This window comes from Numida meleagris, chromosome 2 (assembly GCF_002078875.1).
Source record: "Numida meleagris isolate 19003 breed g44 Domestic line chromosome 2, NumMel1.0, whole genome shotgun sequence".
Lineage (NCBI taxonomy): Eukaryota > Metazoa > Chordata > Aves > Galliformes > Numididae > Numida > Numida meleagris.
This window is the reverse complement of record NC_034410.1, coordinates 32,700,953-32,845,131: the sequence shown is the minus strand read 5'-3', so window position 1 is coordinate 32,845,131 and position 144,179 is coordinate 32,700,953. Positions and strand designations below refer to the sequence as shown.

The 144,179-nt window shown below is 38.5% G+C and overlaps 2 protein-coding genes across 5 annotated transcripts in view; one reads left to right on the top strand and one right to left on the bottom strand.

Moving 5' to 3' along the window:
* Window positions 1–26,988, bottom strand: part of TAX1BP1 (Tax1 binding protein 1) — a 51,005-nt gene extending 24,017 nt beyond the window's left edge. For 3 of the 4 annotated variants that reach the window (XM_021385517.1, XM_021385520.1, XM_021385519.1), the window contains exons 1-5: window positions 26,831–26,988; window positions 24,426–24,620; window positions 12,427–12,529; window positions 10,471–10,658; window positions 9,740–9,898 (exon numbers count right to left, since the gene is read on the bottom strand). In XM_021385517.1, coding sequence (XP_021241192.1) covers window positions 9,740–9,898; window positions 10,471–10,658; window positions 12,427–12,529; window positions 24,426–24,602 — 627 coding nt within the window. In that variant the 5' untranslated portion in view covers window positions 24,603–24,620; window positions 26,831–26,988. The remainder of the gene's footprint in view (window positions 1–9,739; window positions 9,899–10,470; window positions 10,659–12,426; window positions 12,530–24,425; window positions 24,621–26,830) is intronic. The other variant, XM_021385518.1, reaches the window with a different exon arrangement.
* Window positions 43,795–123,896, top strand: HIBADH (3-hydroxyisobutyrate dehydrogenase). Its single transcript, XM_021387690.1, has 8 exons — window positions 43,795–43,952; window positions 51,114–51,274; window positions 55,671–55,780; window positions 58,990–59,111; window positions 110,533–110,666; window positions 111,242–111,318; window positions 118,202–118,358; window positions 122,899–123,896. The coding sequence occupies exons 1-8, from the start codon at window positions 43,871–43,873 to the stop codon at window positions 123,055–123,057; spliced, it is 1,002 nt and encodes a 333-aa protein (XP_021243365.1). The 5' UTR covers window positions 43,795–43,870; the 3' UTR covers window positions 123,058–123,896.

Sequence of the window (144,179 nt, the reverse complement as noted above, 5' to 3'; positions counted from 1 at the left end):
GGAGAGTTAAATGTCATCTCCACCACAGTAAAATGACCACTTATAAATGGGCCCAGAGAAACATTATTTTCAATATAATGCTATTTTCCCCAAGAAAAGAAATCAGTAACACACAACACAATAATACATTACCATTTCTGTTACCAAAATTTAACAAAGCTCAGCTTAATATCAACCAGGACAGTGATATGAATCAAAATGTAAACAAGGTCAAGACAGACTGACCAACATGAGAGACTCCAGCATGACTTACAATGTTTGTGCAGAGACTAAGGTACAAGCTGTCTTTTCACTCTGCGTTTGGAAGATAAAAGCACTAGCTCATCTGTTCATCATTTTTAAACAGAACTTAATGCCTCGAAACAACAAAACCGTACTGTTATATCGTGAGAAACACATCAACCAGAGTTCATGGAGAACCCCTACTGGCCAGATTCCACTTAGCTAACAATGTTTTAAGTACAATAAAATATAATGAGGACTGTTTTTACTCATTAATTGTCAAAAATATGCTGCTCGCAAGTGTAATTAAGCCCTGCTTTTACAAGCAACTAAACAGAGGTTTGGACATTATGATTTGGGGAGTGAGGGGGGAAGTGAATTGTAAGGGTGGCATACATGACTGATGTCTCAAACACTTCCTGAACCTTAAATGAGCACCTAAAGTAGATTTTCATTTTCGTTACAGATACTATTAAAAAGAAGAGGAGCAATCTATTCCAACTACCTGAAATCTAATTGGTTTATAATGTGCCTTAAAATACTTAAGAATTTGGAAAAATGATCATGAATACACCGTTTATTGAAAACACTGTTGGAAGACAAGACCGACAACTTTTGTAAGGCTTTTATTTTTGAAGAGCTATCAGCTTCCTGCAAACAAAAGTGCACATACTTTGGCATAATGAAGGCAGGATATTATAATTAAAGTCTGTATTCCAGGTAAAACTTGCCATATAACCAGCAGCAACAACACATTATAGCTGCTTGTCCTTCCCTAGTGCAGTGGAGACTAATTACCCACCTCTGTTTTGAAAGCCTACTATAGTAAAAAGCCTATTTCAATGCATATCTGTGTTTTCTCTAAACACCACTTTGGCATAACTGTAACTGTTGTAACCCAAGTGCCTTCAAAAGAATTTAATCTGATACATTATATATACAAACTGTACAAACAGTTCAAACAGGCTGCCAAAGGTAACATATATTAAAAGGAATTAATGGCCTGAAAAAATACACTCCACAAACAGCATTACAATTGATGCTGCTTTGCTAGTTATTCTAAAGGGACATGGTATTAAAAAGTAAAAGTTCCATACTTAACAGATTCTCACCTAATAAACTTGTTTAGATACAACTAAAGCCTACAGTTTTGAAAGAAGAAAGGATTAATTTTTAGAGACGACTTGTTATTTTACAGAATTCTTAGCAATTCAATTTAGATGCTGCAATCCCAGTCCTATACGCTCTGGTTACAGTGGTTTCAGAGCCTATAAAATTTAAAATGAGTGCTCTTTGACTATTTTACAGGTAAAGGTCGACTCTGTTTTAAGCAGAGTCTGAAGTGGAAGAATATAATAAACATATCAATGTGTACAACCACTAGTACCAAGAAGATAATTAAATTGCTGATTAATTTCTCTTAATTTATCTGATGTATCTGTAAATCTACCTTTTCTTCCGGTGACTTAACCAGAAGAAAGACACAGCAAAAGCATGAATCATTTTAGAGAACTGCTTTAAAAAAATACCTATTTTAAAGATTACTTTTAGATTTGATCTTCTTTAATCCAGTTTACAAATGCAGCCCTCCACCTCCAAGAGTTCCAACAGTTTTAGTGGTGGGGGGGAGAAGAAAATTGCAACACAAGGGTCAGAATAAGAAGCCAGAAGTTATCTAAGTCGGCTTCACTGCTGCCAAACAAAAGCTGCCAAAACAAAAACTACTGTAATTTCTAAGAGTCTAACTACAGAAATGCAACAAAGAAAACCTGAGGTAGCTGTCAAGTGAATTTATTTTCCAAGAACCAAAATTCCAAGTTGAAAACTTTGATGTACCTTCAGACAGTTAAAGAAAGATAGCACGCCAAAAAACTTTTGCTGTCATTCTAAAATGGCAAAAGATTTAAAATTGATTATTTTAAAAAGAATTTTATTGTAATCACATGAAAATCCATCCTACCCTCTGCAAAAAACCTGCCACTTTAACATTATGTCATTCACTTATTTATTCTTCCTTACAAGAAGATGCTAAGAGATTTTACATCTTTAAAAAAATTCTGAGTTATACTTCAGTGCCTTTACATTTGTGTTCCCTCATCACAAACACGTGTCGCACCCCCTGATCACCTTTTGAAAGGTAATCCATACCAAAACCATTCATCTTTGAGTAACGGCTAGTATCCACAGCCTTTATTTTACTTTTAGAGAATACATCCATTACAAAAGAAGAATGAAAGCTTAAGAGTGATCTATGCAACTCTCAAGCTAAGAGGTAATTTCACCAGATTCAAGTTAGTATTTGCATTTACTTGCTAAATTAAAAGAAACGTTAGCAACATCTTTCAAGTTTCAGCTGCTCTGATTTATTTGGATGAAACTTTATCAGGGGAATCATTATGCTTCATACCCCACTGAGAATTTCAGGAATCTGGACTGATTATCTGCAGGAGCCTTTTGTTTAGCCCACTGATAACAGAGTAGTTCCAACAGAATCGTATGAAACACCTGGCTGACATCATACTCTGTTTAAACTACCTCAGAGGACAAGCGATAAACACAGCACAGTGCCACTACGGCCACTGAAAAATCCATCTGAATATTTGTCAAAGTCCAAATATTCTGAAATGAAGCCTCAAATTGTGTTTCCTTTCCAAAAGGGAAGTTAATCATTCAGCAAAGTAAAACAGTAAATCGGTCTCAAACAAATGCAATGACATTAAGTCTTTATCTCAGTCGCTGTGACAGGCTACAGAAATGCTGCTCTAAGCACTCAAATCTCTCTAACCCAAAACCTAATATATCACAGTGGTAGTAATTTAAACGTGTCAATTCAGCTAATGTTATTAAACAGAATGAATACTATGTGCCTCCTTGTAGAGAACTAAGGCCTAACTCTGTACAAGTTCATCTGAGTAACATCAGTCATCCTGCCACTGTCATGAGAAGTGCAGGCGCATGCATTTCTTCTCCAGGATACAACCCAAACATTTACACACTATGACTTTGCAGCACAGGCATTTCAGAATGCTAGTTTCTTCACTTCCTTGCAACATCACTAGAAGCTGCAAGAAGTCATTCTCATGAATACGTAATTTGAATTGAAGTGCTGGCAGGATACCTATCTAAAACATTTAAGACAATCTTCCTTCATTCAGTGAAATAAATTTACACTAGTTGGTTTAAGAAATATTCATACATAGAACAGTCACTGAATCAATAAAACAGGGTTTTCTCTTTATAGAACGTTTACAGCACCCTTTGGTACTATAATTGCTGGTGACAATTCAAATTCTGATTGTTTCATTTGTATCTTTAAATTGTTATTTTACACGATAGGCTTTCGCTTTGCTTTTGTGTTAAAACAATGAATCTCCCTGATCCTTAGCCCTCAGGGTGTGTAGCGTATATAAAAACAATACAGCTTGATTTAAAGAGGCACTGAAAAAATACTTGATTAATTTACTTTTATGCATGCAGTCTGGACTAGGTACTTATACTGCAGACAGATCACACTGCACAACAGCATCCTGTCACTAACCACAGAAATTCTCCTTATAAGATAGTAGCAGAAGCCAACTCAAACAGATCCCTAATATTTGAATTAAATTCTTTCGTGAAAAAAGCTACTGTGCAGGTAGCATATCCCAGCAGACTCTGGGTTTAGATGGGTATCCTATTAAAACGACCTACCAAGTAGATGAATTAGCTCGCTTCTCAATAGTGAAATAAACTTCCAAAAAGCTGGTGAAAGAACAGGTTCATTAACTTCGCACATTCACTTCTGCCACTCTTTAAGCCAGCGTCACAATGGAAACATGCTGCAGATATTCACAGGGTCAAACAATGAGCTGGTAATTCCTAAGTCTGTTGCTTCCGACTGAAGTTAAATATTTTGGAACACCACTGCTATAGGAATAAGATTTAAAGCCGATCTAACATCAGTTCAGAAGTACTCTTTGCCCACTAGAGGGAGACAGAAGATTGCAAAAAGATCAGCCGTACAAAGCATCCTCGCAAAAATACAGAAAACCTGTGTTTACAAAACTGAACAGCTGCAGTGTCAAAAGAGCAAATCAGTGAAGGACTGATATTATAACTACTGCGTGTTTCTTCTTTTCTAGAAGGTAATATTAAGCCTTAGCAGAGTAGACAAGTGTACTGCTGCCAGAGAGTACACAGTTTAAGTACACGCAAAATTGGGAACACAAAACAAAACACCCACAAAAAGCATGTGTTTAAGAATACTTTTTGTATTTATAATGTATCAGATAAATATTAGAAATATTTGTATTATTTTTTTGGTTATTTTATACATGAAAAGGCAATCAATTTTTTTAAATCAGTGTTCTTCAGCTTTCATTTTACCTTTCAGGGAAAAGCAGCTTAGTAACGCAGCTCTCACACCAGAATATGTACCAGGAAACAAGTGGTCTCAGTAGGAAACAGAAGGAAAGACTTTAAGGTTCAAAGCAACCTGTAGAGTTCTGGTGAGCATGTATCTATCATGCATCACCTTAAATAAAACAATCATAGTGACTAATTACATCAGCATTTTAACCGTGTTGCATTACTAGAGTTGCAAGCTGTATATACAATATGATTCGAAATTAAAAAGTGTTATTATCAAGGAACATCATCCCAGTAAAAATTTCAACTCTGAAGCACTAGCAGAAACTGGTAAAAAAAAGATGTGACATTTCTGAAACATTTCCAGTATTTCAGAATCCCCATGCATAGGAGCAGGGGGTTCAACTTTCATACTTTTTGACAGATGATTTCATGTAATCCGGGGAAAAAGGTGTAGGAGTGGTTTAACCAGCAAGAAAATAGGCTGCAGAGGCACAGCTAGGGCAGCTGACCCACACCAACACAAACGACCATGCCATAGGACATCACGCTCATCAATTTAAAAAGCATGGTAGAGTGCATGCTTCAGCAGGATTGCCGTTACTCTAGGTTGGTGGTGAGCAATTACATTTTTCATCACTTGTTTTTTCTTGGGTTTATTTTTCTCTTCTCACTTAATAAGCCAGCTTTATCTCAACCCCTCAAATTTTTAACTTCTGCCCTTCCCGTTGGAGGGGGAGTTGTGAGAGTGGCTGTGCGGTGCTCAGCTGCCTACTTGGGTTAGTACACACCTGTACTACTGTTTAATCTAGTCAAAATATTATGCAAAATCCATTCTGTTTTGTGTACTTGTGACTCACCAAGCGAAAACAAAAATATGCACATTGTATGTGGAGAGCTACTGAAATTTTGCAGTTTTGCAAGCTTCACTCTGTATACTGTGGAACACAAACACACATCAGTTCATTACCTTTCCTATATGAAGGGCAAAATATAATTTCAATAGACAAAACTTCTGAATGAATTGAATGCTTTCTCTTGGGCCTATCCAATTCCCAGCACAGAGCTGGAAATTCTGCAGGAAAAGCAAAATTGAGCGTGTGCTCCAGCTCCACTGTGAGCGCCAACACTGGCTAACAAACCTGGGTGTCACACAAATATTCTCTCTGTGATAGCAGCGATGAAAATCTAAGAAAACTAGGTTAAAGAACCACCGTGTAGAATACTAATAAGATGATTTATTTTTTTTTACTCCAACACAAAATAAAAAGCTAACCCTAAAATAGAAGCCTTTAGAAACAGGAGGTGACTTGGAGCACTATACATGCAAGACTTGCACGAGAACCAATGTTTCAACAACTCTAATAACAATCACTTTACACCTTGAATTCATTTTTCCACTCATTTTTGGTAGAAAACAATAAAGAGGTCTTGTAAGAAGGCAACTGAAGACTGATCTCCTGAAGAGTAAGGACACTGATAGCAAACTGAAATTTGTAGTTTTTGTGACCTCCACAGTTGCCAGTCAGTAGTAACTGAAACACAGGGACTCACCTTTTCTTAAAACTCAAGAAATGCAAACCTTTGTCTCACAAGCGTGCATACAGTCCACTACTCAAACTTTGTGGAACACTGACTGTACTACATTTGATTTAATTTGGTATACTATGTTCCCAAAAGGCAGAATCTTCTTTTAGCTTGTTTTTTCCTAATATTTTCACCATTACAGAATCACAGAACTGCAGGGGTTGGAAGGGACCTCAAGAGATCGAGTCCAACTCCCCTGCTAAAGCAGGTACCCTACAATAGGTCACACGGGTAGGCAGCCAGACAGGTCATGAATATCTCCATAGAAGACTCCCCTGAAGAGCCTGTAAAGAACTACGTATGAAGTCCCAACAAGTCAAAAGGCAGACACAGAGAACAATACCTCCACTGCCAAGAACTCTGTGACAGTAACTAGGCAGAGAAGAGAGAGCAGTAATCAAGAGTAGGAGGGAATCAGTAGTTTGGTAGAACTGTGACATTGTTCATTTTACAAAATCATTTTTCTACAACATTTCTCATTTGTCCCAAATAAGTCCTGAGATATTTCTGAAAACAAAAGACTAAAAAAATCAGTACCAAGAAAAGGGGAAATTATCCTAAGGGCATGTAAACAAATACGAATATAAAGGAGATGTTAAGAGAACTGTGTTTTAGCAAATCATTTTCATATTACAAATTCAGAGCTTTTCTATCATTAGTTTCACTTCTATTTGTTGCACTGTACCGCAACAAGAAATTCCACAACACCTAGTCACACAATCCAAACTCTGTTCAACTCAATTATATTAGGACCACAAAAATGGTTTGAGGGCTGGAACAACTCTCCTATGATAAAAAAAAGCTGAGAGTTGGGGTTGTTCAGATTGGAGGAGTCTTTGGAGAGACCTCACTGTGACCTTTCAGAATTGAAAGGGAGTTTCTAAGATGCAGAGAGACTTTCTACCAGTGCCTGTAGCAACAGGACAAGGGAATCATAGTTCTTAACCCAAACAGGTCAGATTTAGATTTAGATGTAATTAAGAAATTCTTTCCAAGAGTGGTAAGAAAATGAAAAAGACTGCCCAGAGAAGCTGTGCACATCCCATCCCTAGAAGTGTTCAAAGTCAGGCTGGATGGGGCCATGGGCAGCCTGACCTAGCAGAAGGTATCCTTGTCCCTATCAGATGATCTCCAACAGTCCCTTCCAACCCCAACTCAATACATCCAGACTAGTTTAATATGGTGTAGTTGATAATTTTTTTTTTTAAAACAAAGGTTTAGAGCATAACTAAAAATCCACATGCAGATGACAAGAAAGTACAGGGAATAAAAGACAAGATGAAAGGAAGAAAGAACCCACAGAACTACTTTGTTAAAAATAGTCATTCTGTAACTTAACGAGGGAAGAAGAAAAAGAAGAGCCAAACCAAAACCATCTACATCATACTAAGCACAGGTGGAGATTCATTCTGCTGTTATATAAAATAACTATATTTTAATTACTTAACATTTCAAGGTTATCCTTGTGGTCTTACTTAACAAAAAGTGAATTAATGAACTGTTTAGGATCCTTGCCAATAACAATTATTCATGTCACATGAAGCTGAGTAGATTAGCTGACTTGACTTATTTCAAACAAACCATATGCAGTTATTGTAATAGAACTGAGTGCTGCATAACTGCTGCTCAGGAATCTTTAAATCAATCCATTAACCCACTGTACAGTGTTCCCAGCAAAGATAAATCATACAACCTCTTGTCCTGTTGTTGTATTGGAGTAGGGACAAAACGAGAGAAAGGAAAAAGGAAAGTCATCTTTTGGCGTCAGAGGCTTGAGAGAAAGTACTGTTTATTAAACTTTCTAATGATGAACAAGTCAAATTACCGCATCAGATTTAGCAGATGCAAATTTAATTTTCAAGAGTAATACTGGATTTATATTCTGCTTATGTATATAAACAAGAATGTATACGTGTATACACACAAACATATGCAAAAAGTTTCAACTGAGCAGAAATTCTTTTATAAGTGAAAAACAGTATAAAAGAAGCAAAATGAGTGTCAAAGACTTAAGCGAGACAAAATAAATGCATGAGTTAGTAAAATGCTATAGTATTCCAGATAGGTGGAACTGCATCAACCTCCAACCAGACTTCCAGTTAGCGCTTTTATTTTAACTGAGCTATAAGTTCTTCACACTGCATCACCATCCCAACTAAATACAAAAATAGAATTTAATTTCAGGAATGTTTTAACCGCTAAGTTCTGGTATCTTAACAGATAAATTATTTTTGTTTATAGGAATTCACAGCTAAGCATGAGAAATATCATGACATTTTTGTTCCTAACTACTCTTACTGGACAGCTGTCAAAATTCCATCTGACAAATTGTTCTAAAAATGCATTCTAGATCTAATGTGGACTAGAACTGACAATTTTTTCAAGCAATTCTTTTAAATTAGAACCTCAAATAACAATGGAAGGTACCTATGTAGCCCACTCATTTATCCATCACGCTTCTGATTCTGCAAATAGGTGAAATGCATGCTTTCGAGTATTTAATTCTAGTCTTGTTAACTTAAACTGGTCCTCCCATGTGCTTGAAATTAAAATAATTCTTTTATAGGATTTTATACTTTTTTCCTAAAACAGATCTTATCACTGCCATTTTACTTACCTAACACTGTAGCTCACTGCATTACGACCAAACAAAAGTAAACAATAAAGTCTCAAATTCCTTCAACAAATTCCTTTCTCCCAAAGGTTTATCATGCAGAACTGTTGACATACACATACTAGTACTTCAAAATAGCCTATTAACTGCTGTCCACAGCTAAATTATATAGGCTTCATTACTTCAAATTTGTCCATGTCACCACCTCCCTCCCACATGTTTTTAATCTTCTCCTAAAAGTTGTTTTTTTTAAAAAAAAAAAAAGAGCAGCAGCTTAAATATTTATATCAGTTTCAACTTTTGTGCGTCTTTGTTATGGTATACATTTACTCCTTACCACATGTAGAATTTCAAATTAAGCTTGCTTTGGTTCAGGCTAGATTTATATTTCCATTATCAATTAAAACTAGAACTTAATTTTTAAGGTTTTCTCTTTCAGAATCATTAGATCTTTCTAAAACGTTTTAGAGAAGAGTTAACTTCTCACTCTTGGCATGTTCTGGCAGTAGCATTCTTGATCTTTGTCCTGACCAAGTCTCAATCCTTGTTTTAATACCAACATATTTCTGAAAATTTACTATTTATTACCACTTTCAATACAATTCTGTGTAACTTTTCCTTAACAAGAGTTATTTGAAAAATCATCCTCCATTTTAAGGTAATGTAAGCAAACTTTAAACTATCAACTACTTCTCCAAAATGAATTCCACAATTAAAGGTCAGACATCTGGTAACAGTTGTCATCGATTACCCTACCATGCCTGGTACCAAAAAGCTTAAATATTTTAACCATTTTACGACATAAAAGGAATAGTGGCAGGAGGTTAATTGGAACTGACCTATTCTAGTGTAAATGTCTGTCTAACTGCTGAGGGGTTTTGATAGCTGATTTTCACCCAGTTTAACTGGTTCTTGAAAAAACAGGATTACAGACGTTATGAGTTGGCTTTAATCGATACAACAACTAACCTTCTGCTCTGCTTGCAGTTGGTCACATCTCTGCTTTTCAAGGTTAAGTTCTTTTTCCAGTCTTTCAACTTGATCTCGGAGTTGTGCTGTTTCTTTCTCCAGAACAGAAGTAACCTTTAATAGCTCTTCTTTTTCTTTTACTATTTTTTCAATTTTAAACTGTAAAAAACAACAGAATGCTTAGTGATTTTTTCCCCCCTTGTTTCCTTTACGCTCTTTATTCCTTTATGCTCTTTATCCTCTTTAAGTGAAGTGCTTTTACTGTACCATATTTGCTGTCACTTGGAAAGAGCTAATTAAGACAATAACAGCTTGGTGGCAAAATGGCTGCTTAGTGTAAACACACACAAAGGAACAATGTTGGAGGAATTTTGGATGAAACTGAAAAAACGATAAAAGCTTTCTCGCAAATGATGTCTTCCCCCCACCCCACCCACAGTCCTCTTACTTGGAGAGTACAGACTGCAGTGATGGACAAGCAGGCTACGCAGAGAGTGTAATGCCATACCTGTAACCTGTTTAAATATTGATTCGTTTAACATGTAAATGTTCTCAACTCCAATCTAAAACTGAAAAGCAAGCCAGAAATATATCCATTTTATGTATAACCTAGAGTATTTTCCTGGTCTGTTCCTCAAGATTATATCCAGTGTATGTTTGTGTGTACGTAAGTACGTATAAAATGAAAGAACATATAAATTGATAATTCTTTAGGAAACATTGAATCAAACCTCAAGAAGTCCAGCTTTTGTGGTCACCACTAACATGTCAGAGTTTCCTTCGTCTTCCATAGTGAGCAATTCTTCAACAGGAGAAGAGGTACGGAACTGGAAAGGTGTGCTTGCTCCACGGATTTCTCCTTTATGAGTCACGTAACAGAACTGGTAAAATTCTCCATCATCATTTGGTAGGTAATATCCTATCAAAACAAATTCAGATTTGAAGAAATACTCTACACAAATAAACCCATTTTGCTAGTCTCCACGTAGAAATACATTATCAGACCCCGTATGACTTATGAATTTCATTCTCATTATCTGCATTACAGTACAGACATAGATAATCACAACAGTAAACAGGAAAAAGTCATCCTTCTCACTAGTTTTGACTCTCCTGAAGTTTCTCCTAGTCTTTCATTTACTTCCTTACTGTAAGACACAGAGGCCTAGGATAGTATCAGTTAACAGACACTATATACGCACATCACCTTACATATACTAGCTATAACTGACATTTATATTCTTATTGAATGCAAGGACAGTTAACACATCCCAGCTATTGCTACATGCAGGTACAGATAAATCCATTGCTTTTAAACAAGACAATAAACTAATAACAGTAGTTATTTCAGGATTTTAATACTCTATTTTTTTCTATATATTTTAAACAATACATCCACACTCGCACACAAAGCCAGCTCTAGGAAAGTGAAAAAAAGAACATGATGGTAGATAAGATTCTGGTAGTAAGCAGAACAAAAGCATTAAACAACTTTAATGGTGGTGATCTTTTTACATGCAAGTTGGAACATTTAGACTTTTTAACATCTACAAAATCCTGACTGTGATTCTCTGTTATGAATCTATCACCAGTAGCTTACACTGACAGTCGCTGCTTTTTAAAATATGAACAGATAATCAACTCATGCCATGGGTAACTAATTTTACAGATGTGGGTTTTTTTCATTATTTCCCTTTCCCGGGCTGAAAAGCCTGACAGAAGGAAGTTCTGAAGGTCATCTAGCCCAACTTCCTGCTCAAGAAGAGACTGCTGTCAGCAGAAGTCTAGGCCTCGTGCAGCTTTGTCTAACCAAGTGCATGGAACTCTCATCCTTCCAAACATTACTGGGATGCCTCTTCAAGTGCTGCTACTATTAATTCTTCACGCCATTTGGTGAAAAAGTTCTTCTTAATGTTAAACCTAAAGCACTTAGGCCACAATCTATAGCCATTGTTCCTTTTCAATGCAGTCAGCCACTAATGAGAAGATTATATAACTGTTTATACAGAAGGTTCTTAACTTTGATTTTCCTCATTGCTCTCTCTGTTCATTTTCTACTTCTACCACATCTTTTTGAGACTAGGAAGGTAAGGAAAAGGACCTGATATCCATGTGAAAATGTAGTTACACTATAAACTTGTAGAGTGGTGTACCATTTTCTGTTTTGTTCCGTATTCTTCTCTTAAGAACTTCAGCAATTTTCAGCAATTCCTCCCTGTCAAAAGGCTCTCTGAAACTCTGAACCTTCAATAAACTCTCATTTACATTATTTATCCCTTCTTTCTCTGACCAGAACCACTTTATATCAAGAATGACATCTGAAGTCCATAGACTAAAGACATGTGAAGCCACAATGCATTAAGAGATGCCAAGATTAAAAAACCTCAGCACTGATTAAATGACATCACTTTGTGTTTGGATAGTTTGCAGTTTCTCTTTCCATCAATCGTTAACACTGTCCAATTACTACATAAAAATATAATGATTCACGCAATTACTCATACAATTTCCTTGACATCTAAAATAAGAATGAACTTCTCACTGGTAATTGAAAAAAGACTTACGCAGAAAATTCTCTCCCAACATACGTTTTTAAAGATCTAGAACTATTCTACAACCCTAAATATCTTAATATATAAATACATTTTTTTTAAAATGCAGGCAGATACTGTTTTGTTTAAATTCACCTTGAAAGGTCAGGACACAGTTGACAGTTGAACCTTCCACATAATTTTCTGGCATAGGTGACCACAGAAACGTGTAATAATCTCTTGCAGTACTCCAACCAACCTAAAATAAATTGAACCATAACAACGAAAACAAAAAAAAGGGAAAAAATATTAAGCAGAAAAATATGCTATATACAGTTAAGATATCACAGCCTGGCCTTTACAACATACCATAATATGCATATTTCTTATTCAACACAAAATAAAAAGATACTTAACAATGTTTACAAATCAGGAATATTTTAACAAGCATGTCAAAGATTTAGCATGAATTTTATTAAGCTTGTTACCTAAGTCAATAAATGTGACTAAGGTAATAAAAGGGTCCATATAAATTAAAACACCAGACAGTTTTCAGTATACATTAAACTCCTATTTGATACATTTACTTTTTTTCTGCAAAGATACACTGAAAATATAAAAAGATTAATTCAGAACTTCATGTTGAAATTTTCCTAGTGCACATTCTGCCAATGCTCACGATTTTATGTCCACAATCCAACAGGTCGATCATAAAACAAGAAGGAATGAAAAAATAGCTCTTCCCTACTGAAAAGGCAAAATTTGATAGGCCTAAGCTAGCACTTTTTTTTGTTTTTTTTTTAACAGTTTCTGCAACATTAATGATCAGCATTTCACACTTCCATACATACAACACGTTATATCTGCAGGAAGATGATAAAAAGGCGTGAAAGCTTAGTTCAGCCGTATTAATACAGTTTCCCTGCTAACTTCAATAAACGCCACTTTTCCAGTTTTTCATAAAGACCACAGGTTCTTACAATAGGAAATAGCGATCCCCCAAAGAAATATATTCCAACAGATTTGAAATAGAATCACAGAACCATTAAACTTGGAAAAGACCACTAAGATCACCCAGCCCAATAAACCCATTTCCACTATCCCTACTAAACCGTGTCTCTCACTGTTATATCTACACACTTCTTGAACAGCTGCAGGGATGGTGACTACAGTACCTCCCCAGGCACCCGTTCAAGTAAGTCACCACTGTTTCTGAAAAGAATTTTTCCCTAATATCCGACCTGAACCTCCAATGGCACAACTTAAAGCCATTACTTCTTGCCCTGTCGCTGTTACCTGGGAGAAGAGGCCGACCCCCACCTCAACACAACCACCTTTCAGGCAGTTGGAGAGAGCAGTAAGGTCTCCCCGAGCCTCCACCAGATTAAACAACCCCAGTTCCCTCAGCCACTCCCCATAAGACTTGTGCTCCAGAGACTTCATCAGCCTCATTATCCGTCTCTGGACATACTCCAGGGGCCTCAATATCTTTCTTGTAGTGAGGGGCCCAAAACTGAACACAGTAGTCAAGATACGGCCTCATCAGTGCTGAATACAGAGGGACAATAACCTCCCTGCTCCAGCTGATTACACTGCTTCTCATACAAGCCAGGATGGCATTGGCCTTCTTCGTCACCTGGGCACACTGCTGGCTCACGTTCAGCCAGCTGTCAACTAACACCCCTAGATCCTTTTCTTCCATGCTGCTTGCCAGCCACTCTGCCCCAAGTCTGTAGCATTGTATACACACATCTAAGCCTGAATCTCAAAGCAATTACTTACTATAAAGCAAGTATTACTAACAGAACAATAATAGCGTAGTGGTAGTAGATTAGAACACGTTCCATTGCACTGAAGAAAGTACCAAAGACTTAGTCAAAAAGAAGATGTAACTGTTTTTGCAGTAACTGGGTATGGTGTCCAGGAGTAAAGAAAGAAAAGGGACAAAAGGTCCACCAAATTTATCAGCATTTCAGAAAGGAGAGGAAAATAAAAGACAAAAAAGTAATTAAGTTGCCAGTTAGGATTTCTAGAACTCCAATAGGAAAGACCTCTAAACTTTGTTCATACCAAATCCTCCTTTAAAAGGGATAGATTGGAACAGTGTATTTTGAAAGGACTAAGAACTGTTTTTAAGATGTTGTTTGCCTAAAAAAAGAAAGAAGAAAAAGGTGCTTATATGGGTAATGAGAACAGCAGAATTCAAAGCAATTAAACAGCAATTATATAGTTAAACATTTCAAGTAGTATATAAAAAAATAATTAGCATTGGTAAAAAAAATTCTGAAGACATTATTCCATAGCTGTCTAATACAGAAGTACTACTTCACTCTGTATTAACGTTAGTGTGGCAATAGTTTTTTTTTCCCCATAAACATTAAGTCATTGCTCTGAGATGACCAGGCCTTTCATATATTAAAAAAAAGCAAAGTTGAACAACAGCAAAAGCAGATCAAATCTTCCTTTTGCTAACAGTAGGCACATCTTTAAGGCAAAATTCATTAGAGAGAAGTTGGGCTAACTTGATACAACCACCAAAACGGAACCAACTGTTCTACCTTAAGCCTATTCTTAGCCAAAGTTTTGAAGATTTCTGTGATATCCCCTATTGAGGAACTTTTAAAGGCATAAATGAAATGAGTTCTCCTGGGGCTGTTATTCCCACATTGTAAAATATTTCAGAAGTAGGAAGGAAAGTTCTTCCGGCAACTTGGGGGGACAAAAGCAAGTTTTCTGTAATAAACATCCACAGGAAAAATATTCTGCAAGTCTTTCACATTAGTCATCTTTTCAAATCTAATTCAGATGCAAATACTCCTTCCTTCACTGAAGTTGCTTTCACCTCTGTAAAGAGGAACACATACCATTATGTGTTGCCCTACAGCACAGAAAACATTTTAAATGTAGAAACTGGATTCTCAATAACTGGTCTTATGAGGGGCAAGGAGGGGGTGGGAGAGGGTTGTTGTTGATTTTTGTTTTAATTTTAGAAGGGAAACACTCTTTACCATGTTTGTTCTGAACAGAGTAATTCAGTCTCTTCATAATACTCTAGTTTTTCTTTGATTTAAAAACAATGGGAAAAAACAGCAATTTTTTTTTTTTTAAATCAACACATGTACTTATTCTGTTTTCGTGAGTAAAATTGTAATTCCTCCTGATTATCAAGCACTTCAGAAAACATAAGAGAGAGGGAGCAAAATCCAGTGGATACAAAACGAAAAAGTGGTTCCTAGCATGATCCCCCCCTTTAGGTGTCCAACTCAGCCTCCAACTAAACCTTTCTCCCAGACCGAAGTATTTGAAAAATTAAAAATAAATCAGACATTGATCTTTAAACTGAATAACCTACCCTGAAACCAAAAGCGTTTTGAATACTTTATTTCTAACAATAACACACATGAATTTTTGTAATTTGAATTTTAATTAAGCTAATACAAAGACTAACTACGTAGAAAGCAAGTTAACCAACTTTTCTGGCCTGTTTTTGAGTTGGTACCATATTTTCCACACGTAGTATGTGGGCTATTGGTAAAGAAAGAATTGCAACACATCACAAGCCAGCGGGCAATACCCTGAGAAGTTTACCAGACACATATTTTCTCCCTCAACTTCCCCTATTTCTGGTCACCCATCATCTGCTTCCCCTACCAAAGCTCGTATCTTACACTTTTGATTGCTAGAAACCAGCTACTTCTAACAAGGCACATGCAAGGTTATCTGCACGAGCAGATTTCCCAATAGTTATTTTCATACATGGGATTTCAGAAAACAGGCTTCCCTGCTAGGAATTACATATATAAATACATGACAATGCAGGGATGAAAATATGAACAAATCTCATCATTCTCCCAGTTACATAAATTAAGAAAATAGAAGGTTGTGTATTGCACAGCAAAGAACTTAATCTAGTAACATTATTCCACGTTTTTCCTGCTAAACCATGATTATCCATACTTTCACAGGATTACTTCTTAAGTGAAAGAAACAAGGAGTAAAACCAAAGTAACTATATGCTGAGAAGAAAATAAATATAAAAGTAATAGGTGTTATAAGTCAAGGATCTTTATCTTGAAAAGAATTATTTTTCTTTTTAAAAAAATCTAAAAAATTAGAGTAAGATTTTCAATATGAAAGCAAAACAGTATCTACATCAAAATAGCTACAGACTTTGTTGTTGTGCCAGAACTCAGTGGGATTCCCTTAAAGTAACTTCACATCAGTTAAAGAAAACGCATCATCAACTAACATAAACCCACAACTCCAAAGTGCAAAGCAAGTATACACTAGCAGATATGCAGTTGCTTCCCACCAGGAATTGAAAATGAGAAATTTCAACAGGACACACCGTGGAACTTCCTGTGAGCAAGGGTGAGTAGAAAAGGCACAGTTTACAATTCTAAAACAAAATCAATACACAGGCATTGGCAAATAATACAATATCCCCATTCAAGCACAGAAACATAATAAAATACACAAGAACTCTGGCACAAAACCTTCTGAATTTTAGAGGAAGAAAAAAGAGAACTGTCAGACTATGCACAAGACTTGCTATGAACTCTGACCTCAAGTTCACCATCCAATGACCAATGCACTGACGGGCTGCAATGACGCCACTACTTCTCAAGGAATTCATTGAAAACTAAACATTGAAAAGTTACAATCATAGAATTCTTGGACTAGATGGCCTTTAAAGGTCCCTTCCAACTTTAACTCCCCTGCAATGAACAGGGACACATACAGCTAGATTAGGTTGCTCAGCACCTGGTCCAACCTGACCTCGTGTGTATCCAGGGACCGAGCTTCCACCACTTTCCCAGGCAATCTATTCCAGTGCCTCACCACCCTCACTGTAAAAGACTTTTTCCTTATATCCAACCTAAATCTCCCCTCTTTAAGTTTGAAACCATTTCCCCATGTCCGATCACAGCAAACCCTGCTAAAGAGTCTGTCCCCTTCTTTCTCACAGCTCCTGTTTAGATACCGAAAGGCCACCCTCAGTTCTCCCTGGAGCTTTCTCTTCATGCTGAACAGCCCCAGCTCCCCCAGCCTGTCCTCACAGGAGAGGTGTTCCATCCCTTGGATCATTTTTGTGGCCCTCGAAGTTCTCTGTTTAGTTAAAAACTCAAAAAAATATTCATGTTCTTATTTTTCAGCCAAAAGAGAAAAACAGACTTAGACGATGCAACTCCTCTAAACTAATATGACAGATCTATGTTATAACCAGAATTAGAAATAGTTTCTGCTACTAACCTAGTACTTCATACGTCCTTCTAGCCTCTATGTTTATCTAGTTTTAATTCTCACAAGCTTTACTCAGAAAACAGAAAGTTGTGTACACGATCCAATGCTCTTGTTTCCAAACATTAACAGATTAACAGCTCAGAACCCAAATCCCACTTCAGCCATCACTACCCATGTTTTCAAGCCAAACACAAAATACACAGCTAAACATCACATCTCCTACAAATGTCATATCCAGATTACATTACCATGTACAATGTGTTACCCAAACAATAGTCACATAGTTCACTTTCTTTTCAGAAAATAGACAGCTTTAATAGGCCATTATAGAGCAAACCATTCATTCTATTTGCTACTCGTGAGCAGAAGGGCTTTTTTCATTTTAAGACCTCATAAGCTACTTTTTAGTCACATAACCTGTTCTGTAGTCACAGTGGAAGTGCCAAAATTTAGTAAACTCAAGGAGATGAACACTGAGTACTTTTCAGTCTGACTGGGTTGGTGGGGATGACTCAGCTGTTTGCAATACCCATACCACACATCACTTCCTTCCACTAATAGGTATGTAGCTGTCAAAGTTGGTTCTTCTGTGCTGCCCTGCACATTCAAGTCCTTTTCTCACCAAAATGGCCCACAGTACATTTAGCTCCCCCCATTTTTACATTTTACCCACAGTATGTTTCCGCGTTTCACCCACAGCACACTACCAACAAACAGCGAGGAAAAAAAAGTTAGCTGACTATTTAATAAACTAAGCAATGCAAAGAGGAAAAAACACATAACAGCACAGTTGGGAACTGTGCATATGCCTACACTTATTGAGGAAAAATAACGACCAACTATTTTATTTTGATCTATTTCTTTGACTTCCATCTGATTTATCTTAACTAGATTTTCTGAAGTCCGTCTTACAGCTGCACAGCGTTTACACCGTAAAAGTATTTTCAAACTTCCTTTTTTATTTCTTGAGTTTTACATGAATGTGAAGAATAAATACACTTTTTTTTATATACTATTTCTTTATAACACCTTGACAAAGTTCATCAATTCAATCTGGAGGGTGACTGCTTCAAGGAAGCACTGTTGTACGAGAAGCTCACTCAAGCCTTTCTTCACTGGCATCCAGTAGTTCTCATACAACCACAAGAACAGGACCTTTCACTCTGCTCCAATGGCTAGCGTCTTACCTAACTACACAGCACGCCTACTGCCAACAGATCAAAGAAGCAAATCCAGGAAAGACCTGTTTAACTGAAGCAACACTGACACGTCCAATGGGTATTTATTCTAAATACCTAATATGATGCAACTCTACAAGAACTATCAGAGTTGAAGTTAATGCCTTTTTGTTATTCAGAAAGGAAACTATGCAGTTTGGAATATAATTTGGCAAAGTACCCTTCGGTACCGCAAGTATAAAGTAACCTCCCTCTGAAAGATGGAAATCACATGCCTAAACCCCAAAGTTGTCCATCTCTGCTGAATGTTACGAACACATACAGGCAACCTTTTAACTCAGGCTATTGAGAACATATGGTACTTGTTGCTGTATCAAGGTACTATCAGGTTCCTAACCTATTATCATCTCTTGTTGGTTGTACTTCTATCTCATAGTTGAGAAGAATACGTGAAGTGACATTGACAGAGCGCCTAGACCATACGATCAACTTTCTCTCCTGCTAGGTATAAATCAAAATAAATACAGAAACAATACGAACACTCTAAAAGAAAACCTGGTACACATGAAAATGACCGTCCAAGGAAACGTCATGACAGATCAAAGAGTAACAAAGTTACTGTTTGCTTTAAGAGATAAGAATGAATAAGTAGTAAAAAGAAGTGGTTGGGTTTAAGTAAAATATTAATTTACCACATTTCATGAAAACCATATTAGCACAACCTTCTCAGTTCAAAATTGCTACCAGCTACTGACCATTTTGTTATGTCACTTGTCTCTTAACACACAAGCCTACTACAGCAAATATTTTTAGAAAATTAATGACACTCTAAATTGAGTATGAAAATTTCTTATTAAAATAACATCATGTAAGCCTATCTAGTGAGGAAACTGTGAAAGACATTACAGTGGACTTAATTTTAAAATTACTTTTAAGAGAAATATTTAAATTATTTGAGATATGTCTTTCTAAAGAAGACAAATGAAAAAAGAACAGAACCACTAAAATTGGTGGATACAATAATTCTCAAAACATTCTGAATTCCTGTAATTCTTTCCCTACTATTTCAAAAACAGGACATACTGGTCACTATGCATTCCTGTATCTATCATGTCGTGCTGTGCAGTGATGATTCCATGCCAGAAAAAAAAAAAAAAAAAAATGTACTTCAATACGACTGTGGTCAGTAACACATCCAGCTGTTGCCCTATACTTCATAATGTGATCTGTAAATATGGAAGCAATTGCTATCTAGACCATCAACTTATGACACAACCAGGACTTTGAAACTGCTCACACAAGTTGCATTGGTATTTGCAGTTCAAAGTTCACACAGAAGACTAAATAACCCAGAGGACTGCAAAAAAAAAAAAAAGCGTATCCATAGTCTTGTCACAACCCAACAGCCAAGCTGTTAGCCGTCCTGTCAATCCACCACAAATTTTACAGATCACAGACAAGCTAATTCCAAGGTTTGCTATCAATCAGTGCACTGAAGGGACAGAAATTAATCTGCACGTAAATACACGTACTGCACTGATGCACAAACAGTAGCTGAAGTACAACCTAAATAATGAGCACCTTTTCAGAGCAAGCCTGTACTTCTTGTGTTCAAATAACCTTTCAAGATTTTCCCAACCCTGGTTATTCATTTTTCCATACATTAAGCTACCAGAAAGTCAACCATCATTTTTAGATTGTGGATATTAAAAATGTGCACATTAAGAATGTATTTCCTTTCCTTCTCTAGGTCTACATTGTGGCAGTCAATACCAATGTACATCTATAATTAAAGACAAGACCCTATCAGAACAGCAACGTCAATTACTTTAAAAATGCATTATTATTATTGGAACCAAGGAACAGAAAAGATTTGATTAGTTTATGATGAAGCATAACTGAAGCCATTATATTAAAATAAGTAAGATTCCCACCTGATATCACAGGTTTTTCCAGAATGCTGGCCTCTGCAAAATTAAGTCTTCAGAAACCTAGATACTATTACAATGCACACCACAAACACATACACCTATAATTCTGCTCTCTTGAAGCAACACGCCTTATCATGTCCATAACATTACTTTACTGTGCTTTTGAGATGTGTAGTAAAACGTCATCTACTGCACACTGAACATCTGCCAGCCCAACTTGCATACATATGCCCTACATGGAGTCATAAGCAATTCTTTCTAAAAGCCAAACACTTCTTTCCAAACACTTCTGCAAATCTGGACATTATATATTAATAATGCAAAAAAAAAAATCATGTGGCCGTATGATTATTTCACTTTATCATAAAACAAAGTAACAAACTGTAGGCTTCCCCATGCAGAGACTAGGACCACCTACCAGCCAGCCAATCTTTGCAAGCAGATGTAGAACACATACTAATTGTCTTCCCTCATTTCAAAGGTTTCGATTTGGATTACCCTACGGGCCTTTCCAAATTTGAACTCATCAAAGAGAAGGGGAGGAGAAGGGGACATTGAGCTTGGATCATTCTGGGAGTACAAATCTCCTTTTAAACCTATCAGGAACAATAGGCCTGCTCCCTAAAGGCACTATAGGAACATCAGGATCTTCTGCATAGAATCCCTTACTAGAGGGAAAGCAGATCTCAGATTCTAGTTCCCATAAAATAGCACAAAGAGGAATTTGGGAAGCACATGCCAAGCACTAGACCAACATCAAACTGTGAAACTGCTTAGTTTTGTTTTGTTTTTTTCCCCTTGGTAACAAGAATGATAAAACTGATCGAGATCTTCTGGTGTTTCATTACAAATGACCCTCCAGAGCATCACAATAGCAGCAAAGAAATAGCAGCAATGCACGACAACAGACTGGGAGATTCAGTCAAAAACATCCTGCCGGGAACAGAGCAGAAAAAGAAGGATACATACAAAAAAAAAAAAAAAAAAAAGAAAAAGATAAGGGTAACATCATCTTCATTACTGTTCTTTTTCTCCCAAGTTTTTGCCAAAGGTACAGTTCAATGTGTATGTCCATTAGACAGATCTAGTTCTAAGAAAACTGGTACAGCTGAAATATCCTGCTGTACCACATTCACTGCACATGCAACATTACCCTCTTAGTGCATGAACACCATGCTTGCACTAACAATAGACAACTCTTGCAAACAGTTCTATATGCAACATCAGCATGAAATGTCTTTTGCTTGGCATGACAGAACACCAAAATTGAGCAGTTTAAAATCACACTGGGAACAACAAAAAAAATTCCTAAACATTATATCTACAGCATATACAGAGAAGTGTTAAACTTCAAAACCGTTACACGTTTGGGGATCTATTTAGTTCTTTTTGAAAATGTTGTATGGCACAAATCTTTAGCTCAGAGGTTCTAGACCTATTCTACATCCCAACAAGACTTTTTTGATGTGTCTGTTGACAGCAGTGAGGCAGTACGCTATCTTGCTCTGGCTCCTTATTTTAAGCTGCTTTGTAAAACTTTCTTGAGAAGAGGATACCTGTAAGTAAACTACCACAAACATGAAGGAATCAGCTGTGGTACCTTTCGCTGAACTCATTACAGTATGATAGAACTAAATAGATGCCATACTCAGTGAGGAAAATGGAATATCCAGTAGACATAGAAAACTGGAAACATGAGAGTGCAAAGGTTTTAAAAAATACAAACAGTAAGTGGAAAGAATGCACACCAGGTAAAAAAGACTGAGAAAACTATGAGCAAAGAAATTCCATAAATAAAACAGATAACCATACAGAAAGAAAGCCTTATAATTAATTTCTGGCTCCTACAAAGGATTCCATCTTTAGCATCACTTTTTCACATAAATTGTACAAACTAGGACAGTTACAATAACCACACACGCAAGTGCATATGCAATAAAAACAGTCTATTTGACGTGTGGAAACTAAGGAAACATTTAAAAACTCAGAAGCTAGAATCTAAGAATCAGTATATGAAATCCTTTTTTGTTTCTAGAACTACTCATTCTTTAGAGAATTCTGAAAAGATCTGAAAAATGAACTTACATTGCCATTCCACACCAAGCAGCCATGCCAACTAACTAGGCTTCTCCCTTCCCCCCCCACCACTTTCCTAATCCACCCGCTTCCGTCACAGTGATGACAGCAGAGCTGCCCACTGCATCATGCAGTGATCAAGTTGAGGAATCAAACCAGCTGGGAAACAAGATGGTAAAGGCTGGGGGAGAAGTGACAGTATTTTTCAGTCGATCATTTTGGTGATCCATTTTGCTATGCAGCTGCATAAACAGCTGAACTAGAAAAACAAGCAGGATGACACAACGATACAGTGTTTACTGGACAGATCACTGCGGCTGAAGAATTGGACTTTCAATGTGAATGAAAATCACTACCTTAAAAGAGGTACCTATACATTTTGTTCAATACAATAAGAAAAAAGTTCTTAGTGAACTAGACGGGCAAACACAGGAGGGAATACACCTAAAGCCACTGCCTCCTAAAATAGAACAGTAGTCCACATTAGAACCATCAACATCGCAATGTTCACAGGAAAAAAACTTAGTTCATATTTGACTACATTTTCACTATTTACTTTACTGTAAGAATTACTCACACACATAGATACTGATAAGCAGAGATACAGTTGGGCAGCCGGCTTCATTTACCTCACTGTACTCTAACTACAGCAAGATGCTACATTCGTAACAGGTAGTGACAAACAGAAAACGATTTTCATCCTTTTCCCCTTCTTGCAATGTTTCCTTCCCTTGTGCTGATGAGAATGAGGAGAACTGGAAATTCAGCCGTGGAATTCCCCACTAATAACAATTTAATCCCAAAATGCTGTTCTTAATGTGAAATCAATTCCCTGATTTTGTTCATCACACAACAGCTTGTTTCACATAAAGAGGAAGAAGAAAAGAAATAAGTAAAAGAAAGGGAAGATATGTTACAGCTGTGTTACCTTCTGTCAGCCAAAGTGTTTCTCAAACAATTGCTAAAGCTATACTGCCTGCAATTGTCAAAGTAGAATAAAAGCCTCATACCTCAATAGCTTATGAAATCATCCTCACAGTGAATGAAACAAAGGATATCTGTACATCAGACGTAGCATTACATGCAGTCACTAGAAAACCACTTCACATTTTGTGCTGCATTAAAAAAGAACCTAATCTGTATTTTTAGGATCCTGTCTAATTTCCTCTCTCACTTAGATTGATAAACACAAAACCACAACATTCATTTCTCAGGAGACATTTAAATCATTTCAAAATGCTTGTGTAACCTGAACAGCACTCTCTTTAAAGTTCTGACCTTTCTTCCATTCCACTCATGCTGTTAACTAATCATCAAGCGTGCTCAGTCACACTCCTATTTGTCAAAATACACGAAATAATCAAAATACATGTACATATTTTTTAACCAGTTCCCACTAGAGAAATCAGCCTGCTTGTAGTTAATGCCTCCCTTGCATGACTCACTGACTGTACTGAATCTATTATTAAAAATTCTCCTTCCAAGCCATCTCTGTATAATTCTCCACCACACTGCAGCTTCTCTTCACCCTACCACACTTGTACTCATCACTCCAGTCTCATCTTTGTTAAAAGCTCAGACTCTAAAAGCAGTAACTAATACTCAGTGACATTTCCTCTTACATTTATGAGAAAATTTTTTATCATTTTTGGATTTCTCTTTTTTTAACTGGTTAAGAGAAGACAGTGAACACATGAAAAACAGAAATAAACTGAGTTTTACTCACCTTGAAAATACCAACCCAGTCTTTCTGATGAGGATGGATAAACTGGGTCAGAGTGTAGTGACATTCAAGGTGCATGTTCGGAAGGTAACTTTTTGCCACATTTTGAAAAATCACATGTGCAAAATTGGAAGTCTGCAAAGCATTAGCTGAAGATGGAACTTCTTGAAAGGATGACATGATTGACCTGCAAGAAAACTGTAGAAGCTGTTACTTCAACACAGTGAAGAACTAAGTTAGAAAATAATCTATTTGAAAGATACCAGACAGAGAAAATAAACAATTCACTCCTCTAGTCTGACAACAGACAGCTACAGACCAAGCCCACCAAAGTGCATTGCCTCAGCTTCACTCCAAAACAATCGCTTCTCAGAACGAAAGGGCAATCATCTCAGCGATGAAACCAAGTTGGCGAGAAGGCACCACTTAAGTGAATGCCCCCACTGCTATATCACAGATAGAGTACCAAAAAGTAGGAAATAAAAGTGGTGGGAAAATGAGGCAGGGTTCTGACTTAATTGTCTTTAATGATTCTGGATGCTCCAGGGAAACCCGTATTGCTCAGTGTTTTTGACAGCATTTTCATAAATAAAGTTTTGCTCCCCTCTCAATAAAAGTAAGAAAGCTTCATTTTAAGACATTTTAGCAAATAAGAAAGTTTATCTAAACAGCTTCCCCCCCCCCACCACCACTTCGTCATCTTCAAAAGATTTCTCCTCTCTTCTGTAGTTAGCAGTCTGGGAGCACCTTTCGCTGTTCCCACTTTAAACACAGATATCCTTAGTCTTGCACATTTACCAATAACAACGGACTGAACTGATGGCACAGTCATTCAAATCTGCACGCAGTTTGACGGATTAGCACTAATTCAGTTGGATTGCAAAAGCTTTCCATCAGCCTTTCCCTTCACCACCTCATTCTGGATACCTTGTGCTAAAAATTACAGCAACACGAGGTGCTCTAAAAGCAGACCAGAAGGGTCCATTTCGACAGATACTGCTGAGTCTGAGAGAAGATGGGCAACTGCTATGTTTCAAGCATCTGATTTAAATCTATGATCACAAGTCTGTCAAAGCAGCTGGTATTAAGAGGATTACAGCCTTACATATACCCAGAATATTTCCAGGAAGCAGAGCCATTCTATTCATAAAATTGGTGCTGAAAATAATTTTATGCTGACCTAGCAAACACACACCTCAAATGAGGTAACCACCGAGTGTGACATAACACACTCGTCTACTGAAGATATATGTGGAAACCAATCTTAAAAAGGGATGGGCCAGTGCAAGTCTTAAGAAGCTGAAAGATTAAAGGCTGTCTATTTCCCACAACCCTTTTAAAAAGGATTTTTTTTTCAGCAGTTAAGAAATAAGTAGCAAAGAGCTCATGTTGTCTGAAATAAAACGCACCCTGAAGTGAACAGGTATTCATCATTCAAAGCAAGGCTAGTATTGTCCAAATCCACACAATACACGAAGAACATTGCTTTGATAGACACTAAAGAAAAAAGCTGTTTTGTACCCTGAACAACACAAGTTTTCAAAATAAGATTACACTTAAGTCACCTCAAAAAAAACACTCCAAGTTATTAAATGGTATGATGCCACAGTTTCTAGTATTCTAAAAGAAACAGAACAGCCTTAGTATCTGAAGCCAAGTAACACTGAGATGAAACAAACGGTGTCACCTTTCATCCCCCATCAAGTGCCTTAGTAAGATTCTTAAAACAGATTTGCTTAAAATCCGGTAAGTTTATTATAAGAATATGCTACAAAGAAGAAGCGACTTCTGCAGACTGCTCTGTTTTCCATCCCAAGGCAGAAGCAATCCCAAACGCCGTCCTGAGCAGCCTGCCCCGACCAGCCGGGATGACCGCTGCCCGGCAGCGAACGCGCGGCACTGGGCGCAGATCCCCGCACAGCCGGCGGTAAGGCAGCGGCTGCCGGTGCGCGCCTACCGGCAGGGACAGAAAGAAAGAAGAGCTTCGTCTGGGCCTCGCTAGCGACGTGACAAGCAATTCTCTCGGGGAGGCAGCCAGCCAGGCGAGAAGGACGGGATCAGGAAAAGCCCGTCGGGCAGGAAAGGTAGAGGCCGGGCCAGCTCCTCCCGCAGCCCTCCGGCCCCGGCCCTGCCTGCCTCCACCGGTCGCCCTTCAGTAGCCCCTGCTCAGCAGCCGGCTTGCGTCCGGGGAAGGGGAGCCCCGCTGCCCCCCCGCCCGCGGCACGGCTCCTTCCTCCCCCGGCCCACGGCAGCCGGGGGGGGGAAGGGGGGGAGAGGGCTCCCGGTGGCGCAGTGCCGCCGCCCGCCGCCTCACCTCCCTGCCCGCCCCAGCGGGTGGCAGGGGCCAGCGGGAAAGGGGCTGCCAAGCCTGCCCACCCCCCTCGGCCGCGCCCGGCAGCGCCCCTTACCTAGGCAGGCGCGTAGGACGACGGGGACATCAACATGGGGCCTCACATCAGCGCCGCGCAGCCCCGCCCGCTCGCGTCACTTCCAGCGCCGGCTCTGCCCGCCGGGGGCGGGGAAGCAGCGCTCCGGCTGAGCAGCGCGACGCGTCGTCGTTTGAGTCGCGTCACCGTGCCGGGCGGGCCAGCAGGCTGGGCTAGGGTTGCGTTCCCGGCGTCTGCGGTATGGCCCTGCAGCTGTTGCTGCCATAAAACACACCTACCTTCTACAAAAGGTCCCTCCCTCTATGTGAGTTACACCTACCCTAATTTGATTGCCTCCTCTTCTATCCCGCTTCCAAAACACGCATGAGCTCGTACCTCGTGAGCAGCTGCTGTTAAGCTCCCGGCCTATGCCGGTCGCTCTGAGCCAACCAAGGAGTGAGATAAAAGCGGTCATAAACGCGCAGTTCTCCTGCCTGCGTGAATTGGCAAGTCCCTGTTAAAGTACATTACCTTGTAAATGCACTGATTGTACTTGAGCTTTGTCCAGTGCCAAGTTATGGTTCCCTTACGGAACAATGGAGATGAGGAACAAGGTTCAGTGGTGAGTAACCACCGTTGGTACGTCAGGCTTCTCCCAGTACACCCAACATGACTGCTATTGCAAAGGGTCTTTGAAATCACCTTCACCTCTTTACTGCCACTAGTTCATCTCTATTTCCATTTTCAATGAACGGATTATGTGGCATAATGACATAATGATGTGGCATAATTGATTTGAGTATTTGACAAGATTTCTGGCTTTTTAATGGTCACCCCCTAATGAAACTAAGCTGGAGCACAGAAACTCTTCAGTCATTAATGGTTGTCTGAAAACAACCTTATGTCTTATTGTGTAACCTGTACAACAGGTTATTAAGTAATTTTTTTATTTCTATACACAATTCATAATTCCGTATATTATTTATATGTTCAATTTTTCCCTGGAATTTTCCTGCATTATATACGAGTCCATTGTTTTAGGATCATGAACTCATCAAGGTCAGAAAGAAACACTAAGATCATCTGTTCCAACCACCAGCCCATCACCACCATGCCCGCTAACCATGTTCCTCAGTGCTACAGTTACTCTTGAACACCTCCAGGGACAGTGACTCCACCACCTCCCTGGGCAGCCTGTTTCACTCTTTCTGAGAAGGAATTTTTCTTAACATCCAACCTGAACATCTCCTGGCACAACTTAAAGCCATTACCTCTTGTCCTATCACTAGTTACCTGGGAGAAGAAGCCAGCTCCCACCTCACTATAACCTCCTTTCAGATAGAAGACACAAAAGTGTATATGCAACACTTTTTTTTTTTCCCTTAAGGCCAGATGAATTTATGTAGTGGTAAACGAAACTGGTGCAATAATCAGCCACAAATATTTCTGAGGAGGTGGGGAGAGTTATTCTCTCTTATCTCTCCCCTCCATTTCTTCTTCTCACTGCTCTTTGCACCGCATGATGTGATAAAGGGTTGTCTAAGAGTCACAAGACACTGTTCTGCTGTGGGCTCTGACTTGAAAAGAACTTCAATTTCAGAGTCAGTATCTGGGAAGTAGAAACAGTGATGAGACAAATAGTTTTCCTTTCATTGACTGTGATTATGATGCTACTTTATGGAATATACTGGGAGTTTTGAAATTAATATGTTCTTTCTTTCACAGCTAACATAGTTTTTATAGTAAAAGCCTGGGGAAAAAAATGGCCTGTTTCCTAATTTCAGAAAGTTATCCAACATTCTGTGTTTTTAAAGAATCTTGAGTATTTCTGTGCTCAGTTCATAAATATTCAGTCAAGAGAACTAGTTACAATTCAGTCATATTTCTATATTAAGTTATTATTCATATTGCTATATAAATGTCTAGGTAGGAGGTAAAACCAACTGTATGTGCTTGTTGTGATTTGTACAAGGTAAATATTAAGGACAAATAAGAATAATCTTGTCTTTCCTTGTACTTAAATCCACATTTTTCAGGGGAAAAAATGCACTTAACCACCTAATTCTAGAAATGTTTATTCAATTATTTAAATTAAGAACATTTCTTAGTGAAATAAATATGATTTAATAAGCATTGTCACTGATGTATTTGTATTGTAAGTTTAGATAGCAGTCTTATCCCTCTAGCAGTTTCACTATTCTACATAAATATGGTGTAGAGCCTTTTCTCATTTTGTTATTGCCACTTTGAGAACAAAAGTACTCTGGACCTCTGGAGTCATCTGGCCCCAAATGCAGCTAAGGTTAAACACATGTGACAGGGACACATTTCTAATTTCAAGGTAGTAAATTGCTTAACACACACTACCCACGACTGTGTCCACATGGCTCTTGAATATCTCCAGGGAAGGTGACTCCACAACCTCTCCGTGCAACCTGTTCCTGTGCTCAGTCATCCTCAAGTAAAGCCTTTCCTCACATTCAGACAGAGCTTCCATGTTTTAGATTGTGCCCACTGCCTTTTGTCCTACCACTGGGCACCACTGAAAAGAGTCTGGTCCCATCCTCTTGATACCCTCCTTTCAAATACTTTTACACATTGATTGGATTGTCTTCTTGTCCCTAGGCTGAACAGGCCCAGCTCTCTCAGCCTGTCCTCATCGGAGAGCTGTTCTAGTCCCTTAATCATTTTAGTAGCCCTTTACTAAACTCACTCCAGGAGCTCCATATCTCTCTTGTACAGCGGAGGACTCGGTCTTAGAATTAATGGTTGAGTGCCTTAATTGATCTGAATTTTCTAAGCAGAGATGATAAGGTTTAAAATTCTTTTTTGGTAAAGCTTTAAATTCATTTGTGTAATATAAAACTTTTGAAAAACTAGCTCTTGACTAGAAAAAATATATATTATTTTTTCCTATTATTGTTTATATTTTCTGCAATGTATTTAATATTGTAACACACACAAAAAAAAGTGTTTCTGGTGAATGCCTGGTCATGTGAGACTCTCTAACACTAATACACTAATTCAATTAGAAAAGCTTGTTACGGGTAGGGTGGCAATAATCCTGCCTTTAGTCTGACTCCCACCTTTCCAACCACACTGATTTCAAAAACACAGGAAATTGTTTTTGTTCAAGCGGTATTTTATAATAGATCTGTCATGTATACCAGAACTTTAAGCATGTAGAATCGTTGCTTAGCCAATGTTTAGTTTTATGTTTATTGTTTTAAGGAAAACATCAAGCATCTTTCTGACACAATTCTCCCTATCTATGTCATGGAGTCAGAACCACAGAGGTTGGAAGAGGCCTCCAGAGCAGTTCTAATGAGAGCAGGTCACTCACGACCTTGCCCAGCTATGTTCTGAATATCTTCAAGGACTGAGGTTCCACCATCACTTAGAGGACCTGCTCTGGTGCTTGACAACACTAATTGTAGAAAAGTTTCTTTATACCAGGTCAGAATCCCTCATGTTTCAGTTTTGTCCCTTGCCTCTTCTTTCACCATGCATCTAAATAACGTAAAAATATATGTGAATGCAGTAACTGGATTTGAGCATTACTAAATTCTGAAGGAGTTGGAAATACAGACTGAGATGTAAAAATCCCTCTGCTTTGTAATTATACAGAGACTTTCTCTGCTAGGTATGAGACCTGCACAAGTCTCTCTTCAGGCATAAGATGAACAAGGAATAAGAACTCCAAGCAGTAACTAACCAAGATTGCCACGGGAAGCACGGGGCATGTTACAGACTCTTGGGAAACAGTCTTACAAGCTTAGAAATCATTTATTATTTTCATAAGTACACTGTCTTTTTAAACTTGTGAGCTCCGTTAGCAATTTACTGCCTTGAAATTAAAATGTGTCCCTGTCACTTGTGTTTAACCTTGGCTACATTTGAACTTGTATTCAGATTAAGGGCCCAACGTATTTCTGTTTACTGTTGGTATTATGGCCTGAACCAAAGCCATGATGAGTTTTGGATCCAAATCTGGATTATTCCCCTGAGACCCATCTTTGCTTTGAATGAGTGACAGAAAAATTTTGTATTTCTAGTTTTTATGAGCAGAGAAAGGTACTTTATGTCGTGGATATTCAATCTATTGGCATGACATGTTGATATTGATGAAGTGTGGTAAGGAAACACTTAGGTTCTAATGATTTGATTTCATTTTGCTTCAACTCCTATTTAAACACTCCCAACTTTTAAGAGTATGGGCCATGTGAGATGTAAAATATATAGATCAATGTCACTAATCGGAAGCTCTTTCTGGTCACGTTGTAAAGCACACTTAATCAACTTCTTTAAGATCATGTTACAGAAAGCTATTAACTATACTCTTAAAACAGTTAAATAGTTATAAATAATGTTTTATATTACAGCTGACAACACTGAATTGCCCAGCATTTAAGGAAATCTAATCACAGGGCATACGGACTTTGCCTTCCAGTAAGATGGTGTGGCAAAACTTTGGAACATATTAGAAATCACACACTGTTGCTAACATTTCCTATTAAGGAGAAACTTTCTCTCTGTATATTTTGGATTTCTTTTCCAACACTTAATTGCAGGTGATGAAAAAAAGCCATTCAAAAGCTGCCAAGATTTTTAGATCTGTATGAGTGAGATTGATGAAATTTGTGGCTTTTCCCAAAAGAGTGTAGGTGAGAGCAGACATGTAAATTTTGTGTGTGTGCACATGTACGTGTGTGACAGAGAGAGGAGAGAGCAAGAGCTTAGTCCTGAGGTGTGAGACTTGGCAGCGTTGCACTGTACAATGGGCACAAGAAACCGCATGTCTGTAAATGACCGCATTTGAATTGCTGCTATTTCACTATTGGGTTACTGTATTGTTAAAGTGAAAAGGAATGTTTTTAATAAATGCAAATAGCAAATTAAATGCTTGCACACACTGAGGCTTTACTCTCTGGTGTGTAATTAATATATGTGCACTGGAGACCCAGGTCTGGGGGAGTGTTTCATTTCTTATTTATGATGTTTGCAGGTTGGGTTTGGGTTTTTTTTTTGGTGGTTTTTTTTTTTTTTTTTTTTCCTTTAGCATACCTCTTACAAGCACACACAGAGCTGCATGTACATGACCACTGAGTAGGTGTCATTTAAATCTTAACAGATACAAAACAGGTAAATACCTTTGCTTTGTGTGCTTTGGTAGATTTACTGTTTCTCCCAGCCTTTTATCTTTGCTATCCTAAAGTAATAGGAAGCTCCCAAATGACCAACATTTTGTTTTCAGAGGCAGGAAAACTGCCTGTGGCAGGAAGCAAACAAGCAAGGAGATTTCAAAGCTCTTATCCCTCAGGGCAAAGCCCTCAGCCCTGAGGATGGAGAACAGAAAGACACTTCCCATAGCCATACAAGCATGCTGCTTGTATCCCCTTCCAGGACCCCTCTGTGCTGGCTGCTATCACTGACACCATGCAGGGGTGGCTGTACAGGCTCTGTCTGTAAGGAGTCTGGCAGCTCTCTTCTTTTCTCCTAATAGTATATATTTTTCTCAAAGGATATAAGGATATCTGAGTCCTCACATGAATGATGCTGTGCCTGACCTGGGACTTAAGACAGCCAGCCCTGCTTTTCTCTGTAGCCCCACATTTGCTTTGGAGAGTGGTCTAAACCTGCTGTGTTCCTATCTGTACAGAAAACATCTAATCCAGCGGATCTGGAGTCCTGCTACTGGAGTTCTTAATTCTGACATAAGGAGTTCTCGCATTCTGCTCAAAAATAATAATTACCTTTTTACATACATTATGTGCAAATCAACTACTAAGAAATGCAGCTCTAAAATTAAAATTGTGTTTAATTCATCCTCCTGATTGTCCTTCTGCCTGTTAACGCTGGACAGATTAGAATATACTGAATTTTCTATGCAAATTTGTATACAGAAAGTAATCCAGTTTTCCTAATTTTATTTCATCAAACACAATTTCACTTAGAAATGCAAACTATTTTACCACACAGTTTTTGAAAAACTTTCTAATCTTTTCTTATTTCACAATGATCTTCCTTGTATAAGGACTATAAACATAATACTGCAGTGCTTACATTTCTGCAATGTTCTGCAGGAAGGAACATATTTAGCAAATGAACTTCTTTTTCACTGATAAGTACTTTATGTTGTAAGGTAGAAAAGTTAGCAGTTTTGTCCAGAGTCTAGTTGCCTCTTGTTGTGTGTTAGAACTGGATCTTTCAACAAAATATACTTTACATTATTAACATGGGTAACAATGGTTTGTCCTTTAAAAATACAGTAATGTCACAGCCATGACATATGGCTTTGGTTTATTATATGGCAAGGATTTTCTGGGCCTGTAAACAGTGTTTTGTATACAAACACCACAGTTAGAATCTGTTTTCAAAATGTATTTCATACCAGTGCAGCATTCAGTCTGTATATCCACATATCCTGAATATACCATGTTTGTGCTGAAGGGATTCTTTGAGGCTTTATTAAAGTGTCTGCAGAAATCTACCACTCAGCCCTGCCTGAGCTTGTCAATAGCATCTGTTGACAGCACATGGCCTCTCAGAAGTACATCATTTCCTGAAGCAGGGCCATCGAGGTGTGCAAGTCCCTCCAAAAGACACCAAGTGATCTTAAAAGTCCTTGGGAACTTTACCCATAATAAGCAGCACATTGATATATATTTATTTTAAGACTCTCAAAATCCAGGCATTTTTTCCTCTCAGAAGAAATGCCAAGAGCAAATTCAGTACGCAGTTCTCTCTCTCCTTCCCAGACCTTTGTTGACTTGTGGTCCTCACACTGCAGCAATTAGTCAGCTGCCATGAGAGAGTTCCTTGGCTGTATATTCTCCCTCATACTCTTCTGTATTCAAGCATAGTTAACCTTGGTGCTATACTATTCACAGTTGTGCCAGAGCCAAATCAACTCATTTGGCAATGGGAATTTCCACAAGCTTTAGAGCGGGATTTTTTTCCCCACAGAAGAGCCAATCTCATGAATTGCACCCTCTGAATGTCTAACATCAAACTGATTTGCCACTTACATATTGTTTCCTGATCATTTTATGCTCAATATTTAACCAAGCAGTCATTTTTAACTCAACAGTACTTGGCCCTCAGTATTATTAGGTAGCATGAAATATACTCAGTGATGGTATGAAAGTTATTTCCAATAGGGCTTATGAAGTACAGCTGAGCAAGTATGACCTCCTGACCTCGAAGTGTTTGTTTACTGGGAACTATATTCCAGTTCTCTACATTTAATCTGTCTTGGACCAGGCTGACATTCCCTGGCTAGATTTATTATATCTCTGGAGGCTATTACAAACACAACATTGTCACTGCTTATCAAGTAAAATGATAATAGGATTATATTCCTCTTGTGGTAATTATACAGCTATGTTCACTTTTAATAGTAACAAACCACATCTTGATTTCATGTTCAGTGAAGATAATGTGCTACTAGGGGGAAAAAAACCAAACCATTCAAAAGGTATTTTTCTTCCAAACAAATCCATTTTGGAAAATATTTCTTTGTCCATCTTATTTGTCAATCAAAGCTTCAGTTTTTGTATACAAGGAGGCATACCTTGTCCATTTTACAGAAGCAGTAACACTGAGGAAACTCAGAAAACTCCAGTTTCCCTAAATCAACAACCCTGGATTTTGGAAACTGGTCACGGTGGTTTTTCTTGTGTATCTTTTCCTAGATTTGGCCAGATATCAAAAGGCGGGCACAGCAGACCAGCTTTGCATTTCAATTATGTTTAGTTAGGAAGTCCAGAGTAGATACATTTGTAATCAGTGGTATTAATTACTATTAGTATTAGTAGTAGTACTGTTTGTTATTATTGGTATTATTAGGATTAATACCATAGCCAAGTTTTAATTTAGTACTGTATGTTTTAACAGAAGACTCTTAAGTGTATTTCGTAACCGGATTTAACTGGTTGCTTCTGGTTAATCAACATCTCTTTGTAATGTATGTTCATATTTTATCTCCCAGCTCAGACAACAAAAACGAAAAGGTTTGACTTTTCTTATTTTAGGAAAGCAAAGCGCTTCTCCCTCTTTTTTTTTTTTTTTTTTTTTTGAGGGGTGGTGGGTGGGTAGAGCACTGACACTATAATTCTGACCTTTACAAAATGTTCCTATTGTTTTGATGACTGATACTCTTGTGACTCTGCTCTACTGGAATTCATGTCACAGTCAACACAGATGAAGCATGCTGTGAGCCTTAAATAAATTGGCCAATAGCTCTTACATTAGCTCTACAATTTATTTTCCTTTTCCTTTTTTTGGTAATTATGTGGTCATAGAAATGTTCTGATTTGATGCATTTAAAATAAATTAATTGAACTTTGGTTTGTTGTAGAGAGTTGTATATAGTAACTATGTTGCTAGTAACTAAGCAGTAGGTAATTAAGCTTTGTGCTATGTGTAAATTCTAAATCATGATTTGTGGCATTTGATAAAATGGCAGTTCATACTTGAGTGGAGTTGTCCAAATACCTAAAAATTGATAAAGGGGCCTCTTGGCTTTAACACTTACTATGGGCAGAAGTTCATACAGAGGAATGAGTGCTGGCTGCAAACATCTGCATAGCATTGTTATGTGAGAAAGCAGCTGATCAATATGAAGGGTTTCCCAAAATGTGACCTTCTGATACATCAGTTAGCAGGTATGTTGTAAATCACCTTTTTAATTTTTATTTTTCTTCTCTTTAATGATATTCTCCAGTTTTAAAAGTCTTGTTTTGTTTTGTTTCTGCAAACTGTATGTTATGTTCTGGAAGTATCATGCATCCAAATAAATGTAGATCCAAGGTTAAATGCAATCTAGAAAACTGGGCTCTTTTGAGGACTGAGGGTCAACTTAAATCAAAAGTGCTCCTTGGTGTCTGTTATCATAGTCATTACATTTTGTATGAATCTTTTTGCTGCCTGCATAACTTGTTTTCCACAATGGGCAACCAGAAGAGCCACTTCTTGAGGAGCAGGGATGAGTCCTGGGGGCTGCAGTAGGCCTTCCATTTTGTGGAGCGCGGGAGCTTGTATGGACCTAGGAAGCTCATAGCAGTGCTCCATCCTGCAAGCACCTCCCTCCACTCGTCACTGCAGATCCTCTCGATGTCTTCCTGAAGCCACTGGAGCAAGGCTTCGAGGCCTCCTGGACATTGGAAAAAGGCAGCCCAGACCTCAAGTGGGAAGTTGTGCTCAGGAGCCATGAGCACAAGCTCTGCAGGCTCCTGCACGTCCTGCAGGCCCTCCTCAGAGTGTGCTGTGCACTGCGGGACAGGGCATAATCATTGTCCAAATTCACCAAGTATCAGATGATCTTTATTTTGTGCCCACATATCACACAGCTTGACTTCTTCTTTGCCCACCAGCGCACACAGCCATAGCAAAGCTGGTGGATACAGAGGGCTCACATACACAACATCGTCCTGACTGTGCCCACAGATGGAACAGTCCAGTCTGATGGCACCTCCATAGCCCTGGGCTGTGCAGTGGGCTGGGGAGAGCTGAGATCAGAAAGCTGCTCCCCTCACTGATGCTGCAGTGGGCAGAAGGTTTCACAAACTGCAAAAGGGAGAGAGAGGCCACAGTCATCAATCTCCCCTCTTTTAGTTTAAAACCATTCCTCCTTGTCCTTGTCCTTGACCCCATGGCTCCAAAGGAATCGTACCAGATCATGTAAAAAGTCAGTCTCCCCTCTGATTATAAGCTCCTTTTACGTATTGGAAGACCATAATTAGGCATCCCTGAAGCCTTCTCTTCTCCAAGCTGAACAAACCCAGCTCCTGCAGCCTTTCTTCATAGGAGAGGTGCTTCAGTCTTCCAGGCTTCTTTGTCCTTCCAGGCTGTAGGTGCACATTGCTGGCTAGTGTTCAGCTTTTCATCCACCAGGACCCCCAAGTCCTTCTCCGCAGAGCTGTACTCAATGAGTTCTTCTCCCAGTCTGTACACATCTGAGATTGCATTGATCCAAGAGCAACACCTTGCACTTGGTCTTGTTAAGTCTCATTAGGTTCACTTGGTTCCACTTTTCAGGCTGATGTGGGGAGCTGGTCAGGAACTGTTCGCTGCCTGGGGATTAGCTGGGTGTCAGTCAGCAGTTGGTGAGACATGTTGCTACCCCCACATCAGTCAGTGGGCAGTAGTATCGCTAGCTGGGTGTCAGCCGGCAGGTGGAGAGTAATTGCATTGTAGATACATAATTGCATTGTATATGGTTATCATTGCTTTTTTGTTGTTGTTACCTTTTTCTCTTTTCCTATTCTTACTAAATAGCTACAATGGACATGGTCTATTTTGTTTCCAATTCTCTCTCTCATCCCACTTCGCAGGAGGAATGAGTGAACAGCTGCGTGGTGCTGAGCTGCCTGCCAGGTTAAACCACAATACAAGGTTTTGCTCAGCAGCATGCCACAGAGAGAAACTGCTTCTGAAGTAATGTGCTCTACACTTTTGTGCAGGAAGACCCAAGGAATGCGTAGTTGCCAGTATTCCTCTTTATTTTTATATCATGATGGGGTTAGTTCAGGATTTTATCAGAGTAACACAAATTTGATGTTTAAATACTGGTATATGTATGTATATATGTATGCTGGTTGGACAAAATTTTTCTGTGTTTTTTTTTTCTATGTTTTTCATATTTTTCTATGTTTTACATACAGACCTCCTTGATTGGGACCCTTAAATTGAGATCAACTTACTGTGTTGCTTTTCCACATCACTTTTCCATGTTGCCTTACCATGTTCATTTTCTTTTTCTGTCTCAGCATCCCATAATTGACAAGGGCATTGACTGACAATTGGAGGGCAATACACCAGTCAGTACTGTATGTGGTACACTGCAGGCAGTAGTCAAAATAAAGTGAGCATGACCAATACCAAGCATTTACCACATGTAGCAATATTTATTTTGGAATTTGTTATTTAACTGTTCACCTAAATCTGAACCAAAGTCATCCTCCTCATTGCATTTCTGTGTCATGTGAAATAAGCATGTAAAAATAAGATACGGTACACAAAGACTAACAGTTAAAGCACAAAAATGAAAACAAATTGCTATGGGGTGCTCTACAGGTAACTGTGCTTTACACTTTTGGTTTTTGTATGTGTGCCAATTCTCCAAATGGAACAACTTCTGTATTTTTTGTGGTAGTCACATACATAGAACTTCCCACTTATTTGTAAAAGATGGTAGTGATTGAAGTTGCTGATAATAAGAACTGCAACATGTTCTATTTAGCAAAATGCTGTGTTTAAAAGGATTTGTTCCCCAGAGCATTTTTTCAATTTAATTCAGATAGATAAAGTATCTCTATTGCATTTTACTTGGGTGAGACCTTGGAAGGAACTTGAAGGGGGTAATTTAATTTTTCTGGGAAATGAGTCCCTGAATCTTTTCAGCTCTTCCAAAAACCCAGTCAGCACACTGTAGCCTAAACATCCTAAGAACATTTATCAGAATGAAAAAAAAAAGGGGGGAAGGAAACCTATAGTGTTTAAGTGACCTTGGTATTAAATAGTGCAAGTACACATGCACTGGTATATACGCACTTCTATTAACTTGTGCATTCTGCATTCATCTGACATTCAAATGAGATGCAACTTGATTCCAGACTGCAGTAGGAATGCTTCTGACAAAACAGACAGGAATTCTTCGCACCAAAAAAAGTGTCAGTGTTCCCCCAGGGCAATGTTCCCGCAGAAGTCTGGAATTTGCTTCCCTGCATAGATATATATATATGTATGCAATATTCAGAATACTGCACATATTCAGCTCATGGTTAATTACTAGATTACATACTGCTCCAGATTACATAACTTGATAAATTAAGTGAACACAGAGCATAGTTATCAGCCTGGATAACTGGAAAACTCATTGTCCTAAAAAAGGAAATCTCCCCAAAGTGATGGAAACTTATATATTTGTGATTAACTGTAATTATCCCACATCAGTGTAGTTATGTCAGGGTCAGGCTCTCAGGCTCAGCCAATCCAGAAACCCTTAGCATAATTTGACAATTCCCTTTGCTTTTAAGAGTTTCTTATTAAGAGGAAAACATCCTTAAATGTAAGAAAATGCATATTACCAAATATATACTAAAAATGTCCTATTTTTTTTATTCCTTATGTGTGTTTTGCCTTTTTATATTAGATCTATAAACAAACTGAGATGGCCATACTTTCAACTCAAAGAACATAAAAAAAAGTAGCCTTCTTTACATTGGTTTCTTTTTACCTATATTTCTTTACATGTCCCAGAAATTAGTGGACATGATGTACCAACAAGTACACTATCAGTGTATAAATAGCAGCTGCTTTCTGTATTATAAGTGCTCTGCCAGTTCTCATATTTTAACTTCCATGTTACAATGTCACAAATACCATGGAGCACACTTAAGGTCTACACATATTTTTTAGAAGGGAAGAAATAAATGTCAGTAACTTAAACACAAAGGTCTTGATTTAGCATCCTTTGGGTGTGATGTGAATAAATACGCAGAAGTTTTTGATGATCTAAGACTCTGAGATGACAGCAGGGTACTGTACCATGCAGTATCAAGGCACTGTATCTTTTTCTCTGCATTCCTCAGGATTCTGCAAAAATGAGTCTCACAGAGTCTACAAAGCAAGATGAGAATGGCAACTATGCATTAATAATAGCAAGGTTTTGTGGCTTAATGAACATGGAAATAATGGCAATGAGCATTACATGATTATACAATAAGGATAATCAAGAAAGTTCTATTTTCTTTCCCTTTGCTGTCACTGATGGGTTGTGTAACACTGGGAGGCTCGATGATCTTGAGAGAGAGAAGAGCCTCTGGGATCCACCTGGGTTTGGGGAGCAAGGCTGACTTTGATCTGGCAGCCAACAGATCAGTTTTTGTAATGACATCCATACTCTTTTTTATAAAGCAACTGATCTACTGATAAAAACAGATACATACCGGTTATATATTTACTATTCATCATTCTCACATATAATTTATTTTTATGATATCCTTTTTGCTGTGTTGAAAAAATGAACTATTTTCTAATAGCAGAGTAACAAGGAGACTGGCTAGTTTGCCTTTAGAAAATAGCTCCTTCCTTCCATAGTCAGATATTTTGAGGTCCCATTTCTTGCCTAAATCATAAGGTTGGTATTACTGCTTTTAAGATACAATACACCATTGATAGAACAAAACTTTAAAGCCAATTAAATGTTGGCAATCTTCCTACCACTGGCAAAGTAACACTTGTTAACAGTTCCCCTTTGTGGCGTGTTTGTAGTGTAATCACTGATTTCTGGAAAGCTTTTTTGGCACTTCAAGATATTTTGAAATATCTAATGAATTTATTTTTATAGGCAATTTTAGACTTTCCTCATATTAATTTAAAGCATTTTACGTAAAAAGTAGGGCTTTTATGCACTCAAATGAGGTATGTATCCACATTTTAAAACATGGGAAATATATTCTTTAATTTATATAAATAAACTGTATGAACAATAATTTGTTTATCTGCATTTTGACTATTTAAAAATTTAAGAAATCATCTCATACAAATCTTTATGAAATACTCTATTACTAGGTGTGAGTAAGGAGATACTGCTGCTTTACCAAAAAAAAAAGTCAGAACATTTTTATCCTGTGGTTTAATGTAAGTGAAAGCTTTCATGGCTATTTACTTAAAAATATTTCCATCTTAACAAAGCTTTTTTTCTTCATTTTGTGTGGAAAAAATGTGATTAGGTTGGGAAATAAGAAACACACAAAATAAAATTAACTAGCAAGGCTTAATTTATAATGAGATCAGATTTTATGAAAGGCAAAATTATTTTTAACAAAACGAGCCAACTTTACTATAAGCCTGCTAAAAGTTCAAACATCACTGGAGGGCATTTTGGAGGGGAAAAAAAAGCAGCTAGATTTCATTTTAGTCTGTTTTCTTACAAATGCTCTGCAATATTGTAGTCTGTACCATCTAGTCCTACAAATGTTTTGTTTTTTTTTCTCATAGTGTCTATCTTAAAAGTACAGAAGTACTAGTATAAGTTGTATCAGTGTTCAGTATGTGAGCAGAGATTAATCAAATTTCATGTATTTTGTTGGTCTACAAAATCATGTTCTGTACAAAAGCAACGTAAAAGGCATAGTAAGATAAGAGGGGACATGTCAATAGACAATAGAGTTTATTCACAAGTGTGCTGGCAAAGTAATGTAAGCCTCAGTCTACTATACTTTTAGCATCAGGGCTCCCCTTTTTACAGTTTCTCATGCTACGTTTGGAAATGATTGTGGTGTATCTTTATTTTGCTAGTATGAAGCTCATATACCTATACAAATAAAACCCTCTTAGACATGATAAAGTTCTAGAAAATGTGCAGCTGTTCAGGCAAAGCTGCATCTCTTAATGAGAATTAAAATTGTGTATGTGACTACCACATATCAGTGATATCAGTAGATTCTGCTTGCTTGTTCCCCGTTCCCAAGAACATCAGATCAATCATTTTCTAACTCATTTCAGCTTTAGTAGGAGTCTGCAGCCAGCTGGAAAAAGATAAATGATTCTGAAAATGCAAGGCAGTGAAGAATCAGGCAGGAAGGTGAAAAACACATTAACAAGCAGAGTTAAAGTTACACGTGATTATGTGTAAAATTCAAGTTTTAATGACCTTCAAAGACCTTATTTGGACTAGTACAGACTTCTGCCAGCATGGCTATATTGATGGGGAATCACACCTCATCTCAACAGAATTTGTGCTCAAGATGTTTGTTAGCCCCATCACCACTGAGGAAATAAGTAAACACAGCTCAGTAGCTTCATTCACTTGGCACTCTTCAAATGGCATGTTGGAAGAAACAAGTGAGCTTATGAAAATACTGGCATATATGAGTCTCTGGAGCTTCAAATAATTTGCAAAGTGCTAGCAAATTAAAGAGTTTCTGTTTTTCTGTCTCTTTCCCATAACTTAGTTGCAGGAATCTTTTTTGTCTTCTTAAGTCATACTCTGTCTCAGTGCACAGCTGAAGGGCAGTGAGAAGAAGCAACTGAGTGAAGGCATGAGATCAGCCTGTGGAGTGGTGATACATGCCAGATTAAAGCAATTGTATAACCACAGCCTTGTTTCCTGCCCACAAAATCCCTTTATGTTGAGCTGCATTAATTTAACTGTGTGTCTTCCACTGTTTTATAGGGGCAAGTATACAAACATACACTGTGGTACCGACAGAAGAGCCAAGTGTGTATATATATATATAGGGAGAGAGAGCCTATTCTTTCTGTACTAACACATAACTGAGTGAATACCTGACTTTGTGAGGCCTGAGGTCTCTTGATAACTACATTCCTCAGGGAATCTATAAATGATACTACAGAAAAGCAAAAAAAAAACAAACACACACACAACAACCTCTGACATAGTACAAGTACCCTAATGACTAAAGGAGTACCCAACACTCCTCCACAGTGGCACAACAAACTAAGGCAAGTTTTGCCCTCAAGAAAAGAGATTAACTGTTCTGTTCATGAGACAGAGATGTGTCAGTTGCACAGCTCTGACAGACACTCTGCTCTGGAAGGCAGCGTGTGCCTGCCTCTAACCTGCTCATCCTTAAAGCCCAGTCCTGCTCCCTCACACCCAGTCTGGAGTTCTCCCCACACCATTTGTAGGTCTCCAAACCCCTTTGGGTCCCACACTGCAGACATATAGCACAGTTCTTACTAACTTGTTGCTAATCGATGGTGATAATCCCTCTGTCAGACCTTCAGGAACTGCTCTTGGGATCGCAACACGATGAAACTGGTCATGAAGCTGAACAGAGGAAAAGGATCTGGGGGTGTTAGTTGACAGATGGCTGAACATAAGCCAGCAGTGTGCCCAGGTGACCAAGAAGGCCAATGCCATCCTGGCTTGTATGAGAAGTAGTGTAATCAGCTGGAGCAGGGAGGCGATCGTCCTTCTGTATTCAGCACTGATGAGGCCACACCTTGAGTGCCATGTTCAGTTTTGGGCCCCTCACTATAAGAAAGATATTAAGGCCCTGGAGCACGTCCAGAGAAGGGGAACAAAGTTGTAAGGGGTCTGGGGCGCAACTCTTATGGGGAGCAGCTAAGGGAACTGGGTTGTTGGTCTGGGGTTGCCTGAAAGGAGGTTGTAGCATGGTGGGAGTGGGAGTAAGCCTCTTCTCCCAGGTAACAGCAATAGAACAAGAGGTAACGGCTTTAAGTTGCACCAGGGGAGATTCAGGTTGGATATTAGGAAAAATTTCAGGAGTTGTCAAGCATTGGAACAGGCTGCCCATTGATGCAGTTGAGTAACCATCCATGAAGGTGTTCAAGAAACATGTAGACGTGGCACTGAGGAACATAGTGGGCATGGTGGTTGATGGTCGGACTAGACAATCTTAGTGGTCTTTTCCAACTTTAATGATTCTGATGAATGCCAACACCTGTTTCCCACTCAGACGAGAAAAAGGCCTTTCTCCTCACAGCAAAGGCACCATGTACACCACACTCTTTTCATATTGCAGGGACAAACAAGGCCCCGCATGAAACCATGTGTCGCCTCTGCCTCAAACAGCACCCTACCCACCACAAAAGCCAGGCCCCGCCTCGGGAGGCTCTCCCAGGCCACCCCACAGCCACGGGCCGGGCGAGGCCCCAGTCTCTTGGCTGCCCACCCCGCCCCGGGGAAGGCAAACGCCTCCGCAGACCCATGCCATGGCGAAGCCCACTCCCTCCCTTCAGGGAAGCCTCGGCACGGAAGGCCGCGGCGAGAAGGGCTGGGTCACCGCCACCAGCTGCGCTACCCCAATACGGTGCCCCAGCGCCTGCCCGGCCCCCGCCCCGCCCCGCTCCTGGCACGGGCCGCGGAGAGCTGGCAGCCCGGAGTGGGCACGGCCCAGCCGTCACCGAGCGGCGGGCGGAGCCGGGCGGTCACGGGGAGGAGCCTGCGCCGCCATGGGCTGCGCTCCGCCGTGGGCCGGCCGTGGTTGGCCGCCGCGGCTGCCGCTCGCGGGGCGGCGGCGGTGTGGGGCGGGGAGGCGCCGGGGAGGGTGGCGGTTGGTCGGAGGTCACTCGGTGCCGGGGCGCAGCATGGCCGCGGCTGTGGTGCTCGGGGGACCGGCGGGCTGGTGGCGCTGGCACCGGCGGGTGCGTGCCGCTCGCGCGGCGATGGGTAAGGACCTGTCCCTCCCCGCGGCTCCGCGCTGACACGGGCTGCGGGCAGGCCGGGCCTGGCTCGGGGCTCGGCCGGGCAGCGCCGCCGGTCCCCGCGCTGTCACGGGCGGCCCCGCGCCGTGCGATCTCCGCGGCGGCCGAGGGCAAGGAACCCCCGGGAGCGCGGCAGGGCTGTCACAGCGCGGTGCGGCGGCACGGAGCCCGTCACGCTGCCCAGATGTGCGAAGGTCGCCTCAGGGGCTCGGAATGGCCTCACTGCATCGGTATTCTGCCTTGTTTACTTCCAACAGCATGCATGGAGAGGGAGAGGACCCACACATGGGACAGTGGCACGCTAACGATGCCAGTGATCTGGATTTGGTCTGTTCACCTGTCTTAATCATTGCACCGTTATTTCCCCTAACCTGAAGGCAGACCCAGCAGCCTTTTTCCTGTGAGAACTCGCACACATGTTTGATTCATGGGTGGTGAAGGAGGGGATACATTTCAGTGTCCTCTCAGTGCCAGTGGAAGAGGAATGCACTGGCAGAGCTGGTGCCCAAACCTTTTCCTTCTCTGAGCCTTGAAAAGCATGCTTCAGCCTCACAGTTTTACCTGCTAGAGCAGATAACTGAAAGCATTCCCTCAGCAGCATTCTCACTGTCATTCTGGGAGTGACATAACCAGTCTGTATCAGTAGCAGCTCACGTATGTCATGTTAAGCTCCCAACAGACCAGTAGATGAAGACCTTTCAAGTAGTAAAATGGGAGAGATATATTATTTTACGTGGTATATAGTTCTAAAATCATTGCACTTAAAGAGATTCAGGAATTACTCAGATAATTGCTTTAAAGTAAGATTTGAATTCTGATTTGCCTTTAAACCTCATTTAAGCGGATCAATGAAAAGTGTTTGACACTTAATTTTGAAATAAGCTTTCAGGGTTATCTTGCTTAATTTTATCTCCATTACTAATGCGCGATTTTTCTTTTATGGTTGGAGCTCTGATTTCATGTCAGGTAATAGCTCAAGTGCAGCAGGTATATTGGTCATGTGCTAGTAAAGTTAAATACAAGATAACTGCTTGTGTATTTAGTACCTTTAGTGACACTGCCATTTCTCTAGCAACAGCTTCCAATGCATTTTGAATTTTCTCTGTGTGTTAGTCATCAGGAATATTTGTATAAGAGCTTTGACATCCTATCCTGATCAATACCCCGGTGGTCATGTTTCATGTTGAGAAGACAGCAGACATCAAGATTGTTGGTGGTGGGCACAGCTGCAAAAAGCAACCAAAACCACCACACTGACTCTTTAGGTTGAAAAATACTGTTTGTTATTGCCTGAAGACCTGATCAAGAAACTGACTAAAAGGAGAAATTGTCTCTCTCTCCGGAATCTCCCACAGAACAAAAACAAAGTTTCACCCACAGTGTTTAAGCTCTGACTTAGTAGTAATTGCACTGAAAGTCCTGTTGACTCTGAGAAGTGTTCATGGGATGAAGATCTAAGCATTAAACTTTCTTATCTGCTGAACTCTATTGCATTGTTACATGTCAAGGTATCCTCATCTCTAATGTCTTTATTAGGTTTGCAACCCTTTTCTTTGATTTTGAGTAGACTAAAAGTTGTATTTTGATTAGAGATTTCATTGAGCATCGTTCTGAGTGAAACACCGTGCTGGAGAAGGAACTCTGCCCACTCTGACGAATCTGTCCTACACAACATGGCATGTCCAGTGTAACAGCTCTGCCAGTGGTCTCTTGCCGTTTGCTTACTGAATGTTCCACAGTTCGTTGATTGCTCTTGGACAACAAACCATAATGGGTTGTTTCTTCTGTACGTACTAGAGACTGTTAAATCTTTTGGGAGGAAATAGATGAAGGCTGATTTTGGAGAAGCATCGGTTATGTATGTTTGTGTATTGGCAAACTGGATAGTTGACAGAGAACATGTTGTCTTGTGATGTGCAGCTGACAGTGTTGCTGACAAAGGTGCTTCTTGGAGAGGGTGTTCATGATCTTAAGGCACTTTTTTGGGTTGAGTGTAGAGAAATCCTTCCTGGGGACTGCTAGTAGGAATGAAGGAAGAGGGATATTAATGGCTGAGAGGGGAAGATTTACAGGTGAAAGAAATGCATCAGCTGAGGGAGCTGTTCATCAAAGAAGACGGTACGCTGCTAGAGAGCACAAATGTCCTTGCAAACAGTTTTGTATGAGTAAAAGGGATCCGTTCAATTAACAATTTAATAACACTTACGTTGATGCACCAGCTGTGTGTGAACTGTTGGATGATTCCATGCTCTTGTGCAGAGAAGCATTAATTACTAAGCAAGGATTACAACTGAAAGACCTGCTGCTCTAAAGCCCAGTGCATTACTTAATTAAGGGATCAAGTGTACACTTGATGTTCTTTTTAGATGAAGAGTACTTAGTATATGTTTTTGTCTTTATTACATTAACAAACATTTAATGAGATATAGCTACAGATAAGAAAAATGGTGTAAGAATACTGACACTTAGAAGATAGCATGTCTGTTTTTCATCAGCAGACCTTTATAGAGGCAAGGAGAACCAAGTGGAACATTTTCAGTGTAGAGCTGGCCAAATTTAGAGTCTTGTAATCTTCTGAAATTATGATTTTGGCAGAGTGCAGTTCTCAAAATCAATGCATAAACTTTAAAAGCCTGTGACCCTTGGGCAATTTAAATTCCATTGGCAAAGGCTTCTAGGAGCAGAAAGACCTGATTCTACACGAGTACAGCTAACTTGCCTAACTTCTGTGTTTCTCCATCTATTTCCCTCCAGGATCTGCTTCAGTAGAGACTGTATGAGTTTCCATAGTGAACTCTGCGCAAAACACAGAAGCTCTCTCTAATCCTTTCTTTCAAAGCTGGAAAGAGAAAAGGGTGGTGTTTTTTGTTGCACTTGTACCAGAACTTCATACGCAGACTCAGTGGCAACAGCTTTCATTTAATGGCTCATACTGAACTGTCATCATGTTTCCCCATCCATGTCAAAATACTTCACATGCAACTGTACTTTCTCATACAGCCCCAAACAAAAAGAGCAGCCTTTTTTTCAGCTTCAACTCACTATGGGCATCTTCCCATACTCCTGTTAACTCTCTTCTAATGGATGGAAAAGAGCCCAACATTCAGTGATCCAGAGGGATCAAGACTGTTAGTATGACTTGCAGCCACTCTGGTTAGGGAATTCATACCAGAAAGGAATCTGTGGGCTCTTATCCTTTGTGCCAGTTGTATTTGCTATGTTTGACATTGGAGCTAGGTATTCCAGCCCAGAAGTTAGGCACTTTCGGTAAACATAGTTCAAGATGTATTATGTACAGCCAAAAAGTAAGTGAAAGTGTTGAGATTACAGTTGGAGAGTCACTGATTTCTTGGTCCTGTTCGTGGCCAGTTAGGCTGTGCTTTAGAGTACAGGCATATTGGGCCTTTTCTAGCCCTACTGTCTGTGATGCTATCCAGACGCATTTTTAGTTTGAGTACAAGAAGATGGACTCTGCACTGCATATTATATTGTCTGCGGTCTACTTGCTGCAGTGAATTCAAGGCACTGATGGAGTTGAAATCCTTCCTTAAAGCTCTAAGAATCATTACTTCAGGAGATAGTGTAAAATGAAATGTGTGTGAAATGATATTCTAAACTTGTAGCTGTCATTGTTCAGGTTAAAAAGAAAGTTACTTTAAATAGTATGTAGTAGCTAGAAAAGACTTGCGTTTGAGGTCATTGACAGGCCAGGTGTTCTAAGGACAGGATTAAAAGACAGGTTGCTGTCTATGCACTTGTGATTTTCTTCTCTTAATAGATTTATTTTGTTCAAGAAAAAGCATTCTGAAATTCACAAACTCGTACTGATTTTCTTTCTGAAATTATTTTTAAGGGAAGATTCTTGTGCAATTAACACAGATTTAATCAAGTGTATATATTATAGGGTAACTTTTTAATGCAAAATATTTTTATCTGTATTGTCTGTAAGCCCCCAGTATGGTAGGAGGGTCGTGAGTAGATCCTCATCAGTGCAGTCTTCACAGGCACAGGATTCCTTGAGCACAAACTTGCTCAATAGAATAATGAAGAGTCTTCTGGAAAAAGCCAAAATTCTTTGGAGTTAGTGTACCTATAGCTGGCTTTGCTAACAGTTAATTTCTTGTATAAATTAACCTATGCTACTAGTCCTATTTCCAGTGAAGGAAAATTAATTGTATGTGGTATCAGCAATTATTTCAAAAGTAGCTTCTGTTGCTCCTGCTCCTGATGTTCTGTCCTCTGTTAGTTGTTGGAAGTGAACTGGGCATTTTTTCAGCCATGCGATTGCAGTAGATCTTCTGACTAAAGTAAAACAGACTCGGTGCCACAAGGACAATTTCTGCAAATGCTTACGCAATCAGTGGGATTAGTTAAGCATATGTGTATGTGAATTTGCAGAATATGAATCCAGAGGTTCTTGAATTATACACTTCTTAATAAAACCAAGCGTGTGCCCTGTATCCAGAACTGTAATGTAAACAGTGCCTATTCAAGCTGGACATCACTTTCCATGGTGGTACCTGTGGAGTTTCATCTAATATGAAAGTCTGAAGAATCATGTCTTCTTAAACATCCTTTGGCAGGCAACCTCCCAGTGGCTTAAATAGTCATTATATTATATTATGTGCCAGGATTTTAGAAGTAGTTGATTAAAATGTAATTGAAATCAGCTCTGTTGGGTATGTCTGTAAGGTGATTTTATCAATCTTTTTAAACAGTTTTCCTGTATTTGAGTACCAGAGGACCTGGAGGTTTTTTAAAGTTGTTATCAAATTATATAATTTTAAAGTGGCCAATTTAATGTTGGATTGTGAGAAGTCAATGAAGAAGTCAGAAGCTGAGTCAGGAATTGGACTATTACTCTAAGAAGTCCCATTTTATATAGATTTGAACATTAATTAGCATAGAAAAGGAAATGGCACTTGATTCACTAACTTTTAAGAAAAGAGATAACCAGCAGAGACAGCCAAAAGGGGAAACAGTGACACAAAATTATTAAGACTGATCAGAATGTTCCCTCATATGCCAGCCTATCTGTACCTAAGCCTTTTGTGGACATTGTGAAATAATGGGGCTTAAGGAAGGCACCGTAGGAGAATGAGTTAGCTTCGTGGATATTTACACTGAAAGGAGGGTCTTTGAGAAGTAACAGAAGTACTCATTGGCAATAGGTCTGCTGTTATGGTCCAATTACCAGTGGATTTTTGTATCTTAATCATAGAATGTGATGATAGGCAATTGTGGAAAGTCATTAAAGCAAAGCAGCCTTCTGTGGCATGGTGGAGGCAAGCAAGGTGGGATGCAGAGAAGTGGGATGGTACAAAGCAGCATTACCAAAATCTCCTCAGTTTACAATATTTCCTCAAAGAACAAGGCAAAATTACATGCGTTGAAGCAGGTGACCAACTTTTGACATAACGGAGAGAGAAAAGCTGTATCTCACGTCTGATTAAAGCTTTACTGGAATTAAGGTAAATAACATCCACTGATATTAAGGGAAAAGAAGGAAAGATGCTGAAAACCAGGACTTGAACCTCTGCAGGAAACTGGAGGCTTCTGGCTAGCAGACAGAGTAGTTTTAGATCAATGGAAGTGAAGTTCTTGGGAAGACTGACTCATAGAAACTATGAGAAGAAAGGACTTCAAGATGATCGCTATAACTGATCGTGGTCTTTTAAGCTCTTTGTTCATTTGTTTCCTAGATTTGGCATGTAGCATTTCTTAAAAAAGCAGTGTGCTCTTTGGGTGACTTCTCTCAGTCTGCGCTAAGTGTTTTCCCGCTACAGTTTTATTTTAAATTGTGCTACTTCTGTAGCTATGTAATTACTACAGGGATCTGTTGAAACTGTCTCAGACCAAAATTCTCTCAACAAACCTAATGTATTAAAAGTGGCACTTCCAAAATAGTGCTGGAGATGAAAGAGCATGACCGTTGCTGGCTAAGAAGGAGCTTAAAGTCAGAAAGACTTTAAAATGATTAATCAAGTGTTATTAGCCTAGAGAGGATTCTTCACTAAGCATTGAGACCTCTTAGAGTCTAGATCCAGCTTAAGCACTTCTGTATGTGCGCTTCTGAGTTGCAGTAGTTCCATAGCTAGCCTTGTTTCTGGTTGCTTAATTGCCGCATGCTTTAGCGTTTATTCTGCGTAACTTTTTCCTTTCCTGTAAAGGAGAAATTATCCTATGTAATCGACAAAGAAATCTAGGAACAACCAAATTTGTTGGCATTGGCTTAGTAGTGTTAAAAGTGGTGAAACATTGCTTGCAGTATGTGAATGTCTGCCACGCTGCTTTCTATCCAGCGTGCTATAGGCCTGCAAAACTAGCCTCTATCCAGCATGTGATACTCACTAGCTACTTGTAAAAAGTACCTGGCTAAAAGTGCAGTGTTTTCCATTGGTTGTAGATTATGCTTTATATACAGCACACATTCCAGTAAAAACTTAATCATTTTGTGGTTATACTGTATTTTGTTCTATTTTTCAATATTTGCTTTTAAACTGTGGTGCAAGTGATTCTATGTCTCAAAGAATTGGCAGTGATTTATTATGGAGGATTTCACCTTTAGATTTGGGCTTTATGTCTAACTGCAGGATCAGAATAGTCTGGTTATTACCCGTTTGTTAGGAGCTGCAGGAAATAAAGTGGCAGCCTCAGTCCACTTCTAGAGAACAAGTGCAATATCCCAGGGCTGCAGCCAAGATTGCAAAGAAGACTATAAAATATATTTTAAATATGATATTGCTTATCCAGTTTAGGATTTAGATGCATAACAGAACAGAGATAAGCCTGAATACATTTAAGTCCTCTTCTCAGACTGAAACTCTGATTTTAGCTTTCAGGGATGTTGCTGAAGTTTGATTATTACTACACTTTTTGAAACATCTGCATTTTCCCCAACAAAATAATTTTATCTGAAAAGTAGAAAAATCATTCTGGGATGGTATTTCTGGCTCACTGTAAGCTTTACAGTTTAAATTATGTGGAATAGGATTCACATTTCCACACTTTTTACGCTTAAATATTTAAGTTGTTTAAATCATTGCACACTAATTACATGCTTTTTACTGTATTATTACCACACTTTAAGATATGGAAATATTGATATTTATTGTTTTGAAATCAGTGTGTTCTAGGACAATGGCTTCCAAAACACCCGTTGGATTCATTGGTCTCGGTAACATGGGAAATCCAATGGCAAAAAACCTGATAAAACATGGATATCCAGTTATTGCATATGATGTTTTCCCAGAAGCTTGCAAGGAATTTCAAGACCTGGGTGCTCAGGTATTGTAGTACACTTTCTGTATTCTGACAATAATTGCATGTATTCAGTGGTGCTTACATGTAATGTTTTATAAATAATCTGTTTGGGTTGGTTTTTTTTGTTTTATTTTGGTGAAGATCCCATTCAGAACTAAACAACTTATTGAATACAATCAGAATCTGTGAGAATTTACACTGAGCAAAGACATGATTCCACCCTAAGCTATTTTCATGCTGTCAACCAGAACTGCTACTTGTTTTGGTTTTTTTGTGTGTGTGTTTTTGTTGTGCTTTCTTTTATGAGAGTAGGTTGATGGCCTGTTCTTTCACCTCCTTTCTGTTGCTTCCTCCTACCCTAGGCCTAGATGGCCAGTGAGCTGCTTTTCATCTGGTTCCTACTTTGACCTTTTCAGGTTAGATGACCCTAGTTAAAAATTCCTGCTGGCATAGCTGTAAGGGTTATAGGGACATATGAGCTTTCCTGCTGCTTCAAGGTGCAGTCCTCATGGGTTGGGGAAAAATCTAATTATTGAAGTGCTTATTTTCTTGGAGGTGAGGGAGGTTATAGTGAGAGAAGAGGAAGGAATGAAAAGGAGAAAGAGGGGAAGGAAATTGATCACATTAAGGAGGCTTACCTTCCTGCCATATACCCTGTGAAATCTTGGCCCTGATCCAGTCAGTGCTATTGCTTTTGTTGGTCTGTTAATACACCCAGAAACTCATTTCATTTCTCATGTCGTTGGGGCTGTCTTTTCTGAATGTCTGAAATATATTTGTGCGGTTTTGACGTACTTCAAAGCTATAGTAGTTTAGATAGTTGTGGATGAAGGATAGGTACATAGAACATGGAAATAAAGAATGTGCTTGAGTAAGGAGAAACCAATGCAAAAATCATACGTGGAGGAAATTTTTCAGCAGTGGCAAGGAAATTTTAGGTAAATCTAGATAGAAGAACTGTATGCCATTAAAGTCTAAACTTTTGGAGCTAATTGCAACCATTTTAAATAATGAGATAACGTTAAGATATCTGGCAGATAAAATGATGAAGTGCATCTCTTCATAATTAATTGCAGTTCCCCTTAAATAATTACAAAATCTTGGCCTTAAGTGATAAAGTAAGCTTTTCAGCTTGTTTTCCTAACTACTGTTTTAATTTTATCGAAGTAGTTGAGACCCTCAGAGATGAACCAGATCTTGAGCGAGAGGCTGTGCAAACAGAATGGTTTGAGCAGTCACTTATATTCTGAATTCACTTTCTGCAGTGAGATCTCTTCACTGTGCCTGCCCATTTGGGTAACTTATTGCCATAGTAATAGAATCTTTAGCATCCGCCGCAAGACTTCGTGTGTGATATTGAAGGTGAACTATAATGCTCTGAGAGCCAAAGGTATGTTTTAAGATCGTAAATCACTAATAGAACACATGACTAGGCTTAAACACAAATAAAACACACTTAAAGAAAATATTTGAACGTAACTTCCTCTTTTTGATCCACAGGTGTAAATCCTATCTCAACAATTTTTTCAGGACTTAGAAACTTGTGGGTCCAAGGGGCCTTGTAGAAACTGATGTAGAAGGAACATTGGGCTCTAAGGACTGCTTTTTCTTTCGTCTGGCTGGTAGGGTAAAACTATCAGGAATGTTACAGAGGTGAAAAGATGCCCCCCAAGAGACAGTAAATGTCCTTAAATGTCCATTGTTTAAAGTCAGTGCTACTGCCAAGGTAGATGGAAGACAAGGATTGTTTGATTATAAGACTGCATATTGTACGACTCCAATTTCCTTATCCTCTGAAGTAAGTACTGGGAGGTAGTATATGTAAGGAGGCAGCCACCTGCCTGCTCATGATGACTGGTAAGGGAAAAACTGGCTGAGTGGGAGTTATTCACCCCTCTAGCAGCTAGGGTGAAACTTGGGGAAAGTTGCAAGATTACAAACGGGAATAATGAGTAGTACTGTGAGCAAGTGAGCTTCCTGCACTCTTGTTCTCTACTGTTTTGCTTTCCTCATAGTTAACATTTTCTTTCTCACAGTGTTGTGCATATATATTACACTTACTTTGCCTCAGTTTATGTATCTTCGAATCATATCTCAAATTTGGAAATACTGCTGAAGCCAGCTGATGAGTAAAGCAGCATAAACATGAAGCACTTTTCAGTGTATTTAGTGAGAAAGGCTTTTCAGGCAAGCAGATCTGTTAATTGACTTGCTGTAAATATAAAGAAAAAAATAGTGAAGTATTTTAGAACAAATATAAGCAGATGTACATGGTGGATGACATAAGCCAATGGCCAGCAAGAAGAAAAGTCTCTCTTATCCAACTGCATACTGCAGAAATTAGCTTGAACTGACTCATGTCAGAACATATATGGAACTTGGGCTGCCAATCTGACCTAGTATGGTCTATATTAGTAGTCAGCAATTAGTATTTGGTATTTTTTTCAAAGTTACATTCATATTCATAATAACTTCAAATGCTTAAAGTTTTTAATAACATCCAAATCATTCAAGTTAAATTATAATTCTGAGACATAAAATTCCAAATAAAAAAAAAATGTCTGCTGCATGTTGAAAGAGCTAGATAGGTTTCCTCTGGGGTTGTTAATTACATTTGTACCAAAATGCCAAGAATGACAATTCCCACTTTAATTCCCACTTTTTTGCTACCTACTTCAAGGTAGCAAAATGATTTTCCTTTGTCTGATTGCAGAAGCACTGCCACAGTTAGTATGCATTCTTAATCTCATTTTTTCATTTGAAAGACAGTTTTGTATTTTGAAAGATAGGAATGGAAATGTGAATTTCTGTGTAGATGACTACTGTACTATGTCTTCTATCTGTTTTGCCTCAGCTTTCTTTATATCTGCCAGATAACAATAAAACAGCTTCATCCTATCTATAAAGCCAAGTAGAATTATGAGACTGTTACAATTTTTAAGTTGCATGCACAATATAGCATTTTTCAACTTGCTGAAAGATGAAAGTGGACCACAGCATCTTCATCTGATAACTTGCAAACCTTTGAGAATACTGGAGATAATATTTTCAAATAAGAAGAAGTGTATAAATCCAGGTTCTAATTACACACTTCCTCTCTACTCCTCTAATAATACACATTGGGACTAAACTGAACCAGAAACACTCTGAACTAAAGGCAAAGGTGTCATACACAAGTCATAAAATTAACTAATCAGGTATAGAAGCTTTTCTGCTTATAATTGCCTCATTTATTCTTCCTAATGTTTGTTCTTTGGGCTAGGATATGTTTCCTTTAAGTATCTATGTATGATACCAGATGTTTTACGTAGTATTAACTTATACTTTCAAAACAAAATGTACACATTTTAAGTCCTTTTTTATTTTAGAACTTTTTTACAGTGAATATAGTCTTCCCTTCTTTTACTTATTTTACAATAATAGCAGTCAAGAAGTTATCTTCTTGTATTCCAGAACTACTTTAAGATGTTATTCATCATTTCTTCCAAATGTGTACCAAAAAATGCTTTATTTGGTGCTAAGACCTTATGAAAACATTGTATATTAGAAGATAATATATTTACATAAGTGCCTTTAGTATCAAAACTAACACAAAATGTTAACAAATGCCTGTAGGTATAAACAGATAGGGAATGGTGAAACAAGGTCATCGATTTGCTCGTTTGTATGCCTTTGAGAAAGGAATCAATCTTTACGAAACTTTTAAAGTGCAATTTCTTAAACCCTAATGCCATGTAGAATGGAAATTCTGATTTATTCATACTGAATAATAAATGCATATAAAATTGTACTTAAAATATTTCTTAAAAATTCTAACAAAATATTTTTCAATTTGTTTAGACATTTTGGTGAATAATGCTTGAGCTGATAATTTTTTCTTTAAAAATGTCAACTATAATATTTCGAGAAACATCATTTAGTTTATCTGATGTTATTTATGGTGAGGTTGGAGGTAAGTCTTTTTTTTTTCTTTTTCCTCAGTCTTCCTCTCTCAATACAGCATTGGAAGAGAGGAATTCAAGAACAAGAAATTCCAAAAGATTGGGATCCGAGGAAAAAAAAAAAAGATTTCTGTGATCCTTAATGTTGTTCCTACTTAGAAACGTAGAGCAGTATTTTGTTTAGAGAGATGTTTTAACGTGACTTGAAGATTCATGAATGGATTATGAACATCTCCACTGATGGATGTTCTGGAGGAACAGAACATCCTTTTCTAATTTTTTTTTGTATTTTATTTTTATGTTACTAATTCAAATTAATTGACATTTCCATTATAAGGGCAGATCTTGTGTTCTAGTCTTTTTACCTAGCTTAGTTGTTACCGATGACTTGCAAATACTTAAACTCTGCAAATGTTTGGCAGCTCTTTCTCAAAAAGTGGAAGCTTACTTAAATTTTTTATTTTTTTTTTCTTTTAAAGGTGACAGATTCCCCAGCAGATGTTGCTGAAAGAGCAGACAGAATTATTACCATGCTGCCTTCAAGTCCCAATGCAATAGAAGTTTACACAGGAGCAAATGGAATTCTAAAGTAAGAATTTACTGTAGTCTAAAAAACTCCCTCTTGTACTCAAGTCACTTTTACAGTGTTTGTCAAATGATAGCTTGCAGTGGAAATGCTAAGTCAGGACTCAAACCAGTGACTGAGCACCTGGTAGGAAGGCAGGGCCAACCCAGAGGATCTCAGGTGCAAGCAATGTACCTGAGTGACTAGAAGGGGTGGATCCTGGCTCCACCCCTTCCCAGACTTCATTTAAGGGTGGGCAGTGGAGGCAAGGATCTCTCATCTGATCTCTCTCTAGATGAGAGATCCTTGCCTACCTGAGAGTCTCCTAGGCCTTCAGAAGGTAAGCAGTTTCTTTCCCTTATTTCTGTTTCTCCTCCTGTTGTGTCTGAGTGAATCCTCGCTTGCTGTGGCCTGGGATCTTGCTGCTCTGCTGTCTTGTTGCTCTTTTCATTGTGTTACGTAGATATTGCTGTAACTCTTACAGTGCTTTCAGCACACTTAACTCGATGTTCTCTGTTTTTTCATTATTGATATTTCTAATTATGTGAGAAATTGTTTTGATTGGCTTGTGGCTGAAATCAAATTTTATTTCTAGTAGAGTAGCGATTTATGTGAATTTGAGATGGCTGACTTAATTAACTTCTCAGTTGCACATGTCTCTTACAGGTAAGGTTATGCACTGCAGACAAGTGCAAGTAGAATAGTTGCTGACAGTAATTATTTATACTTTTTTTTTGGCATCAGATCCTGTAAATGAAATTCTCTGAAGAGATGTCATTGTTTCTCATTTTAATAAGAGTGTGTTAACATAGAATAGCTGACAAGACTCTGTTAATTTCAGCTCTTATTGTCTGTTGTTTTGGCAGACTCACTGTTGAGTCAGTTCTGAGATTTCTGGATGAAAATGAATAGTAAGGTTTATTGAAAATTCTTGAATCTACTGATATATATCACAGAAAACCAAATTCTCTTATTGGTTAAACTACAGTAATATCTACGTCTGTTCATACCTAAGAGTGAACATCAACATTACAGTTGATTCCTTACTTTATTAGAGATAATAGGCTTTTCTGAGTATAAAAGGAGATTTAATCAGCTTCTCATTTTAGCCTATTGAAAATACTTTCCTACACAGTTATTTTTAACAGTAATATTTTCTAAATAGTTTGAGGTCTCGAGCCAGGGGTCAATGGTTTTAATGGATCTTCTAGAGAAATAGTAGACTATAGGGTTGCCTCAAGATTCAGTCTGTCTTATGTTTCACGATAAGGTTCCTGAATACCTGAAAGGGGAGATGCTCTTCTTGTTCCCCAGAACATGAAATTTGTCTGTTTCAAAGACAATTAGCTTCAGATTACTAGCTTTGTGTCTGACTGATTTGACCAGCAGGGAAAAAAAATATAAAAGCAATTTGTCTGAAACCTCAGTTTTGCTTTGTTATTATTTTTCAAATTCAGGTAGGCTTTATTCTTCAGATCTGGGAAGAAAACTGCTTCACTTCAGCTTATCTTTCCCTATTTCTTAATCAAGAAAATATCTGAAGAGTTTCTATAATCTCTAGCAATGGTTTTAATGGCTTTTGTGGAGGGATTCCCACTGAATCTAAAATCCATTATTTGTAGAGTTCTAATAATGGAAATAGTTCTGGGACTTGCTGAATTAATGAATGAATAGTATTTTAAAACCTTTTCTGGCCATGTGTACGTTGCTTCTAGCAAGATCACTAAAGCCACTCGTTACCTGGATCTTGCAAGATCTTACTGCTATCCATCTTAATAACATAAAGGAAGAAACATACATACGTACAGATGACAAAAATATGTAGGTCTTCTAAAACTGATGAAATTATAGTTATTGATTGAAGGCTATATTAAGGTGCAGTGGCTAGAAAATTAAGTAGAGGAGAGTGCTTTCTCTTTTCTCCTTCCAACATAGGAAGTAATAGTTGCTTTCTTCCCTTACTGTCTATAGTTTTATATTCTGTGCAAAGCAGGACTGAGCAGATCTATGTCTCTGTAGCTTAGACCTTTCAGGGAAGATGGGTAATTGGATCAGCTGCATAAATCTGGGCAAACAGATGTGGGAGAACTGTATCCAGGATGGTAGTGCTTTGAAGACTGCTTGGCAGTACTTACTGCCTGCATTATACCAGTTAATACAGTTAATCTTCTGAGTACCCTGAGCAGCCTGATCTGGTGGGTGGTGGCCCTGCCCATGGCATGATGTTGGGGCTCAGTGATCTTGAAGGTCCCTTCCAACCCAACCCATTCTATGATTCTTTGACTACTACTTGTTCTATCACCAGTTACCTGGGAGAAGAGGCCAACCCCACCTTGCTACAATCTCCTTTCAGGGAGTTGTAGAGTGATAAGGTCTCCCCTGAGCCTCTTCTCCAGGTGCGGAAAGGCTCTTTGTCTAGTGTAACATGTCGCTTTAAATTACTCACCTTTTTATGACTTAGAAATTATGCTCTTTGATTTCATAGTGCTTGTGGGTCCAGTGGATGTTAAATAATAGTGCAATTGAATAGAAGGAGGGCTAAAAGTATAGAGTTTTTTTATTGTTGTTGAAGGCATTTTAAAACTTAATTGACTTTTTTAATCACCTATGCAACTTTTTGTGTTCCACCATTTGAGATACAATTTATCTGCATAAAATTATTGCTTGTCAGTATGGAAACTTTTCTATATGCTTTGCTTTGAAGTCTGTAATGGGCTTTTGATGTTCAAGTCATGATCTTTATGTAAAATAAAGTATGAAAATAATGCAGTCAGACTCATCTGATAAGATGCTTAAGATACTGTATATATGTTAATATAGTTTTCTTTCCATATGAAGTTTTAAGCAATATTAGTTACATTCTAAGCAATGGAACTAAATGCTTAAATATATCTTCAATGATCTGTATATGATAAACTGTTAAAGCTTGTAAGATGGCAGGCTTTGCTAGTTGTTTTTTTAGAATAGTATTTAGTAAAAATATATATATTTTGTGTGTGTGTGTGTGTGTGCCTGTGTGTTCCTAAGTATTCTGGTCTTACTGTGTTCTGAGTCATTCAAACTCAGTGTAGTATACACACCCAGGAGTATGTATGCTGAGCAGACCTTGCTCAGTAGACTTTAAAACTTTGTTTAATTATTAGTGTACACAAAATGTGTATTTATCATGCTGAGGAAACTCATTGCCATGGTAATTGTACCAGATATTTAATAATAATTAATCTTTATTTTAGGAAAGTGAAGAAAGGCTCATTACTAATAGATTCCAGTACTATAGACCCTGCAGTTTCAAAAGAATTAGCTAAAGCAGTTGAAAAAATGGGAGCTGTTTTCATGGATGCGCCGGTTTCTGGAGGTAAGTCTTTATTAACAGTTTACCTCGGATGAGTTGTCTTGTTAGCAATCTTAGCTGCCACTCTGTGCCCTTGTTGGTACAGGTTGCTTTTCTTGATGTATGTATAATATTTTTTGTTTCATTACATTAAAGAAAATGCTGTCAGTTTTGTGTCATGGGCAGGTATTAACCTCTGTCGAAAGAGTTTAATGCTTTCTGTGAAACAAGGCTCAATTCTGTTTGTCTCTCATGCCTGAAGGCAGTGCTGTAGCAGTAAAGGACCTCAAGCCAATAAACCAGATCTGTCAGTGCAGTGTATTTTTTGTTGTTGTTGTTCTTTGATGCAGTTGTACTACAGACTTCTTTGGAGAAGTTAAAAAGGCTGGTGTTTAAGTTGCTTTAGGAATGTTTTTATCCTCCTGGAATTTTTGTGAAAGACCTGGATTAACTGAGTTTTCACATGACACCATGGCTTTTAATTTAGCTTCTTTCAGAAAAGTGTTATGATGTGTGTTCATATCACTTCAATCTCCATGTGTTTATGTCTGCTAGGGCAAGACTATTTGCTTATTGTTAAGCAGTTCTTTTTGTATAAATTAAAGCTAAGAGAAGGAAGAGGAGAAAAAAGGATTTCATTGCCAAGAAACGAGGGTAGGAGCTTTCCTCTGGTTCGTAATAGTTGAAGTGTGTGCATGCTATTTGTCTTATCTTGAAGTTGGAGAATGCGAACTACTGATCTGAGTACTGCATCTATTGTAAGCAATAATTTAGAGTAGGGAAGTCTTTTCATTCTGTGGATGAACAAGAGCAGAAGCATAAAATTACGGTTTCAAAAACAGAACTATAGTTAATTATTGTTGTCATAGAATTATCTAAAACTCCTGGAATTGGAAGATGAGGGAAACCCATTTTGTATGGGGGAAATCTTGTTTTGCTTTTTTTTTTACAATTGCTCAAAAAAATTAATGTGAATGGCTTTCTTTATTTTACTGTCTTAATTAAAATGATTCAGTTAGTTACACCTGAAAGAGAATAAAAATGCAAAGGATATGAATGAATTTAGTTTTACATCATTTATCAAAGGTATGATGAACAAGCTAGGAAGTGTGTACACTTCCTGGAAGTGGAATTTCATATCTACAGAATGAGGGTAGATGATGGGGGGGAAAAAAAGGTTAGATTTTGATCCTCAAGTGAAAACTGAGGTAGGATTTGGCAATACATTAGAAGGCAAAATACTCATCTCAATTCTAATATGAATACAAAGTAGGAAGAGCCAAAGGATATTCAAGACGATAATGTGGAAGACAGGATTCTAGCTTCCAGCCAGAATATTAGACGTTGTTTTATAAAGTTAAGTTGTCAGCAGAGGAATAAAAAGCATGGAAAAAATGTACGTTGTGGGTGGTGTGTGTATATATATGATCCTTTTCTTAATATAGCATAGCCTTATTATTCCTTGCGCAATTCTAACATCTTTTATGTGGTTCTCTTAATCCCTTTCCCCCAAATATGTTGTTTATCTGAGGGAATTACTTAATTTTTTGACATGTCTGTAGTTTGGTTTTTACTGATAATTTTTTGCTTTAAGGCTGATTATGCTATATAAAGAAAGAAAAGTTTGATTCCAGAACAACTCTAGCTGTCTTCTGGGTTTTATTTCTTGGGAAAATGTTAGTGCTGAGACTAGGTTAATATTACACAATACTCTTGACTAGTCTGAATACAAATGGCTGTTTTGGTGTTTAGTGGTTCATCTAAATACAAATTATTTGCTGTTTGATGTGAATTTCAGATTAAGTGATATTCTGAAGGAGGGAGAAATATTAGAAAGACTTATATTTATCTATGTGAATGCCAAATAGCACACTGTTCACATCATGTTTAAAGAGTGGCCAGTTGCTAGAAAACTTGGGATTGAGTATGTCAGAAAAATCTTCAAATCTTCTCCTTTGGTTTTTGTCTTTCAAGACCTAACGCATCTTGTCTTTGGGGGTATTTTTGTGTGTTCTGACTGCATTGTTGGCTATTAGACAAAGCACTAGATGAGAAGAAGTAAGCTCAGCTCTCCTAAAAATGGGTAGATCTTGTTCTCTTACTGTAAGATGCAATAGCCTTGGCAGGAGTGGCAATGAGGGAATGTGTGGGATGAAAGAGGAACCAGCGAGCCTAACTGTCATTATATACCTTTGTGCTTACTAGTTGTTACTGGCAGGTTATTCCACTTGTGTTTTCAAGTATTTGGGGCATGCCTACTGGACATTAATGTTAATCTGCGCTGTAATGAAACTCTTTCAAAAACCAAATAACACTTTGAAAATTGCTTGATCTATAAACCTTATGGAGGAATGCTAGTGATTTTATTCCTGTTCTGACACAACAAATAAGTATTTTAAGGCCTAGAGTTAGAGCCAGATTGTAGTGGCTTGTTTGCAACCTTACTCCTTTAAGACTCTTTCCCTCAATCTCTTTCAGGTGGGCCTATGCTGCCAATACAGTAATGCTGTGCTCTTTGTATGATTGGCCTATAGCATTTACCTGCAGCTTACAGTCAAGACCCATTAAGTGGAAGCTAATGCACCTTGTTACTATAGCATTATTTTGTATCGACTAACTTTGGAAAATACTACTTATCCCAGTAGGTGCATACAGATTATGCTGCTAATGCTGTTTAGAGATAGCACTTGCTTCGTCCTGGGATTAGGATTTCTTGGTGTTCAAGAGAAAGCTGTGTCACAGTAGTGCTGCCCTGCTTTGTGAGCTCTTTGCGTGCATACATGAATGAGAAGATGTCTTCAAAATCCATGTTTGTTTAATATTTTTTAAACCTAGTCCAGCAAATCTATAATTTTATAAAGATTATGTTCTGCAACTTTCTCTGTGTAAGAGGCTCTTAATGCAGAAATTATCACAAGCATATCTAAAGTTGACTTCCGTTGCCAGTGAAAGGAATACCATTGAGCAAGAGGTCTAAATTTAGCCTTGAAGATCTAGGTCAAGTTACTCTTCTCACTGAAAGTTTAATTCTCACTGTGCAGTTCAGAGCGAACTCTTCTAGGTTTTTTGCGGGTATCACTGTAACAGCAGTCTGTTTGAATTCAGTACACAAAACAAACTGTCTAACAGTAGATAAAATGTGGATTATTTTTTAATTTCCAGTGTGATATCTTCATGTTAAGCACAGTGTTCAGATGCAGTCTTCTCAACTTCTTTCCCCTTCCATCAACTCTTGAAATTTTATCAGCTCCTGTGTTGTTCAAAATGTTGCACTGCATTTTGCTGGAACTCCACAAAAAGATGTCAGCTTGATTAGTGTTTATGTTCTTGGAGTTACAGATCTGTAACTGAAAACTGTTTAAGTATGGTTCTCTAGAAACTTAGGTAGGTCTTTCCCTTCACTGTCTACTTCAGCCAAAATAGGAGTCAATAAAAATGTCAGGCTGCTAATTGTTAATAAGAGCTGTCATAGGGAACTGGAGTTGTGCTAAAATGGCAATAAACACATTTTTTTTTGTAGGAACCATGGGCTGGAGTCTTTAATCTAGCTGTCATTTCAAATATTTCATCTTGCAGTAGTGCTTCCATAAGCTCCAGCTAACTATTAAGTGATGGAAGAAATATTACTAAAAACAATCTCAAATTGAGACTTCTGCATCTGATAATGGAGTAAAATGTGAGACCTGGCAGCATGGGTTGCAGGCTTACTTCATGTTCAGCTGGATCTATCCTTAACATGAAGTAAAACAATGCTTAGAAATGCTGTAGAGATCTTTTGATTTTGATTCTAAGATTTTATACTTTTAAGGAAGAATAAGGACACTTTTTCAAAACTGGAGAAGTGAATGTGTGTCAATGGTGTAATTTAACCTCTTCCATCATGCCATTTAAACAGGTCAACTAGAAAACTGTTGAATGTTTCTCTTGATCTAATGCTGAAGGTTCAGTGCATTGTCATCTCCAACAGAAGCAGAGACTTACAGGAGAATTAGGAGTATGTCTTTGTACATTCATCCGTGCGAAGATTATTTGAAAGATTTTTCATCACTGTTGTCTTAAAATAGTAACAAGTGATTCAGACACTGCAGCTCTGGCTTATAAAATATATTCTAATAAAGCATCAATGATCTATTTGTCATAATAAAGCTGTTTTTATAGACCTGTCTTTGTTGGAGAACCTCAGTAGAACTGCTCTTTAAACTGGCTTTCCCAGGTTGGATCCTCTTTATTCCTTGAGCTTTATGCACTTACTTTTAGAGAAATTCAGTATTATGAATTCATGGCAGTTGGTTAGTTGAATGGGAGCAGTTTTAAACTAAAGGAGGCAAGATTTATATTAGATGTCAGAGACACTTTTCACTGAGAGGTTGGTGAGGTGCTTAAATGGGCTGCACAGAGAAGCTGTGGATACACTCCGGAAGTCTTCAAGGCCAGGCTGGATGGGGCCTGGGACAGCCCTGCCCATGGCAGTAGGTTGGAACTGGATGGGCTCTTGAGGTCCCTTCCAACCTAAACCACGCTATGATTCTAACATCTCTAACTTGAGAGATTATATACTTTTTTCCTAGACGGAAGACATGAAATAAGGAATTCTCTGTATTCAGTGGTGGGGAGTTTTTGTTAGTATTTGCCTTTTTGGCCTATTCATGTAGTGATTGGAATATGTGTTAGGAGCTTTGAAACACAGTCAAGAAGAAACCTGCATTGTTATTTCTGGATTTATGCTTTTAAAGCCTGTATATGCATGTTCATGATTGCTGCAATGTTCTCTGTGCTCCCAAGTATAGCACTTGTACCTCACTTCTTCCTCTGCTCCTCAGTTTCTCTGTTTATATTTTTGTCAAATGTTTCTGATCTTAATCATTTTTCTGCAAAGCTTTGTGATTTTGGGACAGTAGTAAAAATTGCAGTGTGCACCTTTAATATTAAAGGTATCATGGAAAATGTTATTGAGTTTCGCTGAGACTTATTTGAGGCTAAATTCATGCAGAAAGTAACGGATAACAGAAAGGGAAATATCAGACAAACTACCATTGAAGGAGACTGAAACGACAACGAAGAAATGCTTTTGAAATCTGAGATGCTTAAAAAGCTTCTGATTCCTAATACCTTTAAAACTATTTGAAACTGTTTAACAGTTTTTACATATGTCAAAATAAAACTTGCTTAATAGCAGTCTGTTTTCTTGGAGAGAAGAGGGAAAGGAGTGAAGATCTTAAAATATCGACATCGTTGAAATGACCCGGAGGAAATATAAATGCTGTGCAGAAATCACTGTGTTGGCAGCAGCTTCCGTTGCAGAAGGACTAGTTGGCATGTTTACTGATGTGCTAACTTTGAGCATATTTTTCTTCTGTGGTTGTGTTATGCTTTTTATTTCCATTCTGTGGAAAATGCAAAAGATAGTATATAACAACCAAGAATAAACAGATTTATTGAGAGTGTCATCTGAAAATGTTCACTGGGGTGGAGACAATCATCAGTCCTACAATGACCTAAGGGGTGGAATGACCGATTTTTATTAAAGTACAGTGTATATTTTGGCTTTAAAACTGTGTGTAGTCTGGCCAACTAGTGACCCATGTGTAGGGAAACATATCTGTCTCCATTTATTCAAAGGTGTAAGGATGAGTTATTCAGGGAGGCCCAATGGGATATAACCAGGAATAATAGCCTGGAAATTATTAAGGAAAGAAAAATGCATGCTGTGTCTACCAGGAAAAACTTCCTAACAACATTCTTCACACTCTGTGGAGTAACTTTCCAAAGGGTATGGTTAAAGCCAAACATCTCAACATGCTTTAAACTGTACTGGGCAAAGTGCTAGGAACTATTCTGCAGGGAAAATGTGTTAACTGGCAGAGGGATGGCTACATGATCTAATAGGTCTTTTCCATCTCTAATGTCTGCAATTTAGTTGTGTACTCACACATGGTGTTCAAAAACAGTTAAAAGAAAATTGTCCAGATGGAAGTTGAAAATCCCTGTGACACTCTTTGAAAAAGAGCAAGGGATAACTGTGGAACTATGGCCAACATTCCTTTTCTCAATAGAACTGTTTCTAATATCCATGGCTGCATGTGAACTGTTACTGAATTCCTAATAGCTGCTCTGTTTACTTGTGGTTCATCCCATCAAGCATTTAGGGAGACAGTAAGAAAGTTCTTCAGATTTCAGCCAGTCATAAGTCCTAGGAAATGAAAACTAATTTTTTTTTAGATTTGATTGCTGCTTCTAGAGAACTTCTAAAGCTACAGAGGTGCAGGTGGTGTTTGGAAATGTTTCTGGAATGCATTGATGACTCTGAAGCTTTCTACCAGATATGTTGTTTTTAAATGTCCATGAACATCTTCTTTTTCTGTTTTTGCTCATTACATAGTGTGTTGCTTGAAGAGTGTATTTTTCATCTAGTTAAGGAGCCTAGCACAACTCTTGTGCTTGGGATGGTGGGGATGATCAGGGCCAGCCTTTAGTAACACCCTGTATCGTTCTGAATCCTACTTCTGTACTGCACTAAATGTGGGTGGCACACATCAGGACCGAGCCCAACACCATGGCACACTGGAGCTAGCTGGATCAATTGGAGCAGGTAGCACTGTGTAGAACTGGAAGCACACTGTGCCTTCACTGCAGCCTTCGCCTTGAGGACAATCCTCACCAGCTTAAGCACTGGTGGTGCCCCGGAGATAATGCAGCTTATTCTGAACCTTAATGAAAAGCTATTGTACTTGCAACAATTCAATGTTGCTTTCAGTGTACTTTTTCAGCCTGCAGATGCAACTTCCTGTTGTTTAAACAAATAAAATAACCCCGCACCAATCCAAAGAAACCTGACTTGGTTAAGTGGGTGTGGTCCCTGAAGAGTTAATATTACAAGTTTTAATTTGTCTTACTCTGCAAAACACATCAGTAAGTCTTACACTGAACACATAAGAAGAAACATTAATATCCTAAGTACCTGAACCAGTGTCTTGGGATGCTTTCGTGCAAACTAATCCTTTGGAGATGACTCTTTTGTCAGCCCCATTAAACACACACTATTTTAAAGCAGTGGAATAAAACAGGTGGGAGAAACTTTGCTGTTGGGGCAACTGCCCTTCATCAGTAATGCAGAGGCCTCTGAGGCTAGTCTTTAAAAGTACAGTGTTCATTGACCCTTGGCTGAATCCAAGATTAGTAGGAAGAAATGAAAGTTGATCTTCAGTTGCCCCTCATCTGAATGATGCTAGCATTATGAGTTACTTCTGTTTTTAAAATCATGGTGATGAATGAAGTGAGGTGGGGTTTAGATGGGAGAGCCATTGTAAGTTGCTAGCTTGCAGAAAGTTGTCTTGCAGTGGAGTGCATCTTTATGTTTTGCCAACTTTCTTAAGTTATGCCAATAAAAAGAGGAAAAAATGGCCTATTAGAATTATTCCCTCTGCACTTTAAACAAATACCTGAGTATTAATCAATTTTTTTTATTTTAGTATTGCCAGCTTTGAGGCTATTCAGCAACTTAAACTCTTGCTCTTGATTAATTCTCAGAGAGCACACAGGAAAAAAACAAGATTTCCTAAAACTTTCTGCTTCAACTGCCTTTAAAAAAAAAATCTGTTATTTGTATGATTAAATAAAAGCTTAAGAAAAACAGTATAGTCTCTTACTGTTGATACACAGTTAGAATTCAGCTGTGAGCACACAAACTGTGTAAATGCTCACTTCTCAGTTTCTTCAACAGTAATTAGTCCTGTTGTCTCACTCCTTCCATCTCCTCAAATGCAGAAGACAAATGAGTTCCTGAATTGAAAAGATAGAGCTTCTAATTACAGTTCTCTTAATGCCAAGCACAATGTACAACCTGAATTGGAAACAAAATGACTCACTACACTGTATTTGACCTTCAACTTTAACCTTTAAAATGTAGTTACCTATTTCATTCCTTTAGTTAACTTAGCTGGAAGAACAACTGGGGAAGAATATTAAATTTGTCTTCAATAAAAATGGGAGGAAAGTGTAAAACATTGTGTATCACTTTATTAAGACCTTTATGTATTTTAAATCACATAATGATTTGATGGTATCATTATATGGTGTTTAACTCTTCATAAATTTCTGGGGCTTTTTTAATATGTAATTTAGATTATTGGCAATAATACTAATCTGACATGATTATTACTCATTTACTTTATTTTTATTTTACTTTGCTGCAAACTACTACATCCTAGTTGCTCTGCAAATATGTAGCTTAACCACGTGCAATCAGAAACATGTTTTTTGCTGTCCTTTTGTTTTCAATCTGTGTATTTCCTCTGCTTTCTGAGAATATATGGTAGGAATGCATGGCTTGTGGCTGTTTGTGTACTAGCCACAGTGAGTACAGAGAAGATCACTTGGGCTTTGGCTGAGGAGTGTGCTGCTTGTGTTTCATTTATGTTAGATCTCTTGGTTTTGCTTAAAATATGACCTTTCAGTAGTCAGTATAAATCTAGCTTTTAACTATTGATAGTCCGTAGAGGTATATGACTATATGTAGTTTGCTCTTCAGACTTGGTTGATTTGCGATCTTCCATATTTGTCTAATATGAATCTATTTCCCCAAATAGCTACAATTGCTAGTGGTCTAAAAACAGTGTGAGAGATCTGCTATGTAATCTTTTCCCTGAATGATGTGTTGAGTATGCTGAAAGAATGGAGATTTTTCTTTCTCTTTGAGAATTTAGTGGGCAGTTAGGAGAGGGAAAAAAAAAAACCTTTTTGCTTGCACATTATCAACACATGAGGCCCTGTTAGAGCTCTGTTTTAGAGCTTTCCTGTCTCTAGAGATATTCATCTTAGAGTTTACATTAGTGGGAAGCTATAGATGATGACAGGGTAATGTGAAGGTTTTGTAGTGGAAGACCAAATGAGAAGCTGATGTGGTTCTGGCAAACAGGAGAACTTCCTGAGCTGGAGCATCCTCTCATTAGCCTTGGCCTGAATCTTGGCTTTCTCTGATGCTCCCGCCCACTCCAAGATTGAAGTCCCACAGAGAACACTAATAGCATTGCTCACTGCCTCCATGTGTCATGATAAGGTGTAAGGCTTGACTGCTGTGGGACAATGCAATAAATGTTTCCCAGGGCCAACACAAATGTACCTGAAAACACACATGTTCCAGTGCTGAACAGAACTGGACTGCAGGAAAGCATTTCTATTAGTGATGAAGTAACTGATGTAATAAAGAAGATGGTGAATAATTTGTTACTCTTCTGTTATTGACACTTTTTTTTGTACTGTACTAGTATGCTTAGCAATTCATACTGCTGAAGGTGATTACATACACTTACTATGTATGTTGTTTTCCTTAGCACACAATTACACCAAATTTGAATGGAGCGTGTTTTGGTAACAGGGTTAAAGGACCCTTAGAAGATTGAAACAGTAGGCAGCAAAGCTTGTTAAGGAGGTTTTATTTTACAAGCCCTCAAGAATTCAGAATATGGCTTGCTTACTACTTAAAGTCCAAATGTCCCTTATAGGCTCTGATTCAGAGCCAGCATCAAATCTATGCTGTACTTGTCTAAAAATCCAAACATGCACTCTTGGCCCTTACTGTTTACTGAATCAGAACCCTACTGTATCCACTTGCACTGTATCTAATTTGTCATTAGTTGACCACAAAAACTAAAGTTATTTATATGTTGGCACCTAACAGCTCCACTATAGTTAAGGGTCTGTTGGCATATCCATTATGAACCTTCCCTTTGAGAGGTTTATAACTTGGTGGTTTTACTTTTGCTTCAGGCTCAAATGCCCCATTTTCATCCAAGCACAAATTCTTCTACAGAATTTCATTTAAATCAGTTTGGTCCTTCTTTATTTTAGAGTGTAAAAGTTGGGGAGTGGAAGGGATTGTAGCATTTAATTTTGGTTTCAGAAACTTTTTGGTCAGACTATATAATGAAAGAAAAGTGCTTTTATTACTTTTTTTTTTGTAGGCACTTAACCCTTCCTTGAATGTGCTGAAGTTATTAAAACCATGCTTTTTTCAAGTTGCTCCCAGTAATCATGTGCCAAACATCCTTTCCCACCCACCCGCCCATCTTGTCTGCCTCTCCCAACAACATGCTTTGAGGAAGCATCTCCAGGCTTCTGGCACTGAACAGTTTGGGGGAAGTGGATGCAATAACATACAGTGGATGTTCTGCTGGGAAGCCTGAAGCCAGCCAGTACAGCAGAGCAAACAGATGGAGTTTAATTGGAAAAAGACAGGCCAAATGCAGTTGTCAGTCAAATATAGCCTTATGTGGCTAAGAGTGGCCTTTGCTATGGCTCTGCCGTTGCTTGTGGGATGTGTGTGAATTACTGCTTGGATGCAGTAATCCTCTCAGTCTGAAAGTGGTGTGCATTACCATTTTCACATGCTCCTGGATGCTGAACCACAGAGGCATTTTGGCTCCTTCTAGTAATAAATTTTTACCAAAGTACTGTAGTATTATGCTAATTAAATTCTTGCCACACAAATAACATATCTATAATGACTCAGTAGCACTCATAGTAACACAGTGCCAGTGTTCTTTTACATGGTGGTTTAAGAATACAAAGGAGGAGGACTGTGTACAGCGAGACAGAAGCTTTTATTAGACCAAATAATACAGCTGAAAATAGAAAACAAGTCTTTGAGTCAGTTCTTTCATCACATTATGCAAGAAGCAGTGAAGTACAATAGCTTTTGTTTTCTTTGCTATTGAATTACACAGAAGAAAAAGCTACTGAGTGGAAAACAAAGTGGGAAGAGGATATGTGGTTTGGCAACTTATTGTGTCCTCATCATTTTGAGGTCATCTATTTCAGGTAGTACATGTGGATTTGTAGAGTGATTCTTACTGATTGGACAAACACATAATAAAACTGCTTTGTGTTTTGTCTTCTGTCTTATTGACAAGAAAGAAAACAAAAGCAAGACTAAAATTAACTGTGGAGGTAGATATCAGCAGCTTTCTGAACCATGGGCCACTGGATCCCACTGAAGCGTTTGAGAGTCTTCCACATCTTGTTTGTTTTTTTTTGTTTTTCCTAGCTCCAGATGTTGACAAATTCATGTGTTCCAAATCTTGAATGTTTTAGAGACAACTCATTTCAAATTTTGTTCGTTTATTTTAACTCATTAGCCTTCATGTTTAAAAGCACTGAAACTCTGGAAACAGAAGCTTCCAAAAGCAGAAAAGGTCACAAGATGTATGATCAGGTCACTATCAAAACTTTTAAGTAACAATGACACTGATATTTCTTTACTGTTTAGAATCAAGAAACTTAAGCTATGTGCAGTCATGGGATGCTATCATTAGAAGTAGCTAGAGATTAGCCTGTAACTGAGTACGTCTGTAAAGCTCCAGTGCAGCATAAAACTCTTTAAGCATCTGGACCTGAGAGGTTGTGAGGTTTGGGTTGTTTTTTTTTTTTTAAGTAGTTCAGCAATAAGGGAATGAGGTAGATCTAAGAGTATTAGTTATTTAGAAATATCTTCTATCCTGAACTAAACGCAGAGGATTTGTTATTTGGTGTCACCCATATCCAAGGATTTATTGTTTTCTATTTTTCATATCTAGCCTTGTTGATACATAATTTAAACCTTGTTGAAATATAATTTGACACAATGACTTCTACTCCTTTTTGCCTTTCTTGGAAATGGGATAGTATAGTGTTACAGTTTTATGGTTATTTCCAAAGCAATGTCTCCTTCAAATGTGATCTTGAAGCAGAATCATGTATGCTTGGCCAGTTATGTTTCATTACTACTGTATGTACATCTCTTCACCACAACAATATTAGATTCATTTTAAAATGCTGTCCCTCACCTCCTAGTTTTATAACTGAAGCGGAAATAATGCCCGTTTTTCCCCCTTCCCCTGATCTACTGTGTTATGTATTGTGCTGTTTTTAATGAGGTCACAGCTGGGAATGAGCATTCTTGAGTCTCTGTTACTTGATTCTGTAACGACTTGAGTATCTTCTACGTTGGCTCATGAAATAAAACACATCTTCTAAATTCCAAATGTTGCCCTGGATTTCCAGTGACAGAATATAGAGGACTTCTTGGTAGAAAGAGAGCTGGCGAAGGTTTATTAGCTGAAAGGTACTTGTCTGTAAGTACCTGGCACAGACTGCAGTTGCAAAAGAAGCAACTAGGAGTGTTTCTTTTAATGATGTGTGGCTTTAGCACGGAGTTTTTACTGTTCCTAATGCTCATGTACGTTGCTGAAGCTACACAACTTCGTCTGCAACTTTGCTGAGTCTCTAGGAAACTATCTTACCTATTCATGGTCACTTGCATCTGTTGCTTCAACTGTATCTTACGTGTTTTTTCTGACAGCAGTATAATGTGGAAATAGTAAAACCTGGGAGGTGATCTGTGCAGCACTTGATTACTTTGCCTCCCTAATCACACAGTCCCTGTGGAAACGAACAAATGTAATTGTCAATATGAATAAGTACTACAATGAGATAGAACTCTGTAGTTTTCTGTGTTTAACCTGCATGAAAATCAAGGATGGAGAGGGAGGAATTTAGTTCAGGCATAAAGCCGCTGTATTAAGTGTTGTACACTCTTGTCTTTTTTCTTAAATAAAAGCAAGCAAACTTAAAAAAAAGGATGGAAAGATGTGTTTTATTTTTTGGTGCCTGTTCTCATATATTTGTAAAACCCTCTGTAATATTTCTTCCAGTGTTTAGAAATTGCTAATATTGGCTCACATTTAGCCTGTGCGTTGTATGTCCATAATAGAATGACTATCAAAAGGCATACAAAAAAACATTACAGGCTGGTATCCCTGTTTATTCAAACAGGAGAGTATTTCTTAAAAATATATGCTGTGACTTGTATGTCCTATAAAATGGAAGTTACAAAAAAGACAATAAATCTGGTGTGTTTGGTGATAATGGAAGTACTATCATGAGATACAAGTAACTGCTGCCTCTTCTGATAGTAATTTCTATTATTGAAATAATGCAACATAATCATAACTTCGTATAAATTACAATGTTTTAGCTAGTAACTAATAATATTTGAATGTTTCACCTTCTTATTATGCAAGTGATGAATGTTCCTCATTACACTGACTCCAAGTGCAGTTGGTCAGCCAGAGGTTTCTTACTGTGAGCTTCTTCATTAGCAGAAATGCTCAAAGATTAATTTTCTGGACTTTTTTCTTGTTTTCCCTAGTATTGTGGTATCTTTTAGACTTCTTACTATTGTAGAAAAGTAAATAAGGATTAATTGCAGTTCTCTGCTCAGTGCTAAGCCAGATACTTTGCAGAATACTGTCTTCAGGGTCTCTGCCTTGCAATGACCTTAACTTGACCTAAAATTAATACTTTCTGTAAGGATTGCAATGGCTCAGCCTCGGAAGGGTTCTTGTCTGTCACTTTGTGGTTGCTTTGTGTGCATGCATGTGCACGTGTTTAAATTGTCTGCGCTTCTAGTTCCTAACAAAGTTGGAAAAACTAATTACACATTTTAATGCAATTTGCATTAAACTGCTTCCATGTAGTTAGTGTAGCTACGCAGACATTTAGATAACATCTTTTTCTTTTTAGATAATACATGCTGGAAATACAGTAGCTTTAAGATATCTGTCAGTCTGTTTCTTTTAAATCCATTTAAAATACTAATCATAATTCATGTTCCCTCATTCTTTCCACATTTAGGAGTGTTACCTGGGTTTGGAATAGCCAGCTGTCTCAAACACTATCCGCATTTTTAAAGGAATAAGAAGTCTTGGCAGACACTGGAACAATTAATTGCCTTTTTCAGCCAAGTCAGGTTAGGAAAGTATTTTTGGGGGAGGGGGCTGGGTGGGAGGAGAATACAACCTCCTGGCTTCAAGTTTGACTTCTATTAACCCTTTAGGAATGGTAGACTTTCTGCTAAGTAAGGTTCTCTGTCTCTGACAATTGTGAAATTGATTTCTTAATTAAAAGACCCTAAACCCTTATATATAAGACCGATACGTTTTATTTGGGGGAGATGTCTGAGATGAGATGGCAAGTGCTGAATCTAATTCATGATGGATTTAAAAATCTGACGTGAAATAAGCTGCTAGAATCTGAATTAAGGAATCCTAACCTCCTCCTGTGTTATATATACTTTTAGAATAGAAGGAAGGGGTTGTTTGAGACCCAGGATCATGTCGTCTTCCCCTTGTGTTAGGACAAAGTATTTCCATGTCGTATTTGCTCACTGCATTCAACGCCTTGGCTTAACCACCAATGCTTAGTTAAAATTTAATTTCCACCTCCATATTTTTGCTTATTTTCATTCTAAAACCAGAACGAGTACTAAATATAGTGTTCAAATTACATATGTCTTTGCATTCCTGGAATGTTTTGTTAGAAGTGTCAGAAATGTTATGCAGGCTGCTTTTTCACAATTCTACATATCTTTTGGTGCCAGGGAATCAATTTATGGCAAAGAATTTCCAAAGGAGTTGCTTTTAACACCTGGATGCTTTTGTACCAAAGACTTTTTGTTTGTTTGTTTCTGTTGTCCTTTATGGAATAAACTACTAGTAGTTTAGATTGGAAACTGTAAAGTTAAACTTTTTGGAATCATTGCTGCCCCAAGTGGGGATATAAACCATATTGAACAAAATTTATTTAGTCTATTAAAAAGTCAGCCTAAAACTACTTTTAATTAGTTTACACTATTACATCACTTCTAGTGGGGAGTAGAACTTAGGCAGAGTAAAAGGAGCTCTATCAGGTGAGCTGACTGTGGCCCATATGGGGCTTTAAGATAATGATGAGTTTAAATTTCCTCTTAGAGCTAAGTGAGAATAAAACTGGAGGCAATAAATACTCTTGGCCAAAGCCATTAAATGAAAAAGCTGGGAATTCTCCAGCTCTTGACTTAAATTGTTTGTTTATCAGCTGGCGCCTAGTCTGGAGTCAAGAGCTGGAGATTTCTATCTGTGACAGAACTTTGAAACTCTTGCAGGACACTTTCATTTTAACTTAAGGTAACTTGAGTTTATAGCTTTGGCTTTAAAGATTACTAATGATTTACTCATTTCCTTACCATTTAACCAGAGAGGACTTTTTCCCAGGAAGGAATCTGTGTTTATTTAGGGCCTTTGTCTGCGGAGGGATTAAAAGGCAGCCCACCAGCATTGTGAACTTGATGGTAATAAAAGGTCACCAACACACACCATAAAAACGTTCTTACTATGGAATTAATTATACAGTGTAATTTTACAAAGCATTTCAGTAACCCTCCTTTTAGACTTCTGCTGCATCTGATTTTTCCTCAAATGGGGAAGAATTCAATTTTGAGGGTTGTGTGAATTAGACTGTGTGTATGTGTACAGCTGTATACAGTGTAATATACTCATCGGCAAGTTCAACTCATTATTTAAAACAACTGTAAAGTCCTAGCTGGTTAGATCTGGACGTTAAAAAGCTTTAAAACATAAATAAAACACTGCAACAGAAGCAACACAATAAAGAAAAAAGATTAGTTCGCTAAGAAATGCAAATTATTAACTTAAACAATGTTGCCATGTTTGGTATTTTTTATAGAAATTTGCCTATTTTACAAACCATTAAGCGCTGTTCACACAGAATCCTGGTATGTTTTTTAAGCCACCAGGTGGCATTGTAGCCTAGCCTGCTCAAATTAGGCACTTGATAATTTATGAAAAATTGTACAGAACACAATTCTCCCCTTCACTCCATTTATTTATTTTCTCTAGCGTTTAGGGCTTAATTTATAATATATTAATATTCCTTTAAAAAAACAGTGATTTAGTGCTATATTTTGTTTACAAACATTAAGAAGTGTTAAAACTGCCATATCAGAGTATTTACCCTTTGGTAAGGTGATAACAACAGAACTGCGTTCTTATTTAAGTTAATGAATGAACTTAGATTTGTTTGCTGGGATGCTTAAAATAACTTCTTAAAAGCTGTGGAGTGCAGAGGCATAAGAGAATATGTAGAGGAATCCATATGGTTGCTTGTATCAAGAGTGAAGATATCTTGATATCTTCAAAATAAAATTGAAAAAGCAAATTTATGAAGTTGTTTTTGAATATTCTTTTGCCTTACAAATGTTTCCTAATTACTATTTAATCATACCCTCCATGCTGTTTTAGAAAGAGATGAAAGAAAGCACATGGCTATTACAAATAACTAGGAAATCATCTTTCACCACTTAACTAAATTATTATATAGCTAATAACGTGCATCATGTGGCCTGTTTGACAAATTTAATGTGATAGCATAGTCAAAAGTATAATAAATCCCTATTCTGCGTAAGAGGGATTTTTTTTCCCAATCTTGTATTTCTTGAATGTGCACTTTTATGCTTTCAACCTAAATGCTACTGCAGTAATTTATCTGCAGTTTTACTAAGTGCCGCTACTCTTTTGCTATTGCCCTTTTTCTTAGTTCACTTAATGGACATAGCCCGTTTTAAAAATGTATGTTTTCAAAGTGAGTGTCTCTGACCTCCCACCTTGTTCAAGTCCAAACATACGCGTTTTGCCTCAGTCAGAGTATCTGAGATGCAGCATAATGAAAATACTAAAAAAAAAGATACTAAGGGAAAAAGAAAAAAAGATGATCATTCAGGTATTGTTTTAAGCAAATAATACCTTAAAAGTAAAATTGATCTGTTCACTAAGAGAAGTAGTAGTAGAATAGGTAATTGAGGCTTTTGACCCTGGATATTAAACTTTTAAACTTGATACAACAGTCTGCCTTTAAGCTTTGTTGTATACTGATATTGCTACTTACTTAACATCAAAAAGCTGTGGTACTTTGCCTTTATAGATTGTGCCTGTGTTCTGGAATTGCCTCCTGCTGTCCTTGAACTGTTTCTTGGTTTAACGTGTTAGATTTTCTCATCAAAGCTTTTAAGCACAACATTTAGTTAACACTTGCTCTATCAAATCTGATACAGTAGACTGCTTTGGAATAAAACTGTTCTTTTCATTAACAAACACGATAGCTTGACAGGCCTCTTTCCCAGCACATCATGCTTTCCTTGTGTAATGATATGCACATGCAGATTTTACATTGCATGTAATCTTTATATTTGCCCAGTTTGCAGTCATTGCTCTAGGACTAGAGTAAATGACTGTTTTTTGCCAAGATTCCAAAAGTAAACTGGCCTCATTAAAAATAATGGTTGCTGAGAAAAGAATCTCTGTAACTTAGAGTGTTTTTCTTATAGACCTGTTTAATCATAACACAGTTTTGATTCTGCGTCTGCCAGCTCAGTCTGGTGTGACACCCCTGCTACTGGGAGCAATAATGGGAATCACAGCACAGAGGTGAAAAACAGGAATGTCGGGATTAAAGGAAGAAACAATAAGAGTATCTTTTTTAAGATCCAATGCACAAATTGAGTTAGCCTGATAAAAACTGGGGATTGGGTGAGAAAGTTGGAAGAACAGACTAATAAAATGCATTTAAATGTCTTCAGAAAAGAGAATTCTCTTTGACTTTTCATTTGACATACATAATATGTGTGTATACATATTGGGTCAAAAATGTGGTAATGTTGAGTATTGCTTTGCACATTTTAAAAATAGTTTGAGAAACATTTTAAATTAGAAAATTCAATAAAAGTGTATAATGGGAATGTTTAATTACTATAATCAGTTACACCTACCATCATTTTAGAGTGGCTGGATTTTATAGTATTTGTATACTTACTGCTTTAAACTTTACAAGAGTTATTTCCTACATAGACACCTCTCTCTCTCTTTTTTTTTTTCTGCTTGTAAGAGTTTCTAGCTTGGTTCAGTAAAAATGGAAATGCTTAACTATGCGGCATGTGGTCCTTAGAAAATTTGAAAAGTGTTTGTCTACTTTATTGTCAAAAGTGGGGTTTTTTAAGATAATGTGCATACTTAAAAGGTTGTGTCTGTGCATATGTTTTTTTGCAGTTAATGTTCCCAGTAATATTTTTACTAACCCTACACGAAATGTCAAAAAGTACAGAAAGGCCTTTTCTTAAGGGAATAAAAAAGTTCCTGCACACTGCCAAGGACGCTTAGATTCATAGCAGATGCACTGGGATCCCACTACTAAAATAAAACAAAATCCAGTTATCTTGTTTAGCCCCGTGCCGGTCAGTGGCAAAATACAGATATCACAGTAATGGTAACACATGAAATTTCTAACTTATGGTTAATGCTCCAGCTGATACATGCTTGAAAATAAATGTAGAGAACGAAATTACTGCTGCTTGCTTAGAAAACACCCTCAAGCTTTTATTAGTAGATGCCCAAGACCATTGGCTTCACCTTTTCTAGGATTAGAGAACCACAATTTTGCAAACCGGGTGTAAAAGAGATCAGTAAACAGATGATAAGGTAAGAGCTAAGAATTTTTGACTGGTTTCAGAAATGAAATCTACAAAACCTGCTTTCAAAGCGGGATTCACAGCTGACATTGGTTGGATAATAGAGTACTACTGAGAGTAGTTACAAACAAAATCCTAAAGTCCTGTTACAGCCTTTCTACTGTAATTAAATTCTCTTGCATTTTTGTTCAGGGCTGTACCTGGCTGGGCACACTGTGTTGAAATTGCAGAACTTCTTCCTCCCAGGACAATGAATAACTACAATAAGAGAATCTCAGCTCTGTGGTTCTTGGAAATGTATTGTTTTTCTTTGCCTAGTACAAATGGTTAGATGACCACTGTCACAAATAACTGGAGGGTGTTCACAGGGAAAGGAATGGATTGCATCATAGAATAGGATGTTATCAACCTGTTCAGCATCCAAGTACTAATTTCGTTATACGGTGCAAAAGCAGTAATATTCTCCTAGGCAACAGGCAAAGGGCTTCCTCTCTGAAGGAACAATATGCATTCTGGAAGAACAAGCATTTCTGTCTTTTATGGGTTTGTAAACAATGTTGCTGATATAAGCACTTTTGTACTTTTTTGTTTTCTTAAAAATAAAACACCAATTAGGGTGACAACTGGTAGAAAAAAATGGTTCAAGTTTTATTTTAAGTACATCATTTTGTGTTCCCATTTGACTCTTTTTAATGACATCAGAAATAATATTTAAAGCAAGTAGTAGTGCTCATAAACTTTAAAGTTCTCACCTATGAACTGTATTTTTTTAGGTGCTGGTATATATAGGACAAGTTAAACAGTATGCATGTGTGCATTTATATCCCTGTTCTTTTCTCTTATCTTACATTGCCCTACCTTACACATCAGAAATGAGCCAATAAAATGAATAACAAAAAGTGTAACATTTCCTTACAACAACAGCAACCTAAAATAACCATTTTATAATGCCAATGAGGTAGTTGACTGTGTGCATTATTGGGTAATAAGATATTCTCTGATGTGTTTACTGCATTCAGCCTTCCACACAAATATGTATCAAAGCCATAAAATGACAGTAATTGTAGTAGTGTACACCCTACTTTCTTGCTGAATTATTTCTGTTACATTAATGATTATCCAGTGAATTAATTTTTGTTGCAACTATAAACGTTTACAGAAAGGAGAATTGATAGATTTTCTGTTTGACAGTAACACGATTGTGTTGTGATCTCAATTGTTGTGTCAGTGTAAAGTCGTCTGATGGTTTAAATTTACAACACTCACAATACTGAGAGGACTTTGTAATTATTTATATATACATAACATTTTATATATATGTAAAGTGTTATGGAAAATGCAGATTAAAATGATTAGACACTGGAAACAAACCTATGACCTTGCTTTATTATAAGCCCTTTGTTCCACGTAGTGTGTTGAATGAGGGATGTTTGTGTTCCTAGCATTATATCAGTGTTTTACCAGTAAAAATGGACAGGCAAGTAAGATGTTGGAGGCTGTACTGAAGGAAGAAGATTCTCTAAAGAAATTGCAAGAAAAAGATAGATAAGATCAGCCTAGCTGTCCGAGAAGCCTTAGGTTAGCCTAAAATTTTCTTGTTTGGGCATGGCATCATCCATAGAATTGTTCTTAATGTATTTAACAGCAGTGATCCTGTGATGTGTTGGACTTGATATTTGTATTACCCAACTAGTTTTAAAAACAGGCTTTGGGATATGTGTGGGATCCAGAATTAAGACAAATTGATACATGAACACAACTTCTTTGAGCATGTGGTTTTCACTACATGGATTGAGTCACAGATTTGGTAAGTTGTCTTTGTCTTGGATAGATAGTGAGAAATACTAAAGGAAAGGCAACAAATCATTCTTTTCCAAAGTGTGCAGCCTGCAAGAAACTGCTGGCATATTTAGTCAATCACATCCGTAGATGCTCCTGTGAAAGTTTTAAAAAAAAAAAAAAAAAGTGATCTGATTAGGACAGCTATAATAAGCCTATAACAAAGGAGTTATTTTCTGTGTGGTTTTTTTCCTTAAGTGGGTCATCATATCACAGTGAGAAAAGCTTCCATTTTTTTGAGTTTTGTGTGTGTGCACACTGGCATTAATAAGAACTGGGAATTCCGTAAGAGTGGAAGCCTAATAATTATCTCTCTGCTGTCAGAGAGCTGGTCTAGTTGATGCTTAGTTTTTGCAATGTCTAATGTCAAGGTTCTATACCAGTAATTAGTACCAACACTTCCCACATACTGAATTTATGGCACTGTGACCACATTTTTACATATGTTGAGGGGATACTTCAGTAACCCTCTTAACATGAGGATATTAAGAACTATGCTATATTATCTTTCCCTGGAAATTTAGTTTGGTGCATCTTTTTTTTTGCTGTCTGACAGCAAACGTAATGAGATCAAATTGTATTATGCTGTACTGCTTTCCACATAATTATATGTTACACTTAAAAGGATGCACCTTGCTGTTCTGCCAGTGTAATGTGGAACTGTTAAATACATTTTTTGAAGACTTTTTAAACTGTTACAAGATATTAAGTGGCCAGATTAAGCAAAAATACTGCCTGGAGGCCTGCCAGAATGCAAGTAAGTTATTGATATCCCATCTTTGAACTCACAGTATTCTGGGAATGGATGAACAAAGGAATAACTTTTTTCATGAACTGGCATATGATGCAAACTAGATAAAAGTAATATTAAAAAAAAAAAAACAACAACAACAAAAAAAAAAAAACCTACCTGGGAGCACTTCTAGTAGGATCCCAGAAACTGAAAACTGATAATTTGACTGAGCTAAAGGTAAAAGATTATCAGAGCCAATTCTGAAAAATGTCTGGCACAATTTATCAGCAGAGACACTGTCTGCAGTAGGCATGTATGCATTATCAGTCTTATCAGCAATACCAATATATTTTGCCACAGGTCAAATAGCCACGCCCTTTTCTAACTACAAGCAATACATGAGCACATAATTACTTGCTTCTAAACTTAAGTGTTATAGACCTTCCTCTTCTGTCTATTGCCATAATAGTTTAGCTGTTTCTAGTTGTTTCTAAAGCAGAAAATACATTAACTGTCTACATTTTAAGCTTTAGCTTATAAATATTCTTATTTACAAATGGGGAAAACCACACAATCTGTAGCTCAGAATGTATTGTAAATTGTGTATCACTTGATATCCTTCTCTTTCTTTTCACTGGATTGAAATTCATAATCTTAGAGTAACTGCTACATGTTTTCTCTATCTTGTGTGTATACATCTAGTGTTGGTGAACTTAGGTGGTATTTGTTGGGAGCTTCATTTGCCAAAGGGAAGGAATGTCTTATGGATAGCTAGATCCACAAGTAGGATCATCTCTAGAAAAATGGTAATGATTGTGAAATCAGCTCAGTTCACTGAGGAACTAATGTAGCGGGGTCCTGTAAGGATAGGAGTGAATATGCTTGTTCACAGTATCTAATGCTTCTACATAAACTGTTATGGAAGAGATAGTATTTATTTGGGCACTGGTTGAAGTTTTGTGAATTGCGCTGTGTGGTGGGAATTTTTTTTCCATGGCTCTGCTGGACCTTGTTCATTCTCTTTCACCATCTCACTTCTGTGCAGTGGGAATTCTTGCCTGATTTGTATCTGCAGTGTCTAATTATGCTGTGTCCAAAGCCTGATAGACAGACTCCTAGCAAGCCACACTTAGGTGTATATATTCTGCTGCCAGAGGTCTTGTAGGACTTGGTAGCTCTGGTATTCTCCTTTAGTTGTCCCTTTCACTACACTGATAACACAAGAGTACAGGTTCTTCAAGTCATTTCCACGGTTTGATGTCTATTAATACTTCCTGATAGTGGCATTTATTTTCAGTCAGCTGTTTTTTATCTGAGTACTGATGCTGACTTGAGAAAGATTGGTGATTGTTAAGAATAAATACAAAGAAGATGTAGTTCTGAGCTTCCCTTCACATATTCTTGGTGCTTCAGCCCATGTGGTTTCATTGGCTTTCCCAGTGACCTCCTACAGATCATAAAAATAGTTTGAGTGAGAGCTTCAGAGAGTGACATTTAACATGTTATGTAAATGTACCTTTTTTAGTGAAAGGGCCAAAACATAGGAGATAAGGATGAAACTCATGGACCATCTCCAACTCCAGATAAAATACAGATCATAGTTTTTTTTCATACCTTGTGATGAAAAGAGCTGATATCTGACTGGTTTGGTGACATCAATACAGCTTGTTCTCATGGGAAATAATCTCCCAAGCAGATCTGTAGGAAGGAGTTTATATGCCTCTTCAGTTTAATATAGTCAATGCTATGCATAGATACAGAGATTACTTCCAGTAAAGAAAACTGCTGTGGGGGTTTGAAACTTACTGGAAGGGGTATTGCCTGGGTGAACACTGTGACTCATTGGGGTGATGAACCTTAAGAAATATTTCATTTCTCCTGACGTACTCTCCAGTTCTGGTACCTAACATTTAGTATCATTTCTGAAGTAACTTGGACACAAGCACCTTTCTTTATGTAAACTAATACAATTTTATTGTAAGAGCTGAGGTGACTGTATTGAAGTTCATCTACTGCCTTCTCTGGCTGGGGAGAAGTTTATGAAAGTTTATGGAAATGCCCCTGTTGTTTCCTCTTTTGGCAATATCTCTACATTATTACCAAGGCCAGCACTATCATTTTGAGTCATTAAACATGAGAGATATCAATTCAGTATATGGGCAGATTTCTAATGTTGCTGTTGATAAGGAAAGGAAGAAAGTAATTAAATATGTCTGTTTCCATCTCTGTCCTTGCTAGGAGTGCAGGAGAGCATTTATTCTGGAGATTACTATCCTCTTGCACTTGTTGCAATTAGCAGAGTATACAGAGTGGCTGTGGGATGCCTGGCCAGAGCATCTATTATTTTTATGAGATCCCTCAGCTAATGCAACTAGAGTAGAGTCTTGACCAACATAGTCAAGAGAGCAGTTACAAGACAAGAGGGGGGACTTGCTCTTTCCACTAGAACAGTCACTATCAGACCACCGCTGTGATGGACATTCTCCGGCAGAAGTTTGGGGAGAATTGCAGGAGGCTGGCACATGATTTGTTGCATGGTACTCTGTCCTGAATCTATGACCCCTGGTTTGTGTTTTCTGCAGAACTTCAAAAGGGAGTGTATTAAGTGGCAATAAATTTAATACAATGCTTCCTGCTTTGAAGCTAAGATGAGCCTGTTGTAGAATTTCATTTTACTTGGGAACTGATGCAGCAGGCTGTACCCCACAGTGAAGTGGAAGCAGCTAGAGTAGAAAAACTGATCGTAACAGTGACAAAGCAAATTGCGAAAAAGCCATTCAAGGGACCAAAAGGAAGCTTTCTTTATCTAGGATGACAGAAAACTGTGACTAAAATGTTCCTGTCTGTCATTCCACGAGATTAAATTCTCTGATCCGCCATTCTTTTTTCTTTTTTCTACTAGGTTATCTTATCTGTAGTATAGCTATCACTTTGACAGTTTAATTGTGTGTGTCTCTTGACCTCATTAATGGTAGCCCTCCATTGGCCCACTCTTCCTTGCTTTGACCAGGTGGCCATATGGCTTCATTTTAACTTCCTCTAGTGAAGTATTTCAAGTGAACATTCTTCTCCCAGGCAAGAAAAGCTTCCTATAGAATGAATCTCACTGTAGGTCTCTATTTGTGTCTTGAGGCTCCTAGGTGACTGTACTCCTCCCAGTTTCCTTTTTGCAAAACTACATAAAGCCATCTCTGGAGTTTGCTGTCATCTTTCATTGCATGTTTATCTCCTCACTCACAGGTTTTGGGAGTTACAACTTGGTGAGACCTTACCATCTTACCATGATGTCGTGACTTCTTTTCTACAGTTCATCAAAGTACAGTAGCGGGTGCTAGGCATGGTGGAGAAACTAGGAGTTTATTTTGTCACAAAGAAAAGATGGCTTGCCAAGACTGAGAATATACCAATAATGGTTCACTTAAATCTTCTGACATAATTCTGTCCATTAAATGGTTGAAATTCAAATCTCAGATAGCAGTCTATTTTGCCAAGGCAAACTTGCCAAGGAAAATGTGATTTTTAGCTCAGACAAGAAAAATAAATGCTAAATCCAAATTTATTAGATTTGGTCAGCATAAACTTATTTCATACGTGACCTCAGAGATGCTGCTTGAGGGAATTGTTGTTCTAGAGAACACAGTTGAAATAAAAGGTGTATTTATGATTGGCGTTAGCCTCATAATTGGGTAATATATCATTTGTCCTTTCTTCATCAAGGTAGTAACTATAATTTTTGCTACCAAGAGTGCTCTCGTGTCTCCATTGTATTTGATCTTCTGTGCTTTGTGACTTCAACAGAATTAGAATTTTCTCAAGGTAATTATTTTCTGAAGGTAACTAATTGCATTGTTGGTTGATTGCATTATTGATGGTAGTCTGAAGTTGTACTTAGATGTCAGACTGTTCTGCTACATAAATACTTCAGTTAACTATAAAAAAGGAGCTGGGACTTCAGGTTATACATTCAGTGTGTGTTAACTTGTTTTGTAGTTGGCTTGCTTATCTGTCATAAGCGTAGGAAGTGCTGTACATATGCGCAAAACTCCAATGAAGGGACACTGACACAAGGTTAAAAACTGGAAAATAATTCAGTATGTAGTCTCTATTCCCCATTCTTGATAGTATTTAAATGTGAAACTGAAAGGCAGTGCTGGAAGAAATGAAAAGTCTGTGTACAGAGTACGTTTGTGTATTTCTTGCCCAGACTTTCTTTAACAAAGTAGTGAAACAGTAGCAGTGGTGCAATATTATCATGTCAAATTACACAAATGAAAATCTGGGACACAAACAGTCAAGTTCAGAATTTCACCAGACTGATCTCCATTACTGTAGTGCATTTTTGTCAAATATTTACTACTGTAATGCAATCATTATCCTCAGATAATATTTCAGTAGTAGATGTTCTTCTACTCATGTGTTTTAGTCTTTTTAAATGTTCATTTTATATAGGTGGAATGGAAGGTAAATATAAATATTGAGTTTTATGGAGAAAAATATGATGAGGGGAAAAAAAAGCTTTCCCTGGATTTTCACCTAATGATAGAAGGAGCAACTCCTGGTTCCTTTGCATAGTCAAAATGTTGTATATTTTGGAGGTTTAGCCATTGCAACATTCATTTTTGTCTTCATAACTGCACAATCCAGAGAATTCTTGTCAACTGCCACCACTTCACAGGTGCCTCCATTAGACCATGTCCTTGCCTGTGTCTGCAATTTTTTTTTTCGTTTGAAAGTGTCAGGTCTGCAGCTCACCTTTTGGCAAGTTCTGTGAAACGCTGGAAAGCATTTATTATATATTCTTTTCATTCATCACATATGTTAAAATATTGCAGATTAACTATATTTGTTTTTTTTCTAGTGTGAGTTAGATGGAAGCTTGCTATATGGAAATAACAGCTCCCATCTGTTTTGGAATAAATTAGTTGTCATAGTGTCTTTACAAGGTGAACACTTGTCACAGACATCCTTCTGTTTCTGACTTGATTATATTTCTGACTTGACCACTTTGGTTTTCAGAGAACTTGAAAATTGCTGAAGAATGACCTTACAGACTCCATTATTAATCTCACATAGATAAAGGAATGGTTTTCAAAGAAAACATTCAGAACTCTCCTCATAATGAACTGAGGCAAGGAACATACGTGTTCTGCTTTGTTTTCTTTCTCTTTTGGTTTGTATTTTGATAGAAATGGATAACATTTTGCAGAAGCAGTTGAGCCAGGTTGTCTAATATTTTGTACCACATTGAATACTAAAGTACTTGTATTCAGGTCCACACGCATATTCTTTTCTTCTAGGCCCACTGGAAGTATGTTTTTAGTATAATATTTGTGAATAAATTGGATCTACTCTTAATTCCTTTATGAGAACAGTGTCTGAAAAGAAGTATGGTAGTTGCTGGGAATGTGGGAAGAGACAGCAGATGCCCAACAGCTGCTGTTGAAAGGATCCCAACACCAAGCAGAAATCAGCTTCAATACAAATGATCTCTTATCTCACAACACTATCTCAGTGAGCCCAGGAAAAAAAAATTTGGCTACCAGAAGTAACACGGTGGGTGTGACAGGGTGGGAACTCAAACTGAATCATTTAAAAAAAAAAAAAAAAAAAAAAGAGGACCAAACTTTTTCTGGCAGCTTGGATGAATGGAAAGGTCTGGCTAGACAGGAAGGTTACTCTTTTTAACCCCTTCAAATGCCCTTTAATTATTGGCAGTGACCCTAAGTGAACTAATTCTGAAAAACTGAGAGATTTATTTCTCTAATCTCTCTAAGATCTGTTTCTGTTTTCAGAATAGGAAAACTACAGCTGTCTTAACCTTCCTTTCTGTTCTGCACCTTTCGCTACCTGCTGCCACTCAGTGAGTCTAAAAATATTAGGAGTGGTAGAGTTCTTTGCCCACAGCGCACAACTTAATCTCCATGTTGTGAACTAGTTATGTTGAGGGGAAAAAAAATAAGATAAATCTTTTACAAGTCCCTTAGAATTATTCTGATCATTTGAGAGTAGAAAATATCAAGATTCATCGGCTTTTGGGGAGTTATGGTGACAAAAGTACATTAAATTAAATTGTAAGGCAACAAATTAAGACGTGATCAAGCCGCATGGAGTCAAATGCAGTTCAATGTTGATATGTATAAATTGGTAATCACTAAGGAACAAACCACTTGATTAACTCCTCATTGCTGCCCGATTTTGAATTAGCTGGGTGCACTTAAGACATTTTCTTTTTTTTAAGCCACTGACTTTATATCCCTGCATGTTAATTAGCAAAAGCTTCTGTTTAATGTTGATCAGCATACAAAACAAATAAATGTTGATGTATATGAGAAGCAAGTCCTAAAAAATAATACTAAAATGTAATTCCAGAAATGAGAAATGAGTGATGTGCCACTCCAGTTTTATGGGTAACATATTCCTGGTTGTAATGCTTTCACAAGGATGCAGCTAAAATGGAGGAGACTTTCAGACTGGTGAAACGGAACTTGAAACATAGGAAAAGGAAGAAAATAATAATCGTTTCACTTTCAAAGTTACACCTGCAAAAGTATATATGGGTAGAAATATATACAGAGGCAGAGTATATGAACTGAATATAAAGCTCATATATGTCTGGCTTTTGTAAAGGTATGATGATAAAGGGACATTCAGACCAACTGAAAGGCAACAAGCGAACAACTAGAACTCTTTTTTTCTAATTCAGTGCAATTTTAACGTATGGAGAGAACATACTGCCATAAGTTATCATTTAGGGAAGAAGCTTGTTAGATTAAAGAATTCAATCAGTATATACAGCTGCCAAGAACACCCACAGCTTCATTAGACACAATTAAACAGAAATCTATGAGACATATACTTTTTCATACTTCACTGCATCAAAAATCTAGGAAATGGCAGAGGTTGAGAATGAATAATTTTCCTGTTACTCACATGTAGGATCTCAGCTTTTAGATTAAAAAAATAAATAAATCTTCCCTGTGACTTTTTTGATTCTGGAATTTTTGAATGTATGTATGGGAGAGAGCAGCTGTGTTACTTTAAATGAGAACACTGAACTGTGTGAGCTTTAAAGCTGTTCATAAAGTTTACTTATGAACATCAGCATGGAATTTTGCATGATGCAGGGATAAAACTTGCCATGAGAATTCCATGAACAGACTTCATGATTTCTTTGGCATTTTTGAGAGAAAGGCGCAGGGCTTTTGTAGCTTGGTCTAGAAATACCTGTGTGGTGCAACTCTTCTTGCTTCTGGTAGGAAGGAGGAGAGAAAGTCAACAAAAGGAGCTTTTTCCTCATGCCATCGTTCTGTCTGCTTGCACTTTTTTTTTTTCATATTACTACTTACATTTCTTCTGTTGGCAGGGAAATACTTATGCCCTGTTCTTAGCAAGAAACTGAACAATTATGAGCTTGGTTGTCAATTCTGCAACTACATGAGCCTGTACTATAAAGCACACTGTGACTGAGGAAACAGCCACATGGAATCCTGTTGGCTTGAGGGTACTTTTGTATTGGGTTTACATGGCAAGCTTTTGATTGTAGAGGGGCTGCAGAGGTGGCCTCTATGAGCACAGCCCAGCACTGCTCCATGTCATACCAAAGCCAGCTGCAGCTGTCCCAAAAGGGACCCACTGCTGTACAGAGCTGAGCCATGAGTTCCCTATAGCCCATGGAGGAGCCCACCATGCAGCACTGAATGTGGCTAAAGGAGACCACAGCCCATGGAGAGCCCCCACAGGAGCAGTCCTGGGCCAGAGCTGCAGCCTGTGGGGAGAAGCCCAAGGTGGGGCAGGAGATCTGCAGGAGTTATCATAGAATCATAGAATGGCCTGGGTTGAAAAGGACCTCAAAGATCATCGAGTTTCAACCCCCCTGCTGAGTGCAGGGTCGCCAACCACTAGACCAGGCTGCCCAGAGCCACGTCCAGCCTGGCCTTGAATGCATCCAGGGATGGGTCATCCACAACCCCCCTGGGCAACCTGTTCCAGTGCGTCACCACCCTCTGTGTGAAAAATTTCCTCCTAATATCTAACCTACATCTCCCCTTGTGGGGACCCTTGATGGAGTGGTTCCTGAAGGATGGGCTCCATGGTATGGTCATGTGTTGGAGCGCTTGAGGAGCTGCTGCAGCCTGTGGGAAGCCCATGTGAGATCAGTTCTGAAAGGGCATCCCATGGGAGGGACCCCACGTGGAGCAGAGGAAGAGAGTGACCGTGAAGGAGCAGCAGAGGCATTATGGACTGATTGCAGCCCCCAACCCCTGTACTGATGGAAGGGAAAAAGTAGAAGAGGGAGATGGGGAAAATATGGTTTTAGTTTGCTTTTACTTTTACTCACTGCTCTAGTCTTATCAATAGGTAATAAATTATTTTAATCCCCCTTATACTGAGTCTGTTTGGCCCATGACAGTAATTGGTGAGTGAATTCCCAGTCCTTATCGCAATCCATAAAGTTTTTTTTTAATTGTATTTTCTCTCCATGCCCTTTTGAGGAGGGGAAGTGAGAAAACAGCTTGTTGGAGCTTAGCTACCTACTGGTGTGAAATCACCACAGCTTCTCAGGTGAACAAGTTAGTTGACTTGATATTTGCTCTGTTTTCTTGAAGTACCTTTCTTTGGGTTATCTGTCCTTATTGTCTGTGGAATGTGTGTTAGTATTGCTTCTTTAGCTTCCATTTATTCAGTTGGATCTTGAATTGTAGTAAGTATTAATGTCGCATAAATCAAGAAGAATAGATTGAGTCTGGCTGCAGTATTTGCATTATTGTTACAGAAACTTTACATAAAGTTCGCTTGATTTTGTCAGACACCAATAGACTGGGGGTGATGTCATCAGAGCTGTCATTGTTTTATCTGGAAGGTGTCAGTGAAACTGAACTTTCCTACAGTGCTAATTTATCTGTGAATAGGAGTGTCATGGGTTTTGGTGGTAGAACATAGGCATGTGTGTAAGAAATGGTAGAGTGAAATTCATTTTAGATGTTGTTTTCTCTCGGACTGTCGCCCATTTTTAGAATCGAATGCTTTTTTATGCTGTCTCTTTAAGAAGGTGAGGATGGGGAGATGGATGGGAGTTCAGTGCCCATCCCTCCATTGATTTTCAGAAGAATATAGTTAGCTTCTTAGGAGTAAGGCTTTTAAATCTCCTTTAAAAACAATGATCTTCAATCAAAACCAGATGTGCCAATGATGTGTGTTTCCATTCTACTTTTCTTTCTCTCTTTGTCTCACTCTAATCCTGCTCAAATCAACAAAAATAATCTTCCCTGGGAATGGGAATCCTTTTGCCTTCTTTGGGGTTATTCACACCATTTGTGAGGATCCTTCAGTAAGGCTGTTAATTTTATACTTCAGTTACCTTGCTTAATTGAATTTGGGTGCCTTCATAAAAATACAAGCATAAACATGAGCTTTTTTCAAAATCACTTCTGTTACTGTCAGTTTTGTTCTGAATTCAGACATCCATTTTCCAGTGTTCTTGCAGATGTGTCTTTCTTTATTACTTGCTCTGATTTGCAACAAACATCTTTTCATCTCCCTCCCACCACGTCACAGTCTCAGAAAGGTTTTGCTGTTCTGTAGTCACTAGTACTCCCATTCACACTCCAGTCTCACTACCAAATCTCACTGGGGTTTCTTTTTTCCAATAAGGTGAGTATGTTCTAGGTATTGCTGACATTTCACTTACATTTGTTTTAGAATCTTCCCATGCTATTGATATGACCATGGTTCATGACTCAGTTATCTCAGACCTTTGATAACTGCGGGTGTTTTTATAATTCTTCTTGGCCTCTCATGTTCCTTTGTCTCCCTTCTATTATCTTTAACCTAAAGACTGCAATTCTTGCAAACTGCTTTAGATATGTTCCTAGAATCCTTTTTCTGGTTTCTGATCTCTGCCTGCATCACATATCTTCACCTTTCAAGACTTAACACAACAGTGCTTATCTCTCAAATATATCTTTTTTCCCCATCTCCCTCGTTCATGCCAAGCATTCTGCCAGCACGGTGTGCCGTGCCATTTTTCCAGTTTCTCCCAGAGCTTGACTCATATCTTCCTTCACAACAGCTCAAGTTCCTAGGTATTAATCAACTCATAATCTCGCAATTGCATTTCAATATTTTCCCCACAGTCTTCCAGCACTGATTTTTTTTTTAATTTGTTTAGCAGTCGTTTTTAAAGACAAGACCGTTTGAGTGTAAATGTTCAGTTTTTGAAGCACATCTTTCTCTTTTCTCTTCACCAAAATTCACTTTTGAAAGGGGTTGAGAGATAAATCAACACAGAAATTCAACTTTATTCCTGTGAAGGTGGAGAGCCGGGTTAGAGAAACTTGGCTTAACTTTTTGTCTTAAGTAAAATCTTTCATAGCTCTGCGTCAGGGAAAACTTCTAATAGCTCAGACTACTTTTAAATTAGATTCCATAAATAAATATGTGAAAGAAGTAGGTGGTTATTGCTGCAGCAGTCCTGCTGATTGAACAAATCCAAACACTGGTGTGCTAGATAAAATGGGAAATTCTACTTCTCATTACCTGTAACCCTCCGTTAAAGTAAGTATCTCGAACGGAGCTCATTTCTTTCTGAGTGATGTTTCATGTTTATCTGTTTGCTTTTTAAAATACTTGCCACATGAACTAGAATTCTGTTGAAGTTTACTAGCTCTTGTTTCTAGCAGTAAATTATGTAGACAGTGTGGCTTTAACTCGTGTTTGATTAGAATGTATGTTTTCAAATTAATTTCTCTCTAAGCTCTTCGCAAGGAATAGCAACCCACTGCAGAGAGGTTACAGTACTATGGACTTTGTCTGTTCTGCCTTAATGATACAAGGGAGTAGTTGAGCAAGAATAAATGAGGTACTTTTGGTGGGTAAAAATGTGAGCTGACTGTCAGTGTGAGATCGGTTCTAGGAGCAGTTAGCCAGCAGTAATAGGGCACACTTGAGTAATTGAATTTGCATAACAAGGCTTGCTGAAGAGAGCTGACAGGCCCAGAGATTTGTCTGGCTGGAGATCTCCAGATGGACGTGACCACACAGCAGCTGGGTGGCACGTTTCTCAGCATGGCCAGCAACACCCAGGCTGTCAGCTGGCCCCTGCGATGGCGGAGCCCTGGCAGGACAGCTGGTGGCTTCTGACAGCCCACGGCCCCGCTAGAGGAGCTTTTCATCCTGCCTGTCAGGGTACGGGACCTGCGGGGACCGGTGGGAGGATGTAACAAGTCACCAGTGAGAGTTGTTAAGATGCTTGAGAAGCCTGCTTCTGCTAAATGGCTGCTGCTGTGCCGCTGAGAGCGAGCCTCCTGAAAGCTCTTTCCATCCTTTAACAAGGACAGGGCAAACCTGTTCTCCAGCATTTTGTTTGGAAATCTCTCATTTGGTGTTAGTTTCTACATGTTCAGTTTCAGTACCAGTGTTTATGCGTCTAACCAAGCATGCCCCGTCAGTGACATAAATGCATTCGTATGGACTTAATACATTTGTAAGATGAAATGCTGGAGCTCTTTTCCTCCTGTATTCCTTCCATCTGAACTAATACTGCTCTATTCTAGATTTACCATGTTCAGTTAAAGGGAAAAGCCTGTGGAAATACACTGTAAAGGAAAGTGTTAGTAACAATCCAGGCAACAACTGTTCTACTTGAACAGCGTGCCCAAATATTCAGTATAGGTAGGAAAAGAACGCATGATTCTAGAAATCTCTTCCTCGGTCATACTCCAAGAAATTATGTAAAAAATCAGATCTGTTCCTTTATTGTTCCAAGCCGCTTAACTCTAACATTCCTGAGCCCCAGACTCTAAGCACTAAGATGCTGGATTTAAAATTGGTTCCCCTCTCATATTAGAAAAGCTACTGTTCACCCGAAGTTTGGAGTCCAGGTCATTCAATACCCAAAATAGGAATGAAACTGCTGCAAGAGCTGCGTGCTCTCATCAGCTTATCCTTTCTGTCCCCGATGATGTTACATTCGCCACTTACAAGGTGCCACAGCTGAGAGAAGTAGGTGATGCTATTTAACATATAGGCTAGGTTTGGGCAGTCCCTTTTTTTGGTATATGCAAATTGCCATGAACAGAGGGAACTAAGATTTTTATTGGACATAGTGTCCCTACATGTCCTAATTTCTTAAGGATCTTCTTGCATCAACAATTTTTTTTTTAATTTACTTTCATTTGGGAAAGCTGGAGGAGAGATGTTTCCCACTGTTCTTCAAGTATTAGAGCCTGGACTGTTCTTAGGAGATATCATCCATAGACTTTGCCAAACCAATAGCTCTAATTTCTGCCTTTTTTCTGAAAAGGAGCATGTCAAAATTGGACATCAGTCTCTTCCTTCTTGTTGTACTCTCTACTAGAAAGTAATGTTTAGCCTTTGTAAACATTACCAGTAGATAGTGATACTCTTTTCTGCCTTTATCACTTGATTAGTACTGTGACTTATGACTATGACTTAACTTATTATGACCTTTATACACCCCTACTTTCCACCTCTGGAAACTTCAGTACCTGTAACAGGCATGCCTCATTCTGCTGTGGCCTTGCTCTGTTAACAATCTCAGCTCAGGGCAACCTGGCTGGAGGCTCTTCCCCACCCACTCCATAATGTAAAGGTAACAGGGGCACTCCCACATTACTGCTGTAAAGGTGCATGTCTCAGCAGGTGGACTGGGGTTCCCTGTCTGCAATTCTGCACTCTGGCTTTGGTCAGGCTAGAATCTGTCTTCGATGAAGAAGGATGTTGTACCTGACTGAGGTCAGGACAGTCGTTGGCAGGAAAGGCCTTGCACACACAGGACTCTGTGTTGGCGAGAGCAGTGTGAGACAGCCTTGTGAACCATCCCAGCCACCCAGTTTTTGAGCCTGCTCTAGCACATTTACTTAGTGCTGGGTCTTTCTTTCACTTCAGAATTAGTTTGGTTGATTTGAGGGGTCTTTTTATCAAATGCATTGTGATGGCACTTCAGATAGACTGTTCGGAAAGGGTTCTCTCTTTTAAAAGAAGTCCACGTGAATGGAGAAGATATCAGAGAAATTGTCAAAATAAAGACCTCTCTGTTTTGTAGTCTTTGGACATTTTTAGTTAGATTTTTTTCTTATTGACTACATGCTTAGTATGCAATAAATAGTTTACAAAAAGTTTTTCCTTGAAAGAAGTGGAATAGTGCCATTAAGCCTTTTAATTAATTTTTATATCCTGGAAAGAAACTGACATTACAAGTCACAATTTTTGTTGAATCCTGTGATGCTGCAACAATAAAGCTTGCAAGATTTAGCTTGTAGAATGGTAAACTCAAAGCACTTACGTTCAAACAGCAGTGATAGCTGAGCGAATCACTAATTTGTGTCCATCAGATTAAAACAAAACAAACTAGAGAACATACTTGCCTTCCCTTGCCGCCTTATTTTTTGGTTGCATACATTGTGTTGGAATGGGAAAAACCTTTAGGTCTGATGTGTATATATATATTCCCTTTAAGTCTATATTCTAAATAAACAAAAACTTTTGACCGTGCTTTTTACCTGATTCTGGAGATGTCCCTTTTAGATCATTTACCTTTTTTTTTCATGAACTAACTATAATTTCGAGAAGTATTGTTCATTGAACAGGCTTTGCACAAAGAAAGTGAGGAGTCCTACTTGAGATGGATATAGAGGCCCCACTGAGATCAGGAGTGCAGTCTGGAAAAAATGCTCCACAAAATTATTGAAAGGCAAAAGTACACCTTGTATGTTTAGCCAAAAGTGATTAAGGAGCTGGCATTTCAAATGTAGTACCAGGCATCATTAGCTTCCCTGATAAGACTGCAATGTTAGGCTGTGTTTAGCAGATCTGATTATTGTCTGTGTGTTATCTGTGTCAGGGTTAGTAATTTCTGATGCGGATACTTTACTTTCATGCCAGTTGCTCAGTAGCCGGTTCATGCATTTAATTTCTGATACCATTTGGAATATTCAAGCCAAATTTTGAGCAGTTATTTAAATATATATAGAATTAAATATGCTTTTTAAGTTTTTCAGTCAACAACTCTTCTGCCTTCCTCCTTCACCCACTTTCCAGGAAAAGGGAGATGCGGATGTCATCAAAACCTCGAGACATCTGAGTGCGGAGAACACAGACTGACTTCCCACTAAGGCTCTGGATATTTAACCAAATATATTGAGTACTGCTGTGGTCATCTTTCTGTATTTTTCCCTACTAAAGTGCCCGCTGAAGTGTGCTGATTAACAAGGGGTACAGTGTGAGCGAGAGCCATACTCATGCATGTCCTCTCTCCTGTTAGAGGAGACAGTACCAAGATTAGGAAATTCTGCTTTTTGAGGGTGTTTATTAGAATGAAGTCTCTATTCAGAAATAAGTTGCTATAGTTCACCTATTCTTCCCGATCTCCTCATCATTTACGAATGAAAGCCCAAATCTCTGGGGACAAAAAAAAAAAAAGTAACTTTCTAGTTGCATGTTCTGAGACAAGAGTAAGCACGGAAAGATCACAGTACAACCTCTTAAGAACATTTTTTTTTTCTGTGCTTTTATCATACAAGTGCAGTTCTTTTTTCAGCTTCATTCCAGGGTATAATTAAAAAGTTCATTTGAAACTGCAGTGTTATCTCCGTATGAAGTCAAATGTTTTTTTTTTCTTTTGTTTTAAGAGCTTTTAAAAAGCACAATTAAAGAAAATGATTCCAGCCACTGTTTTCTTTCTCTAACATTTTTTGAGGTATTTAATATATAGCTATAAACCAAGTAGAAAACACACCAAATTGCATTGTTTATTCCAGGTTCTTACCTCCTTGTGATATTTTTTGATTGAGTAAGTTAAAACAGTCTACTGAACAATTTACGTGCATGTCAAAATATTGTAGAGAACACTTGAAAGTGACAGGTTTTGGGCTACTACCCTGTGACTTCTTTCTTCAGTACTGACAGTAGCTGCATTTCTTCATTGCATATGATCCAGTTCATTTCTGGTGTAACTGATTTGTGTAAAATGTTGAGAATAGAACATAAATGTGGCTCAAGATGAGAAAATAGTTTATCTTGAAGGATGCCTGTTTCTTATGCTTGCATCACACAAGCTTTACTAGTTATCGTGTTGTTTTTCTCCACATTTAGCTTTTGTAATTAATCTTTATTTATTTAGATTATTTAGATGATAATATTCTTTCTTTTCTTAAGAAGAAATTTTTCTGTGCCCTCACTGGGTGCCTTTTCCTTGTTGCTTGGACTGCTCTCTGAGCAGTAACAATTGGATCTTGTCCACTATTAAATTATTCCATGCTTAATTTATCCTTTTGGTGGTGGTGGTGGTTTTTTGTTTTTGTTTTGTTTTGTTTTTTTTTGTTTGTTTTTTTTTTTGTAACAGACTTATGTACTTAAGTGGTTATTTTTTTTTTCTCTAATTTACTGTCATTGAGGTTGCTTCATATGGACTGTGTTTGTATTTCCTAGTTACAGCTTTTGTTTTCATAAGATACAAATCAATTTGAGATTCCATATTCCAGTTAATCTATCTTCTTTATCTCCATTTTCCTCATCTATGTGCATATACATGTGCCAGTGTATGTGCAGCCATCACCACCAGCTGAAAACTGATCTCTCATCTGTTCCTTTAAACTTTCGTTGTTCTTTAAGTTTACTTAGAATCAATCATTGCTCTACTGATTCTCTGCTTGATCTTAGGTCCTTGCTTTCAACGGTGTTCCTGGGCAGTATGCCCAGTATTCTCTATCCACATGAATAAGACCCAACCATGCCTCCCCACCTCTGTGAAGATGAAACTCTTGCAAGCTGTGGTTGTCCCCTTGTTTACTTTGTGCTTGTTGGACCTGGCTGTATCATGCAGCTGACTGGGGAAGAATAATGTCTGCTCCCTTGTTCCTCTGCCTCTCCAAGAGGCAAATGCGTTGAAAATTATGTTTACTCAAATAGGGTCTTTAAAGGGCTTTGCAGAACAAGTGCATGGTGAGGAACCACAGAGATAAAAATGCGTTGTATAGAAGAGCAAGGCTGTGGAGCCTTCAACAGCAGAAGAAGTAAGCTAATTGCGAGAGCTAGGCTGACATACAAGAGTCCCATGATCATGAAGATAGTCATGAGCTGCAGATAAATGAGAGGACATCCTAGCAAATAGATGTACGGTCTCTCCTTATTGCTGGGTCCAGTGCTTCCAGGAGTGAGTGCACCAGAGCTCTCCGCTGCTGTGTGGTAAACTTGCTCACATAAAGGTTATAAAAGGAGGTTTGGAAGAGATTCTAAGCTGCTATCATATGCTTTTACCCATTTGGGCACACTGTAGCTAGCAGTATTCAAGGACAGCCTCTGCAAAGCAAGCCAACTCTTGCTAGTCAATTGGCATACAAGAATGTTTTGGTTTCTGAATGGAAAAGTGAAGCTTAAACATATGTCTCTATTGGCAGCATAAATTACTTTCCTGCAGAAGTGTCCAGAATTCCTTTATTCTTTCTTTACATTTCCAGCAGAGCTCTTAACTGGGAGCTCAGACATCAGGGTTCTTGTTTTGTCCAAGTTTTAGTCAAGTCAGTTTGACATGTTCCCCTTCCCTTGGCTGCTAGTTGTTATAAGTTAATACTTGGAATGATCAGTCTCTTGTCTCACCCACCGTCATTCCATCCATATGTGGACAGATCTGGGGATTTCAGTCCCAGTTCTTTTCCAGTCCCTTGTCCTGAAAATCCCTTAACCCTCAGAATACCAGGTGATAACAATGGGAATTGAGATGTGAAACAATTGTTTTTCATTTTAAAAAAAAACACAGCAGTTTTCACCTGTTTTGCAGTAGGGCGTTTTAACAATAAGCCATAGCAGTTCCCATACTTGCATAAGTTCATATAATTTTACAGATAAATGTCATGTAGTCCCACCAGCTTTAATCTAAGTTATTTATATCTTGTGTTGCATAGGATTCACAAAAGGCATTTTAAAAGTTCTACATTTTTTCAGACTTGTGGCCAGGTTAAATTAGAAGGAGGTGTGGAGAAGACACGGCAGAATTGTACTAACCTCCTTGTGATGTGAGATAGGGCTTTTTTCCTTGTTTTCATGGTTTATTCTCTGTGGAGAATAGTTAAATTTGTAATTGCGTTGAGTCATGCTATATCATGATGATGATGTTGAATTGTGTATGTAAAAATCTTCACTGTAAATGTAATAAAGTCTGTTGTTTGGTTATTTTTTCCCCTTATATTCGCGATACAACTGGCACAAGTTTCTAATCTATCTGAAGCATATTGGTCTTATTAGGTGGAGGTAGTGTTCTTCTATGAGTCATACAGCATCACTCTACAAACCGTTCTTGTTTACAGATCAGTATTTTTATTGCCTCGTTGACCTTAGAAAAGCACGAACAATTTCTGATCATTTCCTGATATGCATTGACAGTAGCAAGTCCTACACTGGCATATTCTAATTTTTTTTCTTATTTGTATCAACCTGGGGTTTGTGTTTGGACAGCCATTTTGAGATGTTTCGCTGTACATCAAAATAATAGGTCCTAATGGATTGCTTCCTGCTTGACTAGACAAAAATATTTATTTAAAAATAAATAAACTGTGCCTTAGCAAGTGTAAAAGAAATGGAAGAGGAGAATAAAGTGTATTTTCTATTATCAGCTTTGCTTTATCGGGTCTTTATATTCCGCGTGTGATTTTATTATATATTAAATTCTGACAATAAGGTAGCTTTCCCTCGCCGGGGTCAGTGGTGTTCAGATTAATCAGGCTGACACTTCATGCCGGTGGGTCATGAACTGTTGATAATAGCATTAAATGGTGATTCACTTGCTGCGGGGAGCACAGCTCATTATCCAGTCACTATATTAAATCATCGCCGCAAACAGCCAGAGTCCAGCATGTGCACACACATGCACGCACACACACATGCGCTTGCTCACTCGTGCACAAGAAAATCAGGGGTGCAGATCTCCTATCCATTCCTCTGTTTATTGCAGCTGGTTTCCAGCACACTGGGATGATCAGCTCCTCCTCATTTGAAAGACTGGAGTTGTTCTGAAAAATCTATTTGTGTATAACACAGGACTCTGCGGTTTATTTTCTAGCTTCTCCCTGATGAGAGAGTATTATTTCTGTAGCCAGTTCCATGTTAGACAAAAACAAAGAAAACTCCATGCACGTCGCTTCTGACATGTTCTGTTTTCCAACACTAACAGGATGCAAAATTTAAACAATTGAAATGAAATTTCCTGGATTTCCCTGAATACGGATTTTTGTTTAACACTGTGTTTGAGTGATTTCTGTATTAGTTTCAGATGTGTTACTTTCCTGGTAAAAAATATTTGGATTTAAAAAGAACAGATTAGCTGCTGTCCTATTGCAAGAAAAGGCACAGATATCATAATGGAAAACTTAAAAACTGCCCAAATAGCTTACCAGTGGGTTCGTGATGTTGAGTGAGAGGGAAATTCCACCTTCTAATGCTTGCAAAGATTTTGTAGTTAGCTGCAGATTTTACTTACGTTGTGTTCTTATAAATGAAATGGGAGGCATTCATATAAATGAATTGCAAAGCATCTGTTCAGCACTTACTATGAAACATAGGGCTTATTTCTCTACCTGCAACAGAGAGGTGGTGAGCTTTCTGCCGCTGTCCTGTCTGTCTGCACTGGTATCCTTTGCTTTAGTGCAGAATTGAGCACTCAGAGGCACTGCGCTGGCCCTTGGCCTTAAGGTACAGAGGCTTACATCAGGCCACGAGCTTCTCAGGGTCTCTAACCACTGCTACGTAAGTGTGGACATTTTTAAATAGTTCCAGAAAACATTAAGCTTAATCAGTGTACCAGTATTAATTAGCACGAGAGCTGCGTTACCCTCACTATTACCTTTAAAATTGAGAAGATGGTTTTTGCTAGTTTTGTTTTCCAGTGTGTGTACATTTATATATATCTATCTTATGTCAGTGTATACATTTATAACTGCCCTCAGAAAGGGAAACCTTTTTTGAAGCCATTAACACACTGTAGGCCTTAGGAGAAGTAAGAAATGGATTACCAAGGGAAACATTTTAAATTCCTCGAGTTGCCTTTTTTTTGGTGTTTTTTCTCTGTAGGCGAACTAGCAGCAAGGAGCTGCTAAGGGAAAGAAGGTACCATGACAAACCTGTGGGCCACTAGAGGTCACTGTTTGGTAATCAACTTCTAATGAACCAGAACCGTCAGGAAGGCCAATAAATTACGCTGTGGATTTTTCTAATTATGAATTCCTATTTAATCACTCAATGACAAGTTAACTGTGGCAGTGGTTCTATGTACTTTGCATACACAGTTATGTTAATGTACTATTATATTTCTTAGGATGGAGGTCCTCCATCATTAGAGCAGTTCATTACCAAAGACTCTCTTATCTAATCATAATTACTGATTATGAGGAATAATTAACTTTGCTACCCTTTTGATTCTGTTCATAGGCAAAATGCAGTCTTTTTATTTTCTTTTTCTTATAGAAGACCAGGGCACATATTGACCTTAGATACCTTTACATTACAGAAGAAAAGATTAATTTGGTTTTGTGCAGAATTTCTTAAGTTGTAGCACTGAAATAGTTGCAATTAGTTGCAAAAAAAAAAAAAAAAGAGGCACAATAATTATTTTATAGTGAGTTTCTTTAAGCTGATATTTCATACAGTTAACTGTGAAATGTGTTTCATTTCATGAAAATGCAGCATTTGGAACATGTAAAGATTGGTAAATTTAAACCATATGATTGCATATTTGTCCTTCCTGAAACAATAAAAGTAATAATATAAATAGCATCTCTTTTTAAAAATATTTCCACATTAAACTTAGAATTAGTGTGATGTAAAGAAGTATGACTCGTAATTTAATTGCAGGGTTTGACTTCATTGGGTAAGAGTCATTAAATAAATTTGAGAACATCGAATGGTACATTACATTTTAGGCTGGAGGGCAATGCTAAATCTAGTTCTACGGAAGATATGTATTTTCTATTTTGCAAAGGAGTAATAATAGAATTGTGTGCAGAGGATTCCTAAACAGGAAATAGATACGATAGCAGCCTTAAAAATTAAAAAAAAAAAAAAAGCCTTAAATGGAAGCTCTGGATCATTCCAATTTCATCTGCTCTTCTAGCAGATGACATCTTGCGTTTTCTGCTTTGCTTTTTTTAGTGCGGAATAGAAGTTCTAGAATTAACCACGGATATGCTGAAAGTAGGCAGCAGAAAATGCTTTGTTACTCTATGGTTATAAAGTTAGGTGTGCTTAAAAATAAACGTATATTTTAAAGGAGAAACTGAAAGATGATGTATGGGTTCTTTATTGAATCCTACACTAAGACTCAGTGGCGAAGCGGTTTCAGAAAGGCTCAGCACATCTGCAGCCATGCACTATGATAGTGGCTCACCTGATCAAAAAAATCCTTGGTACTCATACCAGGCAGAGCACTTTAAGGGACAAAACCCAAAAGTTATTTCAAGAATGTTCAATGCAGTCTACAGTCCTGTTGTCTTTTTAAGCATTTCTTTCCAATTTCAGTTGGTAAAACCTTATCAGTTGTCCAATCATAGATTGTACCTGAAGTAGGTAGAATTAAAACTCTGGATTGGGAAAGTCTCCAACAAAATATATTTGATGAATGCATCAACAGAAATTTATCTGCAGCTGGCTTTCTTTATAGGGAACGTTTTATTAAGCAGAGCACTTGAACCCGTACCTGTGGAGTAATGCTGTTTAAATGCATACCTCAGTGTGATTTAATTTTCTTTTTTGCTTAGCAATGTGCTTAATGCCTTCTTTCTTTAAAAAAGAAAAAAAAAGAAAAAAAAAGAAAAATGCTGCTCTGTTTTTTGCTTTTGGTGGCCAATCTGGGAGTAACATAGTAAAGAAAAGTATAAGAATAGTATAAAGAAAAGTGTAAGAAAAGTATAAAGGACAAAGGTGGTTTTTTGTTTTTGTAAAATGGGAATCATATCTTGTTACAGTAGTACTGATAGTGGAGAAATATGTAAAAGATAATATCTCCTGGTTTAGTCTTCTTTCGTAAGGTCCTCGTTACTCTGTTTACATGTGGGGTTTGGGCTGTAGTGTATCTGTTCCACAGTGAAGTGTAAATGTATTTGCATTTTGTTGTGGAGTTAAGGTATTATACATGAGTACTTCATGCTTTCTAGATAGAGACATTCAGGTCCAACCAGCAAAATCTGCAAATGTGGTGGCGTATGGCTAACTGCTTTCTGTAATTGACAGGGCTCAGCAAATCTGGCCAAGCGTCTCTTTTTGTTGGTCACAAATGTGCACAGCAGCTATGTGGTGCTCCACTGAGGCAGATGAGATGGAAAACTGCGACGCCAAGGTGGAATTCTGGTTCTGCTGGTGGCCTTTGCTGCCTACACAAACCTTAAGCTTTTGTGGTGATTTGGTTGTTGTTGTTCGTTTTGGTATTGCTTGTGGATTTTGGTTAGAGCAGACAAAATCGCTCTTTTGGGATTTTACTTTTTCTAAAGGGGATATTGCAAATGCTCATCCCTTTCAGCTTTGTCTCATATTCATAGAATCATAGAATCATAGAATTAGCTAGGTTGGAAAAGACCTACAAGATCATCCAGTCCAACCATCCACCTACCACCAATAACCCCACTAAACCATTTAATCACATTGTTCCATAACAGTCTATTTTTCAGTTGCTGATCTTCTGTATGGTGTGGAAGATTCTGAAGAAAGTGGAGTTGTGGAGCCCTCAGTGTATGTTAAATATGAGGCTCTGTCACCTTTCTAATGCTAGACATAAAATATTCTTGTTTTTGCAATTCGTGATTGAGAAGTTCTTTTGTTTCTAAGATGTGGTGCATAATCCAGCCAGCATGGGAATTGTGCTGGAGCCTGTCTGCTGAAAATCAGTTGTGTGGAGGGATAGCACTGGCCTACTTGGTTGAGAAACTGTGTGTATGTTCATGTTTCATTTTCTGATCTTCACTAAAGCCCTAGAATTTCAAACAGTAGTGCTGGCCAAGTAGATCGTGGGTTATTTTCTTTGTTTCTTTTGTATTTATACTGTGCTTACTCAGAACGCAGCTATGGTCAACCAGATAGCTTAGTGCCATGTGCTTTCCATTTGGACTATCCCAAAGTCTGATTGGAACACTTGGCTTATGGGATACCTGGAACATACCGCTTCAGCTGTGTACTGGCTGGCCAGCCTTCTTGCTGATGTTGGGATAAAAACTGAAATGCTTGCTTTGAACTGTGCTAAACCCTGTGCAGTTAGTCCAAGACAGTAGATGCTTGCAGCTGTTGTTAAGTTTTAATATTTCTGTGTAGGCCTGCGGCACTAAATGAGGTTTAGACCATACACATAGATGTTGAGGAACAGCTAACTCTGGTACTCCAGCAGGGACAACCAAGGGCTTCTCCTGTTCTCCAGGGCTTTTTATGGTGGAGTATGGATTAAGGAGAGGGCATATGAGAGATGACTGGCATGAACTGCTACTCCAAAATATTTTTGATGCAGTATTTTGGGTATTAAAAATAAGCTGCTGATTTAATCGATCGTGCTTTATTTCTTTTCTTACTGCAATGCTGTGAACCATTTTCCTCAGTAACTTTCCAGGTGCTCTGGTATTTCACTTTGCCATTGCAATAACTAAAACTAAACATAGGGCTGCCAACAGAACAGTCTCATCAGGCCTTTCTTTCAGCTTGCTCTTTGTTGACAAGGTTAAAGCACCTTCTGTGTGCATTTGTCTGTTGCAACTTATTTTCTTTGGCTAATCATTTTGGAGGTGTCAGTTGCTTCTTAATACCATCTCGTAATTTTTCTGGTGCATTTGCTTCATATTAAGCCTCTTTAACAATAGCTTCTACTCAGTTTTTGCATGATTTATTGAGAGGACATATTGTTTTCTGTGTTTTGGCATCCTTCTGTAATACATCTAAATCAGATGGAAGATTTTTATGCTAGTGTCCATGGCCAAGTTCACGCACTAATCCCTGTGGAATTCCACTCAGTGCTTCCTCTAAAAGCGTAAAGCTTCTCATTACCACTTTGCCTGTTTTATTAATTATTTCTTTATCATTCCCTCTACGCTGCCTTCCTGATGACGTTTGAGTATTTTTTTCTGTGCTCTTGTGCCCCTGTAGCACACGTATGTTCCTGTTGTTCACATACATGTATCCTCATGATTCAGGACAATCCCTCAGCATGTTCCCTCGATGCCCCCAAGGATCCTTGCATGTACACCAATGCCTCTCAGATTGCCACGTGGGATGGGAGAGGTTGGTGCTGGCTTTTGTCTTTGCACAGCACCTAGCAAAATATTGCCACAAGAGCAACACAACTGCTGAGGAAAGGGTATTAAAGCGTGCTCTTCTCCGTCCTCTATCTCCATCGTATTCTAGGATGCATTCAATTACTCCCTCTCACGCTGGGCTCTCCAGAACAGGTAGCATATTGCTCACCTCTCTCGCATCTTTCTTTCACTCCATGCCACTGTTATGAAAATAGCTGCATTGAGCATTAGTGCTGATGCTCACAGCCTGATCCACTCCTCGTTCTTGCCTGTGCTTGTGGGAGGCAGGGTGGAGGAGGAGGAGGGAATTATTATTCTGCTGCTGACACAGGGAGAATGAGAGGGGCTTGATGCAACAGAAGATTATGTTCCCTGAGGATAAACAAACAGAAGGAGATAAATTAGGAGAGAGGATAATCCTGTTAATATGTGCATTCCTTAATTCTGATTCAGTTTTTCAAAACGTACAATTTCACAGAGGTTAGAGATTTAATTAGTACCTGTAAACCATCTCTTGAAGTTTACCTTATAGGTTGAGAAGTGATGCTTTGAGTTGGCATTTGAGAAGCACAAATCCACCCGTAAACAGGAATTGTGGGCTGTGATATGAATATCGCATGAGGGAGAAATAATAACGTGCACATCATCATTCCTTCCTCAGTTAAAAAAATAAACTTTTGTTCCCTAGACTTTTTCACAATTCTGTTTGTTTGGAATTCAGAGCAGCTTACTCCTTGCAGTCTTCTGTTGCTTTTTCAGCAGAAGCTGGGCCATTGTGATATTTATCTGAATTCAAACAAGGCTAATTAAAAGAGCTGCTGACAGTTGTTGTGATCTGACTTTGACTGGAGCTTGATGGTCATTATGGGTAAATAATGAACCAGGTCTGCAAATGTAGCAGCTGCCAACTTGGGATAGAAGAACAGCTATTGCGTCCAATTTAAGGATCTATCGACCGCTTCCCTTCTCCCTGCAGATCTTCTTCCGAGCAGAAAACTAATGTTTTCTACTGCTTTGTTTTGTGGTTTCAGCTATTTCTGATATAGACTATAATTTCCTCTTAAATATTTAACCTAGTCCATTATTAGCTTTCAGAGTTAACAACTTTTCCATGGGGCTTTCTTCGCATTTTTATTGTTTTGGTTTTTTAGTTGTTTTTTTTTTCAGTTTGTTTTTATGTACAACATAAGTGCTTAAATAATTATGATAATGTGTATTTAATTTGCCTGTTGCTGCAGAGGAAAAATCAACTAGTTTTTTTTCTTTGCACGGCCATAATTTTGCGGATTTTATAATTGGATGGTGCTGTAAAAGAGATGCATCTACTTCCTCAAGCGTGCTTTCTCTCCTGGAGTTGCACTGAGCTCTCGTTGTATAAATCTTCAAAGCACTGACCTGAACCTCCATTTCCATTTTTGTTCAAACATCAGTAGTTCATGAGGTATGGTGGTGCAAGGCTCTATTCATCAGAAGAGCGAGGTAGCAATGGCTTTCATTAAGGCGTAATTCCAAGTATGCCGTCGCTTCATCATGAGCTTTGCCTTGTCCCATTAGCAAGCAAAACCGGTGCGTGCAAGGGAAAATGGCAAATTTTAATAACAAATTAAATTAACTTTCTGCTGGAATCCCTGCCGCCGTAAATGCAGAATGGACATTTAAAAGTCACTGCAGAATTTTATATCCGCAAGAACTTCCCATTTGCTCAGCTGCCACGCAAAGAGGCGGCAGTGCATTATGTAAAATGTAGGAACGTGCTCGTGTGCACCGCATAATGCGGCACGGCTCAGGGTCTTGCTGGGAGGAAATGATCCCGAGCGTGCCCCTAAAAGACAAGCCCTGTGCTCTGGGATATAATGATGAAAAATGGCCCGTTTGTTTGTGCCTTTGTGTTTCAGCAAAAACCAAACTTTGGGTTGCTGCCTGTGCGGTGGTGGAGGGGCTTTGTGCACGCGTGGTACTCCGGTTGTACGAGGCCGGGGTTATGTGCTGGTCCCGGCTACACGGGATGGCCCCCAGCATGTGCAGAGCCATCCGTCTGTGTCACCGGCACCCCAGAGGACATCTGACATGGGCTTCGGAACAGAAACTGTGATCACTTACAAATCAAACATGGCACGCTCTAAACCGATTGTGCACGGCAATCTTTTCGAGAAAGGACAACTAATTGAACATGATAAAGTGTAAAGTTAATTAACACCCTTAAATTTGTTGATTACTTTCACGGGATTATATTGTTCGTTGAGTAGCAGCTTTCTGTCCCAGCTGTCGCCTTTTTAGCGAATGTCTCTGGTAAACAATAGAGACACCATAACAAGTCGTAAATGGTCCCTGTGACAGCAGCCCCTTGTGAGGCTGCATCTGTAGAAAATGATTAGAACAATTGCATTTTAAAGACGGCTCACATCGCAGCCCGGTCCCATCGGCCCTCTTCTTTATCTCTGGTGATGGCAGACTGGTTAAAACATTTAAGTTCTTTTGAGCAAATTAAGTGATTTACTGTGTTTCGGTTCTACAGCGGTAGAATAGCTTCATAGCTCTACCTTTGATGCCGATTTTTGTAATAGGAAGAGAAACGCAGTCCCTTGGAGCGGTGGGGGGTTTTTATTCTGTGCTTTTTTAAATGAGCTGAGATTGTTCTATTTACTCATTTCCTAGAAATAGATTAAGCCTGTCACACTTCGTCTATGGAGTGACTAGAAGAGAATGATGTTCTATTTGTATTTTATAAAATAAGTCGTTTCCTCTTGGTTATTTTAAATTTATGGTATAATTTTAAATATCCTCCTTTTATTTCCAGTAAGGATTTGTAGCTGATGTTGCCTATACATGTCGGTTGCCTGTACCTGCTGTTGCCTTTTAGTTGGTTTTAGATTTATACAAAACAATAGTAACCTTTCTGGTTAATCTTTCCTTGTGTACCTAACTTTTTGTGAGTTGCAAAAGCCAAAATATTTCTCATGAGCTGGCAGGTACTCAAAAGGCACTGCTTTGCACTTACAAGCACATACACACACACACAGATGCAGGCTCTCATTCAGCCAAACTGAAGGAGGGCAGTCACAAGAAACTGCTTGTTTGGGGAAACTATAGTCACTTAGGTTACAATTTTGCAAAAATATTGGGATAAAGGACCAGTGTTCCCTTGCACATACACTGACACTTGAAGGTACAACATTGTAAAATAGGAGAGAGCATTAAAACTCTACCACTTTAATTTTTCCTGTTGATTTTTATATCTATTTGGGGTCGTAAGCCAGTTGCTGAAATTCCGTCTTGCTCAGTAGGCTGTGTGTCGAATAGGTCACCGTCAAAATGGATGTTTGCCTTCTGAGCTTCTTCATGTTATAACCCTCATCCTTAGCTTGTCTGAAGCAGCTAGGTGCTGCTTCATTCATGTTCAGTTTTAATTTTTCTTCTCAACTTTGCCAACAGCAAAAGTTATTATCTGCAGGTGCAACACAACAATGATTTAAGCATCTTGGCATAGGGGAATGGTTGGGTGCTCTGTGTATTCAGCAGTGTAATCCTCCTCTAACACACAGCCCTGCAGTGCCACTTCTTTTTGTCTGTGCCCTCCTCTTCTTATGGAAATGTAACACAACTGAAACTAGAAGCAGATACATTCATGCAACATCTTTGTTAACTTTTTTTTTCCTAGCAATTTCTGTTCTTTATAATAAGCAAACTGCTTGTAGACAAACTCCTTTTACTGTTGTAGCTCTAGGGGTAGGACTTTTGTTTTTGGAGCTGGAGGCATCTGTTGCAAATTACAAGACTGTTTCCAAGGTACTAAATATTGCAGGAGTTGTAATAAGCAAGGAAGAGTGGATATGGAAGTGCTGGGTGGCTGGAGAACCTATAGGCTGCCTGGCTGGGAGCCTAAAACTTGAGATTGTCTGAATCCAAACTGTCCCAGGACAGCTGTGGCCAGTTGCTGCTGTCATATGAGGGCCCCTAAGCCTCCATTCACATTTTCATGTAAAACTGTGAACTTAAGAGCTGCTCTGTGTCAGGTTCACTGGGCAAATTGTGGGCACTCAGTGAGAACCACGTGGATTGCACTAATCCTTGCCCCGCAAGTGACTCAGGCAGATGTGGCAGGATGTTTGAAGGAGCAGCTCTGTATTTACCTGTTCTCATTGCAAGACATTGATCTTGCAGATTTTGTCCAAAACCTTTTGGTACCCAAGTGGAAAGCCTGTCTCTAGGTGGGTATACATATCACAGACCTACTCTAAACTTCTCACTGTCCTTTTTTCCCAGATTCTTTGTGTGTGTGTGCGTGCCCCTCCCACTAGCTAGCTCTCTTATCTGCAAACCGGTTCCTGTCATTTTATATCTCTGGGAAACACTCTGATAGTCTTATGATTTACTGGCTCAGAGTTGAGCTACTCTGTGCAATCTGTTGGCATGACCTCCTTAGAGGATTCTGCACGTGGGCTGGGGGGCTCTTACAGAGAGGCCGAGCACAAAGCTGCAGCCTTGGGCTCGAGCAGCCCTGCCTTGCAGAGGAGGAGGTCTTGCACGTGCTGCTCACAAATACAGTTTCTCAGAAACTCCTCCCTGAGGACAAGAAGAGGCTCTCCATATTTTGGAAAGAACAAATAGATCCTGAATATGGACTTTTGACCCGGCACAGTACACAAAGCGCTGTTTTGGGTGGTAAGAAATCTTTCAGAAGTCAAAACGTGAAAAGTAGTCATTAGCTTTGTTTTCTCTTACATTGAGCTGCTTTGCTTTCTCCCTTGCTCTCCTCAGTGTTAGAAACTGGAAATACTTCACTGGCCTATGTTGTTGGTGTGGAATCTGTGATTTTTGAAATAAAGCTGTGTATTCTTATCTATTGATTTTTATTTCTATTTTTAGCTGAAGTTACAGTTCTTGTATTCCTCCCTGCCAAAACTTTCTGAAATTGCCAATCTTCTAGATTTGCTGCACCTCTTGTTTAATACTGATAAAACAGCTTGTAGTTGGCAAGGTCCCTCGATGATAAAATTTAGCGACAAGTACATAGGCTTTTGTTTTTAAAAACAGAATTTTCCGAGCCTTCTGCATCATACGACAAATTGCTCTTTTTTTTCCTAGTTAGCTAATTTATTTTTTCTACTTGAAATGTAAGTGTTTGAACAAGTGAGAGAGTGCAGCTGTCAGAAGATTAACCAGCTGAAAACTATTGTCAGCATTAATTTTGCTCTAATAAATGACTCTCTGAAGCTATTTAGCAGTCTGTAATCTAGATACAAGGCTATTGACCTATGATGGATAGTACTGGATTTTGTTTGTAAGCTTTGACTTAAATTGTCTACTTAATTTGCTGCAGGTCAGATCACAGGATTAGTGGTAAAGGCCATTATGTGGTTTGAATAAAAATAGCTAGAGGAATGGAATGAAAATCATTGTGTTTATTAATGTAGCAATCTTTGCAGTCGTGTACATAGTAAATTGGTAGCCAACAAGATGACAATGACCTGTTTGTGTTAGTTCTAAATCTAGGCTTTGCTCTTTGCCAAGTTCTTGGGATTTGCCACATGAGTTGGCTGTGGAGGAGTTGTTCGAGTGAGATTAAGGATTGGCTGCAGATAGGGTGTCTTAACAAGAGCAGAAAAGTCTTTACCACTGTCAATATTTCAGTACAACAGTGTTTTTCTAGGAGCAGCAGTGTTTTGTATATATCAGCTGAAAGGTTTGGATCCGTGTTTTTCCAGACATTCCACTTTGGGACTCCCCAGTACTGGAGTGAGTCCAGGAAAGAGCCACTAAGCTGATAGAGGGACTGGAGCATCATTCATGTGAGGAGAAGCTTGGAGAAGAGAAGGCTCAGGGGGGATGTTATTCAGGTATAGAAACGTCTGATGAGAGGGAGGTAGCCAGATCTTCCTTAGTTGTACCAAGGCAAGAGGTAATGGGTGCAAACAAAAATACGTGAATCCAGTTTAGGAGTGTGTTTTTGTTTGTCGCTACACAACATGTAGCTCAGTGCAGGGTGTTCCACTTACACTCTCAAAACTACTTCAATATGAGGATTATTATGGTTATGATGGTAGCTAGTTGATGAAAAAGAATTGTGAATCATAGCTAGAGAACAGTCTGACTTCTGTAGAAGCAGAATGGTCCACCCCATAGAGGAAGAACAAACCATTTTACTTGGGCGTTCTGTTTGTAAGAACACTGTTAACTAGTTTTATTTCAAATTATTTCAAATAAAAATAGTGTTTTATTTGAAAGTGAGCCATAATCTGTAGCTGTACATCCTTGAAGGCCAAAGCTTGATGCATAACACAGATAATTTATACTGGTTATACTTCTTGCTGAAGTGAAAAATAGAGAGGAAGCTGATGTGTTAATAAGTTTGGGGTAAATTTTCCTAGCAGTTCTACCAATTAAATCTGTTGGTGATGAGGAGATCAACATTACATGAGTAATTCGTATTAGACTTAAGCTTCTTTTAAGGAGTGAAACATTTCATACAGATGCTAAATATCACATAGGAAAAAAATTGTTTTTTTTCATGCTTAAGAAGAATATAATCAAGAACTATGGGGTGTTCTTACTGACCCATTGTAAAGATGGGATAGATTTTGGTGGGATAGAATTTGATGGAATAAAACTGGGAATAGTGTGTTTGTATGTGTGTGTGCCTGTCAATTGTTTTACACAGGTTTTGCATAATTCTTTATGTGATTGTTTATGTATTATGTTTATGCACAGAAAGGTAATACAAGGTTTTTGAAACATAATAGAGCTTTGCTTCAGATTAGAAACATGATAAACTGCAGAGGTTCAGAAGGCAAGCAGTAGGTTTCACATGTCTGTGGCTTTTAGTTGTTCAGTTATCAATCAGCAAGCATTGACAAAACTTAGCTGAGAGTTTGGAAAAGCTGATAAAACCAGAGTTAACTTTGAGCAAGTGTTTGTGAATAGTCGTGTTTGAAGAGTGGTTTGGCAACACAGACATTTTATGTAGTGATTCAGTTACAATGAATTTTATGGAGTGCAAAGTCACAGGAAGGGTTGGTTGTTTCTTCATATGAAATTTCTATAATTCTTCTGAATTGTTTATCTGCCAATATTGCTGAAGATACAGCCTTCCTTAAGGTGGCTTTATCTTCTCAAGTGTTTGAGAATTAAGTTATACAATCCTGTAAGTACTCAGACTAGATAGACTTATTAAATGCATACATTTTATATCACTGGACCCTTACTGATCAGATGACATTGTTAAGGCTTTTTAAAAATACTGGTGTTAAATCCAATGTCGTCTTGATTCAGGTGTTGGAGCCGCTCGAGCTGGAAACCTTACTTTCATGGTTGGTGGAGTGGAACAGGAATTTGATGCTGCCAAAGAGTTGCTAATATGCATGGGTTCCAATGTGGTCTACTGTGGAGGGGTTGGAACTGGACAGGTAATGCTGAGGCACTAAGAGTTATCTCAGACTTTGACTATTTTATTTTTCTTGAATGATATTCACTCTTCTATTCCAAAATGAAATGCCTCGTATTATGTTTTCTCACTTGTCTCCTTACTCTTCAACCATGTATTTATAAAATAATACCTTGGCACCATTCTCCAGTATGCTGTATAGCTTAGCACCAGAACATCTGACCTGGTGATTTTTCACAGTCTTGTTAAATTATATTTGTTAAAGGATACAGATTTTTATTTTATTTCTTCTAGATTAGATCTACTGAATGTTCTGAAGGATAAAGAGCACCCACATGCCATGTATACTAACCGAGCTACTGTACTAGAAAAAAACATTTCCCAATCTCTGAAGGGACCATAGGGCACCTTTCATTGATATATTGTACTACAATACGTTTACATTTATGGTGCTACCTTTAGAGAAGAGCTGTCTGAGCATATTTAATCAAAACTATCCCCAATTTAGTTAAAGAAGAATCCTATGTATTACTTATGCATAAATGTAATACATTTTCATTAGAAAATGCAAAAAATGACTGATAAACTTATTTTCAGGCTGCAAAGATCTGCAACAACATGCTTTTGGCCATCAGTATGATTGGAACTGCTGAGACTATGAATCTTGGAATCAGGTTTGTTTGATATTTGTATTGGATTGCAGGTGTTTTTTCTGTGTTAACAGTCTCGTGTTTTACAGTTGACTTTTGCTGAGACACTGGTAATTGGATGGCATGGAAAATCTTTTGCCAGAAATTCTCTTATAAAAACCATTAGCATGCTAAAGGTATTATTTAACTAAGGTAGGGCTCTTCAGAACAGGAATATTCTCTTGTATTGACTGTAGGTTGTTATGTTTTGCATCTGAAGATAAGACTTTATTTATTCTGTTATACTGCTCTGTACAATAATGTTTGTCTTACATTACATACATAGGGGGTAATATAGAGATAGGTATCATTCTAAGCTAATGTGCAGTGTATTCTGAATATTATTCTCTCATATGGCTCATGTTGGCTTTGTTTACCTTTGTGAAATCTTCCAAAATATATTGTAAAGTAAAAGTTCTAATACAGTGCATGTATCAAATTAAGATCAATGCATAAAAAAAGAACGTTTCTGCCAGACTTTGTCACTGTGGTTTGACCTAATTGCCAAAACTAACACTTTGTCAAAAAGCTGGAGTATGTTCCCCTCTGCTCTTTTCAATGCTAAAAGCACTGTTTCATTTCTAGCAGGTGATGCATTTGACTTGTAAGTGGCAGTATATTCAAACAAAATGATTTTTCCTCTCCAGTTGTAACCAATTTATTTTTCCTGCTGTGTTTGAAATTTTTCAAATACAGTGAGAGCAAGTACCACTTCAGTATCACAGTATTTGAACCTTCATAAATTCTCTCGGCCAGATCTAAAACATTGGCAAATTTATATGCAGTTCTGTGTTTGAAGAGATTATCTTACAATTGTTTATCTTTTAAGGGCTCTTCATAAATTATTCATCTTGTGGTTGCATCCTTCCAGTTGGTCTGCTAAAACTACAGATAGTGTAGATACTTATCAACTGGGCTTTAGACCGCGTGCTCATGTGGATTTGCTACGCTAGTAAAACAAGAGGGCATCAAATGCTTAAATAAATAAAAAAGAACACCTACATGTGCGCACATACACGAGGCAGTGTAATGGATTCACATTTCCTCTTAATTACCATATCAAGATGCAGTTGTTTTATTGAATTGCCCTTGTCTCAGATGTTAGACTATCTTGACCTATTAAGTTGTCATGTTGTAATTGAGATAAAAGAGGAATTTGCTTTGCATCAGTGCTAATTGGTTTATCAATATCCTGTACCATTTACATTTTAAAATTGAGAGTCTGTAAGATACAGAGGCACAACTGTATCAAGCCATAATATAAACAGTGCCATTGTATACAACTATTTTAATTCAGTATGGTGTAAAGCTTTCATCGGGTTCTGGTTTAAGTCATGTTTAACTTAATAAAACATATGCGACTGATTTTTCATTAATTTTCTGTCTGTATTTGTAGAAATTACTATGTTTAAAATTAAAAACAGAATAAAGTCAAGAGCTCTGGAACACAGGTATTCTGGGCATGTAATGTGTGCACAGAGCAAATGGGTGCCTGCAGTTACTGTAACAAGACCTCTAGAATTTTCATTTTTCATTTTATTGGTTTCCATTGAAAATTTTGGGTGAATTTGTATTCAGTATTTGTGAGCAAAAATCCACTATCGAGGTGACAATATACTGACTTTCCTTGCTTACACTGATGACAATCAAGAAGGAACTGTTGTTATTGTAGAAGAAACCTGCAGATTGTAACCTGAATAATATGAAGAGCAGAAACCTCATGCAGTTTTGGACTAAATGAGATTAAGACATAGGCAGTAATGTAAAGCAATTCAGAACCTTTGCATTGATTTTAATGTGCCATGAATTAAAGACAACTTTTGTATACGAGTAGAATAAGAGCTTTCCATTCTTGGTGCGTACAGATGTCTAACATGCAAGTCAAAGTTGTAATTCTAATTATTAAAAGTTTTCAGTTTTTATTAAATGAATTAGTTGGGTTCTTTTTCAAGTTTAAAGCTGAAAGGATGGGTTGACTACTTAGTGAGAAATGGTTTGACCACCTGGAAAGAGTTGGAACATGAACTTGTAAAGAAAGTCTGACTCAACCTAATAATGGTAAAGGACTCCGGCAACCTGAAAATATCCTCATAGTAGAAACAGTGGAGCTTATACATATTTTTAACTTCTAGATAGAATATAAAATCTTTGTGTCATGCGTCGTGTATATTTGCTGTATTGTTTAAGTATTGAGTTTTAAGGACTTTGGTTAATCAGTTATTCAAAATATTACTGACTGAACTAGATGTAACTAGAAAGTTGTATTACAGTACCTTTCAGAAATCAAAACAGTGTAGTATGTTCTTCAAAACAGTGTAGCATTATTCTATTAATAAACCTTCTCTACTGTTTTCATTAACCGTGTGGCCTAAATTTTCACTTTATTCCTTTCAGATATTTAAATTACATCTCTTATTGCTGTATTTATATTTGAAATTACAGAATTTTTCCATACTTCAGCGTAAGTAGCAAATAGAATATTGTCAGGAGGAAGGAAAATCGGGATTAATGAACAAAAAATCCACAGTAAGCTCCCAGAAAAACAGGCGATGTTGCTACATAATTGCTTCTTTTATATTTGCTTGATTTTATGCTTTACTCAACATCATCTTCCTTTACTAATGAAGATGTCCACTTTCACTGGAAGTTATTGGATTTGGATTCCATTAGTAATATTAAAAAAAAAATTCAGTCTGAGTTCTGACCACTGAAATACCTTTTTTATTTTTCCACGAATGTCATGATGCTTTATGAATGTTGCCATTAAAAGTTACTGAAGCTGTGGCAGACATTCTGGAAATGAATTTACACTTCCATTTGTATTATTGTTTTTCTAGCATGATAGTGAAACTCCGCAGTAGAAAAATAGCTCATCAGTAGATTTTACTATATGGTTTTATGGATAATATGCATATCTCAAAATGCTGTCGTGAATTACTGTGTCAAATCAATGCACAGAATATGTGTAAGCTTCACAAATAAGAAATAAAAACATTAGTTGATACTGTCCACAGCCAGAGACTACTTTTCTTCTCCTTTTTTCTTTTTCTCATCTCAATGTCAGTAATTTACCGAGTTCTGAGTTCCAGTATAGCAATGTCTAATACTAGCAAAGCAAAGCTTGGAAATGAGTTATTGATGACGCTGAGTTTGTGTTTGAGTCGGATGGAAGCTGCTGCTTGTCAAGCAGTGCTCAGTCCCTTCAGAGACTCAGGGGAGGGCTTCTCTGCTGTCACAAGATGGTACAAGGTAGTTTAATAGGGTTCGAATATAAAGGACCATGACAACAGTAAGTGGTCTTTGGCACTGCAGAATCACTGTTGGGCTTCTAACAGCAGAGGAAGTCTTCTCTACTAGAAGGAACTGCTGTGGTACCCAGAGTTGTGTCAGAAGACTGCTGTTTCCTTAGCAGTTTTACTGCGTATTTGTTTGTGCCCCCTTGCTTTTTTAGATCCGTAAACTGGGAAGACAGTGAAAGAACTTTGCCCTCTGTTGCCAAGCCTAAACATAGTTCAGTCTCCAGATCTGGTTTCTGTGAGCATCCCTTGGCTGTAGAAGGAAGACAGAGCAGAAATGGGAGTCAGCAGCATAGAGAGCTTGCGCACCAGCCTGAGGCATGTAGCCCTGAGCATATCCCCACCACAGATTTTAGAAAGAAGGCCTTAAAACAGAATTCCTCTGAGAACTCCATGTCTCTGCTGTCTTCAGCTAAGCCTTCTGAAGGTTACTAATGATGCTTCAGAGCACTTACCTTGTTTAAAACCACAATAGCACGATCAATTTTAGCTGTGGTAGAAAGGTCATAAGGTTCTGTTTGAATATTTTGCAACTTCATATGGTATTTATCCAAAGCACCTTGAGATGTGAATCTCTCAACAGTTCAGCTACTTCAGTTGTTAAACCATAAAATAAGACCAGGCATATATTTTTTTTTCTTTTCTGTGAAATGCCTTGTGAGTTTTTCTCTCTGTTCCAGGCTGAACTCTTGGAGGAATGTGTGAAAAATGCAGTATGTTATTTTGTCGGAGCCCAGTAAAACTTACATTTTGAGCAGCAGCTCAAAGGGATCCTGCTTGAACCATTTTTTTTTGTTGTTGTTTGTGTGCTCATTGCTTAGTTTCTGCTGTTCATTTCATTAGGAATGTTATTGAAGAGGCTGTAATTTGAGGCAATTAATTCATTTTGTATTTGTATACTATTAGAAGTACAGTTAATACCTGGGCTTATTTTCTGCTTATAAGGGAGAAGAATATTTTGGTAATTGTAAATTCACACGCGCATGCACAAGCTCTTGCCACATCCAATGGCAAGTTGTTATGGGGACTGGCAGACTGTCATCATTTTGATAGCTTGAGCAGTATATCTCCTGAACAGCAATGGAGCTCTTATGCAGAGAGTATCATATGTTCCCAGCCAATTTACAGGGAAACAGCAATAACATTTTATCATGGTTGAGAGCCCAGTAGCTGCTTCCTATTAAACTTGCCCTTTCAGATACCTGTCTCGGATTAATTTGTTGATTTCAAATGGAAACTCAGTCTTCTCCACTGAAGCATGACTTTCTAGGATAGACTCTCACTGAATGACAATTACTGTATATTCTAGCTAGTTTCAGACCATTACAAGCCTTGGGCATAGTGGAAGACAGAGGACTTCTTCAGTAACTGATTTTAATATGTCTAATTTTAACTGTCAGTTATATATGCACCACTGGATGAATCCTCAGAAAGATGAAATGCAAAGCACTTCTAACTTGCTCTTATTAATGATACACTTGCTGCAAAGGAGAAAAAAAATAGGTTCAGGTCTCCTGTAGAGAATCTGCATGGTGTTTTAAGAGCAGCGGAGTTTGAAGGAGCAGGGATTTAAACTGATGCTGTCTGCCTTCTTCCTTTGCTGGAGCTAAAATATGTCAGATGTAGTGCAGGCGGTATTTTACATATCTGTATGACATACAGTTATCTTTTAAAATGTATTTTCACAGAGAGGCCGTTGGTATACTGTGAGGAGAGCATTTTTGGGAATGGTTATATGCATTTGGAAATAATAGGTTCTCTGCCTCGCAGTGTACTTGTAGCTCTAATTATGGGTCTCCGCACACAGCTAGATATGGCACAAGCAGACACTGCACTGCTAAAAATACTGATCTGGGTGTAAGAACAATAAGGAAACAAACCAAGAAATTTGTGTTGGTCAGAAAGCAGCTTCTGTGTGCTTGAAAGCTCATGCATTGTCTGCTCCCAACGCATTTGGGGTTTGTTGGTTGGTTGGTTCGGTTCGGTTGCGTTTGGTTTTGGTATTTTTGATGACAACAGTTAAGGCCTTTATTTTGAGAGGTTCTTGATGAAGATTTTGATACGCTCTACGGGATAAAAGTACAATTAAAATACTGTTAAGACATACTGGTGCTGGAAAATATGTTTTTTAAAAAGAAATGGCAATTGAAAGCTTTCAGAGGGCTCCAATAAATGGGGAGGAGGATAAAGCCCAGTCCCAGGGGCTGGTGCAGCAAGTCATAAATAAGGCTGCACAGCAGTAATGCTAAAAAGGTACCTTTGCGGTACAGAAAGCGATCTTGCTTTGCATTAGGAAGACAGAATTGCAGAGATGTGTGCCGTTGTGGCAACAAGAAGCATATTGTAGACATCACTGCCTGAAACATCATTTTTCAAATCTTAAAATCCTATTGGAATAAATAGACATAAATTTAGGAACTAATCCACTGGTAATGAGATCTTATCACCTGAAAATTAAAACCTAGAGCACTGCAGAGCCTGGGATTGGTGTTAGGATTCCCATGGCTATGGAGACCTGCAAAAAGTCTGCGGTAAAAGCTAATGTAAGGAGTCTTGACTTGTATAAAGGCTAAAGCTCAGCTGGAATTTTGTAGGAAAGTTTTTTTTATTTTTAACCTGTTTGCTTGTCCATGGTAAAGAGAGTTATGATATATCCACTTTAAAACATCCTTTTCTCATCTTTGATTGTTATTGGAAATAATTACCTTGATTTCTTTCTTGTACAACTGTAACTGAACATTTGTACAGGACCAGATAAACTACTGCCAATTAGTGCTGGTATAAATGCAATTTGTGTAAAATTTACATTTGCAACTTGATATCAGCGTTAACACAAATTCATAAAATGGTTAATTTTCTAAAATATTAGAATACTTTCAGTCTACATTGAGCAGCAGTTGATGCCATCATCTCTGTTTTAGAACAAATGGAACCATTCTAGAACAAATTTTCTACTTGGACAAGCTTTGTTTTATCAGGATCAGTAACCTTATCAACAGTTGACCCAGAACTATAATGTATGTTTGTGAACAGATAGCATATGTCACGGTGAGAGGCAGACTTGCCTCATAAGCAAGAGTATATAATGAAGATTAAGTAATAGTGAAGCAAAATACAGATGTATACAATAGTAATATATGTATTTTTAGAAATGAATCAGGTTTGGTAGTTGCATCTCAATTATTTGCCATGTTCAGCTTTAGATAATAACATTTTGATATGAAGAACAGGTTTGTGACCTAGTGTCTGGCAGAACAGAATGCCTTTTAACAATTGGAAGGGAGCTGCGCTTCTGAGAGGGCCTTTATTTTGTTTGCTCTTTCAGAATTGCTAGGTGGAAGGCACTTTGCTTAGTGCAGAAGAAAAAAGCTCTGAAAACCTACTGCTTAAGTGGTAGATTGATGGTCTTTAATCTAAAATACAGCTCCACTACCCCTAATATCAATACTGTGTCATTTTTCATGGCTTATAGCAAAGGGAGAGAAATGATGGTAGAGTCTTAAAATATAAAACAAGTCACCCGTGTCTTGCGCATTTTGACATTAACACTCCTCTTCCTTGACCTTTGACAGATTAGGGCTTGACCCAAAGCTGCTGGCCAAAATTCTAAATATGAGCTCGGGTCGCTGTTGGTCAAGTGATACGTACAACCCTGTTCCTGGAGTGATGGAAGGAGTACCATCTGCTAATAATTATCAAGGTGGCTTTGGAACAACGCTCATGGCTAAGGTATGGAATACTTGCATGTAAAGGTATAGTTGTTTCTCTCTGGAGTTTAGCAAGCATTCTTAGTGAAAATTTATGATTACAAGGAAATGTGTGTGCATTGACAGAGGGGAACTCAACCTATTACTGTAGCTCTGAATTAATGAGTAGTACAGGGGGCTTTCCTTTAATCTCCAGCCTCTTCCTAGCTGTTGTTACTGCAGAGCCACTCAATGAGATGATATGCAGTGTTTCAGTTCTGACTTGCCATAGAACTCCTGATGGACTTGTGTGTATGGCATATTTTCAGCAAGCCTTCTAGGTGGCTCTCGCACAACTGCTCTGGAACTTAAGAGCCACAGCTCAAGACACCAGTTCAGGAAAACACTGCTGACCAAATTAGTTGCCCATAATGGCATAAATATCTAAAACTTTTGGCTTAATCTCTTCCAGATACCTTACGCTATGCTACCACACATGCCTTCTAGCATCCCCTTCCTTGCTGCTCCTAAAGTGTTTGCCTAAGGTCATGTGGAATGCATAATGCAGACAGGTTTCAACCCACAGCCTCTGCAGACTGATTTTTCTACAGGTGCCTGCACTGTGCTGTGACCTCTCTTGACTTGTCTGTGTGGCAAACGTAGTGCTTCTTACAAGTAATTATCCAGTAATCTAAATTACTTGCCTGCAAAGTGAGAGATCTGGGTTTTAGGTCCTTCTGAGCATGAAGAAGTTGTAACTTACAGCTGTCTCATCCCAGGAGGGTACACTTACTGCCATGCTCTTGGCTGTTCTAGGAAAAGCAGGGTCCTGAGTCACTCTGTGGTCAGGAAAGCAAAGCTCTTGGAGGCCAGAGGAAAGCAGGCAAGGAGATTAGGGCTGTGCATCATGCTGATGAGGACACAGTTGGAGGGCGGAAGTGTAGGTCACTGACTTTTGAACTGCTTCTGCTTTTACATGATGATTGCCTAAGGTAAATTTCAAAAACAGCCCTGGAAGAGAACTCTCATCTCATCCCTTGATGGTTGGCATGCAGTATTCTAAGTTTATGCAACAACAGCCAGCAGCTTTCATTTCTTTGAGGGATGTGTTAAAATACTGGAAAGCAGCAGTTTTTACATCATGTTCATGTCATTTGACACAAGAGACAAGAAAACATTATTTAAATTACTGATTTATAAAATGCTTCATATTATACATTTGAAGTTGGCCAGGGTTATTGATTAGAGATAAGCAGCCTTATTCTGGCACTGCCTCAAAGCTCTTGTTTCTATCATGTGTAGCTTTCAGAATCCATTCTGCCTGTTGTGCATTGTTTCACACTGGATTCGCTGTTCCTGTGGTTCTTAACTGTTACTATTGTTGAAAATAACCTCATAATATAAATAAGATGGGACATATTCCCCTCTTTTTTAACTTTCTGTGTAAACTGTGAGTTTTTTCTCTCTTTTGTTCTGCTTCTAAGAGGGACCTTTGTCTAAGATCTTCATTGGAGGAACAGCAGCTTGGCTTGTGCTTGTTGAAACTGCCAGCTTTTGGTTAAAGTATCATCAACACATAAGAGGATTGTTTCTCAGAGATTTTTAATCACTCTTCACCTCTTCTCATGCCTCTCCCGCCCATCTTGTCTCCTAGACAGCCCATAGGCTGCCTCAGTACAAAGGAAAGACAATAAATTCCTTTCATACCTCTTCAGTATAGATGAAAAATTACTTAAATGAGTAACGACCAAAGAGAAAGCTGATCACGTTTGTGATATTACATGGTGAAGTAGTGACCGCTTTTAGGACACTGCTCCTAAGTTTGTCAAAGGACTTCTATGATTCCTTTCATCCTGGTATGTGATAGATCATATAGCATGTAAGTTATTTGAGTTGGAGACTCTTCTCTGGAAAGTACAAAGCATGCTTTTGCAACTTACAAGAAGGAAAAACCAAATATATTCACAGCATAGTTACTGATTAAATGTTGTCCTTGAATCCTGAGAAAAGCAAGATTTATATCATAGTATTCTTGACTGATGTCAGGACAACCTTCGTGCTTTATTCTAAATGGCAGAGTTTCATTTACATCAAGTACAAAATAAGTCTAAGGAACCAGATATTTCTACTGTGACCATTTTTTGTGGATCTTTGTTGTTGTTGTTGTTGTTGTTGTTTGTTTTTACTTTTTTTTTTTTAATAAGTTAGCTACTGTCTCCTGAAAGAGAATCTGTTTCCCTTTTCCAAGCTGAGAAAAAGTGAACAGAATGGTCAGTAATTTGTCAGTAATCAGATGTCAGTAAGACATCTGCAAGATTATATCAGCTTCAAAGAGTATGAGAGGAGCCGTAAATTATGCTCTGATTTTTGCTTTTTCAGAAAGGTCAGCAAAAGACAAATTTCCTTTAGAGCTGTTTTGTGCTATTTCACTTGAGGAATCTCCAACTTTGAGAGAAAAGGTGCAAAATCTTTTACAACCTAAAACTAAAGATAACCTTTATATATAGTTTGTATTTTTATTCCTTCAAAGGTCCTATTTATAGAGTGAAATTTAAAAAACAAACAAAAACCCCTAGGACCTTCCTGACTTTGGAGTCAAGAGTCCTGGTCCAAGTAAATGTTGAGATGCTATCTAATATTTCAGCCATCTTGGAGCCCAGGTTTCATTATAAAAGCAAACAGACCTGCTTTATAAAATTGTCCTCGTGGTAGCAGACTATTCAGAATTTTCAGGGACTGCTTTTGTGCAAGCCCCTTCAGAGAAAAATAGACCACTACTAACCAAAACTAAGCACCTTCACTAGTTCGGAGCTGGATGATTTTGCCATTCTACTATTACATGAAGCAATTTAAGTTTTGTTGAATAAAATGGACAATATGGCAACAGATTTCACAAAGAGGGGCTGGAAAAGGTTAGGATTATATAATGGAATATCTTACAGTAAGTCGGGCTGAAGTCACTATTCTTAGACTTCTTAGGTCATCAGTCATTGCTAGGCAAAAAGGAATGATCTGCACTGATGCAGATGAGGAATCTTATCTGAATCCTGTGGCATCTGATACGTATGTTTTTCCCATTTTCCTAGATCTTGAAGTCATTCAAGGGTAATAGGAAGAGTAACTATAATTCTGATTTGTATCAGAATGACCTTTATAGAGCCGATTTACAGATCGAAGTGACATTTAGAGAATAGAGTAAGATCTTGAATTTCCTTGTGCTAATTCAAATACAGACGCACAGAAAGTAAAGACCTGTCTTGTAAGTCATTCTTGAGAAGCCAAAAGTGCTCTCAGCAGTACTACAGTCTCTCAGTTCTTCTTATTTGTCATAAATATATTTAAAAAAAATTAAAACCACTAAGACTGCAAATTCTATGAGCCACCACAGTCTTGGATGGACAGCAAATCTAGTCACATACTAGTAACACTGGAGAAGTATTTCTGCAGCTTTCTTAAAATGTGGACCTCGTAATTACGTTCTGTTCTCTCGCAATACCTTATAAAGGCAACCTTGAGTGCAGGCATTACTGTCATACTTAGAAAGAGATCTGTTTCTATATCCAGGCCCTTGTTAGCTGTTCTTTCTTTGGTGAGCTTCATGTCTGATTCAGCTTAAAATTCAAGACCTGGCTTGAAAACCCTCCAACCTGTCTCGTCATTTCTGTCCAGCACACATGGAGCTGATTTTTTCTAACTAGCTATAGTTAGTCATTGTGCTGGTACTTGCCTTTCATTTCTCTCCCGTTTATTTCAGATTATAGCTACAGTTGACCAAATGGTCTTGGAGGATAGGTTTTCAAATTATTCTTTGCAACCTCCTCTCCTTTTTTGTCCCAAACTTAGTGTTTAAAAATGCAGTTGAATTATTCTCTGTATTCCTTCACCTTCACTCATTACAGAAAATATCAAGTTGTTGCAAAACCAGGACAGTTCCCTAGAGAATTCTTTAATACATCCTTTCAGTGAGGCTGCAAACCATTTATATTCACGAAGTGGCTTACACCTATCATTCTTTTATTAATTGCATGGTCACATAACAGTAAATGTATGTAAGCTAAGAGGCTTCGATTTTGTTGCTGTTCACGAACCTCCAGCTTTGTTTTCAACCTGTTTGTAGAAAGAAGAATGTCCTCTTGCCCAGACAACGTGAAACATATGTGAAATACTTAAGTGAATAGCCAAAGGAATCTTGGTCTTGGGGATAACACAGTAAAGTAGGGGGGGAAAAGTCTGAGTCTTGCTATCAGGTTGCATAGCGATCGAGAAAATTCCCTCTGTCCTGAAGGAAGTTGACTTCCTTGCAGAGCCATGTGTGGGTTGGGTTTTTGGTTTGGCTTTTTTTTGGTGGTTTTTTTCCTGTTGAATAATGTTGAGTTACTATTTTCAAAATGAAAAACTAAACAAGGCTTCCTTCTTCCAGGACTGAAATTTTATGCAGTAGACTTCTCTAAACAATGAAAGTCATTTAATCTATAGTATATACAAGGCTATTGATAATCTTGTCATTTTTTTCTTGACGTTTTCTCTTTTCCTTTCCTTCCCTTCTTCCTCTCTGCCCTCTTCCTCTCTCTCGTTCCTTCCAGGATCTTGGCCTGGCTCAGATTTCTGCCACCAACACGAAGACACCAGTTCCTTTGGGATCCCAGGCACATCAGATCTACAGGATGATGTGTGCAAAAGGCTATGCCCTGAAAGACTTCTCAGCTGTGTTCCAGTTTTTACGTGAGGAGGAAAGCTTGTGAGCTGTCCTTAAGCAGTGGACACAGTAACAAACCACATTTTTTATCCTTACAGCTCATTTGAGAAATGTATGGGTTTAATGAAATACTGTGCATCCTGATCTCATACAGACTAATTATCTTTCTTTGTCTAAATCACAACAAAGTCCAGGACTTCATCAATTCTTGAAAAAGCAAGACAGAGGAAGGGGTTGTTTGGCAACTAGCCAGACAGTGATTTCATTTTTTAAGAACCATCAAAAGTTTTTTTCACTTGATGCAATAAATAAATATTTTTTTAATTAAACACTTAATTGTTTGCATATAAAATAATTAACGTTATGGCCGCAAACTTAGATGGATCTTGAAGAGTAAAGTTATGTAGTGATTTAATGACATATAGTGATCTATCAAAATTAAAAGCAAATACTTTATGGAAAAAGGGAAGATTTTTTCAATGAAGAAACACAGCTTGGGATGAATTTTATTTTTTTTTCTTGGACCTACTAGCCTTGGATTGATCAGTAGTGAATTTTTCCGGGGCTTCAGGTTGCAGATTAAGTTTATAGGCACATGTTACTAAGTGGAGAGCTGTTACAGCATGTTTGCCTGATAGACTTAGTTAAAATAACATGGTATGCGTGTCTCTCCTGTAAAACTCTGTTACTGTATTTTGCTAACCCAGTTTTATATTTTCTTGTATTCTGTCACACATTTTCTGTCACACACTTTCAGAGCTCAAGAACAGCACTTTCCAGAAGTTCTAACCAAGTGTGCATTTGCTTTAGGCGACTACTGCAGTAATATAAACCTAAACAAACCCCATTATTTTGAAAAGAAATAAAAATCTATGCTGGAAAATACTTGCAGTATGATTATTTGCTTTTAGTTTTGTTGCAGTCTTGTACACAATTAACTAAAAAGGTACTAAGTGATCTTGTATTTTAATTTGCTTGGGTTTTTACAAATTATCTTGCAGTAACAGACTTCTGAAGAACTCTTGACTGTGTAATGCATACAGTAGTATATTTGCCTATATTACCTTAACTGTTCACTGCTTCTGGCAAAATACAGGCGTAAACTTAAATTTATGAAAGTACTCACATCCATATTGACTTGCAGGATCTAGGCTTAATCAATGGTCGATTTATGTATTTACATTCCAGAGACAGATCCCTTTATACATGCACATTCGGGTTAGAAAATTGTGTGGTTGAATTAGCTCAATTCAGTAACTTCTGAGAACTTGAACATTGCATTTTAACCTGTTAGTAACATTATATAAAGTCAAACTACTGATTGATCTGGTCTCCTTTCAGTTTGCTTCAAAGACTCTATGACATTACAGGTTATTCAGAGTTTAGGGGCTCACTGATGTTGTACATGGGTTGAAGACTACCAGGAGCAATCTTACTTTTTAACAGTTGTTCTTCTCTCATTTGATAAAACTATTGATTCCATTCATTCCTTGAAATCAGACCCAAAACTATCTGCAATAAAAACTATTAAAATTGCCAAGTCAGCCTCATGAGTGCTGGAAAATGCACAAATGCGGAACCACTGTTAAAGGTGTGTGGTTCAACCTTTGATTGCAAGATCACATAGAGCTTCTTTTCCTATGGCATTCCTGCCTCACACAACACAAGGATTTTGCAGGATTTTGGCTGAAATTAAAAACAAAAACCAAACAGAACAAAACAAAACGAAAGCCAGCTTCAGGGCAGACATCCAGCATGTAAAACTTTAGACCAAGCAGTTAGTTTGGCCAAGTTAGAAACTACTTCTAAAATAAATCTTACTATGGAAAGTGCCTTGAAACTTTTAACAAGGTCCAATACCTGAAGCCAGTAATACAATTTCTAGTAGAATACACATATTTTTCCTAATTCTGCAGGGGAATACTGTATTACTGGGTACATATAATGGTGGTGGTATTCACTATAACTACATCTTTCTACATCTGCCTATGTGTGTAATGCATCTTTTGCTCAGCATGGGGTATACTTCTGGTCTGTGGAAATTAAGCAAGTACTAAAACTGTTGTCACTGCCAGAAACAGGTGTTGAAAACAGCAATTTATTGAGCTGAACAGAAAGACAGCAAAATTGGTTAAATTTCTACACTAATTACTTCCCAGTGCATACACGCAAATTAGGTACAGCAAATTAGTTGCATATTTTCTAAATGTCCCAAAGGGAAACTTGAGGTAACTTCTTTTAAAATTGTTTTGAATGTTAAACTAGCCCTCCCATCATGCTTACTTTGGAAATTCACCTGTATCAAATGCATTTACTGACTAGTAGGAAAATGTTGACAACCAATAAAAGTAGTGATGGTTTAAAAAAAAAAAAAAAACCTAAGCAGCCTTCTCTCATTTTTAGATCAGTATAACACATCTTAAGCAACTATTTTTGGTGGTCGTTTAACAGAGGAGGCCTTCTATTAAAACTGCTGAGTATGATGTTGTTTTAACTTTATTTATGGCTCTTACAAGCCTCAGGTGGAAGAGGAGGCATTCTGACCAAGTGAAAGCATTATACGTGATAGTCTGGGTCTGGTTTAGTCAATGGGAATGTTGCAATTAACTACAGTACTGCTAGGATTTCACAGCATTTTTGGAATGGCCATGTAATTCCAGTGCAAACGTGACCAAGATGCAGCTTAAGGGCATCTCTCAGGCAGGGATTGTGCTGCATATCTGGCATTGGGATTCTGAAGAGATAGGGTGCTGGCTGTGAAAGGAAGGAGCCAGCAGGAGCTGCTGGAGATGATACTGCCAGTCTCTGTCCCAGCCTTGTCCCACAGCAGATGATAGAGCTGCTGAGGGCACAGAACAGCTGCTGTCACTTCCAGCCTGAGAACAGAGCTGCCTGTCTTTTCAGCTGTTTAAATGTTACAACTCTGACACAAAAGGATGTTCCTAAATGATCTGCAGAGCAGAAAGACCAAAGCTGCCCATGCAGTAAGCAGAGAAAGCTGTCATACGAGGGCTATGATACTTATGCGATAGATGTCTCTCTGCAATCTTAGTTGTCCATCTTGATCAGCAAGGTCAAAGCTACCCAGGCCCAACACAAAGGGTACTTTGAGACTGGAGTGATACCTCTTGCTTTTGATTTGCCTTTATGTCACCATTACTGTCTCCTTCTCCATATCAAACCAGATGTAATTCCATTTTGCTCAAGAAAAGCTGAGAATATTGCCTGTTTAACAAGAGGAGAATGTCTAACAACTTGTAGAAACTTCAGTGTAATGTAGAAGACTCCGCTGTGTTTTCATGGCTCACTGAAGCAACATGTGAAGCTGGGGCCCTCTGCGGTGTTCTAGACTTACGGACTGGTAAGACCCTCTAAAAGTCATGGGACTTTACAGAGGGAAGCCTTTTTGTTGACTTCTGCATCAAGTTATTAGAACTTACTGCAAGCCTTGCAAAACTGAAAAATTATACTTCTGCAGTGGGAAAAATTTAATTCAACATCTACAAATGAATAAGCACTGTTTTTGAAAAGCTGAAGCTTACAACAGCAAAGACGTTTGACATTCTGTGCAATAGTGTAATGGATGTACAGTCTTTAAAGGCTGCTGGTATTTTTAAGATTTGTTGCTTTCTATATAAGATTTGTCACAGACCATCCTGTCTGCTGGCACAGTTGCACACATTTTTTTCTCCAATAAGAATAATAGCAACAGTAAGAAAATTTTCTTAGGTGGACAGAGAATGAGTATTTTTATGGCTGGAGCACTCAATAGACATATGACATGGAATTAGGCATCCATATGGCATGTTTTTTTCTTGGTGGTCGTATTCATCATAGATTGTGAGCACTTGCAGTAAATTGAAACAGGTGGATAAAGCTTTTTAAAGTACTAAATGTCTTCTTATAGCAACTGTATGACAAAAATGTTGTCTGGCTCTTTCTGTACTGATGCCCAACTCTTCCTTTTGACCTTGGCCTGAAATGAGGTCTTGATTTTCATTTGAGGTCAGAGATAGCTCAGTGTGCTTCTTCATTTGGTTTTGCTGAGCCTCCCATTGGTGATAACAGTGTTCTGCTTAGTAAACTAAATGTTAGGCCTGGAAATAATAAATATGCTAACATATGATCTATGAATTTTACTGGTTTCAAAAAACCTGGAGTGCAGATATCACGCAACTGATACAAAGGTAAGTTTGCTCATACCTGAAATGCAGCTACCCTGGAAAGAAAAGAAAATACTGTTACCATACATTTCAATCCTCACAGTATTTTTAGAAAAGAAATTAATTGTATATTGAAAATTTGTATTGCTGAAGCTCAAGTGAAAAACCAGACAAGTAAAACAAAAGTAATACCGATTTGGAAAGTGATTTGGAACGTAACTTAAAGAATACTTATAAAATCTCTGAGCAGCGTACTTTGTTCTAGTGCCTTCTTCCAAATGATTTCACAATGTTAACAGGGTTGTAATCACTGGTCACAGACACAGCTGAGTTAGTTGCAGTTTGCTAACATATCTGCAGCTCTTTAGTCCTAGAGACTTTCGTCGGAATCTTGGTGAATACTTGGGCAGCTAGCCTTGAACTGAGTGTTGTGTAGGCTGTTTCCAGTACCTAAACTGGACTGTTTGTGGGTAGCAGTAGGAGGATTCTAGTTATCATGCCTGTTTTTCCATGACTAGATGCTGTTCAACTTCAATGACCAATATTTAGTAAGCTAATGTGTTGGATGTTGTTGCTTTTGTCTGTTTTACAGCATCATCTTGGCATCATCTGCTTCTCCTTCCTCTGTTTGCACAATGCCCAGGACACGTCCCCTGCCTGATGGTTCTGTCTCCCAGAATTCACACAGCCATGGAGTTTTCGAGGGCTATTTCTCAGATCCCCAGCTTCCCACTGTATTCCTGACACATTCTGGAAAGCTTTAGAATCATTGAACCATAGAGTAGATTCACCTAGGTTGGAAAAGAGCTTCAAGATCAGATCCAACCATCCACCCGACCTACCCAGTCCCATCACTAAATCATGTCCATTAGTGCTATATCCTTACATGCCATGCTGGTATGTATTTGGCTAAGTATTCTAGTTTCACTAGTTCCATTCTTCTCTACACACTTACATACACTAAAAAAAAGAAAGTCTTCTAGCCTGTGAATAGCTATTTCCAATGCCTTTATATGTTGGTATCTATATCTGTACTATGTATGACAGGACTTTGCTGATAAACATTCGTTGTTGGTTATGGTTAACTGTGATGTGAATTGTTGGTGTTGTGTAATAGCACTAAGCATCCAATCAGTCTGCAGCCCACGAGGAAGACTAACTGATGCCACTCAATGGTGATGGAAGCTGGAGCTTTAGATACATGGATTTAAGACATGCATGGATTCGTATGTGGTCAGGTTTCAATGCAAGCTCTACTTGCTTGCACCTATATGTTGCATGGAACCAGGAGCCTGCAGTATATCAGTTGTTTGAGTTCGTTACTCCTCTGTGCTGCGGTGCAGACAATAAACTGGGCCATTACTCCATCACTGTCTTTGCGTTGGGGCTGTGGTTTGCGGTTAATGCTCAGAAATAGTCAATGTCTGGTCCCTGCCAGGAGAAGGGGAGAACAATACTGCTAAACCAATGAAGAGCAGTAGATTTTCATCTATTACAGGAGCTAAAACCAAAACAATGCTCTTCCTGGAAGGCCACTAGGTTGTGTCCCCACCCCCTATTGTTATGACACTTTTTATTTCTGCTTGTGCTGGATAGGGAACTGTTAGCTGATGTGGATGCAAATCAAGTCTGGGTTTAATAAAAAGAGAACTAGGCAGACCCTGTGCCTGTGTGGCTTGCCAGGCTTATCAAGGCAAGGTGGCTCCTTGTAAAACAGATAGGGACCGCAATGGGCTCCCTCCAGCACTGTGATAAAGGTGGAGATGCCAAGTCCGCAGATATCTCTAGATACCGTTACTGAGCTCCCAGGCAGCAGAATGCAGTTCCTGTCCCCACTGCACCACCCAACGCTGAAGTTTGAGCAATAAACATCACACCAGCCCCTCCAAACTTTCCCTGGGGCCACTTGTGGCTATAGTTTTGGCAGCTTTGTCTGCCTTGGCCCTCGCTGCCTGGAATCTACTTCTGCACTTCCTCCTGAAAATTCCCTTTTCAGCTCTGTGCCTGAGCTAACTGTGGGCCTTCAGTGTGAGTGTAAATAAGATGTTAGGTCTTACTTGCTTTCCATGTGCTCCCAGTAGTGCCAGAAAGCACATAATGAATGTGTCTCCCTTGTTTCTTCCAGACTTAATAAGTAAACGGAGCTATAAACAGTAAGCCAAAAGGATGGGGATGGTAGGCATTTATGGGGTAATAGGAATTTGTTCATTGAACTGGTCGTTGTGCTACTTCATGACTGCGGTATCTCGGCTTTTGCTGCGAGCAGGAGTGATGTGTGTTTCTTTTCATATGAGGAGGAGCCAGAACTGGCTCTGTCTGCAGAACTGTGGCTGTCATTTTGAAACAGACTCATTGTGTTCTTTTACAGCTCAAACGATAAATTGCCATTTTCGTATCTTAAGTTGTAGCTGCTTTGCTTTGTTTTTTTAAATCCATTTTCCATAACTGGCTGCTCAAATGTTTCCTACTTCCTTCTCCATCCATGTCACACCCTGCATGTTATTGGCTGTATATACCATCTAAAATCGCATTCTGGAATCTCTGAGAAACTCGAGTCTTGAGGTAACCCTGCCACGGTGCTGTTAATAACACATTGCAAACAAGAAAGTAGTAAGTGGAAATAATGCACTCATTTAGAAGTAATAAATCCTTTGATCTTTCTTTGAAGCAAGGGTATATGCTTAAACTACCAATTCGGGGACAACCAGATGCCCATAAAGAATGGTTCTTTGCTTTGATAGAAAATCGCTGAGGCCTGCCCAGCAGCTCTGGTCTGTAAACAGATTAGTTAAGTGCTCATCAGCTCTGATTTGCATAGGACAGTCTTTGCACACAAGCCCTACTTCCAGCATTAACGAGCTATTTTCTTGCAGGAAAGCTACTGGATTCCTTTTAGTTAGCAGTCTCAGTCGAAAATTGCTTTGAGAGAAGGGGGAACATGACTTAGCAACAACGCCTTTCCCCTGCAACATGCAGGGTGTCAGCGTGCAGGTGGTGACCGACAGTCTGCTGTGTATTCTGAGCATCTTTAATGCCAGAGGGTGGGAACTGCACAAATGGCTCATACCTGGAAATTTGGAAGTGGCTTCCCTCTGCTTGTTGGTGGCTTTCATCCTCAGTTTGATGAAGAGCATACATAGGAGGGGATTGTGAAGCAGACATGGGTGTGTGAGTGAGAAGGATCCCAGAGCTGAAGGGTTTGCCGAAGAGGATTTCTCTGGGCTGTAAAATACTCATCACCTCAGAATAAAATAAATTCCTCCTGGATGCTCACTGTTCTGTGTGCAGAAGCTGTATGCAGCCTGCGAATTTGGGAGTTATGTTTTCCCTGCTTAAACTTCTTTTGATCCGTACAATTGCTTTTTTTCTAACACAAAGGGAGGTCAGCCTTAGCCACAGACAGAACAGATGGAGGGACTCGCCCTCGAACATAGAAGAGTCACTTCACGGTGTACTTCAGTACCTTTTGCATTTTAAAGTCCATTACTTCTCCATTGATTTCAGCCAGCCAATGGTTTGCTATTCTTCTGAAGCAAGAAAGCAGTAAAACTACAGCTTTTTCTGATGGGGAAAAAAAACACAAAAAGGGGAAAAATAAAACCCATGAGGTATTGATGAAACCACTGTGAGCGCTTTCGGAGTAAACCCGCTGCAGCTGGAAAGATCTTAAAAATGATAAACTAGATTCTTTCTGCATTAATGATCTCACAAACTTTGGGGTGACAGGTATGCAGTCAGGAGTGGCATGGAGGTACGTGAGTTTTGAACACCATACCGATGTTAGACACAGGGAAAGTTAATCATGAAGTTCTGTCTTACCCTAGTAACTCCAAAAAATGTGATGAGTCTGTTTTTTCACTGCTTACACTGTTTCCCCTTTGGCTTGAAAAGTAAACATAGGTTAGTGTCTTTGTGCCTGAAAAAATAGGGTGGAAGGCTGGACTGAGGAAAATACATATCATTCTCTCGGGCATGCTAACTATAGTTATAAACTCTTCCCTGTAAATCCCTGTTTGGCTTTCATTTATTTATTTCACCAGCCAGATGCTAGTTTTTCACTTAGGCTATGACAGAAACATTACCCAAACACCTCCTCAAAAAATAAATTCTACATTATTACAGGGCACTCTGCGTTAGTCTGTCAGCCGTCTGCCTTTGAAGGCTTGTGTTCAGGCCCTCCGTTTTATAGTGCCAAGATTCAAATATGGGATTGCTAGAGGAAATTAATTACTAGTAAATTTAGAACAAAGGAAAGAACCTGCAATTTCACAGCATGTAAAACACCTCTTGGAATTCTTTGCTTTCTTCTTGGAGACCAGTGTGTCAAATTCTTGGAATTATTTTAAAAGGTTTGGTAAAATACGTAGCTATCCAGCAAGCCGCATTAAAATCTTATGCTTAAGGATACAAATAGCAGGCAGAAATGTATTTTGTCTTTAGCCCCTTTAGACCACGCCAGCACATTGTGCACTGCAAAGCACTGGAGTTCATGCTTTTCTGGTGCTCTGGGTGCTGAGAATGGCTGAGGGCAAAAAGTGAGGTCAAGTGGAACACAGCTGTGATCCAGAGTGGGAGATACTCCATTGGGGTGCCCTGAGCACTGCAGCTGCTGCCCAATCCCACCAACCTCCAGAGGCCAACCAGGGGTAGCAGTGGGCTCCCAGCCCTGCATGGCTTCACACTTCAGTACCTAAACAAATGCATCTTTCTGAGCTTTATGGAACCCTCTTCTGTCTTCATCCACTTCTTAGGTGTCTGTATCTTCTCATACTACTTCATGTCACCTCCAAGGTGGACAAGGCAACCTTTTCAATGTACTCTGCATAAGCCCAAGCCTTCTGTTGTTTCTCCTATTGCTAATTCTCATTTCTCCCTCTCTGGAAGACTTTACTGGTTGCCTCTAGATCAGTCTGTAGAAATACAATCTCTCCTTGCCTCCTTCCACAGCCAGTCTGACACATGGTCTTCTGGCTTCTTCTATCACACATAAATGTACATGTCCATGATGCCCAGAGACCCATCACTCTCATCCCTAAAAACAATCATAGAGTCACTAAGATTGGAAAAGACCACTAAGATAACCTAGTCCAGCCATTGACCCATCCCCACCATGTCCACTGAGCCATGTCCCTCAGTGCTTCATCTCCATGGTTCTTGAACACCTCCAGAGACTATGTCTCCACCACCTCCCCGGGCAGCCTGTTCCAATGCATCACCTCTCTTTCTAAGAAATTTTTCCTAATATTCAACCTGATATTCTGCCACCACTGTTTTAGTTTTGTTTTCCTTTTCTTTTTCTTGTTAACTGGCGTTTAACTTTGGTTAAAATCTATTCTCTGTGAGGCCTTGTTTTTATGACTCCGGACTTTAAAAGATTTCAAAATACATTTGCATTTGTGAAAAATGTATTTTAACAACATAATGGCTGACAACCCTGCGAGTTAAAAAGAATTACTTTGATGGTGAGCTACAAAGTCCTCAGCAGCCCTGGTGGAGATGCAGGGCTTCCAACACATTGGTCTCCCTTTTATTTCATTTATTTATTTTATTTGAAAGCTTCCCTTCCTAAAACCCACAAAGGAAGAATAGAAAATAAGCATTAATGTTTTCCACTTCCTTCTCTCTCATGTTGTTGTTAACAGTAATTTACAGTTGCTCAGTTACATTGAGAAGGCTGTGATCTTTCTACCTAAAGTAATAAAAATCAGAGTGTAGGTCCTACTAATTTACTGCATGCCATAAAGGCTAACAATTTGTACTGTACTAAAGGAATATTGCCAAGATATTTACTAAAAACCAGGTGATATTGAAAAAAATTCCTTAAATAAATTCCTTCCTTACATGGGAAAATTGTGGCAGCATTAGGCATATTAATCAGCTGTGCTATAAGGCAGACCTGAGAAGTATTATACTTTTATGAGTGTAAAGGAAAAAAACTGCCATGGGTGCAAGTGATCCATGTGCACATCTTTCTTTCCTTCGACTTGGGTTGTACCACTTGGGCATGATTCTACCATAAGCAACTCAGAATATCTGAATACTTTTGGAGTTAATGGAAATTTTGCCATTTATTTCAGTAGGGCATGAATTTTTTCTCACATGTGGCTAATTTTTTTTCTTTTTGGGTGCAGCTCAAGTTGGAAATGTTTCTTCAAGTTACAAGAAGTATTGCAATTTTTTATAAAAATCAGATCCTAAAGATGATCTTAGAGGTCTTTTCCAACGTTAATGATCCTATGAGTCTATGATTCTACCATGAAAAATAAATTTGCAGGAAACAACGTGAAGAGTGAAGCCAACTTCTGCATCATATTACTGTGTGATAGGATGTCTCAAAAATGCAAAAGGTACAAATCATCACAACTTAAAAGTTGGTGGCCAAATACTAAATAACTAGAAGTCAGGATTTGCAGGGTCCCAGTTAGGAAACTGCCCTATTTAACCTTTTCACAGATGAAGAGGCAAATTAGAACAACCTGCTGGTGACGTTTGCAGACGTGGCCTTGCTCAGCAGTGTTCTGTCATCCCCTGCATCCTTAGGTGTGTGGAAGAAATCAGTGAGACCCTGAACGTGGAGGAGAAGTCACTACTTGCTACTGTTATGAGTCTACTGCCTGTTCTGTCAGTGCTCTGTGGTGCTGTTAATAGCCGTATCATAGGTGGGAATTTGTCTTGCATACAGCAGGAAAACAGATGAACTTAAATATCCTGATGTTCCCATAAGAGATCCCCTTTTGGTGTCCAAAGAACTTGCATTGTTGCTGAATGGTTTCTGCAGCTAGGCTGTGGCTTGGTCTAAGAATGACACGGTGAAAATGCTGTACCATTCTGTATGGAGTAGATATTTATTTTTCAATTTCTCAAAGCATGTGTTTCATAAGCCAGCTTTTGTCTCCAGGGATTTTTGTTGGTTTTCCACAATAACGATGTTTAACTCCAAATGGAAGATGCTGCCTGCTGTTTTCCCACCCCAAAAGCACACGTTGATGAAATTCCCATGGGCAGAGTTTCTCTGGGGAGGAACAGGGACTGGGCCCTGGTTCTCTGCATGTTCTCATCTGAGGCATTTTCCACAGACAGCCAGGCACACTGCTCTGCGATGAGATGGTGCATGCTGTTCTGCCCTGGGGTCAGGTCAGAAACCTATGGCTTCACTGTAGTGTTCTGCCTACACAACCAGAGGGGTCCCCGAGACCCCCATGAAAAACCAAACCACCTCTTCTAAATGAAGATTTTCTTGCTCTATTCATTCTGTAACCAGAACTAAAGGAAAAAAAAAACCAACATCCAGGCTCTAGGTGAAAGATCTGTAATGGTGCCCAAACAGGACACATAAAAGGAGTCACAGTGAACGCTGCTCAGGCTCTAAGTTGGAAATTCATCCTAGCATGCAGTGGTATGGCTATTAAGTTAATGCTTATTACTGTGGGAAAGAGTTTATGTCTGAATCTGTACTTGGTGCTACAGATTTGTCTGTTCCCCTTTATAGCGTGGCCCTGTGAGTAGTAATAGTCATAATCAAGGTGAAATGCAGATTTCACTCCGCGTGCAGCCGCAACAGCCTGCTTGGAGGCTTTTCTACTAATGGGCAGAAGAATATACTCCAGATTTGACTGGCAATAATTTCATTTGCCATAACATGTTGAAGTGCAATGATCTCATGCCTGGCAGCCTAAATCTTCCATTGATCTAGGCTGAACTACTGTCCCTAATTTGAGATAACAAATAGCAAGCTGATCATAAACAAATAATGACCAGAAAGAAAATCTGAACCGGCTAGATAGGCTATTTGCTGTGAAATATTCACTCAGCTCTATAAATAACGTTTGGTTTCTATCCAGAGAAGGAATGGTTTACTTCCCTGAACAGGTAAAATAGAATAAATAACAAGACCTTAATACACTGAATCAAATGAGAAAATAAAAACTGTGATAGATGTGACCTTTGGAGAAACGTTCAATTTTGTTTGTCACTGTTTGGAAATAATACAATGCATTTAGCAGGAGGTAAGAGTCAGGCAGCAAAATGTCACTGTTTTCTGATATCACCTTAATGCAGAATGCAAGTTTTTAACAGAGCCAATGCATTTAAATAGATTGCTTGTTTTCTTTGAGCATTCTTTGAACTTTTGTGCATTAGGTCGTGAATGGGTACATCCTCCCAGCCCTTCTGTTCAGCTCATCACTCTCATGCATGACTTGAGTGTAGCTTTAATGTATGAATATGTCTCCAGCTGTTTTTTTTTCGATGTGCTGATGATCTAGCCTTATACTTTGCCTTTTTCTTCTGATTTAGATCAAAAGGGTGACTTGCACATGGGTGAGCCCCTTCCAATGTACCTGCAGCGCTTCCAAAACACTGCCAGATGACAAGTCTCACATCTACTGCACTGCCAGTTCTCACATTCAATATGCAGGAATTTTGCCCTGTCTTTACTCACGCACCTGATACCCCCCAAATTAAATCTCAGTTCTCATAGACACCCTCCCCAAAAGAGCCACCTGCTAGCTTACTGCTAGCTTACTTTCCTCCTCAGTTACCGCAAGCGCATGCTGTGTATTGACATGCAGAAACAAGCTCCGAAGGAGTGACCTGCTGTGTCCAACAATTTCTATACCAAGTAGCTTTTAAATTAGAGCTAACCTGAGATTTCATCCAGACTGCTCATTTGCACATCAACATCCTCACAGTCCTCTTTAGCACTGCTGGTGTCCCAGTGTCGCTTTTAGGATAAGCTTTGATATTTAGAGATATGCGCACATTAGAAAGCTGGATGTGATCTTGGCAAAAGTTCCAGGAGCATTTTGGCCAGCTGTGCTGAGCCCACCTTAGCAATACTGCTAAAAGCGACAGCCTGGAGGGTGCTCACCACACACATGCACTGTCACAGGCAAAGACATGCTTTGGACAGCCTCAGTTTGACAGATTACATCAGCAGGAGCACAACTTCACTGCCAGACCATCACCTACATGAGGCGGCTGCCAGCACTGCTGTGTTGGCCAAGGGCCTCTCTGTCCCAGCCCACCCGGCCTAGCTGTGCCTGCTGCAGGGCCATGGCCTCAGTATGTGGAAGACACACATAAAAGCTGTGCTCAGGAAGCACAAGTCAGCTGGGTGTCCAAACAGGAGGCTAAGAGAGGCCTGATTATGGCAGGGAGGCCTACTGAGGCTGGCGGGCCCTGCAGCCTGGCGGAGGGACAAGCTCTGTTCCAGTGACCAGCACGGAGGCCTGAGGAAGTCAAGTGAGGTAAATAAAATGTTTTCTGATGGCATCAAGCTGTTCATGAGGAAAGGTGACAAATTCATTCTTTAGAATGCTTCTAACAGCCTTTTCTAGCTCAGTCACCCAGCTACTGGTTTTCATAGTCAGGGTCAGAGATGACAGCATCCTTGAATCTTTGTCTTATCTGAGTTCAATATTAAACACGGGCTTTGGCCTTATAACGATCATAGAATCATAGAATCATAAAGTTAGAAAAGACCATTAAGGTCATCTTGTCCAACTGTCAACCCATCCCCCCACCATACCCATTAATTAATTAAAATAAACCCACGTTCCTCAATGCCACATCTACCCTTTTCTAGAACACCTCCAGGGACGGTGACCGCACCATCTCCCCAGGCAGCCTGCTCCAATGCATCACCACTCCTGAGAAGACATTTTTCTTAACACCCAACCCAAACCTCCCCTGGCACAACTTGAGGCCATTCCTTCTCATCCTATCACTAGTTAACTGGGAGAAGAGGCTGACCTTCACAGTAAAAACCATTCAATGCATTTGTCCTTTAGAATTTAGATGGGTTTTTTTAAGCTTTTTGTACTATTAATTTGTGGTACAGGTACCCAGTGATAGCTAGATGTGAGATACAGGTGCATTCATGATGGGTTTCAGTATTTACTGCTATGTCATGGCAATGAAACTATTTCTGGGTCTTCCCTCTCAGTGGTGTATAGAGCTGAAGTTCTTCCTGACATGATCAATATTCTCAGCTGTGTCTCCGGCTCTTCTTCTTCCCTCTTTACACTAAACTGTAGTGGTAGAATTGATTGGAGAATACATTTTTAAAAATTTAAAGTTTGCACTTGGAAATATAGCTATTAATGTAAGTACTGCAATTTGTTTTCTATGTGAATGACCATATTGTAGCAGTGAAACAATTTATGCAAAATTGTTCCCTTTGAATTGTGGTATTGTGTAAGAATAAACACTACATCAGGTCTGACTGTATTGCTTAGACAGCAGCAAGTGATGGATCTGGAGGGAAGAGTGTGACAACAAGGAAAGCACAGGGTAACATTTTTCCTGCTGTCCTGCACTCTTCGTGTTTTGTATGCATTTTTCTAGTTTTCTATGGACTTCATCCTGTGAGATGAGGGCACCCAGCACCTCTCACAAGATGCTTCGTATGACTTTGTGAAAGAATCTTATCTGGTCCCTGACATTTGAGCTGAAAGCTGCATAGAAAGACGGGCCTCACAGGCAATCACTGAGCCAAGATGGGCTGCCCCTGGGGACGAAAGCCACGAAAGAAGTTTTAGGGGGGTAAACAAGAGTATTGGTATTTCAGTTTTTGCTATCAGAGAAACTTCTTGTTCTTAATCCCACTTGTGTTATATGTACAGAAATAATCTCTTCAGACTCTGGAAATGTTACATTTCCTTTTAAAAGCCCAGGGGGATCTCAAGCACACAATCAATGCCTGTATTCTACTGGTCTCAATTTCCAGACCCTGTTTCCAGCTTTCAAACAGCTGCTCCTTCCATTTTCCTCCTGTACTTCCTAAGTAACTAGTGACTGAAATGAAAGAAATTAAAATAAAAAAAATTAAATAAATTAGCCTTAAAAAAAAAAAAAGCAGAAGAAGAAAAAGAAGGGTTCTGATATTCAAATTCTGACATTACCAAAGCGCTAGCGGAGCTGTGTGTGCCTTATGAACCCTGTTATTGCCAGTTCAGGGCCTTACCCTCAGTAGGGAACCATTCCCAACCATCCTTTGAGCATGGAAATTTATGTTACAATGTTTTCCTATTTAATTGCTCTGATTTTATTTAGATAGGAGGTTAGAGTATTAGTAAACACCTTCAAAGCAAGTAGAAAAGATTAGCTGTGGGATAGGTGGGAAGCTGTTTTCTCACTGGGATCTTCAAAAAGCAAAGATTTGTAAAGCTTTCAAGATGACTGGGGACAGGACTGACTTTTTGTTAAATCAGATAGGGACCTAATTAGAGATTTCTGAAAGCAACAAAGCACCCTGCAGCAGGCAGTTTCCCTGCTGGGAGAAAACTCACTGAAACATAAGGATAAGGCTAATAGCAGCTACTAAAAAGAAAGCAAAAAAACATGTCCCTTTTAACTGTTTTAAACCCTCAAGCAATTGGACATCACTGGTCAAGGCTTAGAGGAGATAGTCTAGCTTGTCTGATAGGAAGACAGGAGACACAAATCTGTTGCCAGAGGCTACAGGAAAGGGCTGGACAAAAAGACTGAGTTGGCCAGCAGATGAGAAGATATCTCCTCTGCAAGTAGAGGGAAGAATTAGCCTTATAGTTGCTAAACTCAGGATAACAAATCTGCCTGAAGACTTGCTTCCTCATTGGGAAAATAACCTTTGAATTGATCTCTGGAGCAGGAGAAAGAGATCAAGGAAAATGTGTCAATTTGGGCTAATAAAGGAAGCAGAAGGGCCATAAATGGAGCAAATATGCATCCCTAGGCAGCAGGCACCCTTTTTTTCTTTCAGCAATTGACAGTGGCCCTCAAGGTGTTGTTACACATGATGGGTTCTAAGACTTGATACTGCATTTCTTCTTATTTCCATTTGCATTATATATGATCCTTTGCTTTTGTGTATGAAACAATCTTGGGATAGAAATGGGAACACATGGGAGAAAATTATCCACACTCCATCTGTTCTGGATCACTCCGTTTCTAAATATATATTTTTATGAATGCATTTTTCCAAGTGGAATACAAAGACTAACCTGAAATTTTGATTTTGCATTTTATTTTTCTATTGCAGCCAGAGGCAGAAATATGGAAAAGCTTCAGGGCTAAAATCCAAACAACATCGGTTAAAAACAGTCTCTCATAGAAACAGGTTTTCCTAGCTCAGAAACAGCATTGCTGTGTTCAGCATGAGTAAGGCAGTATAGTACCATGGGCCTTCCTTTGCACTTTCTGTGTGCAAAAATGGTAGTCACTGTTTGCTTGGGTAAAATTGTGATTATTTTAATACTTTGCAGCACCAAAAAATAACAAAAATTTCCACGATAGGGAGTAGTAAGTAATTAAAATTACTAAAGTCAATTGCCACTAAGCTCACTTACTTAGCACTGTGATGCTATGATGGAGCTCATGTGTTGTGTGATATCATTTTAGATGAAAACAAAACTTTCCCTAATAAATGTTGAATACTTTGGTAATGGTAGTTTGCTTAGGTAATATATGCACGCTCTGCTAGTTTAATTTTCATAAATATGATTGATTCAGATGTTGACTTTACTACCACAATTTTTATAACCTCATTTAATCAAAACTACATGTTTATTATTTCAATTTTACATATTCTAGTAATTGGATTGTGTACCTTAATAGCACAGTAAGGTTTTGCATTGTTTACCAAGGAAAAAGCTAACTTCATATTGTTTCTTGTATTACAGTACTCTTAATTTTTCTGGGCCAAGCTAAGTTCTTCTGAAACTACTTTACGGGAAAAGTATATGATCAGTTTGAAGGGAATGAAATGAGACTAACTTCATTAGTTCTTGAATTTCAGCATTATTCCTGCTTATCTCTTGGATCCTTCCTCTGCAGCTGCCTCAGCCTGACATTGTGGTTGTAGTCTTCTAGTTTCGTGCAAATGGACTCAATTCCTGTATTATTCTTGTGGCCTTCTATTTGGAAAATGAAAATGGTAAAGTTCAAAACTTGCAGCAATTGTTTACATTTATTTGCTCCTTCCACTTTCTTATCACAGATACAGTCCACAAAAACAGTTCATTCTTTCCTTTTATTTCACTTTCCAACTAAAATATTCAAATAGGATAAGTGATTTGGAGTGCCAAATTCAAGATCTCTAGTGAAAACTAAAGTTTTACCTGGTTGGACAATCAAAAATGAGAATTCCCAACTTGCTACTCAGTCTGGAAGAACTTAGCCTTTAGCTTTAGCAAGTATAAGCCTTGTTGCTTCAAACCTATTTTGGCCTTGTTTGCTGATCTCCTTGTCTGCCCTTCTGGAGGTACTTTTTTTCATTACTTGCTCTTGTGTGATGGGGCATATATACAGTATAAGTATTTCCTGGGTTGTGTTTCATCTCTGCAATTTCTAGAAGTCTGGTGATTAAAAAACATTTAGGACATAAGTCTGAGTTGTATCACAACACTTAAAGAGTGTTTTTGATAACTTTCATCAAAATATGCATGTTGATCCAGAAATTTATTTTTCCAGACGCACTCTATGAAAAACAAACAGTGAATTGTCAGTATTATTAGTTGAATCTAAATTTTCTGAGGAGAGAGATAATTCAGGTACCATTTGAGATGTACACTCTTCTTCATGTTTTATATTACCAGAGGGGCTGTTATGCTTATTTTTAAATAAGATGATGTGATCAATACATGAATTAATGTAATTTATGGATTAACCTTTATGTGCTAGCAGCTTGACTTTTATGCCTCAGTGGTATTATGTTTTAAGCAAGCTTCTTTCTGGGCTTTTTATAAACAAGATAACTGAAAGTAGATCTGGCAGGTTGACCGGTCTGGCAAGAAGAAAGCGTAGATTGGGTGGCATGCATTTTTTCTCTGATACTCCTCCCTGCTTTGCAACTCCTTACACTTTCCAGCATAGGCATATCGTATCTTACAGGTTAGAGGGGATTTGTGGCCAAGGAGGGCTTGAGCAGAAGGGGTCTGTGGAATGTGCCGGTGCTGCTGAACAAGGCATCCATGATTTAGTAGGTGGCAATCTCTCTTTGGAGTCGGAATTGAACTGCTGACCCAGCCTGGAGTTTAAGAGACTGTGCTGATGGAGCTACTGTGTTTGGGGTGAAACTTAAAACCAAGGTCCTGTCTGTTTGTGGTCATTAAAGACTTCTGGCATACATCCTCTCCTAAACCACTATGTGTTATTGCATTAAGTGCTGTATTTCAGAAGTGGATTAAGAGGTCCCTTTGTATGGTTTCTAGAGCACTTTAGGATCGTCTGGGTTGAAAAGATGCTACATAAATGTAAGTTACTATAATAATAAAATGAAATCACTCTCTTCTTCACCTTTCAAACAGGAGCATGTCACCTTTACAAAGAACAAAACCAGCTTGAGATTTCTTTAGTATGTAAACTCAGAAGATGGTGACCAGATGTGGGTCAAGATCACCTTTAAATCAGGGTTTGGATTTCAAGTTAAAGGCTGAACCTTGGCTGAGGTTCAGATTCTGGTTTAAAGGCAGAGAAATACCCCAAGGGTGTCCAATGAGACTTCATCTCAACATCGTGAAAATTTCATGAAATGATCTGTTCCACTGAGATTCTTGTATTTGCCCTCGTCTTTAAAGAGGATCCTTCTCCCCAGCTTGTGAAAGACAAATACCTTTGAGTAAAACTTAGTACTAAGATCTGGATGGCAGGGGTTTGTGTCTGATTGTCTCAATGGGGCTTGATTCTAATGGCAGACGTAGAAATAGGTTTGGAAGCATAGAGGAAAGTGCTTTAGAATATACAGTAGCTTTACCGATCCCTATTTAGCATAACTTTTCAAGTCTTCATTGGCCATTTTTAAGAGCCTCTTAGTAAGCAAAACTGCGTAGGTACTTAGACTCTTTTGCTAAGATCTAAACTACACATCACTTAAAGATATTCACAGTCAGCACTTTGGGAATCCATTGAAACACATGCCTTCAACCCATTGCTCTCTAACTTTGCAGTAATCCATTTTGCTGAGCACTTAATTTGTCTCTGCACAGGTCAGCACATTTCTGTCACATGGCCTGGTGATACTTGTCTGGGCGATATAGCAGTAGATCGACATTATCTTTAATCATGGCATGAAACAGCTCGTGTGCTTCAAGCTTGCCCATTTGCCATAGGATCTAGGGCAGAGAAACTGAAGTTTTGCGACAGAATGGAAGTACTTGCTGAGTGGCAATTGCAAAAGGGGCCCCATTTAGGTAAGCATGTCCAAGAAGATTTCACTCCAGAGATTAAAGAGCCTATGGTGGAAAAGGCTATTTGAGGACTAATCAGACAGCTGTACCATAGTCTTCATCAGTGCTAATCAGATGTTGGAAGAAATATTTAGCTGTTTGAAAACACAGTTAACAAGTAAGTCATCAGTTACAGTGATCAGCTCAGGTAGAAATACCATCCAACAAAACAACGTGATATGAAATCAGAGAGCATGTGCAAATAAAAGATGGAGGGGTCAATTCTGCCATTAGTTTCATGCGGGTAGGGCTGGATGGAAAACAAAAATATTGTTTTGGGAAAGAAAAAAGCCAGTGTTTCGTTGCTTTTGTCTTACCTTGGAGTGAGGCTTCAAGCTCAACCTGTTCTACAGGAAAGAAAAAAATTCCAGCTCAGAAGATCCAACATTTCAGTAATTGAGGAAAACCCAGCCATTTCCCTTCTGGATCCTCCAACTTTTGTAGTATTTGTGTAAAAGACAACTTCTCACAAAATGTTCCGATGGGTGGGTCTGTATCTTTTCCACCAAAAACAGTTTAAAATATTCTTTTTTAATTTTTATTTATTAAATTTTATTTAAATATTCTGATTTTTCTTTCATTTTCATAAATAGGTGAGTATGTGTGAAGATATGGTACAGTTAGGGCAATATTCTGTAGGAGAAGATGGCTTTAATAGACCAAAAATTACATAGCTCATTAAATATGCAACTTAGATCCCACTGAAGACAGTAAAAATCATCCTGAATGATGCACTGGGCTCTTGGTAGAAAGATGAGTAATTTCAGTTTCTGTCAAACTTTCATCATTGTGACCTGTGTTTATATGGGTACAACCTCAGAATATTTGCATGACTTCTTCTGTGTTTCTGGAGCCACTCAGAGTATTTAGTATATGCATGTACTTTAAGTTGTTCCAGCAAGGGAAAGTCGCTTTCATTGAAGTACTGTAAGCTGATCTAAGTGTGTTTTCTGATATAAGAAACTTTATCGCTTTGATCTCCACAAAGAATTCATCCAAGTCAGATAGCGCCAGAAAAACATGTAAATCTGACACTACAATAGGAACATTTGCTCAAAATGAGTAACACATCTTGATAGCTTTTTTGATAGCTAAAATAAACTTTATGCAGCACAGTCTTGATAGCCTGTTGAAAAATGAATGGCTAAAACATGTTTTAGATCAAGAGTCAGCTATTCAGTCACATTGCTTCTTTCTTTTTGATTCAGTATAATAAAAAGTTAAATCCTCTGAAGAGTCATTGCAGCAAACTGACGGGGTCTGGTATGGTAGAGCACATATTATTGTAGAGAACCAGTTTCATACAGATAATTGTCATGGCAATAGAAACTGATGCAGAGATGCAGCTGCTTGTGTTCTGCTAGTCCTGCCAGTGGTTGCTTGGATGCCTGTAATCAAACTGAAAGATGCGCTAGGCTGGTGCAGAGTGGTTTCCTACAAGGGTTTATGCAAACAATTAAAAATATATATTATCAAATAAAGCTTACACTTCTTCGTTCCATCTGTACTTTCTATGGCTCTATTAAAAACAAGTCCCTGGAAATTGCAGATTTTGACAATAAAATCCAATAGTCGAGAATATGCTTAGCATATTTATTTCAGAATATCTAAATGCTCATCAGGTGATCAGAGTTCTTTACAAGAGTACAAAACTGGAAGTTTAATGCACTGCTAATGGTCATCACAGCTCCATGGCTCTCAGTGCAGGACATCTGCAGCCAGTTCCCCCTCAGGCTGCCAGCTGATACGTTATCAATTAACCAGCAGACTGACCAAACACATCTGTGCTATGTTTTGCC

Coding starts and splice junctions, on each gene's coding strand:
- HIBADH (XM_021387690.1), top strand. CDS start 43,871: ATGGCCGCGGCTGTGGTGCTCGGGGGACCGGCGGGCTGGTGGCGCTGG. Junction 51,275..55,670: donor TTCAAGACCTGGGTGCTCAG/GTATTGTAGTAC, acceptor TTTCTTTTAAAG/GTGACAGATTCCCCAGCAGA. Junction 110,667..111,241: donor GAGGGGTTGGAACTGGACAG/GTAATGCTGAGG, acceptor ACTTATTTTCAG/GCTGCAAAGATCTGCAACAA.